Consider the following 120,958-nt stretch of genomic DNA (forward strand, 5'->3'; position numbering starts at 1 on the left):
CAGCGGGAGTACTGCGTCCAGTTTTGGGCTCCGCAATTCAAACAGGATGTGGAGAAGCTTGAGAGGGTGCAGAGAAGAGCCACGTGCATGATCAGAGGTCAGGAAAACAGACTTTATGATGAGAGGCTGAGAGCAATGGGTCTATTGAGCCAGGAAAAGTGAAGGTTCGGGTGATCTGGTGGCCACCTATAAGCTTATTGGGGTGCTCATCAGAATCTGGGGGAATGACTGTTCACCAGAGCCCCCCAAGGGATGACAAGATTGAACGGTCACAAACTCCACTGTGACCGGTTCAGGATGGACATACGAAAGAACTTCTTCACTGTCCGAGCCCCAAACGTCTGGAATAGCCTGCCACCGGAGGCAGTTCAAGCACCCACTTTGAACACCTTCAAAACACATTTGGATAATTATCTTTCTAGGATCCTATGATCCCTGCTGACTTCCTGCCCCTGTAAAATCATTCACAACCTCAGTTTTCAGGGACAGCCACTTCTCTCTGCACTATAAAAGCACAACTTGTCCGTCCCATTGTTTTGCAATCTGGTTACATACCAACAACCCCGGACCTCCAAACTTTAAGCAACAGGCGATTCTTTTTTTACCTGTGGAATTAACAGCCGTGGCTGCTCGTCCAGGGGGGTCGCTCTTGGGAGTAGTCGGTGGTGTTGCCATGACTGCTTGAGAGAGAGAAAAAGCAGCCATGAACACGGCAGTACATCATTCCCCAGGCTATATCCCACACCTGTTAGGTCACAGGTTCTCTCTTTTTTTTTTTTAACATGGGAAAAGACCATCGGGTAACCTACTCTTCCGTACCCTTGGCTCTTTGGTATGGGTTATTCAGAGAGATTCCAGGCATTGAGCACACATACCATGCAAGATCAAACTCTCCCTTGCAGCAATAGCCCATAAATATGGCACTGCTGGAGATGGACACATGCTGCTCTTACCAGGAAGGGGGAAGGAGGGAGAATCCCATTTGGAAAGTCACTGACCAAGGGCTCTGCTGAAGCTGGAGGGCTCCACTAGGAGCAGCAAGAGGTGAAAAGGGGAACAACACTGCGGGCAGCTGTTCTAACCACCTCCAGCACCGGAGAGGTGAACAAAGGAAGTGGTAAGACATGTCTCTTAACAAACTGTGCTTCAACACAGCCTGAAGTGCCCTGGTTCACCGCGTGGTAGCAAGTATTGACATCATCCGAGACCCACGTGGATAGGAAAAGCAGACCAGCCTTTGCTTCTCTTCCACTACGACTAACAGCCCTAGCAGCTGTTAACAGGAAGAAGAGCTTGAAGAAATCCAGGAGGTGTGCTGAACAAAATTAATATCCTAGGCAAAAATCTTGCTGAGGATCTAAGGATTACTTTGTCATGATGAAATACAGTTTTTGGGGTGAGGGGGCCTGTCACGAGGACCTATCTTTCAGTAAAATCTGGCTGATATAATGGCCACCAAACATGCACGCTGCATTGGAAGAGAGCAAGAGTTGGTCAAGAGGTGTCCGGATAAGGAGGGGGAACTCCCTGTGATGAAAAGCTTCCCCAGGTGGGTAGTCAGAGGGATGAAACATTACAAGGTCTCGTCATGCCTGGCCCCTCTCCAAAACCTGTACAAAATCCTCCTCCTTTGGACACTGTCAAGAGAAGCTCTTCAGCAGAGTTATTCTGCTGCACATCTCCGGTCTTCCCAAGAGCAGAGGATATCCTTACGTTGGCAAGTTGGAAGATCAGTCCATGCAACTTGATCTCCTTTCAACTGACATCTGATGAGCCGCTGCCCAGTTAACTGGTACCTAAAGAAACAAGGGGGGAAAGGGCTCCTACAAAAGTTCTTACAGTTGGCCCTTAATAGCAAAGCTATCACTTGCTGGCAGAAAGACACTCTCTCGTGAGCAAGGTCTTTCCCACGTACACAAAGGCAATCTGTCTGGACAGCAAGAGCAAGAGAAGGCAGATACGCAGGAGCTCTCACTTTGCTGCCAGTCTTTCAAAATCCTCACACCTTAACCTTTGTAGACTCGAGGCACCCCTTGGAAAAGACATAGAGCGGTTCTTCTGTGCAAAGCACTCACAAAGATTATAACGGGTCAAAAAGGTTTTAAGACTACGCATTCCCGTTGGAAAGCGCTGGGTTTATTTTGTGAATCACGTGGCACACATAACAGTGCTAACGCTGTGTGGCACCCCGCGACACCCCGGTGGAGAATCACAAGCCACTCGGGGTATGCTACGCTGATAAAACCATACACGTTCATTTAAGCCATGGCACCCACGCTTGCATTATGGCTTCCGAGCCAGGAGCTCAGTCAGTTATTCTGAAGATCGGAAACTACACCCGGAAAGAAAGTACAAGCAAATCTGCTTGCACGCTACATAGGTTTTTCCAACAGCAGTCTGCATGCATCAGGCAAAACCCACGATGCCACAGCCATCCCTTTTGCTCTCTAAATTAGTCTGGGGGATCTTTAGTTTGGCCCACTGCTTTTTAGACATGTTTACTCTTCAAGCAGGTAGACCAGACCTTGCCAACAGGCTTCCAGCATCTGCTCTGAGTAGAGTTTTTTCCTTTAAATAGAAGACCAGGTTCCTCGTTCTCCCTGTTCCAGTGCTGACCAGCAGCTCTACCCAGCGACGGCCCCACGACTCACACGGCGCAGCTTGGCTCACCCTGCGTCACAAGTGATTTCCACGCTGTCACCATAGAGAAAGCCTGTTACAACTGCAGCTCTGCTGTGTTCTGGTCCTTTTGGAGCACCGCAAGATTTCCCTAGGAGAGACCGAGCTTAGCATCAGCATGTTAAAAGGAAGGAAAACTCCCTCGCACCCCTACAAGAGAACACGACAACCTCAGACCACCTAAGTTCGAGTATTACACCTCTCTTTTCATCCTCCTTAACCGTAGACACCCGTGTCCATTTCTAATTGCCCGACTCCCCTTTGCAACCTTGACATTCTCCTGCAATGTTATCTCGGATCCTGGGAAAAGCAGCAGGTACTTTTCCCCAGAACGAGCACTCAGAAGTGTATCATCTCCATAGGCAAGACAAGAAAGAGCGCCACGGTGCACTTGCACCTAAAGACAGCACCAGAAATCATTTGTAGCAAATTGTAATGGACAATTTAACCCATTTTTTCAAGGAGGGAAACTGAAAACTGGTTTCATTTCCCTAGGTCCTGTAACCCTGCATTAGAAGAGACCTTTGCACCAACTGGAAGATGCAGCATATTGACACCGTAAGAAAACCGTAGGAGTAGTCTCATTCTCCCACCGGCTGCGCTGAGATCATGCTAAGCATTTTAAAACCCGACCTAATAGTTACTGCATTGCTTGTGATTTCTGTTCCAAGTATAGAAGAAGCACTGGAAATACCACCCACACTGAACCACTGATGCACAGCAGCGACCACTGCCCAACCGTGAGGGAGTCCGCTGTTCACTCCCTCATTTTCAGCTCAGAAGGAATTTGAAATCAACGGACTAAAAGATGTTTCAACCTGAAAGTCACAGAAGTTAATGCTGACAGATCGGCCGCAGCCACCTCCCCAACACTCTCCTGTCTGCTCCAGGTTGGTTACTGCATCCATAGGAAGAAGCAGGAAAGACACCACTCACTTTTACACAACTCGGGGATATCTGACCAGGCTAGGTTTTCAAGACAAGTGCTGGTTGGGTGCGTTTCACTGACATTCTCGTACACGGAGCGACAGACGTAACGCACGGTGCTCCCAACAGGGTAGAAACTCTTTGTCGCGTCCTCGTGTGACAGCTGAGCAAACCTGGACCTCACTGGGTCACTGCAGCTTCCTAGGAACAAAGATGAGAGGCAGAGAAATAGCAACAGAGCCAGGGATTGAACACAAGCTCCATTTTTTAGCCTTCTACCATGGACCCGAAGTGACAGAGGGACCGCCGAAGTCACCTCGTTCCACCTCCTGGTGACTAGATGAACCATCCTATGCCATCCAGAATCCGCACCGACCTCACACCCTGACCTGCTGCAGGGACAGCAGGGGCACCGCAGGAGCCCACGTCCTGCCTTGCGTGACCCACAACTACATAATACCGAAAACGGGGCTGATGAAGAACCACGCTGCTAGCTGCAAGGGTTCAGGGACGAGTCTGGTAAGAAGAGACGGGGGACCATCAGGGAATGGCACCCGGCTCCTGCCGCGCGGGGGGCTGCAGGAAGGGGCGGCTTTTCTTCTCGAGGCGAGACAGCGGGCCCGGGCCCAGCTGCCTGCGGCACCGCGGCCCGGGCAGGGCAGAGCAGCGGGGCGGGGGCGCGGGCGCGGGCGCGGGCGGGCGCTACTCACGGGCGCAGAAGGGCTCCAGCGCGGACCAGGCGGAGCCGCGCAGGCAGCGCCGCGTCTGCAGCATCCCCGGCACCTTGCGCAGCCCGGCCTCGCACTCGTAGGTCACGTCGGCGCCCTCGGGGTAGCTGGCGGCGGCGGGGCCGGCGGGCCGGGCGCCGCGCAGCGGGGGCGGGGGCCCGCACGCACCTGCGGCGGGAGCAGAGCCGGTTGCAGCGGCGCGGCCCCGGCCCCGGCCCCCGCCCCGGCCCCCGGCCCCGGCCCCCGGCCCCGCTCACTCACCGCCCCCGCCGGGCAGCAGCAGCGGCAGCAGCAGCAGCGCCAGCGCCCGGAGCCGGAGCCGGAGCCGGAGCCGGCCGCACATGGCGGCACGCGACGGGACGGGACGGGACGGGACGGGACGGAGCCGGCGTCCCACGGCGCGGGGAGCGGGCGCGGGGAGCGGCGCGGGGCCGGCAGACCGCCCCGGGGGAGGGAGCTGGAGCCGGAGCCGGAGCCGGAGCCGGCTGCGGCCGCGTCACTGAGGGCTGCGCCTTCAACCGGGGTTTATAAGCACCGCCACTGACACACGCACGGGGCTTATAAAACCAACTTGAATAACAGTGGACGTGCCCACGAGAGAAGCAAACTGCCTGCTGCCACGGAAAGCATCCTTCATTGATTTTTAACACAAGGCAGCTCGCATTTCTAGACTTCCACATCACTGCTGTCCTGCGGGATGCATCGCTCAGGCTGGTTTTCCAAATCCTAGCGAACATTTTCCAGGTGTTGCTGGATGATCCCATGAATTGTGATCTTTACCCTATGCATAACTTCTACCGTGCTAAAAAACTGAATGAATCATGCTGTCAGTCACCGGCTGCAGTTTGCTTCTCTTATGTGTACATCCAAAGTTATTTAAGTTTAAAGTGGCACAAGGATTTTATAAACACTGTGTATGTGAGAGAGAGGCTACACACACATACCCACAGAGTATGCAACATGGACAGGTTGTGCTTGATCTCTGCGTCTATATGAACTAGTCACTATAGGGAAAGAGCAGAGCAGCCTCGCTCTCCAAATTTAGGGAAACCCATAGCTTGTGGGCAGTGCATGAGTTTGTGTACCAGTATGTACGTACTTTGGTTAGTGTACACACATACACTTCTCCAGGGAAAAATATAGTTTGGAAGACAGAGTCGATTTGCACTGTATATCAATATGTAGGTATATGTAGGTACCTATGTACTTTAGGTAGCCTATACTGTGCAATTTTACGCTGCCTTCCGGTTGTCCCTCTGGACAAAGCACACCAAGCTGCATGTTCGCGCATGGCGCCTGATCGACAAACACAACAAGGGCTCTCCTAGCCCAGGGCTGGGCTCTCTCCCTGACCTCCCTCACCTGTACTCTCCACTTAGGTGCATCACTGACTGCAAGACACAGCCACACAGACAGCAGGCACCTGGGGGCCACAGGTCAAGCAGCAGGGGCGAGGAGGAAGGTGACAAGACTGTGGCAGGTGGCAACCGCAGAGTCTCCGCAGGATGATTTCCCTTTAATACAGATGGCCCTTGTTGTTGACTTCGCCCTTCTGAGGAACTCCACACTGAGATTAAGCTGATCACCCAGCCAAGGTGAGAGGCACGTATCACATGCACTGCCCATATTCTCCCTATGATAAGAGTTACAACTATGAGGAAGTTATTTTCAGAATTACCACCCCCCCACATAACTTTGCCAGAGAAGCACACTCACTAAGGACATCCTGGTTGACCCCAGCTTCACACCAGGCATTTCCCTGCACATCTTTAACTTCTCACCCAGCCCCCTGGTGACCACTCCTCCACTGTTCCTATCCCTTATGGCTATGAAAGCTCCTCCTCTGTTGCTTTCCCAGCATTGGATCCACTGGAAAATGTCAGAAACTTCCATAAAGCTCGGAGGTCGAGGGGCTCTATTGACTTCTCACCCAGGTACAGCCAGGAGATGGGCCGCTGCATCCTGCTCAGGTGCTAGAGGCTAGGACAGCCTGTTTATCTTGCAGAGCCAACATATTCTTCAAGAGATGAGCCAAGTAAAAGGAACCAAAGTAACTGGTTGATCAGGACAAACAACAATTAAACTAAGTTCACATGAAAACCGAATCCCTTGCTGAGCAGCCCACTTGCCCCTCCTCTCGCCTGCCATGTCCTAGGGTCTGCTCAGATGCTAACAAGCAAGGACCTGGGTCACGTTCTACTATTGGAAGCTCTCAGTTCTGCTGTTGGTTATGGGAGAGTGAACAGGGGCTTGCTTAGGGTCAGACTGTGTCCATCCCTAAGCAAGGATGAATTGCTATTTCACACCTCGTGCAAGCCAGAAGAATCCCCCTGAGTTCAGACTAGAACCTCTGGAACGAAACTTGGCCTAGAGAGGAGGTGGCCTTGCCAGCGGGGAGGTGGCCCTGCCAGCTGATACGGACCAATTCTGAGGAAAACAGATCAAGGTATTGACACGCTTTCAAGTGCAGCCAGCAATGGGGTTAGGCACATCGCTTGTGTCATTAAAGTGAATGAGACATCAGTGATCTTATTCTTGCAGCACCTCCCCAGGCACGTATTCTCTGTTTAATGACCTGTGAAAGGAACCCTCTATTACTTAGAGGAAAACATTGCTCAGAGCCTGTTTTTCATCCCTGGCTAACCCTTTCCTTAAGCTTTTGTTACCGTCCATCAGGGAAAGATAGGTCATAGAAGCCAGAGGGGACGTTATGACCCACCTGTGTAGCACAGACCGTGGCATGTCATTCAACAATTTCTTCACCAAATCCGTGGCTTCATTTTAAGTTATGGGATCTCTTCTGAGAAAGAATCCTCCACATCCCCTGGTAAATTGCTCCAATGCTTAATTACCCTTATGAATGTTAAAAATTGCTCCCGATTTCCAGCCTAGATTAACCCTTATTGCCAGTCCAGGTCTCTCACCTGTCTTCTACAAAGCTCCCCTAATTTCCCCCAACCCCTCCCGTTTCTAATTAAGTGCATAGGCATTTACCAGCTTAGACCTGTTTTTAAAAGCTCAGAAAACTTCTGCACATGTAATAGCACCCTTTATGCAATGGAGAAGTAATGGTTAAGTGGGTTTGTTTTAAAATGGCACGTCATCAAGATCTCTTTGGCTCACTCCTGACAAGAACATAATAAAACAAAGGTGGCATAGTCAGAGTGAATAATGATCTCAAGAAATAAATCATTGTCTGCAACACAGTCCAGCTCCAGATTACCGGGAGTCCATCCCTATAGGAGTCTGTTTTCCATTCAGTGGAAAAACAGAAAAGCAAACAACTAGGTAACAAACTGGATTAACCCCTAAAGGGAATTGAAATGGCAGAGTTAAAAATGAGGAAACAGTTGTAGCATAGTCCAGCTGGGCTTAGATACAATTCCCCTAAAAACAAGAAGAGACCTTGTAGCAGCCTATTCAGCTTGCTGAAAATCCAGCTCAGTTGGCACCTTGCATGGTTTGTTTCCACAAAGAAATAAGATCCTGGCATTGCAGCTACTGAAGCCAGAAGCTAAGCTTCAGCTGACTTCAGCAGAATCAGTTCACTGAAGAAGAGGCATTTGGCAGGGCTCTGTTGTTGATGGGGCTAATACAGTGGTATCCAGGACTCCCTGTGCGCAAGGAAGCAATTGCACTACCTCAGCCTGGCAGAGAAGATTTCTTGTGCTCTGCTCCTCAACTACAGCCTTGAGTTCCTAGGCAGAAGGTCACAGGTGATTAAGGTGGGGTAAACACCTTCACCTGGACTGTGCCCAGGTTCAGTAGAAAACAAGACAGCCAGTTGCTATGTAAACACAGAATAAACTAGTATTTAATCTGCGTGAATCTCTTGTAGGGAAAAGAGTAGTGCATGACAAATAGAAGGGAAAAGGAGACGGCTTGGCATGGTGTTAGCAGAGCAAGTCTTAAGTGGCCAGGAGAGCTAAGTATTACTCCATAGAACAGAGAGCTTTGGATTGCCAGCTACCAGGCCTGATTAAATAACCTCTCTAATCTCATCTGGTGAAGTGGTAATAATCCAAAACTTGCAAAAATAATTTTGCCTCCCAGCTCCTTCTTGGGAATTTAAGTGGCAGCTATTTAACAGTCTAAGGTAACAGTGAACACATGTTTAGCACAGAACGTAAAGACAATGGAGTTCAGCTCTTAATGGCCATTATTTGGCACAGATTGAGTTTACTCTCTCATCTGAAATACTGCTGCTGCCAGCATTGCATTAGAGAACTGGTTTAGTAAAACCAGAGGGAAAAGTGCCATCTCGTGAAGCATCCTGATCATTTACGCAGCAACTGGCTTGCTCGGTGGTTTCTTCCCCAAGCTTTAACGTGTGCAGTCCATGAGCACTGACCGTGTTACAGCTTGGTACAGACGCTGAGGACTGCCAAATAATTATAAACAGTGCAAGTCACTAATTTCTGAAGGGCTTCCAGCAAGTAATTATCGGTGCATACATTTTTCTAGTAATCAGCCCATTCTAGGATTGAGCTCGAGTGCTGCTTAAAAAGCTAGAGAAGACATAAACAACATTACATTTCAACTGCCTACTCCCCAGTCCTTGACTTACTGCATTTGCCCACCCAGATAACTTGCCTTAGAAACTGTATTATACCGAGGACATCTCTTCTACATACAAATTACGTTTGCAACATCCTAACAAAGTTGCGTGTCACTTAATTCCCCAAATTCTAAATTGGTTCCATGCAATATAAATAGCCAAAACTACGAGCAGCATATACCTGTTGTCTTTCATGTGGCTGACTATCCTGGCAGCAGATCTGTATTACTAACACAAGCAGGGAAAGACGCATTAGTGTTTCCCAGCAATGCTGTGGAGATTTTTGGACCCTAAACAATCCTGAAAGGCTTCCTCTTAAATCACCAGGTGTTTTCCATCTTCAGGGAAAGCCTGCTATTAGAGTTTCAGCTTTGGTCTACATGACAAATGAGACTTTCTGCTGTTCTTTGCTTGGCTCTAGCCCTGTCAACAAAAGACCAAGCCACTTCATTTCCAAATTAATATTTATATAAATGACTAAAAATTCAGACGGGAAGTAGGTGTGAGCAGATTTCTTGTACTTTTGCACATCAAGGTCAAAGATCTGAAACAGAAGTGACTTTAAAATGGGTTTAGTTCCCTTTCCCAGTCCCTGTTAGTAGCGAAAGTAACTGCAGAACTCATCTGGATTAGCAGTTTCTGCGTAGAAGCAGCTGCAAACTGAAGAGCACTACAGATACTCACCCCTTTTCTCTCAGCTGGTGAGCTGAATTAACGCATCTCTGTTAAATACAAGAGGGCATACAGGTAGCCATAAGGAGTACTGTCAGGCCTGTGGGATGATGGGCTTCCAGAGCAGATCTTACTAACTGAGCTGTGGGGGTTCTCTGCCTACCTTGTGTCAATGGCAATTTTGCTTATTGTGGCAGAACTGGCTGAATAGAAAGACCAGTTTCCCAGTTTTGTGTCCATTCAAGTGCATTTCCAAGCAGCTGGTTAAAAATATATCGAGGACTTCAGTGACTCCTAGCTCATAAGTTACATGGGCTTTTTAGATTACATAGAGCATAGCAAATAGCCAGAGGTGTCAAGGCTGATGTCATTTCTGTACTTTGCTAACTCCCCTCCACACGTGCCTTCTCTTCCAGTGTCCTTCTGTAATAGGAGATGAGGTCAGTCCCATGTGCTGTGTTAAAGCACACAGTGAAGTTGTTCTGTCCCCCCAGCCCTCTCTATAGGGAAAGAAACCTGCTTGCAGCTACTACATGGACAGAAACCACCATAGTTACCTAAAGCAGCACTGAAACAATAAGCACTGGTTGCACTGGTATATACATTTCAGAAAGGCCGACTGTATCCATGCCCAGCTCACATACACCCCCACCAGGGTTAGTTAGCACGCGTCTTTAAACTGAGTGAGATGTTTTGTTTAGAACAAGTTAAGGAAACAGTCCCTAAGGCTTTGACCAGTGTATGGAAAAAAATCCATGAGTCTTGTTTTAAACACTAGAGTATAACTGGTGTATTAAAGCACATGCTGAAGCTGTTCTGTCCTGTAACTGCAGTTGCCACATCATTCCTTTTGCAGCTGGTAACATCTTAATCCTTGTCTTATTTACTGATTAAGATTATAAAAATCAACCAACAATAGAGCATGCTTGGTTTTATCTCTAGCCCATTTCTTGAAGGCAGCTCTTAAAGACAGCAATTCTGAAGCAATTCTGTGACTGCTATTCTCAGTACTCCCAGCATGAAGGTTCACAGCCACAGACCAGTTACTGAAAAAGATCTGTTTTCTATTTGCATTAGTCATGTCCTGTGCTTTGAGGCTGTAACCAGACACAACCTTTATCCCAGGATATGCCATTTTATCCCAGGGCCGAGTACAAGCATACAGATGTCCATGACTTTTATCCTAGCATAAAGCCTAAAAAAGTTTCCCAAATAAGAAGGTAGTAACAGGTTTTCTTGAGTTATAGCAAAGTGTGTCTGTACAGTTTTCAAGGGATAGCTTCATTGAATCAATGGCATAAAAGCAGCATTGCTTTCAGGTTCTCACTAAAGGGTGATTAGAAGGGTAATAAATAATAATGTATGTACATACCGATCCCAGGATATTTTTGTTCCAAGATAAACACAGGCCCAACTTTTCCAGGAATACATGCAAGATCTGTTTCTAGCCTGAGTGTTTTCATCTTAAGGACAACTATTGTCTCGAATGGACAAGAACATTGATTACAACCAGAGGTCGCAGTGGGGGGGAAGACAAAAATAAGACAAAGAAGTCAAAACAGCATTGTTTGCATAGGACAAGTAGCTGACTATGACGGACTATCTAAAGCAAAGCATGAAACAGAAAAAAACTGGAAAAAAATCTAAAGGGACTTTATTAAGATTAAAAGCAGCAGCAACATTTTTAAAATGTCATTTCTTTTCTATGTGACCTTTAAAGATATTTTACAAAAAGGTGAAAAAGTACACAATTTGCGACCTCATCCATTTACTCTAAATATATTTAGTCTCCTCTTTGTATGGTTTTCACCTTACAGAAGGAAGAGAGAGGGAGAAACACTTACACTTAAGGGGGAAAATCTCAGAGTTCAGTGCTAGAACATTTGCTGCAGCTAAGACTATTTTACTTTTTATATACACAGAGATCAGATTTCTAGTTGATTATATCCCTTTAATAAGAAATAAATCTGCGCTCCACCCCACCCAAGGAAAAAAAAAAAAATCGAAACCCAGTTGACAGATCAAGTAAGAATCTGTCTCTCTGAACAGACAAACCTGCAGGTGGCAGTGCTGGCCAAATAAATATTTTGGTCAGAGAAATTAATTTATTCTACACTGAAAGAAATGCAAAACTCTAGCACTCTTGGTTCAGAGATGATACCTTTTATTAGACCATCTAAGAAATTGCAGAATTTATTCTACACTGGGTTCCTACAGCTGGTTAGAGACAAACATTTGACCTAAATGCCTTGCCGTTTTTCCGTTTCACTTTTCCTATTATTAAAAAGCCCCTAAACATTTTAATAAATAGTTTTATTGCTGACTATAATGATAATAGCTATTCTAGGCAGCTATAAAAGAAAAAAAAAGCTGTTATATAAAAACTTCATGGATATCTGTTAACTAATGGACTTCATGGATGACCTATGCCTATAGGAACACCGCTTGATGCCTTACATACACAAGCAGTTCAGGAGGAATCGAAAGGAAAATGACAGAATGGATGAACCAACTGGGATCTGACTCCCAAATCATTTCTCATTGGAGCCAGGCAGGGTTTTCCAGGGTGACTTCTAACTTCATCTGTTTTCTCTTTGGTTGTACTGTATGCTGCTGCCTTCCAGTGACAGAGAAGCCACGGTCTCAGCTAAGTTGTTGCAAAGCTACAGGCACAAGCTCTCCATAGGTCTGCTGCATCCCACGAGCCAGATCAGAAGCCAGAGGGACAGGAAATGTCAATATGGAGATGAACAAACATTTACTAGTCAAGTGAAATCACAAACGTTGTGTTGGGTAAATATTTGTTCTGTTTGCTTGGCATTTCATGCAAAATACATGCTTCCTTACATCCATTTTAAGGCTTCTTTATACAGCCTAAGTTCTAGGCACAATCCAGCCAAGATTTAAGTGAACCAGGGCTTCTCTGGGTACAAAATCCAGAAACCTGTTGAAACTTAGGAGATGCAACTGGTTGCTGTCTTCTGAAATGTGGAAGGTTAAGATCATGGCACATCTTTGATCAAATTCAGTTTGAAAGTTCGGTTTAAGGGGCATTCCTCGTCAGGCCTCCAGTTTTTTAATGAATCAGCTTTGATGCTTACAATTTCCAGAGTCAGCAGTCGCTTGAAGCCTCTCAGCAGAGTATAGCATTCATCCCTCTTCATGGGTAATACGTACTCTTGCACCGAATCGGAAAGCGGTTATAACAGCAGCTCTGCCATGCTTTGGTTCCCCTGGATGACCATGATCTCTCTAACATAGAATAAAATCAGCATTAAATGATAACCTTACGTTGCTGCCATGGAAAAAGAAACCCATTAGCATTTAGAAAGGTACAGTACGATATTCTCTGGTGTTTGGACAGGGTTTACAAAGGGTTTCTCAGGCTCCCATTTATCCTCTCTCTCAGAAGAGCAAAAAGACATCCAATGAACCACAAAGCAATCTGCTTAAAGCGCAACACAGAAAATCAGTGCAACCAAGACTGAACTCTGGACCAGCTGCCATACAATGGAAGATCCTAACCACACAAAGATGACTTGCAGAGCAATTGAAACAGCAAAGCAAAAAATGGTCACTCACTTCCACAGAGCATTGGGACTTCTGACCATCTTGTATTTTGAAAGCAAGTGGCACTGGGCAACATTCCAGAAATGCCCATGTAACCGTGGTGGCAGTGAGAGGTACGACTGCTCCCGGCAGGATAGTCGATCCGATTCGTGTACAATGGCGCAACAAACCGACGTGGCGATGGGCTAACACAGCTACCTAGCACTAAAGAAACACACACGACAAACAAAAACTTGAGAAAAATATAAGGTTTGATATCAAAGTTCAGGTCTGCCCTTTAGGTGCCAGAACCCTAACTTGATAATCTTGAATTTCAACATTGAAAGACTCACCTCTGTTCTTCAGGTTGTTTCTGGGGCCTAAGAAAGCAGGGTAGGATGACTTCCATGGGATGTGGAATGGCTTATGATAATACCTGGGTTTTATACTACTTCCAGCATACTTCTTAGACCCACGATGGGTAGATATAGAAAAAGAATGTCTAAAGGCGTTTGGATGCGCTTCCTCAGGCAGATTTTTGATAGCTTCATTTTCAGTTGTTCCTGAAATGAAATAGTGGCTGTAACCAAAAGTAGTCTAAAAAACACAAATTCGTTTCTTTTTGCATTGGGCAAACAGGAGCTATTACCAAGTCACCCTTTGTTTGCTAACTCTTGTTAGATCCTTCGAATGAATGTCTTTGCCCACAGAGCTGGGTGAGCAGCTTATGTAGAAGTCTAGCGGGACAAGCAAGCCCAATGCAGCAGCAGCAGCCCAGAGATTTATGTACGTTTTCAATTAGATTTCATCCATCGTTCACATTTTTGTGAAGGGAGGGAAGGAAGAAACTTGGTAAGCTTTAGCTGGAGTCTTCCTAGCATATGGAGCAGCATGAAACCGCATGTATGGTCAAAAATGGACAAAGGAAGCCTGGACAGCTTCTTGGATGAGAGAAAAGAGAAGAGGAGTGCTAGGTATGGATAAGAGGCATTTTTGTTCATATCTTTCATAGGATGCTTCTAAGAGAGTAGAAGAAACCATCTCTTCCTGAGCAGGCCAAAAAATAAGTACCCACCTGTTGCATATTTTACAGAAAGCTGCAAAGGTACACATTGTTATACTGTATGCTTTTTCCCACCTCGCTTAACCTTTTCATTATTTCAAATGACATACACTTTTACTGTTGATTAGACTTTAACCAAGGTTAAACCAAAATAGGTATTGTAACAGGGCACCTGATATGGTGCCTGTTACAGGGGGAAAAGGGACATGCCACCTGGAGTAAAGAAAAGTTGCCCACAGCTGGACCACATCAGGAAAAGCAGGACCATGTGAAGCACTGGGAACTCAGCTGATCCCAAGGAAGTCCTGCTCAGACTCTGGCAGGGCCCATGTGGGAGTAGGGCCAGGGCAGGTTTACTCCAGGCAGAGGAGCCAGAAGGTCAAAGGGACGTGGGGAGAGGAGACAGGTTGCCGCCAGGGCAGGGACCAGCTGGAGAGAATGGAGCTGCAGTGAAAGGCGAGACCGGACTGGCAAGCAGAGCAACTCCGAAGATGCAGGTACTTCTTGGGAATTGAGGAGAACTGGCGACATCCAGGAGTAACAGGTGAGTGATGGCCAGAGGGACCGCGGAGCTGGGGAAGGGCTTGACCTGCATGACAGAGGGCAGGAGAAGCCATAGCGAGGAGCAATGGGGAGGAAGATAAATTCCCTCCACCTCCATCCGTGTGAACCCAGGAAGGGAGACTCTGCAACAAACTGCAAGGCAGCAGGCCACTGCCTAAGCTGCGAGAAATCTCCTCGGGGTCCCAGCCTCTCTAACTAAGGGCCAGCCAGGAAGGGGTGGCTGCTGGCTGACTCTTGCTTAACTCATACAGAGGGCTGTGAAAGGAATGCCATCCCACTGGAAACAAATCAAGACAGCACAGAAAAAGGACAGGGGAGCACTCGTAACCATGGCAAGAGCCATCAGAAGAAGAGAGAGTGAAGGAGTGCCCGGCCCAACATCAAATCCGGGACATCACAGGTGTGGTCAGGACAGGGTCAAGGGGAGGTGGGAGCTCTGCAAAGAAAGCCTGGTCAGTACCCCAGGCATGTTAGGGAGAAGACCTCCCAAGCTCTGGGTTTTTCCTCAATATACCTATTTTTCCATCACGGCACGGCAAGCGAGTAAGGAAGAACACCGAGGCTAAGCTCCAGTTAGCAACCACGACATCCGCAGTACCCGTACAACGCTTACAGGCCTGATACATCTTCAAGAGGGAATTCACGATCTTTGTGTAAAGGAATCTTCCTATGACAACTCATTTTTGAGTGCCTATAAAAAGCGGAAGGCACGTCAAAATGTCTTGTATGCCATTCTTCTCTAATGCTTTCCACAGCAGAGACAGGTTCTCAGCATATGTGAAACTATCCGAGCTGTATTGGCTTCACTGGATCCAACTGTCTCCAGTCCAGGACGTGTCCATCAGTGAAGTCCTTCTCTGTTCTTGCGTCTCCTGTCTGTACCCTTCCAGAGCTTTCACAGGTCTGAACCCATTTACTTAAGCTCTCAACATCTTACAGACCCTGGCTAGGAGCAGTTAACCCCATCCTCAACTCTTCATCCAACATTCATCTCAGAACATGCTGCTCACAAAGCTATCGTGCTAGCAGAGGGAAGCTAGTGCAATGCTCGCTAGCGCTTGGGACTAAGAGGCAGATGGTCAAACAAGTTCTCCCCTGAAATTATGCTACAGTACTGCCACGTGAGCAAATACAAGTGGCTTTATTACAGAAATTAGATCCTGGGAACAACAAATAGTGCGATGTTGTAGAAACGAGATTCTGCAAACCAGAACTTCAAGGAATACAAGTTACCTGAATTTAGTTTTGCCTTTGACCCATTTCCAACAGGTGCACTTTTCACTAGACAAAGAGAATAAAGAGAACAAAGAGCTGCTAAAAGTATTCGTGCCTGATAGGAAAGGAAACTCCTGACTGAGCCAGATATTGGTGCCTATTAAGATTCGTTAGTGTCTTTTTTCTAAAATTTGCTATACAACTTACACTTCAACTGTCAGTTAGAATCAATTAGAATTTTTTTTATCTGGTACAGAACAAAAAGACCTGGTACAGTACTAAAAAGTAACATTAGTCACATCTACATGCAGGAGGGGTCCCACTCCAGACTCCGCTTGTTTTATCTTTAAATTTTACAAGGAGTGAAGCCAACTCCAATAAGACTGAAACCAGGGTTGCGGCTGTAAGTTGCTGGGGAGTTGTAAGTAAAGCGCTCTAAGCCCATGCTATCCTGGGTCCCTTGGGCAACAAAATGGATGGAAGAAGAAGTAATTATGAAAGGAAAGAAGGTCAGCATTAACATGAATAAAAGTGTCAGTTAACAGTGAAGTAAAAAAGGGTGAAGTAGTAAAACCTTCTCTGAGATACTCAGAAAAGACAACATGTTTTAGCTAACACTATTTTAGCACAATCTGGAACAAGATTAGCTCCTTCAGTTTTTGAAGGCTTCATTAGAAGTGCTGTGTCACCCCCCCCAATTATCAATGGACAGGCAGGTTTTAGCCCTGTGATCTATGAATCCTGAGATGTGTCATCACAGCAAAAACCTCCCTACGGCCAGGTAGAGGGAGGGAAAGCTTCTTGATCTGGGCACTCTGGGGACAATGGTCAGAGCTGCTGGAAACAGCCTAGCAGCCAGATACTTAAGTTAGAGCATATCTTACAGCTACAGCCTGACAGACAAACCTTCCACAGACTGTCAGAGGAACAAAGAGAAAGAGGCAAATAAACAGGGAAGAGAGATTTCTTATTGCATTCTGCATAATTTTAACATAAAACTAATGTCTTGCTTAGTCTGACATTGGCAAACTGGAAGTTTGCTCCACTCAACTTTGTCTCCCTTTAACGTGCAGTCGATAAATGACTGCCCAATATTCATACCTAGATTGGGTGGGGGGAGAAGAAAAAGGAGAGAGATGATCACGTTTCTTAACTAGTTTTTTTTGGTCACACATATACTTGTCTGAAAAAATTACACGGCATCTTTTGGCCCATACAAAGCCTAACCAGAACAATAGCCTGTTGTTGTTTCCCAGGCCCAGGCAACGCTATTCATGTGACTGCGGACTCCAGAAACTCGCGTGCAGCTCAATGAAAGTGCATCCCACTCCGTTATCCAAGGTGAACAAAGCCAATGGTTGCTTGACACAATTCTGAGTAACTAGTTACTGAGGAAGGGACAAATATTTGAGAACAGACACAAGTCAGCAAAGAACAGACACAAGTCGGCTTTCACTTGGGGCAGTGCTTTTGCAAGGGCAGCAAACTGTCAGGCAATCCAATGGCCCCTGAAAAGGCACCAAAACTGACCAAAAGCAGCTCCTGAAAACTGCCATTGTTTGGTCTGGACAAGGCCTGCTTTGCCTTCTAGCCACCCACTGAGACGTCCAACGTTGCTTTTGTTGACAATATTAGCAGCTCCATCTTCTTCTCGGCTTGGGATCCTTGGACCCGCCGAGTGTTTTTCCCCTGATGTACATGCTTGATGCAACAGGGGTGAGACATGGTGCTACTTCCCCACAGTGGACCAAGGGAATTATTTGGAAAATGGCTTTTTTTGATGGGACTCGAAGGACAGCAGCCAAAACACACTCCTTACAGTGGGGCGGGGGGAGGCGTGGTGCGGCACAATGTATAATGGGAAAGAGATGGATTCCAAAGATAAAGAAATCATTTTACTTTGAATCAAAAAACTAGAATATTAATTGGGCAGCTCAGGATCCTTAAGGAAGGCCTATGCCCTGATTAAAACCATGCACACAATGCGAGAGCCAAGTTACAAACAGATGGAATATGTGGTTCATAGAAGAGTTTTTGTAGCTTTAATTTTCTATTTTTAAAAAAAGCTGCCAGTAAATGTGAGTAGATCTTCAAGCAATACTCCTTCCCTGCAGAAATCCCAGGAAGGAGTACACTCATTTTTTCATGATGGATTTGTCTAGGTTTACTTTACAAGAGGACAAAAAAATAAGCCAAGCCAGATGACATCATGATGTATAAAAGTTTTAAAATATTTGTGCCAATTGTGGTTTCAGATAACACGGCATCTGCAACTGAACTGCACTCGAGGATGACACTGCAAGCTTTAAAGCATCCCATAAAGATTTCCACAAGAACAGGTTCCTCCCACTGAAGGCCAGGGGAATAGGGGCTGTGACCACACCTTCCTATAGCTGTACCCCAGCTGCAGCTGAACTGGGCGTCATACTTGTAACAAGGAAGGCTACAAGATGCGATTAAATAGTGACTTGGGACTATCCCAAACTATGGTGGATGCAAAATGAAAGAAGCCCGAGTTCACACCTCACTCTGGATTCATGCCACAGGCCAATCCTACTCGACGCAGCTACAAATGGATCATTTACATTTAGAGCAGACAAATGAAATACTATTCATACAAAATCATTCTGTTTTGTGCTGCTGCTATAGAAACTGTTATGCTGTATAAATCATGGGACATTCAGGCTTGGGCAGGTCTTTATTACATCACTACATCCTTATTACCCATCCATTCCCACAGCTGGGCTTTCTTCCTTCCCACCCCAATTTAACATCCAGATGAGACGGTGGAATCATACATTATACTCTGCTAACCTTGGCTTAAAGAGTCTGCTTCCAAGCAAGGACCCAACCTATTCCTGTTGATTCCAGGGTGCTATATTTCTGAAGTCAGGCCAGGCCTTATTATCCAGAGACTGCCAGCAGTTTGTAGACCAGAACTCTGCTATTTAAAGCCAAAGTCCAACACTTACCCATCCTTGCAGAAGAGGTTTACTTTTGCACCGAACAAATAATCTGTTTTAACAACAGCTCTGCCATTGGGTAGTTCCCTTGGAGGACCACATGATTTCCCTTGCAGAGAATAAGGGTAACGTAGCAGGGTAAGGGTAAGATACCTGCTACTGGGAAAGCCGGAGTAGTGGACACACACCTGTTTGGTCAGCTGAATGGAAGCGGGCAGGGCCTGGCTCAGACATAAATCACAGGCCAAAGCCCAGGGAGTGGGCAGCCTGCGGCCAAGGAGGAAGCAGCTCGGCCCTGAATGTGTGAAAGGGAAAAGGCCTGGATGTGCAAGCAGCTAGTGACACAGGTGAGAGATGGATCACCTGCGGTGTGGTTTGGAGGACATTTTAGCCACGAGGCATAGATTTGTGTTATAACTGATTGGCTTGTGTTTTAGTTGTTGTTACACTGGAGGACCGGGTGAGGCTATAAGAGGATGGAAGAAGCCTCATAGGGGAACCACAACAGTGTGGGAGCCCCAGCCCCAGAGAGTGGGCAGTGCAAGAAGCCCCAGAGAGAGAGGGGCAGCGACCGTTTGAGCACTGTGAGGTGCAGTGTGAGGCCCCGAGAGAGAGCGGGCAGTGCCCGTGAAGCCAAAAAGGGCGCAGCAGAGGGAGTGCGCCTCCCAGACTGCCAGAAAAGACAGGGCAGGAGGGCACTGACCCAGAGTATCCGTAAGGGCGCGGCAGAGGGGGAGGTGTCATCCCTGAGAGCCAAGGCAAAGGCACAGTATTGGGAGAGGGCTGACCCTGAGTACCCCAGAAGGCAGAACAAGGTCGTGGAGAACCTGAGTGTCAGTGAGGCTCAGGGTGAGCAAGAAGCCCCAGTGAGAGGGCAGCGAGAGGCCGCAGAGAGAGAGAGAGGGGCAGCAACCGTTTGAATGCCGTGAGGTGGGACTCCAGAGAGCCCAAGTAAGATGAGACTGTGAAAGGACAGAGCGTCAACAGGACGCGGAGCAAGGCAGGGCCGTAGAGCACTCGAGTGCCAGGGAGACCGAGGTGGGTCAGGCGCATAGCAGGAAACCGTAGCCGAGGGAACGAAGGGCAGCCTCCCTACAATAAATACCTAACACCAAAGACGTGGCAGGCGAGATTCCGAGGGCTGCTTAGAGAACGCTTGGCATGGTACGGAGGGCACCCAACGGGAGAGCACAGCGACCCTAGGGTCCCATCCTGCTACAGGTAATATTAGCATTAATGCGTGTTAGAAATAAGCAGATCAAGGGTCTTTGAGTCCAGTGCTTTGTCTCCGACACAGTACTTGTAGCTCAGAAACATGCAGCAGCTATTTCAACTAAACTGTTACATCTGTCTGCCCCTGTGTTTAAGGGAGCTAAAATACTGCAACTTTCAAACTGACATTGGTTTAGACTTACAGCAGTTAGCTCCACTTATCCCAGGATAGGAGCAGTCAGAGAGGCCCAAAAATGTTGGAACACATAATGCCAGCGTAACTGTAAAATCATTCACAACCTCAGTTTTCCATTATATTCTGAGTCAATAACTATGTGAAGGCTGATGTTACATAAGGGCAGTGCATAGTAAATTGCAGCATCTTACCCTGGGGATGGTGTGCTTATTAAATCCAGAAAATTCAAAAACACATATCGATATATGAAAATACAGTGACGGCCACTTCTCTCTGCGCTATAAAAGCATAACTTGTCCGTCCCATTGTCTTGCCGTCTGGTGACATACCGACAACCCCGACCTCCAAACTTTAAGCAACAGGCGATTCTTTTTTTACCTGTGGAATTAACAGCCGTGTCTGCTCGTCCTGGGGGGTCGCTCTTGGGAGTAGTCGGTGGTGTTGCCATGACTGCTTGAGAGAGAGAAAAAGCAGCCATGAACACGGCAGTACATCACTCCCCAGGCTATATCCCACACCTGTTAGGTCACAGGTTCTCTCTTTTTTTTTTTAGCATGGGAAAAGACCATCGGGTAACCTACTCTACCGTACCCTTGGCTCTTTGGTATGGGTTATTCAGGGAGATTCCAGGCATTGAGCACACATACCATGCAAGATCAAACTCTCCCTTGCAGCGATAGCCCATAAATATGGCACTGCTGGAGATGGACACATGCTGCTCTTACCAGGAAAGGGGAAGGAGGGAGAATCCCATTTGGAAAGTCACTGACCAAGGGCTCTGCTGAAGCTGGAGGGCTCCACTAGGAGCAGCAAGAGGTGAAAAGGGGAACAACACTGCGGGCAGCTGTTCTAACCACCTCCAGCACTGGAGAGGTGAACAAAGGAAGTGGTAAGACATGTCTCTTAACAAACTGTGCTTCAACACAGCCTGAAGTGCCCTGGTTCACCGCGTGGTAGCAAGTATTGACATCATCCGAGACCCACGTGGATAGGAAAAGCAGACCAGCCTTTGCTTCTCTTCCACTACGACTAACAGCCCTAGCAGCTGTTAACAGGAAGAAGAGCTTGAAGAAATCCAGGAGGTGTGCTGAACAAAATTAATATCCTAGGCAAAAATCTTGCTGAGGATCTAAGGATTACTTTGTCATGATGAAATACAGTTTTTGGGGGGAGAGGGCCTGTCACGAGGACCTATCTTTCAGTAAAATCTGGCTGATATAATGGCCACCAAACATGCACGCTGCATTGGAAGAGAGCAAGAGTTGGTCAAGAGGTGTCCGGATAAGGAGGGGGAACTCCCTGTGATGAAAAGCTTCCCCAGGTGGGTAGTCAGAGGGATGAAACATTACAAGGTCTCGTCATGCCTGGCCCCTCTCCAAAACCTCTACAAAATCCTCCTCCTTTGGACACTGTCAAGAGAAGCTCTTCAGCAGAGTTATTCTGCTGCACATCTCCGGTCTTCCCAAGAGCAGAGGATATCCTTACGTTGGCAAGTTGGAAGATCAGTCCATGCAACTTGATCTCCTTTCAACTGACATCTGATGAGCCGCTGCCCAGTTAACTGGTACCTAAAGAAACAAGGGGGGAAAGGGCTCCTACAAAAGTTCTTACAGTTGGCCCTTAATAGCAAAGCTATCACTTGCTGGCAGAAAGACACTCTCTCGTGAGCAAGGTCTTTCCCACGTACACAAAGGCAATCTGTCTGGACAGCAAGAGCAAGAGAAGGCAGATACGCAGGAGCTCTCACTTTGCTGCCAGTCTTTCAAAATCCTCACACCTTAACCTTTGTAGACTCGAGGCACCCCTTGGAAAAGACATAGAGCGGTTCTTCTGTGCAAAGCACTCACAAAGATTATAACGGGTCAAAAAGGTTTTAAGACTACGCATTCCCGTTGGAAAGCGCTGGGTTTATTTTGTGAATCACGTGGCACACATAACAGTGCTAACGCTGTGTGGCACCCCGCGACACCCCGGTGGAGAATCACAAGCCACTCGGGGTATGCTACGCTGATAAAACCATACACGTTCATTTAAGCCATGGCACCCACGCTTGCATTATGGCTTCCGAGCCAGGAGCTCAGTCAGTTATTCTGAAGATCGGAAACTACACCCGGAAAGAAAGTACAAGCAAATCTGCTTGCACGCTACATAGGTTTTTCCAACAGCAGTCTGCATGCATCAGGCAAAACCCACGATGCCACAGCCATCCCTTTTGCTCTCTAAATTAGTCTGGGGGATCTTTAGTTTGGCCCACTGCTTTTTAGACATGTTTACTCTTCAAGCAGGTAGACCAGACCTTGCCAACAGGCTTCCAGCATCTGCTCTGAGTAGAGTTTTTTCCTTTAAATAGAAGACCAGGTTCCTCGTTCTCCCTGTTCCAGTGCTGACCAGCAGCTCTACCCAGCGACGGCCCCACGACTCACACGGCGCAGCTTGGCTCACCCTGCGTCACAAGTGATTTCCACGCTGTCACCATAGAGAAAGCCTGTTACAACTGCAGCTCTGCCGTGTTCTGGTCCTTTTGGAGCACCGCAAGATTTCCCTAGGAGAGACCGAGCTTAGCATCAGCATGTTAAAAGGAAGGAAAACTCCCTCGCACCCCTACAAGAGAACACGACAACCTCAGACCACCTAAGTTCGAGTATTACACCTCTCTTTTCATCCTCCTTAACCGTAGACACCCGTGTCCATTTCTAATTGCCCGACTCCCCTTTGCAACCTTGACATTCTCCTGCAATGTTATCTCGGATCCTGGGAAAAGCAGCAGGTACTTTTCCCCAGAACGAGCACTCAGAAGTGTATCATCTCCATAGGCAAGACAAGAAAGAGCGCCAAGGTGCACTTGCACCTAAAGACAGCACCAGAAATCATTTGTAGCAACTTGTAATGGACAATTTAACCCATTTTTTCAAGGAGGGAAACTGAAAACTGGTTTCATTTCCCTAGGTCCTGTAACCCTGCGTTAGAAGAGACCTTTGCACCAACTGGAAGATGCAGCATATTGACACCGTAAGAAAACCGTAGGAGTAGTCTCATTCTCCCACCGGCTGCGCTGAGATCATGCTAAGCATTTTAAAACCCGACCTAATAGTTACTGCATTGCTTGTGATTTCTGTTCCAAGTATAGAAGAAGCACTGGAAATACCACCCACACTGAACCACTGATGCACAGCAGCGACCACTGCCCAACCGTGAGGGAGTCCGCTGTTCACTCCCTCATTTCAGCTCAGAAGGAATTTGAAATCAACGGACTAAAAGATGTTTCAACCTGAAAGTCACAGAAGTTAATGCTGACAGATCGGCCGCAGCCACCTCCCCAACACTCTCCTGTCTGCTCCAGGTTGGTTACTGCATCCATAGGAAGAAGCAGGAAAGACACCACTCACTTTTACACAACTCGGGGATATCTGACCAGGCTAGGTTTTCAAGACAAGTGCTGGTTGGGTGTGTTTCACTGACATTCTCGTACGCGGAGCGACAGACGTAACGCACGGTGCTCCCAACAGGGTAGAAACTCTTTGTCGCGTCCTCGTGTGACAGCTGAGCAAACCTGGACCTCACTGGGTCACTGCAGCTTCCTAGGAACAAAGATGACAGGCAGAGAAATAGCAACAGAGCCAGGGATTAAACACAAGCTCCATTTTTTAGCCTTCTACCATGGACCTGAAGTGACAGAGGGACCGCCGAAGTCACCTCGTTCCACCTCCTGGTGACTAGATGAACCATCCTTTGCCATCCAGAATCCGCACCGACCTCACACCCCGACCTGCCACAGGGACAGCAGGGGCACCGCAGCAGCCCACGTCCTGCCTTGCGTGACCCACAACTACATCATACCGAAAACGGGGCTGATGAAGAACCACGCCGCTAGCTGCAAGGGTTCAGGGACAAGTCTGGTAAGAAGAGATGGCGGGATCATCAGGGAATGTCACACCACGGTCCATCAGGCAATGGCACTGTGGCAGGCCAGTTGGGGGTGCTCCTTGCATGAGCCATGCACCTCACTGCGCCAGACCTTCCAGGCTCCGAGTGCCCCCCTGGGGGCGCCTCACATCTGGATGACCCGCTTCCTGGAGCACACCCACTAGCCTGGGCTTCCTCTGCCACCAGCCAGGGCTGGGCTTGATTCTGGCTTTGTGCCCCCTGGGAAACACAGGCCTAGTAGCCCTTGAGGGTGCTTGATTCACTTCAAGCACTTGGGATGCTTCCTGCAGTCAGAAGGACAAGTAGTGGTTTCCCTTAGTCAGCTGAACCAAGGGGACCCTGAGGCATAATCTAGACCCACTCCCAATAAGTCTCCCACGCTAGGTACAAAGGAGAACTTCAGTGGTTGCAAGGGGTAGGGTTGGAATAGGGTACAGGGTAGAGCAGTATCAAGGAAATCCCATAGAGCAAATTGGCATGGCTGGGTATCCTGTGATCACGCATCTGAGTTACTGCCAGCTACATATCTGGTTAGATCTCGGGCCGCTCACTCACAAGTATCGTCCAGAGGCAGGTGGAGAGTCCCTCTGGAGGCAGGCTGCTGCTTGATGGTGAGTTTTGAGAGAGAGAGCAAGTTTCAGATGGTCCAGCTCTTCTCTCTCTCTCTGAGTCTTCCTCATGGCTGCTGCCCCCTCCTCCTGTGCAGTCCTTAACTTACATAGATAGCCCTGTGTCCTCCTTCACCTGGTCCAATGGAGGCCAGCACCTGCTGGCTGTCAGCCAACCAGCTGGAAATGCATCCCTGGTTGCTGGGCAGACTGGCAGGTCCCAGCTCTGCAGGGAGCCCAAGCCCCTCACCCAGGGATGTGATGCCCGTCATGTGGGCAGAGGGGGCAGGTGCCCCCCTCCCTCAGGGGTGTGTCCAGCTCGGGTTCCCTAACCATGTTGTCACCGAGCGGAGTTTTTGGGGAGAAACTCCCCAGGCGCCCCGGCTCCTGCCGCGCGGGGGGCTGCAGGAAGGGGCGGCTTTTCTTCTCGAGGCGAGACGGCGAGACAGCGGGCCCGGGCAGGGCAGGGCAGAGCAGCGGGGCGGGGGCGCGGGCGGGCGCTACTCACGGGCGCAGAAGGGCTCCAGCGCGGACCAGGCGGAGCCGCGCAGGCAGCGCCGCGTCTGCAGCATCCCCGGCACCTTGCGCAGCCCGGCCTCGCACTCGTAGGTCACGTCGGCGCCCTCGGGGTAGCTGGCGGCGGCGGGGCCGGCGGGCCGGGCGCCGCGCAGCGGGGGCGGGGGCCCGCACGCACCTGCGGCGGGAGCAGAGCCGGTTGCAGCGGCGCGGCCCCGGCCCCGGCCCCACCCCCGCCCCCGGCCCCGGCCCCGGCCCCGGCCCCCGGCCCCGCTCACTCACCGCCCGCGCCGGGCAGCAGCAGCGGCAGCAGCAGCAGCGCCAGCGCCCGGAGCCGGAGCCGGAGCCGGAGCCGGAGCCGGCCGCACATGGCGGCACGGCACGGCACGGCGCGGCGCGGAGCCGGCGTCGCAGGCAGGTCCCGCCCGGCCGCGCTGCGGGGCCCTTTGCGGCGGGAGCGCGGCGCCGCCGAGTGCTTCGCTCCCGGCGCCAGAGCCGGGCGGGCGGGGGCTCGGGTTTCCCTCGCTGCTTCTTGGGAGAAACTGGCGCGGTTTTGGGAACTTCTTCTGGCTCGTGCGGAGCGAGGCCAGCCCTTGGGCCGCGGCGGCGGCTCGGCCCCGCCTGGGGGCGGCCCCGGCTTTTTGCTCCTGCACCGGGCGACTGGTTTTTTCTTTTTCAGCAGCTGAGGCCAGAGGTTGTCCCCGCGGGGCCTCGATGCTTCTGCCGGGACTGAGACACCCCACGCTGTCGGGGGGGCCGTTCTGCTCCGGCCTGGGGCTCAGGGAGGACTTGTGTCCCTACCCGGGGCGTGCCCTGGTCCTTGCCTGGCTCCTGGCAGGGGAAGCAGCGTGACCACGGAGGCGAGCTCCCCATGGTAACTGTCTCTGGTATGTCCTCCATCGGAGGTCTATATTGGGTGGTGGAACCGGAGCGTGCTCCGTCCACTCCATGCATTGACCTGGTATGGCAGTGCTTCCAGGACCGGTGCAAAAAAACAGAAAAAAAAAAAAAAAAAAAAAGCTTCCTCGCTGCTCAGGCTGGAAGGGCATGTACGAGCTCATTGCGACCCCGAGGTGGTGCCCACCATTGCAGCGGCAGTGCAGTGCCTGCCCCTGCGTTCACCAAGGATGGCTGGGGCATCATTCGTTGTAGCTGCAGGGGAGGTGTGAAGTGGCAGCCCGAGGCCTTGCCCAAGCGAGCGACTCCAGGGGCAGGTCGGTAGTGCAGCGATACCCAAGCCGGAGGGCAGACAAGCGAGTTCGGGTTAAGACTGTACGCGCTGCTCCATGCTGAGCGCGCAGCTGCCACTCCTTTCTTTTGGAAACCTGCCCTGTTGGTACTGAGGCTCTGGGTTTAATTAGACAGGAGGCCAAGTGGAGAGATGCCACCTAGACTAGCTGAGGCAGAGATGCAGAAGATATTGTGCGCAAGAGCTCGCTTTAATCAGAGGTTAGGCTGTGGATTTAATTAGGGATGTTCATAAATACCATCCTTAAACCATTTTACAAAAGCCCACACACCTGCATGCAATATGTGGTGTTTGTCAGGGAGAACTGTTACTCCTGCCTTTGCTCACTGACCTTTCACTGTTGACAGTGGTAAAAGCAGGATCTTTAAAGGGAAGGTATCTTAGTAAACAAACTAAACCGGGCTGGCGACGAGAAACTCCTGCGGCTCCTCTTTTCATTTGAAATGGTGCAGACGATCAGTACCTAGAGCAACTGGCACAGGCACATGGTGCTCAGCATGAGGAGCAGCAAGCAGAGACTTGGATTAATGGCTTGTGAGTGAGCAGCATCTAGTGGCACTCGTCTGCAAAGAAACCGTACGTTTCCCATGCTGCGTGGTGATCTCCACCTGGAGTTAGCAGTCTTGCATATCTTCCAAAGCAGCAAACCACCGGTCAAGTTCAATTCTGAGCCTCCCTGTAACCGCAGTCTGCCCTTGGGAAAGGGCACGGACGCGTGTTGCTGCAGCCGGCGCTTCCTTTTTCAGCTCTTGGGAAAGACACACGCCCTCCTCATCATCCCAGGAGGGGGTGCATAGGCACATTTCACACATCCCGCTGCAGTTTCTGGCATGAACTCATGGAGATTTCAAATGCCTCCATCCCCACTTGCACCGTCTGGAGAATAAACCCTATTCCCCAGCAGAATTCAGTAGGCCTTAAGTGATCCAGCAACCTGCTAGTTGCATGCGGGGAACATTTCTGGGTCTACTTCTGGGATCGTTTGTTATTTAATGGCTGCTATTTTCTTCTGGTCCGCTCCTCCTGCTTTCTGTAGCCCAGGGTTTTTTCTGGAAAGAAAGTCAGCACTGCTATTTTTCTGAAGGAGGGAAAATGACTTCAGTACTTCATGTCTGTTTGTGCATCAAGGAAGCCAGCTGGCTCAGAAAATAATAGAAGGATTTCATACTCAGTATTTCTGAACAAATGGAATAGGAAACATTAGCTCATTAGCTAGCAGTGCTCAGATAGCAGCAGGACAGCGGACAGGAGATATACACAGCTGTAGTTAGAAATGGAAAATCTCAATAGAGCTAAGATTTAGTCCTGGAAGGGAATACCAAATAGTTATTTTTCTGGCATGGACAAATAGCAAGGAAAATTAATCCAATACGGAAGCCCTGACCCCCTTTTGATGATCTCCAAACAGGAATGACTTCTAAAACCGAGGCGGCTGCTACCAAAAGGTCCTTCCTACTTATGCTACGGGCCAAAAATGTCCTTGTAGTCACACCAGCAGCCTCCACTGATTGTACATGCTGCTCCACGCTCCCAGATTCTTTAAACAGTGGCAAAAGATGTGAGATTAAAAGTATTAGAATCGGAGGTTCCCCTATTATTCCATCGATCATATCGGCGCCAGTAACAACACAAGGGGGAATGGGATTTTTTCCCATTGCTGCATTTAAAAATTGTATTTGCTGCTGGCAAATGAATATTTGCTTGATCACAGAGGTGGTGCCCAAAACTTTATTGAAGGCTAGCAGAAATCAGACAGTCAAACACTCACTCCCCATTATTCCCCATATGCATGTCAAAAAGCATTGAATATATATGGTTACACTGAGCATACAGGAATTCTGGGCCATCCACAGGACTGAGGTTGGCCAGTATAAGTCTCCATCTAAGGAGGCTCCAAAACTCATCTCACTTGGATGTTTACTTTCCTGCAATTCAATCCAGGTTCTCCTTGCTTGGCACGTTTTCCTAGGTGAACAAATAATCAGAGTTTGACTCTGTTTACTGTTCCACACAAAAAACTCGCTGCACAACCTGAAATACCTAGTTCATAAGTATGGACTCATACCCTTGCTTCACTTCACTAGCAGGAGAGGCAGAAAACTCTAAGCTACAGGTGTTCGGCTCAATATAATCTAATCCCTCAACTACTGGCTAATCGTCCTCAGCCTACTGGGTGCACTAACATGTACTATGAAATCAGTTCCCATCCTCCTATGGACACTGCAGTTATACAAACTATATCCCAAGAAGTATGTTACGACTTGGGTGAAGTTTCAGGTATTTATCCTAATTTTTTAATCTCCCGCTTCAGCTTCTCGATCTCCAGGTACAGTTTCTGGACTTCCAGCAGGGACTTCAGTTGCATCAGGGGCACACCGCACTGCAGGGCACGTCGGCTCTCAACTACCACGTCACACATGGCAGAACTGCCTTGCTTTGTCTAAAAAGAAAGGAAAAAGACGGTAGTGACTATGCTGCAGAAGATGAGGGCTTACCGTCTCAAGTGCATTTGCTTCTTTCTGCATCCAAATACGATTCTACACCAGTGGTGGCTTTAGGGTTGCTGGGGCCCTGGGCAAGAGCCTCATTTGGGGCCCTTCGAGGCTTAAACTGTGATGACCTATGAGCAAGTCGGACATTTTCAATTTCACTTTGCCCTATCCATGAAACGGCAACAAAAGTATCTTAATACAATAGTGATAATGCAGATATTCAGTGCAATTAATTTTTATTTTTATAAAGTGTGGGGCCCCAGGCAGTAGACCTGATTCCCCTCCCCTACGGCTGCTACTGCTGTCTCGTACCATCTGTGGCTGACATGGGGCCTCACATCCATGGAAGTCAGCAGTGCTAAGCACCTCCGGGGAGGGTCTCAGCCACATTTAGGATCGGACATTTGGCCTGTAAGCTGTAGACAGAAAGCTTGCCTTCTCATGCATCTGTGCTGCACTGAGCACATTGGAAATTGCTCAAAGGGTCGTAATACTGGCTTTGTACTGGGTTTCAAATAAATCAGAACACACCCATGCTCACACATCCTATACTGACGTGATGTTTTATCAACCAAATTTGATACTTTTGTATTTTGCTTGGAGCTGTCACTACAAAATGAAGAAAACCTCTCAAATCAAGAGAGGGGATCAGGGATTTCTTTGCTTTCAGATCAATGTATTTTTTCCCCTTCCCATCTTACCCATGACACTTCTTCCTGCCTCGTCATGCAGCTCATTTTTTGAACGAAGCAAACATAAGTTAAGGACAGGTCAGACCGTTCTTCTGTCCCGTGCTAGACCCTGGGCAGACCGCATCAAGAAATCCCACCGCACGAGGCCACTTACACACGTGGGGAACGTCGTCCAGTTGCCATCCGCGGAACAGGTAATTTTCCAAGTCTCAGTTACAGGCAGGTACCAATGGCCTGAAAACTGGTATCCCGGAAAGCACTTGAAAGAGACCGTTTCATTCACTTTGTACCACGGTTTTTCACTCGTGGGGTTGACCATTCTTCCATTTTCCACTTTTGGCTTTGGACACTGGACTGAAAGGAAGAGGCACGACAGAAGGGGAATCAGGAAGAGAAGGGGGAGATACCCCACGAATGGTGCTTGCTGCCTGTAGCACAAAGCCATCCCCCCCTCCCCTCCTCCCACCTTATGGCTGATGTCACTGCGGCTGTTTTGATTTTGAGGAGAAATAAGCCCCACGTAACATCACCAGATCCACAACGAGCCTCTCGCTCAAGAGAGAAGAGGGTCTACACTTCAGCGAGGAATACATGCTGACGTGAACTGGAGCTGCACCTGCACAGTACCCACCAGAAAGCAGCCAAGGAAGGGCTGGACTGAAATCCCATCTAGTTCTTTGTAGATCAGGTATTTTGGGGCAGCATCATCAGGGTCTGTTGTATGCTACAGTCCATGGTTCTCTATAAATACCTCAAACAGACACTTAGGATACCCTCTGCTGCCATACAAGGCAGGCAGGACCTGGGCCCAAACTCTCGTTTATACAGTGGGCTTCGGCGTGAAGCTCCCTTCTCGCTGCCAATGAAAGTTAGGCCTGAAATCTAGGAGATCTCCGGGAATCGGCTCCTTCCCTCCCTGCAGGCACAGCAATCTCCCTGGGACCATGTGTATTGACCTTGGCTGGAGGAAAGGCCAGGTCAGCACCAGTGGGCTTCAAACCTATGCATCCAGGCATATGGTCAGCTTGCGAGGGAGTCCAGCTGGAGAAGGGCTGATCCTTGTCAAAGCAACTCAAGGGCAGGCTGGAGGCTCCCTGCAGCTTGGGAAGTCACCCCTGCTCACATCTCTGATCAGCATCGATACTAACCCGGCTGACAAGTTGGCTCAGGAGAACTCCATGTACTGTCTTCCTGGCACCAGCTTTCTCCATTGCCATCTATCCTGTAGCCTTTGTTGCAAGAAAACTGCACCGTGGCTCCATACAGAAAAGCAGTTATGTCACTGATTGTCCTTCCATTGTGAACCACTGGCATGGGGCAGCGAACAACTGAGGGTGGTCAACAGAGATGTCAATGTTAAGGTAAGCCAGACTTAGGGGACACGAGAACATCACAGTTTATTACCTTTTTTTTTTTAAATAGACCTTTGCATTTAAAGAAGGTATTTTATGTCTATAGAAACTTGCAGACTGTTTCTTCCTGCATTGGATTCATTTTGGACTATAAAAAAAGTGATACGGTCACCGGGCACGACTGAGAACACTGCTCCGTGCTCTTCTCCCCACTGCTAAGTCAAGTTGCCTGGGACATTCCCATGCTTTTTCCAGTTCTGCTTTACTTGCAACTTTTTTTCCATGACCGGGGTTGCTGAAAAAGACACTCTGCTTGGATTCTCCGCCTGAGCTTTAACCCACAAGGGCTCTTTTTCCTCCTGCACATCACACCTCCCATATCGGTGAACGCATCCATGCAATTCTGCGCAGGAATGCGTTAGATCATTGCTTCCTGCAAATGCGACAACCACCCGATCTTCCCGCACAGCACGGTCTGTAGTCACTACCTTTGTCTAATGTAGCATGATGCAGAAAGACTCACATTTGCACCGTGGGGCAGGGCCACTCCAGGTCAGATTTACCCCGTTGCCTGATGTACAGTAGATGGAAGACTCTCCAATCAGGGATAAGCCCTCAGCACAGCTGTACGTGACTTTTGATCCATAAGGGTAATGCCCCTGGCCGGTGCCGGAGTGCTTGCCTTTGGTGATACTTGGAGGTGGGCCACAGACTACACGGAGACGAGAAAAGCAAAGAGATAAGGCTGGAGAGCCCTCTTGCTGACCTGGGTGAGAGTCAGGGCTGGCTCCAGGGAAACCAGGGAGGTTGCAGGAGAATCCAACACCCAGCATTTATGTTGTGGGAAGATTCGCTTCAAGTTCAGCTCTTTACAGAATCAGGCCCCCTGTCTGCAAATTGGCCCTTCACCTCCCAGGATCATTTGAACAAGCACCTGGCCCTCCTGTCACTTATGAACCCTGCCACCAAGTCCCCCAACCAGTGGCTTAGCCCCTGACCTGCTACCAAGCCTCCCCACAGCTCCTCCTCTTCCATACGAAGGGCCGTCTCCCCTGCCGCTCTCCACCCAAGTGCAACCAAGTGCAAAGTTTGCGGCGAATTCTGCAGCGTGGTGGAAGCAAGACTAAGGGGAAGATACCAAGTAAAGGAAATACTGGACTGAAAATTGGGGGGGGAAGCGGTAAATTCTCCTGAAAACAACATCTAAAGGGATACAAGAATCATCCCCTGGAAAAGGGCTGCGCCCTGCAGCAACTCGCACGTTCATTCCTGAGCTAGAAAAAGCCCTGGAGATGAGACAAGAAGGGAAACCCCCCAGCTGACCTCCCTCTCCCACCCGGCGCACTCATTTTTACTTACCTTTATCACAGAAGGGCAGTGGAGGATGCCACATCCCATCGCCCCCGCAGTGAACCGAGGAACTGCCTCTGAGGACGTAGCCGAAATGGCAGTGAAACTCGACACGGTTTCCAAACACGTGCTCCTTCCTACTGACCGAGATCAGGGCTCCGTTTTCAATAGCTGGGTTTGGACAGTACAGCCCTGAGAAACACCAGGAGAGAAATATTTTACGATGGTGTTGGGGGAAGGTTTGCAGTAGAGACGATTTCTATGACTGAGACTTTTTTTTGCCAGGAGGATCTGAAACCTTGGACAGATCCTGGTATTGCCACAGGTCAATAGGTGCAGAGAAGGGCTGCTAGGATGCACAGAGGGATGGAAGAGGCCTCAAGAGGCGACTAGAAGAGCTTGGCGTTTAATCAAAATGAAACAGGCTGTGATGACTCTCTGGGGCTGGAAGCACCCCCACAAGATCATCATGTCCCGTTAAAATCTGTGGCGAGGAGAAGAGTTGCACAGTGAATTCAGTTTGTCACCTGGGTATCATCACATGGCCCTGTTACCACCATGTACCCAGTGCATATCAACTCCTGCACACACAGTTTCGTCATCAGACGTGCTGAACACCCAGACTCCACTTCGAAGTCCATGAGGTCTGCCAGTGCTCGGCACCTCTGGAAATCCAGCCCCAAGGGCCTTAGAAGAAATAGCTCCCCAAACCACTGCCGAGATCACAGATCAGTCAAAACAAAGACAATTACGTTTAAAACAAAAGAGGGGTTACTCACTCTCACAAAACTCCGGGACTTTGGACCATGTGAAATTGCTAAGACAAGTAATCCTGGGAATTACTCCAGGGATCAAGGTGTAACCGGGTCTGCAGGAGTAGGTGACTACAGACCCTACTGGGAAATCTTTTCGAGGAACCTGGTTAGCACTGTCAAGGGCTGGGGGGTAGGAGCAGCTACCTGGCAATGGAGAAGAACATAGGTATCGATTAAACCCACAGGTAACGGGAAACATTTTGAGGAAGAAGCCTCTATTGCGGGAAGGTGGCCAGGGAGAGACAGCCATTAAAAAAAAAAAAAAAAAAAAAAAAAAAAAATCAGCGGCTTAAAGTCTGCCCTCATCAAGACATGCCTAAATCTACTTACTACTCTGAGCACAAAATGTGTGCAAGAAACAAATAGCAAGCAGCGACAGGCTGGGCCAGCAGTAAGCCTGGCAGCTGGCCTGTGGGGTGAGCCCACGCTTGAAATCAAGTGGCAAAATGTGATGTTGTTTGCAAATCACATGATGAATTTAACCATAAGATTTGTCCCTTTATGAAGGGACACGGTCCCACAATGGTTTTATTATAAAATTCTAGTTTTACTGAACTTCTTGAAGGCTCCTTGCGCTCTGCGGGCATCAGAGCCTCACAAGACCTCTCATTTAAATCAGAGGCAAAACTAATAATCAATAATAAAACTAATTGACGGAACCCAAACTCAGCACCCAACAGGATAATGTCAAAATTAATGTGTATGGGTCTCTTTTGAAGACAGATAACCGATATGGCCATATCCAAGCAGACAGAAACAGAAGGGAGCATCACTGCATTTAACTACTGATAAAATCAGTGACAAAAATGCATTTCTAGTATAGAAGTAACAAAAGTGACCCCGTCCTTTATACTTACCCAGGTTGCAAACTGGTGGCTGAGGACTCCACTTAGTGTCAGCTTGGCACCAGATGATTTCGCTCCCCCTAATGACATACCCGGGATCACATTCAAACGAGATGTTGCTCTTATAGCTATAATTCTGGCTGAGTGGAGGTTTCAGTCTTCCATTCTGAATACTTGGGGCTGGACACTGAACCGCTGCAGGACACCAAGCCAGAAAGATTTTCCATGGGTTTTGGTTGCTGGGCACATCTAACAACAATCAGCCTCCCCACCCACACCCGGGTCAGGCAAGAAGGAATAACATTACGAGGGGAATGGAGAAACTGTTGGCAGAAAGGTAGAGCTACTGGTCCAAGACCACAGAAAAAGATCAGGGCAGAACAAGTGTTAAAGTCCCATTTCTCAGCCTTCTCCTAGCGGCACGTGTCCTCCTCGTATCTTGTTACTGCTCAGAGTAAGAGCTGATGTGCCAGAGAACGGATCACACCAGAGCTGAGCTGCACACAGAAGGGCATAGGAGAAGTCCACATACAACGATCCTGGCAGTGTTTTAAATGCCACGGACCAGACAGCCTTTGTTCCCTCTTGTCCCCGCTCAGTCGGGACAAGAGGGTCTCCCCCACTTTCGGGGCTCAGACTGCTCCCACAAACGTATCGACACTGCATGCTGCAAAGGATACTGTCAGGATGGGTAGACTGGGGACCAGGAACCAACAGGCAGGTCAAGTGCAGGCAGGAAGGAAATCTATGGGATAAATCAGCTGGGATGTGGCTCTCGCAGGAAGGCACGAGAGGAGAGATGAGCATGCATCGCAGGGGGGAGGTTGTTGGAGTGGTTTAGGGCTCATTAGGATCACAAGTGGCACAGCAGACTGTGGGTGCCCTAGGAGGTTTCATTCCAGCTGACCATGCACCAGTCTCTTCCACCTTTCTGTGCCACAGGGGCTTGTAGAGCAAGGCAGAACGAATCACCTTCACACTGCGGGAGAGGGCCGCTCCATGCAGCGGTTTCATCATCACCAGTCTCACAGCGAATGGAGGCCTCTCCCTCCAGCGTGTAACCTTTGAGACATCTGTATGTCACCGAGGATCCAGTAGAGAAATATCCCCTGCCTGGGTGGCTGTGTTGCCCGTTTTCAACACGTGGGGGTGACCCACAACCTGGAACATGACAGAGAAAAATACCACATTTACAGATGCTAAGCATGCTCCGAAAAGGGAACAAGGCACTTTAGGGAACTTGGGGGTTCCTGATGGCACATTTGCAAGGCCCGTGGTCCTCCCAGAGCACGTGCCCCTGTGCACTAGATCTGTGCAATCTGGCAGGCCTCGGGGTTCATCTCTGCAGGGCCTCTGCTGCACTGGGGAGAAAAGGATGAAAAGATCTCTGTACTCACCTGCTCCGTGGAGGTGAAGAATTGTTTCCTAGTGTTTGGCTTTGGTGACCTGAAATCACCCAAGGCTTCTCAGGATTTTAAAGCAGAGACCCTATTCTTTCTCTGTGTTTGGAAAGATCTGAGCACAGTGCAAGAGTTACAGCGTGGGAAGCTGTCTGTCTGCTCCTGAAAGAGGAGCTCTCCCAGCGACACAGCTCCCCCTTTTATACGCACCTGGAACACAGTGCGGTACTCTGGGATCCCAAGAGCCGTCATGTCTGCAGCGAATCTGAGTAGAGCCATTGACGCCATACCCGGCATTGCATTCAATGGTAACAGCATCTTCATACGCGTATTTCTCTTCTCCAGTTTTCGGCAGTGGCGTATATGTGCCATTTGCAATTTGTGGAGGCGGACACTGAACTCCTGGGAAGCAGCGCCAAGAACGAGAGTGAGGAAGAAGAGCCGGAGCGCAGGGAGGTGGCATTTCCCTGGAAGGTCTGAGGTTCATTTTTTAAGTCAATTCTTTTTCCTGCCATGAATGGGGCAGGCCTGTCCTGGGGGTCAGGGACTCTCAGTGCCTCTTCTGTAGCAGGCACCAGGTCCAATGCTGCTGGCTGAGGACATTTGGTCCTCACCGGTCAGAACGATTGTGCACCACCCACCCTGCGAGTACCATGCTGTACCCAGGCTGACAGGATGGGAGCAACAAGTATCTCCTCCAATGGATAACCACAGTCCTGATTTTTCATGTTCAATTAAAAGTAGCTAGAAAAAAGCAGCGACTGCCCAATCCTCCTTTCTTACCTCACCAGCATCCAACTGCTGATGAGATGTATAGCCTCATAATAGCCAATAACTTTGCTTATTGTAGATAATTAGGGAAAAGACTGACATACTTACTCTGACAAAAGTTTGGTACGTCAGACCAGGTCAGATTTTGCAGACAAGTAACGCGCCCCTGGGTGATTCCCGAGATGAACTCGTAACCCCTGTTGCAGCCATACATCACCACAGTCCCAGGGGGAATCAGTTGGCCAACATAATTCTTTTGGAACGCATGAGGGATGTTAGGTGGCTCCTTACAGCTCTCTAAGAGTTCAAAAACAATTTAAAAAAAAAGAAGAAAAAACAGCATGAGGACTCAGAGGCCTATACCTCCTCTGTGAGCATGTCCAAGAGACATAGCTGTAGCAAAATTACAGGGCTGCTGAAACAGGTGACAAAACTCCTGCTGAATGCACTGCAGACAGGATTTTGCCTTTTCATCTTTGTAGCTCCAATCCCTGCCTTCTCCTTAAGTCAACGGTAAAATGGGCTTCAATGCAAAACCATGGTGGCTTCAATCTTAGATCAGCTTCTCAGCTGTTATAAATACATGTAGCTCCTTGATTCTAGTTATACCAAGGTACTAACATGAAGGAAATCTGGAAGATAGATGGCATCTTGGTTGGCATTGATTTAAAAAGGCTAAGTACCAACATCACAAAATTCAAGCTGTTGTTTCTAGACAGCATAACAAAAAAGTCAGCAATAGTGGTCCTACCTGTATGCTGCTCCAGAATGAATTCTACTTGCAATCATAAAAAGAAGGAATATGCTAAAAATCAAGATTTCTGCTAAAGATCAGCTGTCCAGGACAAGTGAAAGTTTTGCTTTCATTTTTCATAATTAAATCAGATAGAACACATCAGGGTTTGTTTGCTCGCTTGGTATCTTAGTATCCCCTTAAAGAAGGCAGATGATCATATAGTTTCATAGTTTCTAGGGTCGGAAGGGACCCGAGTAGATCTAGTCCGACCCCCTGCCACGGCAGGAAAGACTACTGGGGTCAAACGACCCCAGCAAGGTGTACAGGTAGCCTCCACAGTAGTGTGTGACTGATTGAATTCGATTCATTTGAAGAACTAAGCACATTCAAAAAGAGGTCATGGATGGACATCACGGGCAAGGACGTGCACAAAATCAGAGAAACGTAGGGCAGCGTTTTAAATTGGGCAGGAGAAAAATATGAGGCCCCCCCACGTCCAAATCCCAGCTGTTGGAATGGGAAGGAATCGGGCATCACCAAACTGATGTAGCAACACGAACAGGCATCTTGTCCACAATGTGTTTACAGGGACCATATACGATCTCAGTCTCCCAGCGTCCAGACATCTCCTTGCAGATCTCTTTAGAAGGATCTCGGCTTCCTCGCTGCAGACCACAACTTCGACTAGTTCCCGTCTCCCACCCATACCCTCAGCTATGCAGCTGCAGTCCCTGTGAGAGGCAAGTCTCCCAGTTCCTCTGCACAGAGCCATGTATAAAGTATCCACATAATTTACTAAAAAAACCCAAACCCCATGATTAATCTCACACACTGCCAGCTACCAAACAAAAAATGACAATGCAGCTCCAGTGCAGCTCCTTGTGGTAGGAGGATGCGCATGGGGAAAGAGACCAAAAAAGACTCTCTGCAAAGTGCCTTTATTTGGTTGACCCATTCAATTTGGTGCATTTTTACAGTATGCTTAAGCTGATGTTCAGACTAAGTCAGTGGGTAGACAAATTGCCCGTCATTCAGGATAAGCACATAAATGCAACAAACCTGCCAGCGACCCATGGAGGCCAAAGCAATTACAAAACATGCATGAGAACTGGGTGGAATTAGGGTCTAGAGGACAAACATTCCCACGAACCCTAGGAACTGCAGGAGACAGTTAGCCAAGACGACAGGATCTGGACAGGCGCTCCAGTGCTCTCTCAGCAGATGGGTGAAGAGCCAGTCAAGCGGGGAGGGCGACAGGAGAGGTAGGTGGAGAAAAAAAATAAAGGAGCGAGGTTCACCCCCAACTCACCAAGAGCCCCCGTTGGCAGCAATGCAAGCACGAAAGTCCCCAGGAGCTGCCAGGACCCGCAAAGAGATGCCTTCATGGTGCTGGGTGAGAGCCAAGGCTGGAGAGCAGGGCTGACAGCGAGGGTGCTGCCTGGCAGGGCACTAGCCACTCCTCACACTGAGCACAGTGCCACGGGGAGCCTGCCTCTCCCTCGCTGGGGGTGGGCACAAGCAGAAAGGAGAAGCAGGAACACGCGCAGCTGCGGGAGCCCTGGGACTGGACAGGCAAGGGGCGGGGGACTGTGTGCCGCCCAGCTCCCCTTGCAAATGGAACAAGAGTTACAAACACCAAGACAAGCAGCTGTTAATGCAATGGCATTTTATTGGAATGCTAGAGTGACCAAAAACCAACTTAATCACAAAGGTGCAGGCAAGAAAAAAGCCCTCTCATTTCTAGGGCAATGAGACAATACAGCTCATCTCATTCCTCCTCTGCAGGCAAAGTTTCATCACGTACTCTTATTGCGCGCACGGTGTTGAGAGACGTCCAAGCAGGTGCCAATCAAATGTAGCCTCATGAAAAGCAGGCAGGAAACCTGCAGAGATTTTGAAAGCCAGAGACTAGGAGAGGGGCTGGGCTTTGCAGCTCCTCACATTAAAATGCACTGATTGTATCGGTTCAAATTCACTGCAATTAAATGTGAGCAGCGGTTGTGTGAGGTCTGCAAGAGGGAAGGTTGCTAGTGTGAGTTTCCACTTGCAAAGGATCAGAACCGTTTCTCAGTTAAATGTTTACTTGCATACAATTCCGTCAAATCTCAATTAAACCACCTGCCCGTCCCCCTAAACAAGAGAGCACGACCTAAAATACCTATCGTACGGTTGGGAGGCTCAGACTTGTGAGCGAAGGGAAGGAGCGAGAAAATCCTAAACAGCTGGCGTGAGAAAACCTAATCCCGAATACAGCAGGCACTGCACTCAGGCCTACCAGGAGTATTAGCACAGGCTGTGAAATCAGGAAAGAGTTCTGCTTTGCACGCTCCCATCTTGTGAACTGGATCCAAAGAAGCTGTGAGTGGCTGGATGTGGGTCACAGGTCTGGTTCTTGATTTCCAGCTTCAGGTTTTCTATTTCCTTCAGGAACCTCACTTGCAACAGACAAATATCACACTGACAAAACTCTTTGACATCGTACGCCGTCTTATACACCTCATCCTCTTTCACCTTTTTTGAAGAAAAAAAGAAACAGAGGACATGTGATGCTGCTGCAGGATGCAAGGGCTCCTCCTCCAGTACACTCGCTTCCTTTGTCCCAGCCACGGTCCTGCACTGAACGCGCGCCTGCCTCTCGCCGGCTGTGTGCGACAGGGCCTCGTTCCGGCGAGTGCTGTCAAGTCCTACGGCTAACTGGAAGGTGACGGTACTAAGCACCTTTGGGAGAGGTTCACAGCAACCTTCAGGATCAAACACTTGGACTGAGCTCCTTACACAGCAGCCATGGTCTTCCCACACGTTTATGCTGCATTGAATACACTGGACGTTGCTTACTAAATAGTCATAATACTGGCTACATCCGGTGCCCCGGGAGAACAGACTATATGAACACACAAGCTCTCCTGCCTGGCTGCTAACTTATCCACCACATTTTACGTCTTTTATGTCTTGAATGGAGCTGTTATTATATAGGAAGAAAACACTGTCTGCCTCCTTTCCGTTACATCATGCACTGCTCCCTCCAGGCTCATCTCTGAGTGAAGTGAGCAGGTAAGAAGTAACGGCAATTAGGAACGCAGGAGAACTGGACGGGAACTGGAGACATGGAGACAGGCAACGGTTAACTGAAAGCCTCTATTTTAAACCCTCATATGCAGTTGCAGTGCACAATGCCAGGACGATATGACAGTATGCCACAGGTGACAGCAGGGGGAACAAAGCCACTGCTGTTACCCTGTTCACGGCAGCGACAGAGAAGCAATTGCTTAATTAAGTTCTGAGGATCCCAGGAGAAGGACCGTGCACCATGCTACAGAGAGGGGCAACCATCTCCACGGGCTGCACCAGTCTGGTCAGAGGGAAACATCCCTCCCGACCCCAGACTGGGCAACCGGTCTGATGCCGAGCAGAAGAGCGAGACCCTCGAGGCAGGCACCTGTGAGGTTTCTCAGACCCAGCAGAAACGCAATCACACCCCAATCGAAACCTTCAGCCCTAGCTGTGCCCAGTGTCCACTGCTGAAGAGGGTGGGAAAATCCCTTCAGAAACCAGTAAAGCATTCACAAGAGGAAGGCCGCTTTCCTGACCATCAGTGAACGCCCATCAGAAGCCCTGAAGCTGGGGACTGCCATACCAGAACCGGGGGAAAAACCCAACCACGCCAGGGCACTTACACATTTGGGGAAGTCTGTCCACTTGCCGTCAGCACGACAAGTAATCGTCCACGTGTCAGTCCTAAACAGATGCCAGCAGCCTAAGAATCGGTGCCCCTCAGGGCAGCTGAAAGTAATGGTTTCATTCATGTGGTACCATGCTTTTTCATCCTGGTTGCCCATCACTCTTCCATGTGGCAGGTCTGGCTTTGGACACCGAACTGAAAGGAAAATGTGCGACAGGTGGCAGATCAGCGAGAGGACGAGAGGATGCAAAGGCAGGATGCCTGAAACAGTTGTTTTTCCTACAGCAGCTTTGACTTAGCTTGGAAATAGGCACAGGGGAGAAATGAGTTCAGCGAGGGGCCGAACGCAACCCCGTCCCCTGCTGTGCGCTTCCCAGGCAGAGCTCACCAAGCCCTTCCTTGTCTGTAATGCGATGCCCGCTTCTCTTTCAACACCTCTGTTAGACATCAGCGCGAGACTGCAAGCGCCTGAGGAGCCCTCGCTATTCTCCTTGGTGGCAATGATCTCAAGTTGCAGCAAGGGACGTTTACGTTGGATCTTAGGAAGAATTTTCTCAAGGGGAGGGCAGTAAAGCACTGGAACAGGTTACCCACAGAGGTGGTGGAGGTTTTTAAGACCCAGCTACACAGAGCCTTGGCTGGGATGATGTAGTTGGGGCTGGTCCTGCTTTGAGCAGGGGTTTGCACTAGACACAACCTCCCGAGGTCCCTTCTGACCCCTCATTTTTTATGACTATTTGCTGGTATGGGCTGAGTTACAGAGCAAATACACATCACTTTGCAGATTTAAGCATGGGCATCTCAGCATCAACAATAGGCTCTTTCCACAAACAGGAAAGAATATCAGTCAGTAACACCAGCTTTCTGTAAGGCACAGCACTCGTCTTGGATGCCAGGGCTGCGTGCTTTTTTCCCTCGTGAGGGTGAATGGCTGAGTGGTGAAAGCACCCGAGTCTACCACTGCCTAAACTGCTGGAGGGCCTCAACGAGCCATTCAGCTATACACACTCTACTTTCCTCCCCTGTAAAAGGGGGATGATGCGGACAGATCATGCGATGAAAAGCAGGCACGATTGATCACGCATCGTCTTCTCGGGTGCTTTTCTTTGGCAGCATGCAGCCGGGGCAGCTATGCGAACGCAGGCTTAGCGATAATTAGCACTTTGCTCATTAACCTCCTGACACCATTTTGAGAGGTGTCATTTACTGCCTCTGTTTAGCTGATGAACAAACTCCAAGTGACTTGGTGTCCAGGACACAGACAAGGGAGGGTCCTTAGCCTCAGAGTTGTGTTCAGAGGCCCCTCTTTCTTCCCCGTCTCCATGTCCCTGATCTGTCCCTTGCAGGCACAGTTCTTCAGGGTCTGCACATACGTGACGGAGCAGTCGGTGACCACCGAGACTTACCCAGATGACAAGACGGCAGAGGAGGACTCCAGTTACTGTCCTCCTGGCATTGGCTCTCTCTACTGCCATCCATCATGTAGCCTTCACTGCAGGAAAACCGCACAGTGGTGCCATATAGGAAAACATACCTAGTGGTAGTCATTCGTCCATTTTTGATCACTGGCCTGCGGCAGCGAACCTCTGAGGATACACAACCAAGACATGAGGCTTACGACTAAAGCAGGGAACGACAAGACCATTCAGGCTGCCAATTTATTGTTCGTGTTATCTGAATTCTTGTGGGTTTCTGGAAGATTTCACTTCCTTGGACAATTACACAAGACTGTGTCGTCTTGTACCAGAGCTGGGAAGACATTGGGAAGATGAGCAGGGCCGAATTACGACTGTAAGGCCGGTGGGTTCAACACTATTACCTCCAGCCTGAGCTCCCGGTGAGAGGTCAGGTCACAGGCTGTTCCCATAAACTCTCTCAACATTGTCTGCAAAGGGGCCTGCATGCCTAAAGGGACGATATTAGGGCAACTGTTTTGGAAACCAGGCATTGAGAGCTGCATCAGCTGGGCAAGGGAAGCAACAGTTGGGAATGAGGCTCTCGCATCAACTAGGCCTTGGGTTCGAAGGCAGGTTGCCTTGAGGAAGAGAGAACTGACACTGGGGGCACCTGGTGTGACCATTTTTGTGTGTGGGAAAGAGACATCCCCAGGAGGGGACACTGGACACTTCAGAGCAGCGACTCTCAACCAAGGCGCTGCAGTACCCTAGGGTGCCTTGAGATCCTTTCAAGGGTGCTGTGGGGTGCGCCAAGTGATGTTATCACCATTAGGTTTACAAGCATGATCCACATGATAACCCCCGAGATTGCCAACAGAAACCTGTAGCTGTGGGTATTCTGAGCTCTTTGCAACAGAAAAAACTGCTCTGGTATTTTTCTATAAGCAAAGAAAGAGTGAAAACCATGAGCTGGTATTTGCCAAGGCGGGCCTGGAGGCAATCTGGGGATGTCCTGTGTCTAAAAAAGTTGAGGACCACTGCTTTAAATGGACACTTTAGGTGGGGCACTTCCTTAGATGCTCTCTAGCTGCACTTGAGATTAGCATATACGAGTCCATCAAGTCCCTTGCTTACAGCTGTCCAGCCATTCAAGGAGACCATCCATCCCCTGCACGACAGGGAAGTCCTGCCAATGCTGAAACACATGCTATGAAGATGGGGGCTGTCCCCAGCAATACCTCAGCCCAACCCATCTCCCCTTGCACAGCCCACGACACGACACGGGGGAGCTGCTGAGATGGACAGAGGGCTCTGCTCGTTTTCAGCCCCATTTGCTAAAACACTCGCGAGGCGACACCAGTCCCAAGAGCAACACAGGAAAACTCACTTTCACACCGCGGGGCAGGCCCACTCCAGGTCATATTGGACTCATCATCCAAGGTACAGTAGATGGAAGACTCTCCAATCAGCGACAAGCCCTCGGCACAGCTGTACTTAACCTCCGAGCCATAGAAGAAGTGTTCCTTGGTGCCGCCAGAATGCTGCCCTTGCTTAATATCTGGAGGTGGCCCACAGGCTGTAAATGGAGAAGACAGCAAAGATGCCAGGTTGGAGAGGCCCCATACTGGTGTGACCAAAAGTCAGCACAGGCTCCAGGGAAACTAGACCAGTCACAGGAGAATCCAGCACTTGATGCTTATATGGGGGGCAGATTCTCTTCAGGATGACACTCAGCTTCTGGCAAGATCAAGTCTGCCCAGCGGAGCTGCTGACCGCTTCCAGAATCGTCTGCGCCAGTGACCAAACCTCCAGGGTCAAACCCCCTGACCTGCCACCGAGCCTCCATACAACTCCTTGATGCACAGGCCTATCCCTCCACCCCGGCCTGATGAAACAGTGTGGGAATTACGGAGAACGCTACAACAGGGTAGAGCTAGAACTAAGAGGAGGACATAAAGAACAGGAAATGTTAGTCTGATAACGAGGAGGAAAGCTCATGGAATGGGATCTGCGATGCACGGAAGACGGTTTGGGAGCTCCATCCTCTGACACGCTTCGTCTTCAGCTAGAAAAGGCACGGGTGATGATACCCACCACTTGTCCAGCACTTCAACGTGGAGCAGTTCCTCTGAAACACCACCTCCTCGTACGAGTGCCAGAAGCAGATTTGGCTTCTTGCTGCTCTTTCCAAGTTCTGGGGGTGGGGGAATGAGTCACATTTATATTCACCTTTATCACAAAAGGGTTCCGGCGGTTTCCATGTCTCGTCAGACTGGCACTTAATAAACCTGGGGCCATTGAGGACATAACCAGCATTACACCCAACCTCAACAGTGCTTCCAGGTGTATGCTCCATTCCATGGCTAGGTACCAGTGTCCCGTGTTCAATATGCGGGGATGGACACACAGGCTCTGAGAACGATAAGGAAACAAAGTGTTTTCAAATCAAGAATTTAAACTAGTCTCGTTTTAGCAGTACAGGCACTTTCTGCTAGCCAGGAGAAGCCAAGCCCTTGGACAGAAGCTGGCAGACTTTGTGGCCTGAGCAGGGGCCACCACCCCTGCAGTTTTCAGCCCGATGCGCCTTCACACACACAAGGTCATCTGTGACGCGAGTTTTGCCCGTCAGCAGCTTGAGCTGCCGTGTCCCCCAAACCCCTGCACTTATCACCTTGAAACTGGGCAGGCTTTGTGGCCTCAGCAGGGGCCACCACCCCTGCAGTTTTGACCCCACTGTGGCTTAACACATACACGTGACATGAGTTTTGCTTTCATGACTTTGGGGTGCAGCTTCCCCCAAACCTCTGCACCGATCTTGAAACTCAGCAGGCTTCACGCTCTCAGCAGAGGCTACCGCCCCTGCAAGCTTCATCCAAATCAGAAAAAAACAACAAAGCTATAGATATTTCATTGATTCCCCGTTATACCCCATGGCCAGATCTCCGGAGGCAGCTCTGAAGCTTCAGAGCCGCTTTGGCCGGATCAAAGCGGGAACCCGGATCAGGTCCCTGGCATCCGAAGCAGCCAGATCCACAGCTGGATCAAATAGCTGCCTACTCGCACAGGCCTACAGGGCACCCCTGGGAATAACCAGGAACAATGACTACATATGGACAAAGAGCAGATTTAGGTTGGACTTTGGGAAGAACTTCACAGTAAGGGTTGCCAGAATCTGGAAGAGGCTCCCGAGGGAGGTGGTGCTCTCCTTTACCTTGGGGGTCTTTAATAGAAGAGACTGGACAAGCACCTGGCTGGGGTCATATGACCCCAGCGCTCTTTCCTGCCTCTGGCAGGGGGTCGGACTCGATCTGTTGAGGTCCCTTCCGACCCGAGCATCTATGAAACTACACGCACTGCGTGGATTGCACGCCACCATTGTGGTCACACTCTTGCGGTTCTGACCTGAGCAGGGGATTGGAGTGAGAATGCAGGAGACGGGGCCAGCTCAACACTAAGGACACGCACACGTGGACAGACACGGGACACGCACAGATAGAAACTCCTGTACACCTGTGGAACAGGTCTCCAAATACCAGAACTCTGCCTTCCATACACACCTCGGACACATTGGGGTATTGCAGGACTCCAGTCGCCATTTTCATTGCAGCGAATCTCTTTGTCACCATGGAGGCCATACCCATGATTGCACTGGATGCTAATGGTATCGCCATAAAGGTATTTCCTCCCCTCACTTCTTGCTATATAGAGCCACTGCAGCTGAAAACTGTGCACCACCTTTCCATTGTGAACGGAAGGGGTTGGACACGAAATTCCTGGGAAGCAAGAGTGAGAAATCAGAGCACGGACGGCCAGGGGGCAGCAGGCTTACCCTCCCAGGAAGCCGGCATTTTCCTGGCAGGTCTGAGGAGGTTCGTTTAAAGGCAAATGTTTTCTGCCTGCCACAAGTGAGGCAAGCTTGTCACGTGGGTCAGGGATGTTCAGCATCCCTTCTGCAGCCGGCACCTGGTCCAATTCCAGCTGGCCGGGTGCATTTGGTCTTCAACATGGAACGACCGCGCGGCACCTTTTGCGAGCACTGTGCTGCCTGTGCACCTCCTACTTCGGCTATTGTCTGCTGCAGTTGACTAGGGAGAGGGAAGTTGGGGGCAACCCATCAGGCCACGAGCATGTAAACTTCCTGGGGGAGATTCCTAAAGGCGCGCACAGACTTTGTGATGCCAGCAAAGGCAGATTCTAGGGGAGTTTTAAGCTACCTTTTCTGCCCTGGCTGTTCTGAACCGGTCATTAGTTTCCAATGATGGATGGTCCTACGGCTTTGTGCCCAGTGCATTCAGGACTTCAGAAGTGTCCTGGATCTCTGCTGTATGATGCATCAAGACCCGACACATCCATCCAACGCCCCACCCTACAAGTGGGTATTTCTGTACCACAACACAGCAAGCAGACTTGGAGTGACTCTTTCTTCCTTTCTCTCACCCACCCACCCTCACACTTTGAGCCACTCTGCTTTTGAGTACGAACCCAGCCTCCTTCATTGCTAATAATACTGCGCCCTAGCTAGGCTAAGTAAATGAAAGATTCATATACTCACTCCCACACGGACTTGGATGTTTAGACCACTGAAAGTTACTTTGACAGGTAATAGTGAGCTTGTTTTCTCCAGGCCTGAATTCGTAGCCTGACCAACAGGTGTATGTAAACACAGAGCCAGCTGGAAACTCGGCGCTCAGCTCTTCACTTGAGAAAAAAAAGTCACGTTGCATGATCCTATCAGTATTAGGGGGGTCGTCGCAACCGCCTGGGAGGAAAAACAGTTCAAAAACAAAATTAATGAGGAGCAATTACATCCTCAGCGGCCCTGTTCCAGACACAATGACCCCAGTCAGGCACTAGGTGAAGGGTTGGTGATACTGCAAGGAAGGCAGGAAAATAAAAAAAAGATTTAGATCCTTTCTTACCCCGACCCCAGTGAAGTCAGCACAAAGCTTCCAGTGAATTCACTGGAACCAGGATTTCAACCTTTGCTTCTGCAGGCCCAACTCCTGCTTTCTACTATAGTTGACTTTGCTGCGCGGCCACTACGACCCCATCATCACAGGCCAGCTTCTCACTTGTGGAACAGCGTAGCTACACCGCTGGCATTTACCCCACCTGAGGATTTGGCATCACTGCACGGATTTCTCATCATCATCTCTGTAGGGCACGTTGTTAGTCCCTTTGAAGTGAATGCTAAGACTTGCTGGCTGCAACGGAACCAGGTTTAAGCCTATCCTGCTTGAAGTGTTGGCTTCCTAGAATCATTCTCCTCCGCAGAGCAGCCAAGAATCGTTTCTAGGAGCACAGCAAAGTGCAGCGTGGAAAGGAGCGTTCATGTGTTACGCAGGCTGGTGATGCAAGTCAAGGGGCTTGAGCCTGCAGGGCCTATTCAAGCCCCACTCCTCCCTCTTATCTCACCGGAGTCTCACCCAAACAATGCTGACAGGGTGCGCTAGAAGATGCGCTAGCCAGGACATGATACTTACTTCGTTCGCAAACTGGTACTGGAGGGCTCCAGGTATTATTCTCATTGCACTGAATGTTGCTGTTGCCGCGGAGGGTAAAACCTTTATTACACTCAAGCAAAAGGATGCTGTTCCAGGTGTGGACACTGCTGTATCTGTTCACTATTCTCCCATTGTCAAGGTGCGGAGTTTTGCAGTGAATTGCTGGGGAAGAAAAAGTATGAGTTTGGGAGATCTACTGTTAGATGCCAGTTTGGGAAACAATACAGGGTTTACCAGGAAGCCCTGAAAAAGCACCTGGACAGAGAGAGAACATTTTCTAACCACTCCTCCACCCTCCCCTCAACTTGCATTTATCCATTTACGTATTGCTAATGTTTCAGTAAGGTATGGCAAACCAGCATCAAGAGGATGCCAGTGTGGCAGAACACCAAGCTTCCAAATTAGGTGCAACAATTTTTTTTGCCCAGCTCAGCATATGGCTTTTGCAGTTCAGCCAGGACAACATTCACATGTGTTCTGCTTAGAAGTCCAAACCCAAGTGCTTACAGCAGTTACCAGCACAGCCCTTCATTATTCCCACGTTATGTGAACACATAAGATGATGCCAGGGCTGTTCCAACAGCTCCCACGGACCATCAGGTTATCATGATGTCTCTCCCTTTCCCTCTGTAGCCCTAGAGCCTTCTGCTGCAGAACTGCTACTCGGGTTGCCTTGCATTGCTGATGGCCACTAATTCAGCAGCTGCACTTTGAGTGATAATTTACTCAGGAGGAAACCAAATGAAGAATAACTACTTTCTACCCCACTTCTCCTCTCCTACCCCCTTCAAGCCTTGTTTTGTCCTTTCTTCTCTATACCAACACCTTCTCACTCAGTACATTGTCCTCCCCAGTTTAAGCTGGTAACTTGCTCGTACCGTTACAGTGCCCCAGTTACCACGCATAGCTACACAGTGCCGACATCACGGCAATTTATGGGAACAGTACAGGGTCACCTTTGCATTCAGGGGGAGGCCCACTCCAGACTCCATTATGCTTATCCCGGGATGTACAGTAGATGGAGGCTTCTCCAACAAGCGAGAAAGGAATCTCTCCTGCCTTTACGCTGTCACACTTGTAAGTGACTGATGTCCCGTAGCTGAACTCCTCCAGAATCAATGCATTGTGCGTCCCATGGTTTATTGTCGGAGGCGGCAGACACGGTATCACTAACAAAAAGAAAGGGGGCAGGGAAATGAGAGGAAGTGAGTGAGAGAGAGAGAGAATTTAACTGATGTTGTATGCAGTGTCTCACAGGAAAGAGAGGCTGAAATACAACAGGCCAGAACCCCTTTGGTTGTGCAAAACGAGTGTAGCTCCCCTGAATGCAAGGGAGCTGCAATCATTTATCCTGTTGACTTCACTCTATCAGCTGGGGATCTGCCCTTAGGGCTATGCCAGTTATGGAGACCAGGATTGTTAACACCAGAAAATGGGACATCTTTCCACATATAGTTATGGAGCCAGAGCTCAGTGGACTGGCTGTGTGGTCATCAAAAAGCTGAAGGATGAAGGGCTTGTAAAAATGAAGCTGCTAACTATTTGAGAACAATGAGGTTCCTGCGATGCTTTCTCCAATGGCAAGGTGTTAGCTTAACTAACCTGACTGAAGTCCCACTTTGGTAGTGAACCCTATCCCCCGAACTCCACCTGCAGTACCAGTGGGTTACGATGCGCTTCATTTTTTGTCTTCAGCAATTACTGCTCTTTTGTGTGAAGGAGGCCTGCTACATGCCACCCCCGGGATAGCTGCACTTGAATGACAAGCAAAGGGACAGGATCTGGAAAGCACCTGAAGACTGCAACGTACCATACGCATGTCGGTACTCTGTATCTGAAGAAAAAGGGTTCGGTGTAAAAGTGTTTAAATTCTATTAACCTAGAGCATGACTGTTAGGCGATTCTCTCTCCCTACCAGACATATTTGTAAAGTAACAGACTTCTCTGTAGCGTGGTACAAAAAGTAAACAAGTACGAGAGGAGTCTGCAGTGAAGCACTACATGTGATTCCTATTTGATTCCTAGCAGAGGAACAAGCCTTTTTCATGATCAAATCCCATTAGACTTATAGCAGAACACTATTAAATGTCTCTACTTACATTGACAAAGTGGCACACCTTGATCCCACTCAACAGCCCCTTGTGCAATCACACAACTGGACTGTGAACTTCCAATTAATCTGTACCTGAACGGAACAGGGGAAAGGAGGTGTGGGAATCTTACTATGCAAACTCAGACTATCATCATCAAATGATACTGTTTTCTGATGAGATTAGGAACTTGGCAGACAAAGGTACTATATATTAGACATTGTGCATTTAGCTTTCTATAAAGACATTGGACTTGGTACGTCAGCACATCCCAATTAAAAACTAGCACTCTAGAAACTAACACCTTACAACATTAATGCAGGACTTCTTGCTACAATTTATAAAACAAAAACTGTCCAACTGATGGATTTCTAGGAGGTCACTGTAATCAGGAACAACATCCCTAGGGAGTGCTTGCAGTGGGATTGCTGCAGGATCTGTTTCTGACCCGCCATTAATTCAATACTTTCACGATTTGACAGAAAACATAAAATCATTGCTGACAATATCCAGATGATATATTGACAGCCTGGTGAATAAGAACTATCTGGATTGCCTGGCAAGGCAGGCTCATATAAATACCATACAAGGCCATGTATCTAGTCTTTTTTGCTCCTAGCCAGTTATGATTGCAGCATGGGGAAAGGAGGCATGCATTCAAGTGCAGGGATTCTGAAAAAGAAGAGAAGCAAATAAGCATGGGCTCCCCCAGAGACGCCATAGCTAAGAGGACTACAGTGATAGTCGGAAGTATAAGCGTAGGACCAGTCAGCTAAGGAAGGAAGGTGATGCTAACGAGACCACAGCTGAAGTACCATGCCCAAGCTATACGCTTCAAAAGAGATACTGAAATATTGCAGGTGCTATGAGCAAGATTTGAGGTTTAGAAAAAACAACCCGAGAGGAAAAGATTAAGGAAGGCTTGGAAAGATTAAGCTGACTTGATCTCTCAATTCCTAGACTGGCAGAAGAGTTGTGAGAGTAGATGGCTCTAATTGATCAGAAAAAGGCACAAGTATGACCCACAGCCTGGAGGCTGCATACATATCTGTTCGTTACCTCTAGTCTGAATTTCAGAGCAAGTGTCACAAACTACTGGAACAGCTTACTTGCAGATATGCTGGAGTCTCCCTCACTTAGAGCCCTTTAAGCAAGATGAGAAGCTTTCCTAAAGAATATGCTGCAACTGAAGAGCAGCAGTGTTTTCATGCAGAAATCATGGGTTGAGCTTCTCTGGCCTGTGTTATTCAAGAGGTCAGCCCTGATGGTCATCATCAGGGAACCTGGTTTTAGATGATTAAAAAAAAAAAAATCCCCAATTTTTGGATTAAAAATGTAACCCCAAAATCCCCCTTTTTCCATGATTAAAATGAAACACTGTTATATCTATATCTATCTATCAGTGGTGCTTCGTTTTAATCATGGGGAAATGTAGATTTTTGGGTTACTTTTTTAAATCCAAAAATTGGGGGTTTTTGGTTTTCTTTTTTTAAATCAGTGACAGCCAGGTCTATAATGGCCAGTGATCCGTAGTCTAGGCTTTACAGCCTATGCATTAGTCAGTACAAGCTGCTTGTTACTTACCCATCTTCACAGGTGAAATTTATTGTTGAACCAAACCGGAGATCCGTAAGAATGACCACTTGGCCATTGTCCGGTGCCATAGGATGAGGGCATTGTCTTGCTAGAAGACAAATGCATTGGAGTTACTCTTTATCTGTGTGTGTTGATGGGTTGGTAAAATATAATACCAGGGAGAAGCAAAAATCCTGCATCATTAAACCCCATCCATTTTCTCCAGGGTCTGTCAGATCGGGACAGAGATCCTTCTTGGTAACTTGGCATTTTTGTACACATTGGTTTAAATTAATTTCCATTCTATTGACATTTTTATTTGGGAATATTACCTATGTGGCATTTAGGAGCCTTCTTCTGGCAGAAGTATTTTTTAGTTATACTTCAAAATCCACATTTAGCCCAAAGGAATTAATTTTTAAACATCTCCAGGAATGGCAAGCCAGTAAAAGATTGCAGTCTATCTTGACCTGGTTTCAGGTAGGAATTGACAGTTTACTGTTGAGAAACTCCGTATTTCATCACGGCTTTTGCTTTTGCACCATCGTGTGGCCTCCCTTAGCCTCCTTAATTAAAATGGGTGGCTGAGGATCAATTAGATTTTTTTAAAAAGGAAATAAATTACATAAAATACTCACGAACACAGAAGGGACGAGAAGGGACTGTCCACGCAGAAAGGCGATCGCAATGAAGAAAAGATGCTGAACGTTTGGTATAACCTGGGCGACACGTGTACTCTACTGTGGTCCCCCAAGGAAAAGAAGTCCTGTTACTGTAGTCCTCTCTTGGCGCAGCGTAAGTTAGACGTGGTAGTGGGCCACAGGTACCTAGTGACAACAACAACAAAAAACAGTGAAAAAACCGGTAAGGTGAAAAACGACAGGAGCCGAGACTCCCTTGACTAAAATGTCAGGAAGGTCTTAAAACACTCGACCCCGGCTTCCTAACTGAACCCTGCTACTTCAATCTGCTGGTTTCTGATACACACTGGGTTAAAAAAAAATCTCAAACAAGCCAGACCTACATCGAATAAGTCTAAGTTTCCCTTCAAGTCAGGGAGATATTCGTGGAACAGCCTGTGGTGGGGGTTCAGAGCGCAGCAATGGTCTGTGCAGCTTGCCTGGAGAGGCCACAGCGCATCGGTATTTTCTCTCAGTCATCACTGGCCATGGTTTCCAGGCCTTGGCCAGCCTCCAAATGCTGTAAGAAAGCAGCTAGGCTGAGGCTAGGCAGAGCTAAAGCTAACAGTACGTCTGTCCAGCTGGCTCTGCCGACGGGGATACAGCAGGTTACAACTTCCCTTTGTTCCAGCTGCGCAGAAAGAAGTGGCCCAGGGTGTTCAGAGGGAAAGCGCTAGAGTTAGGGCGAGAAAAGGCTCATCCCATCTATTTAGCCTCTTCAACAGGAAAGAAAATGTTGTCGCTTCTCTCATCACCAATGACCTGCCAGTGGGTAAGCACCTGCAAGTGCCCACACAAGCTCTGCGGTCTCCAGAGCAGCCTGACAAAACCCTGGGCCTCGGACCAAAACTGGAGGTTAGGTACATGCTTGACTTAACATATAAATGCTTCTCCATGCTCCTTGGTTTTCCAAGGCCAGTCTAGGGGTTCAGATCAACTCTTGCCTTTCACCTCAGGCAGTCACTTGTACCAGCAAAGAGCGACTGCGAATGCCTCCACTCCTGAACTGGAAGCAGTGCACACAAATGACTGGGGGTGAGGAGCACCGGAGAGCTGAGCCCCTTACGTCTTGGGATGACAAAGGCTCCCATGTGGATTCGTAGACTATCAAAGACCCAGAAGCACAGGGGCAGCAAAGAAATGGGAAGTGTTCACAGGGGAGGTTTCATTCTTGTGGCATGAACCTCAAGAACCAGTTTTGTTCCACTGAGGTCTTGAGTCGACTCGGACGGATCTGCTTGGTTCTCGCATAGACTTACTCTGCACAGCAACAACAAGAGCAGCAGCACATAATAGTCGAAGGGCAGCCACATAACAGCTCTGGTCCCCAGGGCACAACAATGCCATCTTTCCTTTGGCTGGGCTCTCTTCTTCAAGACCTAGCAGGACTTACCACATGGTCCTTCCAGACTAAATAGCTGCAAAAGTGGCTGGTGGGAGAAAGAAAATAAAATTTGTTACATTTAAGGTAAACCCATACTTAAGCTTTCAGGGTAGCTTTTGGCACTGTATTTTCACAATGGGGTCCTGGAGTCTGGCTGGGGCTCTTAACTACTGCAATATTAATGAAAAGGGGAGTTCAGCTCCTAAGCTGGCGTGAACTGGTATAGGTCCAGCAAGGCCACACTGATTGACATCCGCTGGTGGTCCTGGAATTGGGAGGAAGGTTGAGAGCATAAGTGAAGTAAAAACAGATCCTTCTGATAGAGGAGGAAGGAAAAAACTGAGTCCGGTTCTGATAACTCCGACAAGTTGCATTCTGTCTCATTCCATTGCATTCTTTAGGGCTGTGGTCTTTCCTTATCATTCAGAACGAAAATCTCCAAGAACAACAACACAGCAGAATTACTTAATTCCTGGATCTAACAACACTTGCCTCAAAGGTCACATTTCCCTGGCACATTCATAAAGGAAAGGAAAACAGGGCTGGAAGGGACCTCAGGAGGCAGTCCCCATTCAGGACACGCTCGTCCGTTGCTTTAATCACCAAGATAAGTATTTCTCTAACTTCACTTCAACTTCCAGCAACAGTGAGACTTTACAGCCTCTCCAGGTAATCCCTTTCCAGGGCTTCACTACCTGCACAGGTCCTTATAATAGCCACCCTAAATTATTCTGGCTGCAAATTTAAACCCATTACTTATTGTCCTTTTCCCTGTGAAAATGAGGGGCTCCATCCTCCTTTTAACATTTTTTAGTATTTGAAGACTATTATCGAGTCCCCCTGCCAGCTTTTTCTCCAGATGGAATAGTTCTTCCAACCTTTCCTTGTAAGCCATGTGCCCGGGACCTTCTCATTTTTGTGCTCTCCTCTGCAGTCTTCCCAATTTGTCCATTTTCTTGCAGTGCGGTGCCTGAAATTGGACTCCCCACCCCAGGCAAGGCCTCACCAGCGCTGAATACACCGGGGCATACATACACTCCGGTACTGGTGTATTCTGTTAGCTTCTTTGCAGTGTTACATTGCCAGTTCTTCACACACCTTTGCGATCCCTTATAATCCCCAGGCCCTTTTCTGCAACGCGACACCTAGCCAGCTCTCTGCCTCCCATTCACACTTGTGCATCAGATTGTTCTTTCCAAAGTGCAGCCTTTGCATTGGTCTCTCTCAACTTTCTTTCCCCTGCAGCCCTGTAACCCAAAGCCTAATCCTTCTTAGTTCTCTTTGCTCAGCCTCTCCTTGGAACGACATCTGGCTTGACTTCATTTACAAACATTTGTGCTTTTTTGGGAATATGTGTTATAACAGATTCTACCAATTTTTCACGCGGAGGGGGGGAAAGAGGGCAAGAAATCCAAGACTATTCACCTCCTCCGGCTTTTTTAGAGCAGCTCTGCTTAAACTGCAGGGCCTTAGCTGACTTACCCGTACGCTGGCAAGAGACAAAGGCAGGCGAACTAGTTCCCCCCGGATGAAGCAATGCCTCCGACTTCTCCAGTCTAGTTTCTCCTGGCCCCAGGCATCGCACTGCTTAAAAAGGAGCTAGCCCAACATGCCCACACATACAGAAAGCCTGAGATGCACCAAAATGGAGTTACAGTTTAGAACGGCGGCTGTGCCACCTTATCTACCAATGATTAACTCCTCCTTTAAAACGACAAGGAAGCAGTAGAGTGAATGCACTTCAGCCCAAGCTGATGTTGACACTGTTTATTTTCTGGGCTGATGTGCCAGCTTGTTACCGAAAATGATCTGCAGGAGAAGTTCCCTGGAACTTGGATGAAGAGGTTTATTGTTTGTTCCAAGAGCAAAAGAGGACTGGTGCGCAAGCTAAGCCCACTGGTACCTGGTAAACCATGGTGGGTCACTCCACCCTGCCTGAAGGGGATCATTGCCATAACAGCCCAACAACAGCGGTATATACGACTGGAGGCTTTTTGATCCATTTTTGGTGGGTATTTTGAACACACACAGTTCCTTGGGATCTCTAAAGGGAACAGCGTGCCTACCACCCATAAGCCACGTGGTCAAATGCAGCCTGTCCCTCTTCTGGGTCAAATCCTGGAGTCCTGGCTCGGGTCCCCTAAGCTCCAGGTAAATGCTCCTCAACACCAACGGGAATTTCAATGGTTCCTGCATCTTTGGGATTTGGCTTTTCTGAGTCTTTGCTTCTTCCCCTTCAGACCGGTTTCACTTTGGGTGTGTTTGAATGTTCTTACCTCACCAGTCCTTGCACCTTAGGAGTATACAGGAATTGTCTAGTGGTCCTTATACCCCTGAATGCTGTTTTCTGCACAGAACCGGTTTATTGAACCAATGTGAGGTTCTCCAGGAACTGAACTTGTCCGAGTGCAATATCAGACTACTGCAGCAGAGAATTCCTCCGGGTTTACCCGACGCTCTTTGCTGCAGCTGCCCCGCGGAGGCTGTTAAAACGCACACTCAAGTGACTTCTCATTCCTTTACAAGCCACTTAAAGGGTGAGAGCGCACAACTACCATCAAGGCACAGACCAAAGATTCATTTCTGAGCCACCTGGCTCCGCACTGGAACCACGTCAGAATGGGAGACCATTATGGAGGTCACTCTTTCTAGAAAACAGGTGAACCAGCATAAAAACCGCCCACAGAATTGGCACTACTTGTCTCCCTTTATCAGCGTATCCATTTCGGCTGAGCGGTCAAAGGCTGATAGCCCCACCTCTCTGGCTCTATCCCCCGTCCCCTAGCAATGGTCCCTGCAGGGAAGGGCTGGGGCACCAGTGGGGCCGCGTGGAGGGAGTCTGATCTTCAGAAGCCTCTACCGCTCCTCTGGACAGCGTGGGTTACCCAACAACTCTCACTGGCACTAAATCTACGTGGAAATGAATCTCAAAACAGAAAAGACAAGAACCACCCAAAACTGCAGCACAGGTTGTTTATTGAGGTCTTCCTTGATTGGGTCAGCTGGGCTTTTTGCCTGCTCATCACCTGGCATTTTAGGTTTTCCAAGTCGAGCTTTCCTGTTTCTAACAGGAGTCCTGGTCATCCCGCATGACAGGAACCCTGCCAGCTGGCGCACACTTTCACGGATGTCGTGAGGGTTGTGATCTTTCTGAGAGGGGCCTAGCAGAGGGTCCATCACTAGGCGACACACAACCAGCTTACACGCGTCTGTAAACTGAACTAAGTGCCACATTTGCATTCTCGTCTTGAGCCAAGGTTGGAGTCCCAGAGTATTACACGAGATATGAAAACGATCTTATTAGGGGATAGAAATGCAAGACAGACAAGACCAGAAACAGCATTTCCAAGGAAAGCAGTGATGTTTAAATAGACCTTCCTACAGGCAGAAGTATCCTTCTCCTCTCATACTCCCTTGCCTCCTGAGAAAACATTCTGGTAAAGAGGCTTGCGAGCAAGGGGGCACTTAAGACATGCTAATAACAAAGCAAAAACTAGGGACAAGACAACCCAAGAGGTTCGTATTTTAACCCAGCAGCAAAGGGTCGAATGTAAAAAATCGGGAAAAAATATTTTGAATGAGATTTTTTTCTAAATACCTGAATCCAAGACAAAAAGCAGCAATTCAGCTCCTGCTTTTGCTTTGGTCAGACTCTGTGCTGCATATTGGCTTATTTTGTGCTGCATGCTTGGGCAATCTGAAGGCAACCTACTGACACCGACAGGGTTACTGACCTCAAATCAATATTTGCTGCTTCTCTGGCACAGCAATGCAGCTCATGTCAAAACACAGGCCCTCCCCTCAAGGTCTCATTTTTCAAACGGCTTCACAGAACAGCAGAAGACACGTTTGCACTGAAAAACAACTACCTTATCCATTGGTACCTAACGTCCGTCTGAAGGAGAGCACGCTCTGGTAGCTGCAGCATTGCATCGCAGCAGGCACCATCAACGTCTAGATGAAAAACCATATGCTACAATACAGTGCCACAATTTCAAGAGGTTTCCTTAACCCACAGCTCTGCATCTGGCACTGGAAGGGCAGGGAGGAGGGAGTGGAGGTGGGTGGACGGGGCAGGGAAAGGTGGAAGCCGTTCCCAGAGAAAAGCTGGCAAATAGAAATCCTGAAACTTAAAGGCAAATAAAAAGCACCCAAAAATTGATTATTTTTTAAAATATCATGATTTTTAAAATTAACATCATACATTTAGGAGCGGGGAGGCTAACTCGATGATTCAAGACCAGCGTTAAAAAGTCATTCCGAAACCTTACCGTTAGCTGATTTTCCAGGGCCAGACCAGCCTGATCTCCTTTAGATATTTGAATTTTACCGCTCTGAATGATTTCCACAAACTCCTCAGATTCCCAAACATAACTGAAGCTTTTTCTATAAACCCCAATCATTGATGCAAAATGTCCCTAAGACACCTTGCCCATTACAACAAAACTCAATGGATAATAATGGGGAAAAAAAGAGACTTATTTTCAGAGATTCTTTATTGTAAATGAACGTTCACGAAGGTTTATGCAGAACTACAACCAAGCCACAGGCATGTTGGAAATACCGTACTCTTCGCCATGAAAACAATATTAAAAACCAATAAAAGCATCAAAATTCCAAGTATTCCTGGGGGAAATATCCCAACCGTTCACAAGATAAGGAACAAACACCAACACGGCTCCCAGGTAGTGGTTTTGATCCTGCATGCCTTACACAGACAAAATTCAGACTCCACAAGAAGCAGGATCTTTCCAAAGCAACAGCAATGCGCATGTCACCATAACTGAGGACAGAAACTTTTCCCATACAGCTGGGACACCCCCCGTCCCCATCACAGTTAGCATGTGATGCACAAATGCAGATCACCCCTATTTGGGAAGGGAGTTCCTACAGCATTCAGCTTCATGGATGACCAAGCAGATGAGGGAGATACAGTAATATCAAGCAAGACCCAAGAGCTCTTAATGCGAGTTATTAAGAGGAGAAAAAAAAAAAAGGAGGAGGTGGAAACACATTCTGAAAAGCATCCGAGGACCTCTCTGGTCTAGATAGCCAGGGAGTGCCAATAGTGTCCGAGACCATAAGCAGCGCACACAGATTCAAGCTAGTCAGGTGATTAGCACCTACATTGTGGTAGGGAAAAAATATATTACTTATCTCTTGTAACAATTAAGCATAACTCAAGGAGAGAACTACAACCAACTCTGTAACAGCATGCAATGGGATTACTGCAGGTTGTGCGCAGACCGATTACAGCGCATGGTTATTTTCCCTTACTGCAGTCAGGGCCATTGTTTCTACAGAAGCAACTGGCTTAGGCAGCGAGCTCATGAGCTGAGGCAGGACCATGCAGGAGAATGACTGTGGATGCCAGGATGCAACACCCCCAGGACTGCCCCTTCAGCAGGCTGTGTGCATTTGTTTCTAATGCAGTGCAAGTTTCACAGAGCCAGCTGAAGGAGAGGGGACCCTGCTTCCACAGGAGTCATGGGAGCAGCTCATACAAGAGAAATGACCTGAACTCAGACTCCTCAGCCCAAGGCCTGAGCTATGAGATGCTTACACCCTCAGGAGCACAAAGACCTTGTAGTGGCTCTAGGCAGGGGGGAGGAAAACAGGCTACAAGGCTGCATTACTAAATTCCAACAACGGGAGAGGTCACAATTAAAACTGTTCAATTACCTATCTATGAGCAAAGGGATCTGAGCTCTCCGCCTCCCTAGACTTGAGCTCGATCCTGCAAAGTGCTGACTTACCTCAGAGCAAAGGCAAAGCAGCAGCTCTTCTCCATTAGACATACAATCCAACGTTTTCAAGCTTGCGACTGAACATGGGCACAGATCATTCTGATTCATGCCCCAAAAATAAGGGATTTCCTTTACAGAGGTGCTGAACTCCTATAACACCCCACCTGAAATCACTGAAAAGGACAGGTGCACGATACTCCCATAAAAAAGCTCCAGCTGAGTGGTTAAATAGGAACCTTTGTATTTAACCTTAAGTTGTCAAGGAGAAAATTCTGTCCTCAGCGCATGGAGAAAGTTTCAGAGTACGACAACATGAAGTACAACAAAAAAAGGTGAAGATTCACAGGAGAATTATATGTAAAAGTCTGGATTAAAGTTCACCGCCAACACAAAACCACCAGCAGAAAGCCTACACGTTTCTTAAAATGAGCTTTCATGTGATGTATAGCCGTTGTGCTGTCCGTGTGCTTGGAGAGAATGCCAGCCTCTGTGCATCAGACAGTGCGGTGTAAAGCTACATTATAAGCTATTTAAGGCATTTATAAGCTATTTACTTTCACAGTTCATTTATGTCCCAACTGAAAATTTGCTCCAGGCCTAAAAGCTTGGTGTCTTTACGAGTCATAAAAACAAGGTTTCTATTTTAAGATTGCGCACAGTGCTGCTGCGCAGAGACTCCGAACTTTAAAACACAGACAAGTACAGCAAGGAGGAATTGCTGGTTAATGTATGAACACGGGGAAGGACCACAGAGATTACTCCAGCACCAAGCAATGATCACAACAGTGAGAAAGGAAAAATAGGAACAGAAGGGTCAGAGGAAGAGCAGGATACACCAAAAAAACTGAGTCCCTTGCTAGAAGTTCCCTCTCTCCTCACCTCATGGGTACAGCAGTTCCTGTATACTTCTGTCAACTTCAGACACAGAAAATGCAATTGGAAAAAAAACCCAGAAAATAAATCCAAATCAAGAATATTCGGCATCTATCTACAGACCCCAAATCTCGAAGCCCTGGCCTCTGTAAATGCATGACTTTGAATGTGCATGCTCGTGTGTGGACATGCACAAGCACACGCACAAAAACCTGGGCTGAGTAAGGAAGGAAGAGAAGGAGCTTTCGGTAGCATCTAGGAGCTCATGTGACAGAATGAAGAACGAAGGAGGACAATTACAGTCATATTGAGAGAACCGTTTCAACAAAACAGAGCCCAACCTCACACTTCAGAAATGGGAAGGAAGCGGAAAGGAAATGACACCAGTGAGGATAGGGTTTAGGTTATAGTTCAGATCTAAATCAGGTTTAGCATCTGGAATCACTTTCAAACAGCCTTGAAGACTCGGACTGTTCTCCCACAACCTCGCTTCCATGTGCAAGACGTGTGGCGAGATCAGTTGATCCCACAAATTTCACCTATGATCCAAATTTGGGGACTCAGATCCAAGCCCGCCAGAAACACAAAGGGGCACAATCTCAAGGATCTACTCTGTGGCCCATAGAAGGCTTAAAATTAGGGGATGCATGTGGTTTCTTGATAGCTGGACAATAAGGGTGTCTGTCTAACCCCAAGAGCTGGAGATCACTGGCCAAAATAAATTTCTCACTATAATTACTTGGAATCAGTGGGCATCTATAGATGAGCTCCTAGAGCCACTCTAATTAAAGTACCCAGAGCATGACGTATCAGCACCCCCATGCTGAAAAATGGTGTTGAATGAGCTTTAAAGTGCCCCTGCTGCCATTTTTCAGCATGGGAATGCTGACACCAGGTATGAATTGAACAAAAATATCAGGATCAGGTCCAACAACCAACACCACCCCGTTGAGAAACTTGTACGACAGGGATGAATTTGGCCATATTTGGTTATGCACAGAGGTTGATGTAGGAAATGATTAGGGAAACCTGGAGCAAACTCAGTAGGATCAAGTCTTTAGGACTGCGTGCTCTTCTGAAACACCAGAACATGGTATGCACAACATACATATATAGACTAGCACTCAACCCCCACTCTCCGCCCCCTTGCTCCAAAACACACACACACACACACACACACACACACACACACACACATACACTTGCAATATTTTAAAAGCATGCAAAGTTCCCCTGGGGGGTTCCTTCAGGCCCTGTTGCGAGTCATTCTAGCGTGCACAACAAGGAAAGCTCTTTATTGCAGACAATTTCAAGGGCAGCTGGAAACACATTACCGGCCCCAGAAGTGCCAAACTGGTTCACTGTGCTTCCACGTATCCAGAGACAGCCACTCCAGCCAACATGCTGACTTCAGTAGGCTTGAAATGCAGGAGGAGAATTGTCCTTTACAGTTTCCATGAAACGGCCAGCCAAGTTCAAGATGAAATCAGAACCCTTTACATGACTAAACCAGCCATCTGCTAGAAATGAGAAATCAAAGGGACAAATTATAACCAAGCAAAAATGGAAAGGAGGCAAACCAGTGAAACCTTCCCAGACGCTGAAGCCCAAACTACTTACTGCTAATTACAAATATATGTTAATTGTACACACACAGTAGAGCTATACTCTCCCAAACCACTCCTACAGATTTCAGTGGGGAGTTGTGCTGCCCACCAAAATGAGAGATCATTTTTTTTCACCTGCTCTAGCAATAAGCATCTCCCCGGCCATGCCTCCGCATTCATTATCTGATGTACTCCTACACAGTTCTCTCCTTTGATTTCATCTCTGCATCAGATAATAACATCTCTGAATGCATCCAGTTTGGTCCGCCTCTATGCATTTCTTTTCTGAGCATTGGCATCACCTGTGAGTATTAGGATAAAAGCCAATGATTTCACTTGGGAAATGACAGCCTCAGTCCACACAGACCTGCGAAACGCAGGTGTCCCTCAGGCTGGTGGTACTTCACTCCTACACTTACACTTTGAGCCCAAGCATAGGAAAAAAAAAGACGAGACGATGACTAGAGTACACGCTGGGAAGGAATGCAATAAACAAAGCAATCTGGTGGTTCAGGGTTACTTCATTTTATTTATCTGATCCACAAGAAGATTTACAGCTCCAAGACAAAACATTAAGAAAAAACATTTCCACAATGGCTATTTTGCAGGCCTGTATTTGAAAAGTTAACCACGGGAGACATCTTGCTGGTTTTATGAGATGTACCTTCTGTACACAGAAATGTCCTAGCGGTGGTTCGATCGTGCATCAGGGGAGTGCATTCCTGGGAGCAGAAATGGAGTACACCTTTGCAGACACACGGCTATATACATTCAAATGCAAAGGCCACAATGTTCAAAAGTGGCTACTAATTGTGTGCGCCCAGCTAGAGGGGCTAAGCTGCAGACACCCCTGAGCATCAGCCCATCTTGCACCAAAACCGTTCAAGGGGCCCATCCGAAGACTGCACCACCATGGTATAAAAATCAGCCTCTGAAATGTTTTTTATGGTACAGCCATCATTCTTTTGCAGACAAGAGAAAACTCAGTCACTGAATCCGTATCAAATATTAACAATTCACATTTTCTTTTTTAAATACAAACAGTCAGGAAATCCATAGACACTGCATAAATTGAATCTGTGATTTACCAGCAAAATAAATATTTGGTTAAAATGCAAATAAATCCCTGTTCCAATCAAATAAATAGCAAGGGATTTAAGACAGACTAACGACAATTTAAAATGTAGGTGTTCTAGAGCAAACTGGCCTAGAGCAGCACATTCGTATGGAGCAAAGTGACATCCCTAGAGAAGAAAAGGGCTGGGAACAAGTTCCAAGACGTGTTTTACTAAGTTCTAACTGCTTGTTTGCACCCCCCCCACGATGACCTTGAGTTTTTTCATTTTAGAGACTTGAGCAAAGCACAGATAGGGCTAGAAAAGCAATCTTGCAAAGACAACATTGAAGAAATTCGCTGTTTGTTCATCACTGGGAAAAGGAGCAAAAAGACAAAAGCGATAACCCTCTGCCAAGGGAGCAGTTTCAACCTTGCTGATAAAAAAAACAACAACCCCCCCCCCACCACATTAGCTCACTTTGCAAGTGAAAAAGAGGATCTGTCCAGTTGGAGACCTATCTAGCACAGTTCTCTTCTCTTACTTAATCCCCAGTAATTAAGATTCAGCAACGTGGGATTAGACTGAGATTCCCTGCAGCTTGATCTCACGCTTAGGGATATTATAGCAATGCTCCCTTAGATTGCAAAGAAAGCAGGATAAGTCTCATGGTGAGGCCTGGAGCATAATGTAACTATCTGTCTTGCCCACACAGGGCTGCAAATATGCTTGTGTCAAAGTCCACAGATGGTACTTGAAGACACACAGGGAGCTACAAAGTACAATAAAGAGATGCCCTTTTTTGGCATCTCTCCTGGCACCAGCTAAAACGTTCATTCTAGCATACAAAATATAACGGAGCAGCTGCCAGGCTGGACATTTTGTGCGCTACTGCAGCTTTGGTAAAATAGTCACATTGCTTTATCATTTAAATAGAACTTCTATGAATCTATTATTTAAAATATATATCTTAAAGTTAAGAGTAGAAGACAAAACAAGGCACATCAACCTGAAATTCTTAACGCAGACCCTTATCCTAAGGGACGTATGTATGCATACGAAGAGGGAAACTGTGGAATTGCAATTAAAAATGTTACAGAGTTTCACATTAGGTACAAAGTGCAATTAAAATCCTATCGTTGAAGGATGCGCCGTTAACAGCTTCCGAAGGAAATTCCAATCCTGCCAACACATGCCTGTTTATAACCATTCCAAAGAAGTTATTCAGATCCAAAGCGCAGAAATGTTACTCGTCTCAGCTTAGACGGCACACCCCTCCCTGCTTGGGAAGAGGTGTGACTGGCATATGACAAGGGCAAGACTTGAATTGGACTTGAATGTGCTGGTTTTTTGGTGCTGCAAGTGCGGGCAGATATGAATGAGTTCTCTTAATCTTCCAGTCAGAATATGTGCATTAGATGCCTGGAAAGAAGTAACTGAACCAGCAAGCGTTTTCATTTCTATGCACTGAATCATAGAAAAGGAGGGTTGGAAGGGACCTCAGGAGGTTGCATCTAGTCCGACCCCCTGCTCCAAGCAGGACCAGCCTTGCCTACATCATCCCAGCCAAGGCTTTGTCTACCTGGGTCTTAAAAACCTCCAAGGATGGAGAATCCATCACCTCTCTGGGAAACCTGTTCCAGTGCTTTACTACCCTCCTGGTGAGAAAGATTTTCCTAATATCTCACACAAATTAAGCTCTCCATTGGGAAGGGCTTGGCATACAGTTTGGAAGTGCAAGCTGTAAGCAAAGGCAGCTCAAGGGATGGGCAAACATACGCTAACTGTTCGAAAAAGGGCGAAACTGCTGCTGTTCTGGAGGGCACTTCAGCGCTTCCATTCTGTTACGTCGGGGATAGTTTAGGAATAGTAAAATTCTGCATCTATGCAAAGGGTCAGTCTAGAGGGCTGCTGCCTGAAGTCCCTTCCAAAGATATGATTTTATGATCAAGGGAAATGAAAGACAAGCACATTGCGCCTTTGAAATACAGGCAGTCATCGGATTTCCATTCCTCAGAGCATCATATAGCTCGCATCAGAAAGTATTTGCAACTGTGATACACTGCACATATGAATTCATGGTGGGTACTCTCAGAGGTGTTATAGGCTGTGCGTTTGGTTTATGCAATGGCTGGAATACCTCATGGGACTGGAGGGGACCAGGAGACATTCAGGGCAAGTGGATCCATGAAATGGTTTTAAAATACCGTTTTTCCCCATTAAAAGAAAATAACTGATGATCACAGCCACTGTGACAGTTCAATGGTGCAAAACTAGACAGAGAAGCTCTCCATCAGAAAGCAAGGGAACCTACAGAGGTTTTCTTCTAAAAAAGTTGTTGCACGATCAGTTCAATAATGTAAATTGACTCTTGCTACATTCGTTGACAGCAATACATTGCCCTTATATAGCACCTTTTGTTGGAGAATTTCAAAGCACTTTATAAATGCAAGTATTGTCCCAAGATGGGAAACTGAAGTGCAGAGAGATTACAAGATGTGTCCAAGGTCAAAGCTCTCGGTGGCTGGATGGGAGCAGAGCAAGAAGTGCGACCGGCTCTAAACTCCCAGTTCCAAAACATTCTTCTTGCTGTCTGGATGGACATAGCATTTAAGGTCCCGCCTTACTGCTTAATACATTTTACTGGCAAAAGTTTTTCAGTTTCCTTTGACACCACACCCTTAAGCAAAATCATTTCTTCAGTGTAGCAAAAGAAACAGGGCTGAGTACTGGAAGTGCTTTGGACATTTCATGTTAAATGGCTACAAATGGACAAACACCACACCTTCCACTGCATATCCCAGAGTTAACCTCAGACTAACATCTATGGCAGCGGAGAGCCGCAACAGGCAAAGCTTTCTAGGAAAAAAAGAGTATTCACTATCTGGCAAACAGCCTTTCTGCAGCTACTTCAATGAAGCTACCACAAAAGCATGTGGAACAAAAATACTGCTCCACCGGGGAAAGAGCAAAAGTGTTGCAAGACCTGCATAAACACACAAAAAAAACCGAGGACACCTACCAGCAGCCACCAGAGAACTGAGTATAACCAATTGCTATGTTGTACAGTCAGGTTCACCAATAAGATATATAAACTGCAACGTCAAAGCTGCAACATCAAAGTCAAAAAGACAATTACACACGTACTATTTGCATTAAGATTGCATTCAACTATTTGGATTAAGATTTGCCAGTGACAGTCATGGAGGTGATTAAAGCAGGGATAGAAACAGGTTTCATAACCAGCAGGGTCATAGCAGAGCAGCACAGGTGTAAAGTAGAGCGAAGATAATTTTCTGGCCATTCTGTACAAGTGACAGGAAAGGCCTCTCTCTCTGGACTGCCTTACTTGATGGCTGAGACAGAAATCAAGGGCTCACAGGTGCTCTTGTCTGCTCGCTCCCTGGAGAGAAGGGATAACACACTATTTATCTGTCCTCTCCAATGAGGATGTGAGAACAAACAAGCAAACAGATGCTACAGTATCCTCCAGCCCCCATCCAATGCATCCCTCCAGCGGGGTCATGGGATACAATAGAGACAAGTGTCATTACAACATACCACTGAAGCACAGATCCAAAATCTGTTAGGTTTGAAGGATCTCAGGCCTCATGCTCAATTTACTCAACTCTCAGTTGAAGCCACTGGGAGCTCAGGGTGTTCAACACCACCCAAGAGCAAGCCATAATTAAATCACTACGCCCCTGAGAGGCAGGCCAGCATTACCCCTCACAGTGAACGTGGAAGAGAGAGGGGAAGACAGCAAACGCCTTGCCCCAGGCCTCAGAGCAAGCCAAGGTCCATGCTGGGATTAGAAGTTGGCTATTTCCTGAACCAAGCTGCTCAAGGACTGCAGGATTTCCTCAAGCAAGTAATTAGTATCTTAATATAGGTCGCTCTGGAGTGATGCGCATTAGGGCTGTGTCCTGATGTCACCTCTGTGCATGATCCTCCATTCGTGTCAGGAGAGAAACTCCATGCTCCGATCCACAGCTAACTACTGCTGTCAGCATTTCATGCTGAAGACCGGCACCAGGGCCCAAATCCTCCTCTGGTGTAATCCCACTGAATGACCTCTGTGGGGTGACCCCAAGGGGGGATTTGGTGCAAGCTACACTGTGCTTTTGGGCCCAGTGATCTTGCCGATCTGGGGTAGAAGGCATCATCCCACAGATGGCCTACACACTGTATACACGCTAGTCAATCCTCTTTGGACTCTCATGCTTGCCTCTGCAGAGAGATGATTTGCATCACACATATGCCTCCCCCAAAATGGCCTCGCTTTAATTTGCTGGACAAAAGGTAAAATAATCCCCTTCTGCCCCATGCACTGATTTTACTTCCAAAGCAATTTCCATGCAGCTAGATTCAAGATAATTCCTACTTACTAAACAAACCCAGAGAGACAATGCATACAAGCTCTTTTCAGCGGTACTCACACGCAAGCATTTCCCACTTGAGGCTGCAAAGGAAAAAGAAACAGCACAAGATAGCATATACCACGTTGTAATAAAGACTGGAAAACCCCCCAAACAAAAGCATTGCAGCAAACAAGAAGAGAGCTAAAACAACCTCCAGAACCTCGTGTTAGGAAGGCACCATTGCAGACTCGTTATCAGAACCGGTGGTATGACACAGGCCAGGCAAACTGCACCCTGAAGATTCAGTCTAGTCATTCAGCTCACCAGCTGTACACTCGTTTATATGGCTCTGTCCAATTCAGCATCATCCCTCATAATAAGCAGCATTCTTATTACCGGCAGAGCAGAGAGAAGCAATTTTTACAATGCTAAGTTTAAAAAAGACCATTTTAGGTTTTAAACGATTGCATTAGGACAGAACCCAAACTCACACAAGTGAGGAGTGATCCTGAGCATCTCCGTTTATGGGCCACCCTACTTATGCAACATAAAGGGGCTGATTTTCAAAAGGAGCCTGGTATTCAAAGGGCATCATCTGAAGTGTCTTAACTTCGATGCCCAATATTAGCCGTCACTTCCAAAGAGTTGGGGATGCGTTTTACTGCAAGCACCTTAGAATTACTGAACCCAAGTTGAACTTGGGGTTCATCAGAAATTACTTCACTTCAGTGCTTGGCAGATAACAGAGCAAGGCCAGCCTGAAAACTGCAATGCACTGGTGAATCAGGACCAAAGCTTTTAATACTGTCACGCTCCAGTCTTTAAGCCGGCTGAAGTGCAAACACAGGGGATGCTACTTGAACAACAAAAATAGGTTATATTTCATTTTTGGCCACTCCCAAAAGTATTTGTTGGCTCTTGTGTACTACAGCGGCACCAGGTTATAAAGCCACCACTGGAAACAAGAGGGAGGGAAAGTTTAAAGAAAAAAAACCTGTCTTTAACACTGAAAAATACCCCATTCTTTTGTTTTGTTTTTTTGACTAGTTCATACGCTAGCAGGGGGGGGAAAAGCGATCCCAAGCAGGTCTATTAAATAGTTAAGAGACTGAGAACTGTAATTGTGACTTGCCCTGCTGTCCTAGGAAAAGGTGTAATCTTGTCACTGATCTGAGCCCTGTTTATCTGATGCAAGACACAAGAAGCAAATAATTGGGAGGAATCAGACTTCACTTTCTCTCGCTCTCACCTTCCTACATAAGGCAGTGTCATTCCCAAGAGAACTGCAGCAATCAGTGCCAGAGATCAGTCCAGCAGCACACTGGAAATAATTGCTTCACTAAAGATGGCAGGCCCTGGAGAGAGGAGCAAAATGCAACATGGGTGCAGCTGCAGCAAAAGCCTGGTTCTGAAAAGACCCTCACACTGGCCCACCAATCTGTCCTAAGCTTGACTTTACCGGTCAGAGGACAGTTCAACTCCCAGCCTCTTCCATGCTTGCTCTCTCCCCTGGGGCTCCCAACAAGTGAAGCAATTATAGCCATTTCTGCACTGGATTTCTCTGTGTCACTGGGAAACTGGACGAAGAATCATCACCTCTCTCCCCCAGCTCGTTCCCCAAGGAACTGGGGACAAAGAAATAAAAAAGCAAATGGGGCTCCACATACACACAGCAAGGAGCGAGTCAGGCCCACATCTTAATAAAGCAAGCAGGAAATAAAATGGTAGGGTCTGAACATGAGACACTTTAGAAGTTGGACACCTAGACATCAAGGCACCCAAAAATCTATGGCTGCTTTTGCAAATTTTGGCTGTCATGCACAGAGATGGTAAAAGGAGGACAGTAGTATCAAGGATCAAGTGCCTTGAAACACTCTCCGGTCACAGCTCGAACCAAGAGCCTGCAGAACAAAAAGGGCAGGAGCAGCAGGGTGAAGAGGCACGGCTACTCCTCACCACGACTGAGCATGCAAAGATGCTGCTAATCAAATCGCACTGGGATGAGAGGACCATTTAGCTGCATATACCTTACAGCATTTGGACTTGTAAACAGGCCACTACTCTTACCAATCTACCCATCCTGCTGAGGAGTGCCCTAGTTTAAATTAACCAACCAGCAAATCAGCAGTATGCAAGGAGAGTCACCCTGGCGGCAGCATGCGATTGTAATGCTTCTGGATGACAGTTCCACTCCAAGATGGTGTTAATAGGTTCATCATTTTAAGTGAGTCTCAAGATTGGATGGTGATGGAAAGTATACATGCTAAGTGGCTACATAGGCACTTCAAATGGAATCACTGGAAACGATCAGTGATTGTTTGATCATTAGTTGTGTGCACGACTGTGCGAAGGGATAGCATAGATGAATTACCACTTGAGCACTGACTTGTAGCTTCCGACGATCACTCCCATCTTGAGCCTCTGGGAATACGAGAGACTCCAGCGGGCTGAGAGGCCTGCTCCCAACACTGTAATTTCGTGGGCGCTTTATTGTGTCCGCACTGGCCAGAGGTGTAAAGCTGTTTCTTCTCATCCTTAAGGGGGTTTGGCTCTTTGAAGGGTTGGTCTGATTAAAAATGGAGGATATCACAAGGAATGAAAAGCAAAACTACAATCTGAAATCAAAGTCATGCCAACACATTTCTGTGACACCGCCAACACCCTGAAACTACCGTAGCCACCAGTCGAATCCTGCCTCAGGTCTGTGTGCAGACCTTCCATTCAAATCAGTAGGAGCCCAACCCAAGCTCCAGGGATGTCCACAGAAAGATGTGCCTCTGCAAAGGACCAGGACAAGGCCTGTGCACCATGCAAGTTCCCCAGAAGCTGCACCTGAAGAACTCACACACAGCAGACATATTGGGTCTCTGGGAAAATTTAAACTACAGAGTGAGGGCAGGATTGGGCCCACTGATGGTTTAAAAAAAAAAATCTATCTAGCACCTTCCCAAAAGCGGTTAGAAGTGCTAAGCCACATTCTAGCCATTCCCTTTATCCTCAATCCATTGAACATGGAACAGCTGAGAGACTGCTGCAGTCGAGAAAATGCTGAAACTGTCTAGTGACAAGTACAGTTGCAAAAGTTTTATTTATTTCCCTTTCCCCTCTGCAGTGAAGATTTTGGTTATACAATTCAGATGAAATCATGCATTAAATAATCACATTTTCCCAAGTACTTAGATTTATCTTTGAGCAGCTCCATATTGCCAGAGGAAGCAGAGAAGAGACAACTGCTAACTCTTCCCTGCAGACAGCCGAGTATCATGCAACAATGGAGTAAAAGAACTAGCCACGCGAGTCTGAATTACAAACACCAAAACTACATTAGCCACAGGAAGTTTTGCTGCTCAGCCTACTCTCATAATCTCTACTCAGTTCAATGAGGCTTTAGCCTTGTAAGTCACCTTCCAAATGATTGCCCTACACACAGCTGCTTAGTAGTGGTCATAATGGAGCTAAACAAAAGAAATTTAGATGACATAGTAAGTTCAGCAAGACTCAAAATAAATATGAATGACAGACAGCTCTTTTATACTCACCTTCAAAGGACTTGACTAAACAGAGAGGCGAAAGCCCAAGTTTTCAGACATGGGTCTATATTTAATGGATTCATTACAGAGACCCTGGTCTAGCTACGCAGAATTTGGTAGGGGGCCTCCACTTCTGAGTCTTCCCTTTTTGAGTGTTGGGCTTTAAAAGCAGTCTCTGTATAGTTACTGATGGTGAATACCTAACCGTCTTTACTGCAGCTCATGGTAGCTTCAGATGATTGGCACCTCTGAGAAAGCTAGGTTCTGCATGTAGGTACAAGAGAGAACTCCAAAACTAAAGCCATTTTAAAATTGAAGCTACGTAGGCCAAAGGGATTAAGCGCTTTGCTGAACAGGATGTCCTGACAAATCTAGGTGTAAGGGACTACGGAGACAAAATCTGACAAAGCTAGCATTGCATCTCTCTCTAAGTCCACAGTCCATCCATCACTATCATCAAAGCCTTCACACTGCAATGGAAGTAAATGTAGCTCTCATGCTTAGAATATCTTCTGCTCCCTGATACGTGACTGCTTTTGATTTGTAATATTTCCTGTAATGCAGGTTTGGGGGTTTTTTTGTTTTGTTTTTTAAAGCTTGGCACACAAGTCAAAGGCAGAAATTTTCAGACAAGACTTACTGTACTCATAGAAGGTTTGTCTCGGTGGGTGTTGACTGCTTCAACATTCAGGTTGATCATTTCTACTTTGCAACCTTCACCCAAAGAAAAGAGAGAACATGTTAGGAGGAACTACAGTTGTTTTTAATATAAAATTATTTTTAAACTTCTGCTGAACTGCAAAATTGTTTTCAGACAGGGAACAGTTCATTTCCTTCTTTTGTGAAGAACTCTTGCATTTGTCTGGAGTTGTCAAATTCAGTATCAATCATGGATTCTACATATACATCGTACTAAATAATTCCTTGTGGTGTGGGCTGCGAAAATGAGGCTAATAAACAATGGCAGCTCCCTCCAAAGACATGCACTACATGGAATATACTAAATTGATATGATTTCTGTTCATGTTTGGAGGACAAACTCGACTTCCATGGAAATATCCATATCCAAGGTGCCTCTGTCTAGAAGGCGCTAGTTCTTAATCACAGGAGCAGCCGTTTTTGCATGTGTGAATAAAAGATTGCAGTTTGGGGCCTCTTAGTTTAGTACCACGAGATGTCTAACTTGGCTGACTAACTGGAAGTAACTTTGTATTTGCACCTTGTAACCTGGACTTGGTAGGCAATTTTGTAAGTCAGAAATGGGAAAATATTCACCATATGCAACCGGCGTGAGTTTGAATACAGTATGAAGCGGGCATCTCAGGTACGGCAGCTCATCTAGGACCAAACAAAGAGTTAAACACTGCACATGTGGGGGCTGCTTGGAGCTTTGCATGTTGACTGAGTATTGACACACACTGGAGATAGTCAAAACTGTACAGAAGCTAAAACCCAGTATGCAATTTAAGTACATTAACAACATGCAAGGGCTTATGTAACCTCATACATTTACGTACCACTGCGTTGCAACTGCATAATGCTGTTAAGGTTTTAACTAAATTTCCGAGAAGCCTACAAGGCGGGAACTAAGAACTAAGCTGCTAATATACTGCGAAGCCTTCTTAGTGGGAAACATGTTAAATGTGTCAGATGGGAGGGAAGTTAATTTATGGACCAGTGGGCAGACAGCCTAGAGAAGCCCCAATTAATAAGGAGCCAGGTGCATAGTGGGGAAAAAAAAGGGAGATGGGGGATTCCCCAACTAGGAACTAAATCCTTCTCAAGGTCTAACTGACCAGGGACCCACAAGGAACTGCTTTGGACCGGTTTGCAGAGCTCCCAGAACAAAGAAGTCTATTGAAGCTTTCAGCCTTTTGACTACACAATAAAAGATCCTCAAACTCATTTGGGAAGTGACTCTCTAGAAATATATTTCAGCTCTGACACCAGTGAGCTGTGACCACAGGTGGGAAGACAGGTAAGAACTGTTGTCAAGGGCTTACGAGCAGGGTTCGAATTACACTTTGAATCTCGAGGGGAGGGCTGTAAAAAACAAGTTGGGCTGCCCATCATGATGCCCTAATAAAATTGGAGACCCCCAAGAGGGGGGCTCTTGTCTCTAATGTGGGGGTTCAGCCCCTCTGAGCTCTGCTAGGATCCGAACCCTGATTATAAATTATATTTCCTTATATGCCTCTTTCGGCTGACGTGCTGAATTATTACTAGTACACCAACAACATCTGAAGAGTCCCTTCGTTTGTTCCATACCATTTGGCCAGGAAGTCAACCCAACAGGGTGACTCTTGGTTAACTGGACATTGATCTATTAACACCCAGCAAGCGACACGCAGGGATGGTGTAAGTCCACTTTGGCCCAGACACTGCAATAACTTACATACAGGCTTAATTCTAAGCACGGCGACTCATTCAGTGGTGTTTAAAAGGAGGGGCTGCATGCTCAAGAAGTGTGCAGGGTTATGACGCTTGTCTTCAGAAAAAACAGATACACAGTGTAATTGTTTAGTATCGTGTCTCGTATGCCCCGAACGCCCATGCAGCCCACTCCTGCAGACTTGGCAGAACCTGAAGAATCACCTGTGTATTTCCCTCCTGCCCCAATTCTTTGCAATTCCTGAGCCATCCACTTACATCTCCAACTGTTCAATCAAGGCATGTTGCTGCCTCTGCCCAGTCTGCCAGGAGACTGTCAATGAGAGCGGTCCTTGTTCCTCCCACCAGAGGCTCTATTTTTGTTGCCTTCCCCTGCCTTAACCCCCGTCAGCTTTGGGAGTCAGAGAACAGCAGCAGAACCCTAGGCTGAAATCCTGGCCGGGCTGAAGTCAGTGGATATTTGTTTCACGAACTTCAGCAGGATTCTGGCTGTGGCCAGCAGCCCTGCTTCAGTCCACACACTCTGAATTAAAGGAGGCCTTTTCTTCCTTTTTCTCAACTGCCACCCAGTGGTAACAACTCTAAACAGCAGAAATACAGACAATGCTGAAAATTGATGCCAATAGTTTCTCATATTCACGAGACTAAGTGGAGGGTCTCAGAAGAGTTTTGCCATCTGCTTGGCACCTTCCACAATGCTTCTCTCTAAGGTCCTCAACCCAAATTCCCCTTCCATAAGCCATTTAACCCCTCTGCTGTCCATCAAGTCAGTTGGGTAACGTTGTCCCTTTCTGTGGGGACATCAGCGGTGTCTGATCACCTTGCCCTCGTTAATGGATTTAATCTTTCCACCGATGCCTTTGGGTGGAGGTGGGGAAAGGATCATCCGCAGCTGGCAAATGATAACATGACTTCCTAATGTCACAGAAGGAGTCTGTGGCAGAAGACCAAACCTAAATCACTTGAATGATCAGAGGGCAGGAGAACGGGCCTTATGATGAGAGGCTGAGAGCCATGGGACTCTTCAGCCTGGAAAAGTGCAGGCTCAGGACCGACCTGGTGGCTGCCTACAAGTACATAAGGGGTGTACATCAGGATTTGGGGGAAGCACCTGTTCACCAGAGCACCCCAAGGAATGACAAGGTCAAATGGTCACAAACTCCTCCAAGACCATTTCAAGCTGGACATAAGGAAGAACTTCTTTACTGTCCGAGCCCCGAAGACCTGGAACAGACTGCTGCCAGAGGTGGTGCAAGCACCTACTCTGGACTTCTTTAAGAGTCACCTGAATGCTTATCTTGCTGGGATCCTGTGACCGCAGCTTTCTGCCCCTGGGGCAGAGGGCTGGACTTGATGATCTTCCGAGGTCCCCTCCAGTCCTAATGTCTATGAAATGCCAGATGAAAGCTGTATGCAAAACACTGCCTATCCTAACTGTCCACGAGAAGTGCCTGCATTTCAGTGACCCTGCAAGGAGTAGCTTGCATAGCACTTCAAGATGCTCTCAGCAAAAAAGAGAAAATGCAGGATTACTTGCAAACTTTTCTCAGAAGCCGCTGAAAAAAACTAACTAGATAGAGAAGCAATATTGACCAGCTCTGTGATATAACCAGTCACATGCTCGCACCCCAACTCAGCTATTCATTTTCATACCTGCATTCTTGTCAAGGAAGTAAGCCAACAGGCACCTCATAACAGCCTGGTGAGCGATAACTAAGACATTGCCTTGACGTTCTAGCTCCATGATTACAGGCTCCAGGCGCTGTACCAAGTCTTGATAAGACTAGAAAACAAAGACAGGTTTCAATACAGATGCTTAAAGGTTCAATACAGATGCTTAAAGGTTAGTAGTCTATTGCCTTAAACTGAGTCTGGAATGCTACCATGTACATCAGTTTCCCCAAAACATTTCGCTTCAGTTCTTCCTTCTTTCCCAAATGCACACACTCAGCTACAGCTGCTTAATTAGCAATTATTATTTTAAATCTTCTTCACCTCTCCTCCGGGATAGCGATAAAGATATTTCTCTTGATCTCTCAGAGCAAACTCATCAGGGTACTTATTTTCAATTTCTTCGTAAGTCATTTCTTCACATACCCCCTGGTGGAAGAGGAACTTGTTAAAACAGAATTTGTTGCAAAAGATTTAGACATTGCAGCAGCAACACAAAGTAAATGACTGAGCGCAAGTTTCTGTGCTTATGTGACAGTAGTATCAAGATTCAAAACCCACTCACGCTGTTGTCATTTAAAACACAGAGCACTTTCATCCGAGAACCTCCACATGGTTACACCTCCTCACACTCCTACAAGGTAGATCAGCATGAACATCTTTGCTGGACAGATGTAACAACTCCTCCAAACAATTGCACCTTCTTGTCATGGTGAGTTTTAGGTCAATGTATTTATGCTCCTTGGAGTGGGTTGAGTCTTATTTTTAAATATATGGAGATAATGAAAAAGGAGTCATTTCTACTATATTATCCTGACAGCTTATCTGCTCACGAAAGAATTACCACTGACTTGATAACATCTGCCACTACTGTGGGTTGCTGCAGACACCCGGGACCTTGAACGGTAAAGTTTTCCCTGTATGGGAAATAAACCTGTAGATGTTGCTAATTCTACACCAAACAAATTTTGCACCTTGCAGGAGTGAAAAGTCCAGCATATGTCTGCCTAGACACTGCTGCAAAGCTTAATTACTGCTCAGGAAGTGCTTAGACATTTTTGCAAGCTGAGACACGGCTGATCGTTTCACATTCATTATAAATGTTTTTTTATTTACAAACCTCCAAAGGGCCAGCACATAGTAGAAGGGCATCCCCCCCATCCTACTCACAGCATCAATCTCATTCAAAATCTTCCACTGTTCATAGGGGACCCCCAAGGACTCAGCTGTCTGGATAGTTCTCTTCAGCTGGCTTGTCCACACCTTCAAATCCACAATTTCCTGCTCCTTGATAAATTTTTTCAGGGTTTGAGCAAACTAGAAGAAATTAATGCAAGTTGGAAGATGATAAAATTTACTGCTTCTTTATGAAGGAACGTGCGCATTTCAAAACAGAGCTGCAGTAATGTCACACTGGGTATAGAGTTCCCAGTAGAGGGGGGAAAAAAAGTGTTCACTGAATGAACCGCCCTTCTTAAGAAGAAGCAGGGGAGTGACAGCTGAAAGTGTTCATGCGGACTTCAACCCACCCCCAAAAGAAGTCAGATACACCCAGGATTCAGGGTTCAGAGAAACAGGTCTTTAATTGGCTTACATGGGGAAAACTGCCCTGAAGTCCATACAGCTGCATTCAGTTACACTGGTAGAGAATCTTGGCCAAAACCAGAGTCCTATCATGCGAAATGGATACTTTAATAAGAGTACGGCAATCCTGGCGTTGCCATGAACATACCTGTTTGCCACGAGATGACAAGCCAGAATCCCCACCAATCTTGCCAACAAGGTTATGCTCACTCTCGCCATGTCGGCACAGGTAGATGGTACGGGGCTGGACGTGAATGTTCATAAGGTAGTAGACAATTTTACTCTGGATGTAATCCTGGACCCGGTTTACCAGGAATCGCTGCCCCACGTTGATCACTTTAATGAAGGAAAGGTCTCTACAGCCAGCACAGAACAAGAACACACAACTCAGCACCTTTAAACCTAAACACATGTTAAGGCTGAGGGGTGTATACACACACACGTATGTACTCTAGCTATCCATTCTGCTGCACTGATATTGTGCTACCCCCTTAAAGCTCCGATATCTCCATGCCTTAGAAAATGCTTAGGGAGAAAGCACGAGGTGATGTTACAGTATGAAGCTGTATTGCATTCTACTTTGTAAGAGGAAAATACTTTCACGTCATTTGGGACTCGATTGTACGCTCCTAGCACAAAAAAGGCTGATTTTATAATATAGATCACTGGGAATGAGAGTTATGTCAGAGTAGAGAGAAGACCCTTTGAACGACAGGAGATTAAATCAGGCAACAAAACTGACACCAACAAGCGTATCAGTCTCCCCACAGCGTGCAGGACAATACAGTCTCAAATGCAGCCTCTTACTTGTCATAATCATCTGGATCAAGAAGCTGGTATGTGACTTTATAGCACTCTATCCTCTTCAGGAAGTCATCCATCACATTCTCTCTGTTTCTCTCTGGGTAGTCAGGACTTGAGACCTTCACTTCCTGAACAAGAGAGACACTTTATAAAAGTTAAGCTCACTTTCCTTCAAAATGGAAACATGACCGAGCGACACGATTCTTTTACAGTCAAAGAAACAGAGTGTTTGAATTTCTCCTTCTCCGTCCCCATGTGCCCCGTGAAGAGCCTGCCCCTGGCAAGGAAACAAAGGGCAATTCTCAATGACCTGTTGTAGCATTTGGCCTGGGGACAGACACAGCTGGTGTCCGTTTTGCCGTTCCAGGCAAACTATTTAGTGCATATCTGCCCGTGAAAATAAAATCATCCTCCAAGGTCAAACGCTTCACGGCTTTGGTTTGGTTCCCAAGTTCCAACAGAAGTAATCCATCTGCTTTTGCTTTCTCTAGGACTACAAATAGCAAGTGCTTATCTCAGGGATGAAACAAGAATGAGACTATCAGAATGCCCCATGGCACTGCAAACAGCCACTCCACCCCCTGTACTTTATACAAGGCTGCGATAGCGTCAAGCTATGAGCTGCAAAATTATATGTATTGCAAGCAGTTTAGCTTCTACCTTTGCTGGGCTATTAAGATGCCATATAAATTAGACTTGGTTATCTTAGCATAAAAGTGCTCTGAAGTAGTGTGGGTTTAACCCAGAAGGCCCCTCAGCAGGGGAAAGAAAGGAAATAAAAGGGGATCAGAATGAAAGTTCGCACTCTGTATTCCAGTGTACAAGTAGAGCCCCTCAACTGACTCCAGCTGGATAACTTTGGATCGACAATTATGTAACAGAGATCAACACCAAACCAAGCACAAGATCCTGTTACAGCACCGTCGGCACGACCTTGCACAATCTCCTGCTAACACTTAGTTAAAATGGAAGAAGACAGAACGAAGGCTTTCAAAACTAGAATCCCCTACTCTTGCAGAACAGACCCAACTCTCCAGCAGGGCTTAGCAGCTTCGTTTTTCTTGTTTCAAATGGAAGCAACTCACATTTCCCAGTCATCCCAGGAATCATAGTAGACGCTTCATCCTGGGTACACTGCTGCCTGGCATCATTTCCACCCCTGAAGCTGGTAAAAGTTGCTACTACCATTTGGTTTTGGTAGCCTCCTACAACCACTCTGCACTCATATTGCACCGTGGGAAAACAATTGTGTTATATACAGGGCAGCAGAGAGTCAAGATCCCGTATATGCTAACAGGCTAATCTGCATGCATTACAGACAGGAGTGTCTGGGACCCTTTCAGATTAGTATTAGCCTCCAAGATCAGTTTAATCTGAAATCCTTACTGCACAAAACTTTGACACACAAAGTACATGTCTATGGGGCCAAGGTCTAAGACACACCTTAGCATGTAGGATCCTAGAACTTCCTCAAAGAGCACCAATGCATTGTCCAGAAGAGTTTCAGTTTCATTACTGAACACTTAACTGGATCATACTTGCTTGACATGGTTTCCTTGCTGTGCCTGGCTTGGAAAAGCCCCTCCTAATTCCTTGAGCTGCTGCTGTTTACAGTGCACATACTACTGAGACTAATGACATAGACTGTGTATAAAGGGAAAAAGGCTATGTCCTACTGACATTGCTTTTCTCAGCTATTAGCTTACATTTTCTTATTCTTATCTCTAACAACTACATATCTCAGCAATTACGATGAACCATTTCAATGCTGTGTGACCTTCCACAGCAAACATCAAATCTTCTAAAGACAGCCCCTACACACTGCATCCGTAAATGTATGGCACCTACCAGGATATTGGCAGCAATCACATCAGGATCATCACAGACAGACTCTACAAAAAACACCTGTGGAGAAAGCAATGGCCTTTTTAACAGAATACAGATGCTCTAGAACAATGCTTGTAAATCATATTAAATCCCTAGTCTAATCACATACAAAGTCAACAGAATCACCTGGGGGGGATCTTGCCCAGCATATCTTGTGTGAAACCAACCTTTCGCCTTGTTTTAATCAATGGATTCCTGCTATCGCTCTGTCTAGAAGTGTGCATTACACATCAGCAGATGTCTGAGCATCTAACGAATATGGACTGATCAAGGCAGTCTGCTTTGTTGGACCCCTTCACTGCCATCAGCACACTAAAACTTCCCAAGCCAGATGCATACATAGAAGCGAGGGGCCCGACTTTCCCAGACCTTTTACTACACGTTATCATTTACACTTATGAAAGGACAGCACTTTGCACAGGTTGATATGACAACACAAGCTATGTCAAGGAGAATCAAGGCCCCAGAACGCTATCTTGCAGAGATAGGGCGAGTTTTATGAGCTCAGTAATGGACAAGCAGGTCTGTCAGGTTATGATTTGTCCTAAACGGTGCTCCTACTGCTGCCTCAGATGCAGTGGAAGTGTGCTTGAGGAGGAGGTGACATTTCTTTCCGGCTTAGAAAGCAAAGAAAGAAATCAAATGCATGATCCTAGCAAATCATTGCTCCCCTGGCCAACACAGGGGAAGCGGCAGGCAAGCCATGACCAAAAGGAAAAGGTAAGATTCAACGGATTGATTGATACATGCAGAATTCCTCTACCTTCAGGGGTCTGTCCATATCCAAGTTGTAAACTGCATATTAGGAAACTGCAAGCAGCTCAAGAACAGAACCTTAGTGCTTCTATGACCATACAGTGAAATAAGGACAAAAAGGTAAGAGGCAGAAAGTCTGGTTCTGGACATCCCACCAGGAAAAAAAGCACAAGATCTCCAGAGGCAATAAAAACAAAGCTCCAAAATTATACATACTAGCCTTCTAAGACCCTGCCTTTGCAGAATGAGATTGTAAAGGAGCCTTTGCCATCAAAGCATAGTAAATTGAAAAGAAAACTGCTGTGTGCAAAATTAAGAGCAAAAAACACACCTTCAAAGGCAGGGAGGCTTATGGCTATGGGAGATACCCAGGCTGTAAATTACATTACTGAAGTCTTATTCCACATTAAATAAAAGTCACCTTAAAAGCATTTTCTTTAGCAAAATTTAAAATCAGGTCCCTCCTTTCCCGAGTTGTGTTGGTTGCATCGAACACCTAACAGGACAGAAAAAACAAACCAAACAACAAGTAACCTCAATAAGTGTCATTATCCAAGGTTGTATCAAAGCTGCCAGAAGGGTTTGTATGCTTGACCAAGTCTCTTAGGCAGCTTTGAAAAACTCAGTCATTAATTTAAACACTGATCTCATGTGGACTGTGTTTAATTCTAGCATTGTCTTACTGCAATCTGCCCGCACTCCTCCAGGAGATAAGCTTTCACATCTTCCAGGGCCACCAAGGCACATTTTCTGTAAGGAGAAAAATTGGCATGATCAGAGCTGGTATAAAGTATCCCGATTCCAAGCCCAGCAAATCACGACCCCAGAGTTTACACGGGGAAGGGATGGGGTTTAGAGGTCTTGTTTCTCTCTCGTTAAAGGCATTCTCTGCATCCCACAGACCTGGAGGTTCAGTGAACACCATTTAATCCCTCGTTTCCACCTCCACGTCCCAGTTGTGAGGGCACTGCCTTTCCAACCCAGGAGTTTGTTGATCTCTCCTTATATAGACAAATAGATCATTGCTGAGTCCTGGTCCTTGGGGCCAAGTGCACTGGCAGCCAGAGCAGAGAGATTCTGGGAGCAGAAGATAACTCCAGCCCTCCCCTGCAGTCATTCATTAATCCCCAGAGGAATTCTGTCCTCTGGGCCCCATTTTACTTCCCCTGAAGTAAAGGACAAAATTCCCACTGATTTCAACTGGAGCAAGCCTAACCTGTTTGGTGGGTTTATTATTTTGGTGCCATTGGGCATCTCTAGGACCTCCCTGGTCTTGAAATTGTCACTACAGTAACCTCGAGATGAAATCCTGGCTCCAACAGAGTTCAGCCAGGGACATCAGCAGAGCCAGGATCTCACTCTGTGTGTTCATTTACAGAAAGGATGCCTTTCCACTCCAGTCAGAGACACCACAGCTTGTAGCTTTGCTTACTTATCATAAAAATCCATCTGAAGGATGCTTTTTGAGTTTCTAGTAGCCCTAGTCCTTCAGAAAGATAACTGCGGGGCCAACTAGCTATCAGCAAGCAAGGGGAATTTAAAATGGGAAAATGTCAATCAAATGAAAACTGCTTCTGTAGAGCACTAGGCCCCCAAAAATGAGATTTCATCAGATGTTCCCAAACCGGCTTTTAAAGCCTCTAAGCTCATCTGGCATTTACTGAGGTAGAACAAACTGGAACTCCATTCCAAGCATATCTGTGCTACTGATGCCTTATACCGAGTGCAAACAGACTCCCCTGAAATAAGGGAGGCAAAGCCCACAGTCCATTCCTCTCAACCTAAACAGTAGTGGCAGAGTCTCATCCTGTATTTGCCAGTTAGCTGTTACCTCCCCAAAACAGAAGTATTGGTACATGAACTTCACAACGAGAGGAACTCGTGTATCCAATTTTCATAGTGAGCTGGACCCCCCAGCGCAGACTTACTTCCGAATCTCCATGGCTTCTTTGTTATCATGCCTGAAAAAATCATAGGACTTGTACGACTTCACTGCTTCACGACGGTACACTCCTAAATTAAACACTTCACAAAAACAAACACATTTAGGAATTTATCTTTTTGATTAGCAACATATTCCCACGCAATTCCCATTATTAAGTGTATGCACGTGCAGTGCTACATGGGAGAAGAGACCCAAGTAAAGCAAAAGGGGCCTTTTAAGATCTTACACAGGGATTTGCAGAAGAATTCCACTCTTATAAAAGATGCCAAGCCCTAAAGCCATAAAAGCCCTAAAGTCCTCTGTATGATGAAATTCACCCCGTGCTCTGGGTACCACAAGGGTGTAAAATCTCACTCGAGACCTCTTCTGAAGTCTTAACTGGTATGGAAGCCATAAGCTGGTTTCCACACATGGACAACTTGAACCCTCTGAACACAGAATAGATGCAAACTGAATAGCACCACTGTGAGCTTCCCTTACAGACTAACCCCGACAATTTGCCTACAGAGACCCTTGTGGAAGTACACATGGAGTTTCCAGACAGGACAACCTCCTGAGGTCCCTTCCAACCCTAACTTTCTATTTAGATGCTATGATCTCAGTGGTGGCAGATGACAGAACAAGGAGCAATGGCCTCAAGTTGCAGCAAGGGAGGTTTAGGTTGGGTAGTAGGAAAATCTTTCTTACTAGGAGGGTAGTAAAGCACTGGAACAGGTTGGCCAGAGAGGTGGTGAAATCTCCATCCTTGGAGGTTTTCAAGACCCAGCGAGACTAAGCCTTGGCTGGGACCATTTAGTTGGGGCTGCTCCTGCTCTGAGCAGAGGTTTGGACTAGACGTGACCTCCTGGGGTCCCTTGCAGCCTCATTTTCTATGACTCTATGAATTCAGTCACCGTGCACCATTGACTCTTTGAGGGATTTGATGCCGCTGCCAAAAAGGCTACAGATGGCATGGAAGTATATGTGCTATAGATACTTCCCCACAAACTGGAAAAAAAAAGGCCCTACCCTAAATGTAATGCTCAATTTTCAGTCCTTATATCTCTGGGCTGGATTAAAACCGATGCACCAGCAGCCTGAAACTCCACCGTGGTATGTTTCTGCATACGTACCTTTTGTAGGCACTCCAATCCAATTGAGGTAGCGGGTTAGTTTCTTGGACATATAAGTCTTGCCCCGTGCAGGGAGACCAATCATAATGATTAGAGTAGGGGAGTTGGTCATATAAGAAGCCCATGCTGCAACAAGTCAAAGGACAAAACCGTAAACTAAAACAGCTGAGAAAACAAAACCAAAGTAGAAGCCAAATTCATCCCTAATGCAACTCCACTGCCTCTGCCTATCTAGCAGTCTCACAAAGGGTCACTGTGTTTTATACAATGGACTCAGTATCACATCTTTCCATCTGATTAAATGTCCCTAGCTATCAGTGCACCACGCCATTACTTTCTCAGGTGTGCGTTAATGGAGCAGGTCAGCAACTCAGCAGATACAGCAAAAGGCAGAAAGCATTTTGGCCAACGCAGTATACACTACGGCAGTCAGAGTTAAAAATATTTACCAATTACGCAGGAACAATCAAGGGCACAAGAAAAATGTCTTTATTACAAAAAGACTGCATTCTCTACTGGGACTAGAGAGAAAGTGATTTTTTTTTTTTAAACATAGAGCAATCACTTGAGAAAACAAATGGGAAACACTGAAAAGCAGGATATTGTAACATTCAGGCTTTTCTGAAAAGCAGGATATTGTAACATTCAGGCGGTTTTGCCCAGGACTCTAGTACATTACAAAAAATAAACCAGGTGACTTCCTGAATGTCAGAAAATCCACTTATTAAAAAAACCAAACAAGTTGCATAAAATTATATGAAGGACACCAGTTGAATATGATAGCTCATGCACCTTGCCAACTGAATGGGTCAAAGCAGCTGAATTTACACACTGCATGAAGCAATTCTGCATGTCAGGGAAGGGACAAGATACGAGTTTGTAAAAAGGCTTTCCCATCTCCAATCAGCCTGACAAATGGTTTTGGCACAAAATAAAAGTGAATCCTACCACTGCATTAAAGGGGCTGTCCCCTGAAAAAGCTTAACAATTTCAAAACCAGTTAGGGGCACAGATCTGCAAGTTCACCCTGCCCCCAAATTCCCTTGGGAATGTTTGCGGGTGCGCTCATCTGTTACTCTGCAGGGGGAAAAAACAACATATCTGACCATGGGGAAACCAACTACATAAACTCCTTTCAAACCAGTTTCTCCTCCCCAGCCTCTTTTGGTCAGTCATTTTAAGTAGTACATACTGTGACAGCAGGCAAAACTTATTCTATTACAAGCATCATGCATAAATGGTGGTTGTTGATTTAAACATTCCAGTTGATATGAAAAAGGCAGCAAATAGCAAGTTCAATTCCCAGTGACCTAGATTAAGAAGTTGGGGGTGGGGGGAGACACAATAAAAAGCCTAGGATTTAAGGACTTAGAAAAAACAGATATATGAACAAAAAAAAATAAGTAAAAGGAACATGACCTGCACAAGAACATCAGACGTCAGGAGAAAAAATAAACCACTGTGCAGACATTTAGTGAGATCAAGGCGCTCGGAAAGCAATGTCAAAACAGAGCTGGGGTAAATATGCATCCTAAAATCATGGTAACACCTGCATGTGTATTTATATGGAAATATGCTGTGTGTATATATGTACATGCACAGTATCCTTACTTTTCATGTAGCTCTTCTCTAATTCAGTTAAGAAATACCTTTGCGATTCTTTGCTGAAATCTGTCCCAGGCTCAGGAGAACAGTAACAAAGTCTGGGAAGGCCCAGGTTAAAAGAGTTCAGTGGAAAATTCAGAGGCCAGCCATGGCATGAACTCAAGGCATCACAGGGACAACATACCCAGGTCGCTGCGTGACGAAGCCCATGACATACACATGGAACATTTCACGGGAGGCTATTTTAAGCCCCTGTGTTTTATCCGGCTCTGCTACCCACTATACAGTTTGCATGAGTGACTCTGCGGAGCATAATGTTCATTAAAACACAAACTGCATGAAAATGGATTTCCCTTTCCAACAGCTGAACCCCTAAGCCAGTAGTTCTCAACCTCATTAAGCTCAAGCCCCCTTGCAGAAAATGCCAGCTCTGCATTTTCATTCATTTTTTTTTTTGACTACGGGAGAATAACAGAGCACTTCTGCAGCAGAGAGTTCAGCCCACAGCACAGCAGAATATGTGTAACACTACAGATTTCTATCTTAATGGGGTTGGGGTTGTATGGTGTGCTAGGTTTGCACACCCAACGCTGCCTGGCAGCTTGTCCTTCACTTGGGTCAGCTAAAAACAGCAGCAGAAACAAGGTGAAGCTCATTAGTAAGTCCATTAAGATGAGCCAGGTGGGGAAAAACTCTTGTAAGCCTTTCCCTCTGCACAGAAACAGGGAAGTGTTCAGCACCGAGGTCTTCCCTGCACCCTTGTGGGGTCCATCCATAGCGTCATGCGTGGGGGAAGCCAAAAACTGGACCAGATTCACAGAGGGACTGGACACAGGCTCCGAGGAAAGGGGCATCAGTCACTATTGAGCACAGGAGGGAGGGATCCAGCCTCTGCGGTTCCCACATTGCGCACCACCGATTTAAAGCAGTACCACCAGCACATTTTTTCAGTTCGACCTTAAGTACCACTGGCACAATTTTGGTCCTATAAAAGCATCATAATACATCTGGTACGGCATACCACGGAGAGGCTGTCTGCAGACCCCCGGCGGTACCCGCACCACAGACCGAGCGCCCTAAAATGCTGGAGGCTGCAAGGGAGAGAGGACCAGGCAGAAACACCCCCCCTCCCCCCTGCCCATTGCAGCATCCGCTGCGTGACACCCGCCCTCCGGAGCCGTTCCAGAGCGCCGGCCAAAGTGCACCAAGCAGCGCCCCGCGTCCCTATGGAGGGGGCGCAGAAAAGCCAAAAAAAGACTAGACGAAAACGACGAAAAGAAGAAAAAGACAGGAAAAGGAGAGAGGAAGCAGGGAGAGGAGCGAAGGCCGGAGCCGGCTGCCCTCCGAGGGGTGCCTGGCGATGGGTGCAGCCCTCCAGGTGGGACAGGGCCGCCTCCCGCGCCCCCTCCGGCCCGGCCGCACTCACAGCACTTCTTCTCCGAGGCGCGCAGGCTGGCGGGGCGGCTCTCCGGCCCCGGCGGCGGCTCGGCGGACATCGCGGCTCGCCCGAGCCGGCCGCGGCGCACCTGGGGCGGCGCAGGTGCAGCGCGAGGCGATGCCGTTGTGCGAAGGCGGCGCGAGGCGGGCGGCGTCACGCCGCGCCGAGGGCGGGAGGGGCCGCGCGGTGCCCGCCGCTCACTACATGCGGGTGGGCAGGCACGCGTGTATGTGCGAACGCACATGGATGCATGACTGCCAATATACATGACTGCAAATGAACGCCCGCCTCTCGTTATGCAAATGCGCGCATGGCCGCCAATATGTGGACGAAGGCAGATGAACGCCCCCGCTATTTATGCAAAGGTCTCATGATTGCCCACCTATGCACGGCTGCAAATGAACGCCCGCCTCTGCTGTATGCGGGACTGCCAAGACATGGATGCGTGTGAAGCAATGCATGCTTGTATGTACGCAAGTGAAGGCAGGCTGTCGATAGCTGCAGGGGTGCCAGTGAAGGCCGCCCAGCCGGTCTAACAAAAGGTATCATCTCCGAGCCGAGAGTTCTGGGTTTTTGCCACTCATGCCAACGTATGCACGAAGGCAAATGAACGCATGACGGCCAATGTATGCGTGAGGCAAATCAGTGCATGCTCGCATGTACGCAAATGTGCGCGTGAATGCCAAGACAGGCATGCCTGGAGACCAACGCATGCATGCGTGTCAATATACGCATGCCTGTGTGTGCCAATACATTATATGCATTTAAGCACACGACCACACGCGAGGCCCGACCCATACTGAACGCTCCCCTCAACGAGCGCAGAGGCGGTGACAGGAACCGTCTGACGTCACCCCCAGCCCCGCCCCTAACGTGCGTGCGACGGCGTCGCTCATTGGCTCCGCCACCTCTATGCCAGGGAGGGGCGGTGTTCCCTCGGGGGGCGGAGCCTGAGGGCGCCGCAGCCAATGGCGAGGCGGCGCGGAAGCCTCGCGAGACGCGCGGAGGGAGTCGGGCCGGGCACGGCGGCGGCGGCCGCCATTTTGCGCTGGCGGGGTCCGGCTGGCGGGAGGAGGATGTTGCGGCTACGCTGCAAGGCCCGGAGCGGTACCCACCCGCTGCCCGGCCTCACGGTGCACTCCCGCCTGCGGGAGTTGCAGACTGCGCTGGCCACCCTCACCGGCGTGCCCGCCGTGGCGCAGCGTCTGCTGCTCGGCTTCCCCCCGCGCGGCCTGGACCTCAGCGACGGCGAGCGGCGGCTGGGCGAGCTCGGCATCCACTCGGGTGGGTCAGCGGGACGCCCCCCCCCCCTTCTCCCTCTAGTCTTTCAGGCGGGGTCAAACGAGGGGTCCGTGGGGGAAGCTGCAGGCAGCCACTGGTTCAGCGCCCATGATACAGGGAAAAGGAGGGTGGAAAAGCACCCCCTGAAAGTCGCCCGTGACGATGTGACTAACGCCACTTCCAGACCGGCTCACTCCCAGACCTGTTGGTCTGGCCCCTGGGTGTAAACAAGCCATGCAGCAACCGGCCGGGCTCCTCCCTTCATTCACCCCCTTTTTAAACTGGCAGGGATCCCCCCTCCCCCCCGGGCTCTTTTATTGTTGCTGCTTTTTGACTCAAAAAACCCCCCAAAAAACCAAGAAGCAGTTTTTCTGTAGCGGAGGTCTCTGCTCGAGCCTCATAGGGAACAATTTTTCAAGGTGCAAGTTTCAGCTTCAGGAAATGCTTGGATGCTTACCTCACTGGGATCCTTTGACCCCAGCCAACTTCCTGCCCCTGGGGCAGGGGCTGGATCCATTGATGATCCTGCAAGGTCTCTTCCAGCCCTACGAACTCTGTGACCCCATACCTGAAATCTCCAGGTTTATCTTCTGAATAATGTTCGCATGTGGAATGGCGCTAACATTACTGCCACCCTTGGGAGGCGATATCACAGCCCCCTTCATTGAGAACCGCTCTGATAGTCTTTCACTGTTCTCACCGATTCACAGTAGGGATCTTGTGCGGTCATTCGATCCAGGCCCCCTGCTTTGGGCAGGAAAGATGTCTCGGAAGATTCAGAAATGAACCTTCTCTCGTGGTCCCTGTTGGGACGGTTGGGCTGAATGCAACGCAATGCAGTGCTTTGAAGTATGAAATTAGCGCACGTCCCTGAGCGTGAACTTCAATGAACTGTATCTGGTTTGGTCCCAAAGCTTCAGAGGTTCTGTTCCGCTTAACGAATGAGTCTTGGTTATAAGCGATTGTTTAACGGTTTTATTTGTGCAAAAACTGAAGGGCAGGGGGATGTAGTAATAGCTTACATCAGACCATAAATTTCTCTCCACTGAACGTTGTTGTGTTTGGAGCTTTCTCTTTTCTAGCTAAAGACTAGATATAACCTGCGTATTCCTTACAGCTTTTTTGATGCTTTGTTTTACAGGTGACACTCTAATAGTAGAAGAGGACACCACAAAACCCACGACTGAGTCGCCCGTAATTGCGAAAAGGAGCGTGCCTAATTCGGTCAGGGAAACGCTGCCTGTGCTTGCAAGGAGGGTCGTTCCAGCAGATAACTCCTGTCTGTTTACAAGTGTATACTATGTGGTAGAGGGAGGTATTTATGATCCAGCTTGTGCCCCAGAGATGCGCAGTCTTATAGCCCAGATAGTAGCAAGTGATCCAGAGTCCTATTGTGAGGCAGTACTAGGGAAAACCAACCATGAGTATTGCGAGTGGATCAAAAGAGAAGACACGTGGGGGGGAGCCATTGAAATATCCATTTTGTCTAAGTTTTATCAATGTGAAATCTGCGTAGTGGACACGCAGACAGTCCGAATTGACCGTTTTGGGGAAGACGCGGGGTACCCAAAGCGGGTCCTTCTCATTTACGATGGCATTCACTATGACCCGCTTGAGCGCAAGTTGCCCAACTCAGACGTGCCTCCTCTGACCATTTTCTCAACAACTGATGATGTTGTTCTTGCACAAGCATTGGAGCTAGCAGATGAAGCAAGGCGAAAGAGGCAGTTTACTGATGTGAATCGCTTTACCCTGAGGTGTATGGTATGCCAGAAGGGGTTAACTGGACAAGCAGAAGCCAGAGACCACGCCAAGGAGACTGGGCACACCAATTTTGGAGAAGTGTGATATCTTCATGATGATAGTTGTGTCTACTACCTCACCAGCCCGGAATAAGATTCTGGGTTTTCAGATAAAGCTGTATGTAAGCATAAAAATTCCGTTCGCAAAGCTTGAAAAGCCTAATTAACTTTATGGTGGCCAAGGCGCACAGGTCCATTCTGGTTGGCGTGCAAGTTTACAGATGTGTGTGGTAGTGACTTCTCCCAGCTGGTTTGAAATAGATAATTTCTTGCATGCTGATTTGAAGTAACCTGGCAGGTGTGTGGTGTATGCTGGTGGCTAGAATCCCTGACTTCTGAAAGAGCCTTATTCCTAAATCTTCCATGCAACATGACCGGATTTACACCCGGAACAATAGTTGCCTGTAGAATTAGTAACACTGGACTAAAATCTCTCAAATCCCATTTTCAAGATGGTTAAGCTGGTTTTAAAATTTGGCAACTTCATGTGCGTGTATATCTGTGCTACATTCCAAGAGTTTTATATAATAGCTCATACGCACATGGACAGCTCTTGCAGAAAGAGATGCCTGTTGGATGAGTAACTCCAAAGCTGCCCTTTCTTAGGATATTAATGACAGAAGTAGAATGTATAGTTTGAAGTCATGGTGGTAGTGAGAAGAGTGGCCTCTGAGTTTTAAGATAGACTTCTTACAATGAATGAATAGACAGTTAAATAGCCACAAGCTTAATCCCTCATAAGTACCACTTGAAGTGTAGCTTCTAGTTGCTTGAAAATTAACTATCCCTCTTTTTGTGTTTACACTGCATCAGGATGTTGGCATGTTTTCTGAACTACTTGGATCCTTGTTAACAACGTGATCTTAATTCCGGCAAGGAGTGACACTAGCTAAAATCTAGTTTTAATGCATTTAATAGATTTGAGTCTGGTATTCCTCAGATGTGTCCACTTTTGTGGCCAAAGAATAATTATAAACTATACCAGGCTCTAAATACTCGTAAGTTAGCACTTTTTAATCTTTGGTTCTCATTCTTTTACAGATCAGATGTCTAGTTTGAGAAGGACTGAGCATTTACCCAAAAGGGAAATAACTTGAAGTGTCTTTGGTGTCTGTGTTCTACCAGATACCTCTTAACTTGCTTGAATTCCCACCAATGACTCCGTTCAGTAGCAAGACCTCAATTTAAGGAATAGAGCCGTTTTAATTTTTAACAGTAAAATAAGCTAGGTAGAATGCTCAACTTCTGACCCTATTTTAAAAAAAAAAAAATCAGGGATGTTTGAAATCACTATAACAAAGAAATTTTACCTCATACATGGAGTGTGAGGCTTGAAGTGCATTGAGATTTTTCTAAATGGTGCTGTAGAGGTGCGTATTACTGAAAGTCGTCTTTTTTTTTGTTGTTAAAAGAATGCCTGTAACACATTTGTGTTAGAGAAATTAACAATATTCTGACCCCTGCTGGTTTTCTGTTACTGTGTTTTAGGATACCTTCTGTGCAGTTTTATATATGGGAGGCAAGGAGGTCCATCTTGAAAATCAAGTAGAAATAAGTCGTCTGTAGGGAATGGAAGTTTAATTTACCTTCTGTAAAGAACCTTCCAGGTTCCTAAGAGAGGTCATATACAAAGCCCTGATGCAGTAAAGACTCCTTATTTCATAAAGCATGTACTAAAATGATTGCCTGGTTTGAGACCTACTTGCAGAACTTCGAACAGAAGGTTAATCCTGTTGACACTAGTGGAACTAGTAAAACACATTTAAGCATGTGCTTAAGTGCTTCATTGGATTGAGGCCTGAATAATTAAATCACTTAAGAGTATTATGGACCAGGATTCCTTTAACTCAGTATTAAAATAAAGTAATTATGGCACTGGCATGAGTTGGCTATAGATATTAAGTTAATGTCTGTTAAGGCCCAAATTGCTTTTAGAGACTTTTTAAAACCTTTTTAAATGCTTGACTGAAAGCAAATAATTATGTATAGAAGCATAAATGACTGGGTCAAAGAAATGAAGGATATGGTGTGTACATCGTGGGAGATGAAATGTGGTCTAGCAGTTGGACCAAGAGACTGTCAGTCTAACTCACATGATGCTAACTCTCACCCTGAATGGGTGTGAGAGACCTTGGACAAAATCGCTACACCTCAGCCTCTCTCTACCCATCTGTAAAGTGGGTATGATGTCTACCTCACAGAGGTGTTTTGAGGCTAACTGGTGTGTGTAAAGTCCTCGGATGAAAGGTGCTAGAGAAGTGTAAAGTAGTTATTTCTGATGTGCCATGTTTGCAAACCTGCTGTAGGCTTTTGGGAACATGACTCTTATCCTGCAAAGTCAGTTAACTTTCTGGTATAGAATTTGCAAAACACAAGACTTAATGTATCTGCATACATTTGCTGGGTGAATTGGATTTCAAAGCCTGTGTGTGGATTTCTAAAAGTGGATAGCAAGGCTAAGTGTGTTTATTTGCCCTGTTACAATTTTAAAAGCCTGTTTCACGTATTTATTTTGGTATATCATGTTTGCATTAAGGTTCTACTATACTTTAACTGCCAACTATCAGATTAATTGAGGGGAGAGTAGTTGCACATTGAAGAAACTATATTTATTTGCCTAGAAAACTGCATTGTTTTGGATCTGAGATCCCAAATAAACTGCTGTAGTCATTGTCCTGTTTAACAAAAGTCACTTGTTATGAAAACAAATATTTAATGCAACTTTTCAAAGAGCAAAATAACCTATGGAACTGAACTGAAGACATTAAAATTAAGTCATCTGAACTCCTTCCCTGTCCCCAGGTAAAGAAGAAAAAAATGAAACTTTCTAGAAACTTAAATGTATAAATCTCACGTGAAAACCCAACTGAACTTATTTGTATTCCTTCTGGAAGAGCTTGGTAATTGTGTTAGCTTTGTCATGTCTGATTTATTACTAGCATTTATGTGCCCTTTGTTAACAATAGAGACGTGGTAATATTGCACACGACTGATTTCCTTGCTCTAAGTGGGAAGAACCTGTATCTCTGAGTAGCTGTATTAATACACTGCACTGAAGCATGTCCTGTAGCTGCAAGACGCTACTTACTGATATTTTGTTCAACATTTATTTGTCTGGTACATAGTTGAGACGTAAGGTCAGGTAACTGGCATTAAAACAAAGTCTGTCACTTGTGCATAGTGATCCAAAAAAATACTGTTAGACATGGACTGATGTTCTTACTGCGCCCCCCCCCCCTCCCCCCCCGCGAAAAAAAATGCAATTAGCACTATTTCCTTTGCTGAATATTTCAGCAGAGGGGCCAGGGATAGAATGGACCATGGGGACTGAACTTGCTCCTCCCAGCAGTGAACTCCTTAGTTAAAGGTTGAGGCGTATAAGTATCACTTCTTTGATTCACTATAGGACTTCAGTTTCCAAGGCTGCCAGTCTGGTCCCTTTCACCAGCACTAAATTCTTTTTCCTAGAAAAAGGAGCTTAACATACTCTAATCATGTGGCCTTTCACAAACATTTTATATTGTATGAAGAGATGCACATCTCGTGATTTTAATGGCACTTTAAAAGCTTGTCAAAGTTTACATGTTTAGCAGGGACCTACACTGATGTAAGCATTATTTGTTTCTGTTACAGTGAAATGACTGATGTTAGCAAACAGTTTCTAAAACCTTAGTATTTATCAACATATTCCAGTGGTATGCCATCCTGTTGTTGTGTATCATTAGCACTAGTTATTTTGGAGAATATATTTCGTTAAACATATGCCCCTGAATTGCAAAAATTGTGACTGCACCAATAAATGTGACTGCATGCAGACTTTTTCAGCGTAATGTTCATTTGTGGCCTGGGGCTTGGGTATACTTAGGCTGATGGAGAAATAGTGCAGGGTGAATCTCTCCAGATCCCTGGTTCATCACACTTCACCAGTTCTGTAGATAGCATGTGTGTGTAATGCAGTGAATGTTTCCTATGGAACTGGTTGACAAGTCACTTGAGTGTATAGAGTGAAGATTACTCTTGGAACATGAGTTAAAGTAGCACGTACCTGAGTGGCATGGCGCAATATAAAATAGTAACCTAACCTGCTCACAAGCAATGGTTTAAAAGTGCATTTCAATTCTGAAACTTGTCTTGGAGAAAAGTGTTGTTTTTGCACATTGGAAAATGCTTCTGTTGCAGCAAGAAGCTCTTTTCCTACAAAGCTTAACTTTGACCAGTGATGGTTTATTTTATGAAATGGAGCAGCTAGTTTTTCAGTCTTCCTGTTACAGGCCTCCACTTTTACCTTAAGAACTTCCTCTTGTAACTCACTGTTCTTGAAGACATGAACGTTTCTCAGATAAGCCTTGCCTGATCTGTAGAGGCAAAGCCCTCACTACTACTACCTAAATTAAGTAGACAGGCCAGGTTCTTTGAGTAGGTACCTTTCATTAGACCAACTGAGTTCTCTTCTCAGCTCCCAAAGACAACCATAACCAGAGCTTGCCTTCATGCTGTAAAGCTTTTATTCAGTTATTTGTTACTTATTTATAAGTGAAGACCAGACAGAGGCCAATCTACACCATATCTGAAGCCTTCACTGAACAGCACGTTCCTTTTTGTAAATCTGCATGACTTAAGTAAGTAATGCTGTGTACATAGACTTGATAGGGGGATGGCAAGAAATTAAGAAAATGTTTGAAACTACTGCTGTTTTCTGCACAAGTTCATTCAGTTGCTTAAGGTGTAAAAAAAAAAAAAAATTCAAAACAGGCTGAAGTTCCAAAGTATCCATTTATTTGGCATCTCTCGGTGCCTGGTGGTTAACACTAGAGGGCACTCCTCTTACAAAGAGAAGAGGGAAACAGTGTAAGCTAGTAATTGTGCTAATAAAAGGTATCTGATTTACCCCAAGAACCTGGTAAGCTAATAATTGCTCTCCATACCTGTATTAGGGAGCTAATGCAACCTTGCAATTTTTGCCCCAGTTCAGCAGAGACGGGGAAGCAGCTCTTGGCTTCCTTGTGGTTTTACAAACACCTCAGGGCTGTCCAGGTGCTGTAAGAAAAAAAAGTTAACTAATGTTCTGGTGCACATTTGATATACTAAAAAGAGGGTGAAATGGGGCAGGGGTTGAAAAGCAATAATGATGGCTGTAAAACAGCTACCCACGTTTGCTGTTGTTTAATGGCTCTTGGTGGACCTGTCCTCTGAATTTGTCTAATACTCTCGGTTGAGGCTGAGAGGGGTATGTTAGAGAACAGATTACACTAGACCTGCCTTGTACACACACTCTCCCTCGGAAGCATACCCTACTGGCACTGTTGGAAGCAGGCGAGGCAGACCAGTCGTCTTGCCCACTATAGCTCTGCTTATCTGCTTTGGTATTCTGCTCTATTTCTGCAGCAAGGATAATTTTGCCTAGGCAATTGATTGATGACATCCTGAGCAATTGGCTTCCCACCAGAACAGCTGGAGTTTACTATTTCTAGCAGAGCTGTGATCCAGCTAATTGAAAAAATGCTGGTTTTCAAAAGGGTTGGTAGTTGTAGGTGTGTTGGTCTAAGAACATAAGCAGGCACAGTTTTTTGAACAGATGTGATATCTTTTATTAGACCACCTGAGTAGTTGGAAAAAAGTTCTTTGCAAGCTTTTGGGCGCTTTTTCCCCCTTGTGTCACTGCTACTTGTCCCCCAGGGGCGTGCTCTGGTGTGCCGCAGGTTACCCCAAGTGGGGTAGGGAAGGCTGGGGCCAGCAGCTGTGTAGGCCCCAGCAGCCTTTGGGGCCTGCCAGGAAACCTGACTGGCAGCTGGTGTGTGGCTCCGGCCGGTCAGTCTCGGGTTTTAGGTGCCGTGTGCTGCCGCCACTTGCGCCACCCTGCTTTTTTTGGCATAGGTTTTTTTTGCCCTACACTTCTTTACTCATCTGGACGCAGCCCTGGATTGCGTGGCATACAACTGTAGTGGGGGTTGAGAACGCGGCTTGCCAGACCAAGCCCTACCACATTACTTAAAGTGAATGATTTCAGTCAGACTGCTAGTAAACCTATGTCTTACAATGCTGATGACTCTACAGTGTCATTAAATCATAAAGCAGTATAGGGGATGAGAATGGGAAATGCACTTTAAACCTGCACGGGAAGTGGACTCAAATTCTCACCTGTGACCTAAATGCTATTTCTGTGCTCTTGAGCTAATCACTTGCTTTCTCTGCCCTGCCTTCTGTGAAATGGTCCACTTACCTACCTGACAGCCACATTATGGTTTAATTAACGTTGGAGGATACTGTATAAATACCAGCTATAAGTTAGCATTTTGCATAATTGATTTGTCATTAGCGAAACTGGATTGAAGGCAGCAGCTGAGAGCCCTGCAGAGCTACCACAAAACTGCTCTATATGCAAGAGGGGAGTCCAGCCTCATGGGAATACCTCATCTCCAGTGATGTATAAGCTTCCTTCCCACAGTGCTTGTTTTGAACAAATTGCATTTTTATGTTTATAAAAAAGGTGGGGCACAATGCGCTACCTAAGGTGTCAAAGTCCTCTTGTGGTAACACAGGGATGTTTGCCTGCATCATTCAACCCAATTGCCATGTTTCATACCATATATATGAAATCATGCAGCACTTCAGCATGCCCCTGCGTTTACTTTTGGAGGCAGAACCATATGGGGGAGGGAGGGGAAAAGCAACATAGTTTCTGTTGAGCCCAATAACGCATAGGGTGCTTAGGCCACCACAGCTTCGTGAAGCCTGACCCCCAGGGAGAGGCCCTAAGTCCTGAGACTTCAATGCCAGTTTTGGCCCATTGCAGATCTGCTCCCAAAGGAAGATGTGCTGTGATGCATTTACTCTGCATAGACCTTCAGGTGGCAATAAGCTCCAGGGGTCCTATTTTCAAGTCTGGAACTATTCTGAGCCCTTGTGCTATCTGCTTCTCTGTAGGAAAACTGATGGCTCAAAATAATCTGCAGTGTTCTGTTTGCACTAGTAATAGGTAAATACGTTCTTTTAATCTCGTCGTGGGCCAGTTGAAATACGAGAGAGACAGGAGAACCAGGAAGCAGCTTGTCCCAGTGCTTCTCTCCCAAAAGGAATGCATTTCATTCAGGGGAGCAACGCATCTGACTGTTTTTCAAAGGAGTCTGTTGAGTGTTTAAATAGAAAGGTCACATTTTTCATTTCACAAGTAATGAGCATGAAGCAGGTAGATGCTTACACACTCAGAGAGGTCAGTGTACCTTTTCCCAAGGGGCTACCTTGTTAATGATTAAACAAGTGGAATGTGAAGTATGTGGAAAACCTGTGTATTTTGTGTTATTACTGCAGGTTGGTGATACTGTGGTGGGAGGGAGGTGGCTAGCAAATACGAACACGTGGGAATATAACTACTTAGCGCCCCTTCCTCATTTGCTCACAGGGTAAAAATGCTGAGTTGTTCTAGTGTGACATTGTAACTTTAATTCTGGCAAAAATGAGATCATTTCCATGAAGGTATAATACAATGGAAAAACCAGGTTTAAGTGTTATATTCATAGTGGCAGCCATCTATTGTGATCTGATTTTTTCAAGACTGTTTCAAGGAGCTTGAACCTCCCTCCCCTACATGTGTTTGTGGGGAGCATGTAGCATCCCCCTTACTCACCTTTGGCTTTTTTCCTCCCTCCCTCCCCTGCTTTACCTGGTGTTTCCCCAATTTCTACTTATTTACATCCTCACTGCCATCCTGTCACATTTTTAGCTTCCCTCAGTCCTTGGAGTCTCAGAACAGCAGAGACTCCCTCTGCCTGAAGAAGGGTGATTATGCCCAAAAGCTTGCAAAGAACATTTTTTCCAGCTGCTCAGTTGGTCTAGTAAAAGATCTCACATCTACTCAAAGAACCTCGCCTGGGAAGAGACTAGGACGAATCTTTGCCTACATGCAGGTTAGTCCATGATGGACCGCTAAGGATTTCCTTGTGCCTTTCCTCAAACCACCTGGTACGCACGGGACATTAGATCTGATTCAGCCTTCCAATTCCTATATTTCTAACTAGGAACTAACTATAAACCAAAGGGGAAACAAATCTACTTCCACCCTCGAGTAAAATGCAACTTGGGAATTTGAGAAGTGTGAACCACCGCAACAGAACTAAAACAGCAAGCAAACCAAGGCGAGAAGCCCGCTCCTGTCCTTTTTAAGTCATTCACGATGTTGCAGCTGAAACGACATTTCAGAGGAAGTCTCATGTACCTAAAATCGGTCACAATTCGCCCTTTTTGCAGGAACAGTTGATTCATAGACGTTAGGGGCCGGACGGGACCTTGCAGATCATCGGGGCCAGCCTCCCCGCTCTAGGCAGGAAGACAACTGGGGTTAGGTGACCTCAGCGAGGTGACTGTCCAGTCTCCTCTTGAAAACCTCTAGGGGAGGTGACTGCCCCATGTCTGGAGGGAGTTTATTCCACAGTCCGGACACCCTGACCGTGAAGGAGTTTTTCCTGCTATTAAGCCTGAAGTGGCCTTCCAGGAGTTTGTACCCATTAGTCCTGGTCTTCCCCGGGGGTGCCCTAGTGAACAGTTGTTCACCGAGCTCCTCATGCACTCCTCTGATATAGCTGCTATCAAGTCCCCTCTCAACCTTCTGCTCTTTAGGCTAAGGAGGCCCAGGTCCCTCAGCCTTTCCTCGTATGGCTTGCCTTGCAAGTCCCTGATCTCTTTTCTGGGCCCTCTCAAGTTTTCCCACATCCTTATTGACCTGATATTGAACAACGCGGTGCTGGTTGGCCTGTGTGGAGGACCACACAGCCCCAGACAATGAGAAGCCTGGCTGCACAGAACTTATATTTGTGGCTGCTTTGGATCCCAGAAAGCAAGCTGGAGCCCAGTTGCAGTAGCTGGGAGCTAGAGAGATCCAATACTTCAAAGAGATGCCTAAGTCTGAAAGCAGAAGCTTCTTGTTTATCTGCCTGGGGGAGGACAGATGTCAATCGTTTCTGGAAGTGAAAGCGCTGACAAAAGATTTCCTTTATCAGCAGCTTCAGATAAACCCCTTTGGGAGGTGGGAAGAAGGGAGAGACAAACAAGTCTCTCCCTTCTTGCCACCACCCAAAGGGGCTTATCTGAAGCTGCTGCAACTGTAAGACCAATTTGTGAGTTGAAGAGATTCATGCCTAAAAGGCTACTCATTTATTTATGGGACTGGGGCAAGTTTCCCCCGCTTCATCAATGAGGGGGATCATAAACGGTCCAGAAGCAAGGCCGCAAGCTGCAAGACCTCATGCCTGCATTTACAGTAAATCTAGGAACTGCAGAGAGGAGTAGGACCTCTCTAGAGATGCTGCAGTCTGGAAAGTACTAGTGATAAACGTGGGCAGCAAGTGAAACGAGTCTGCCCTTATTTTTATAGCCAAGCAGAATTGACCTATTTAAATGTCTTATAGTGAGCTGCAAGGGTTAAGCAGTGAACCGAGTTAAAACAACAGATGTGCTGTGAACTCCTCCAGGCTGCTCTGCAAACACCTACTAGAAGGAGTGACTATGATGCACAGAGGTGTTTTTGTCAAAGCTACAGTTGGACTCCCACGTACGTCACTAACTATGCAGAAGAGCAAGATGCCTGGTTAAGGAGTCTCCTGCGAAATGTATGTAAAGGGTTTAAGACAACCAGGAAATCAGAGCGAGGGTTAGCAGAAATGAATGCATTGCTCAGTGTCACATGTGCAGCAGCTTGGCGGTTTCTTAATGAGAACAGATCTCATTAAGGACACCCCAGTAGCCATCAGGCTCAGTCTGCCTGGGCAGGTTGTTTGGCCTCTTGATACTTTAGCTTCCCCCGTTATAAAGGTGGAGCGGATGCACCTTCCTCCAAATTATGACCGTTCCCAAAGCACCCGGCCTCAAGCGGAAGCTGGGACAGGCTAGCATTAGAAACCACTCTGGACCCCACCCTCTTCAGGCCCAGGTAGAAAGCTTGTCGGTAGGACGGACAAAAAAAGAGAAGTTGCACAGCTGCGCCATTCTGCAGCTTCAGCAGCTCGCACGGACCGAAGCCACTGGGGTTTTCTGAAACGGAAAGGCGGCGGGCAAATACGTTCACGCAGGAGCTCGATCTGCAAAATGAATACAACTGCCTTATTGCTATTACTTCCAACTGGAGCACGAAGCGCGCACCCCTGGCTCCTTAGCAGAGCTAAGGGCTTTTCATTACATACTACAATCTTTTCCAGGGGCCACAACACGCACCACACCCTCCACTCCTACTGGCCTCCGCAGACTAGGCCTGAGAGCTTTGATTGGTGCAGACATCCCTCGCCCCGCCCTCCCCAGCCCTGAGAACAGCTGGCAGGAGAAGAGGGCGGCAGAGCTGGTGATTGGCTGGGACTCGGGAGGGGTGAGGCATTTACCTGTCCAGGTGAGGCAGGGAGAGGTCAGAGAGAGAACAGAACAGGCTGCGTTTTGTGCGTAGCACTATAGTCCCTTGTCTGGGGAAGCAGAGGGCTTTCTAGCCCTTTGATCCTTATCTCTCTGCTAGAGAAGGTGAGTTAATTTCTAACCATGCTGTATTTGTTTAGCTTCAAAGTAAAGAGATTTGGGGACTAGATACCACCAGGGTTTGGTTCTGTAAAGAGCCCCAGGCTTTCGCCCTGCCTCCCAAATACCAGTTTTGCTGAAGCCTGCTAGTTCCTCTGGAGCTGCGGAAGAGGGGAGATCCTGCCAGGTACACTGCGTTTTAATCTTTTATTTCCTAACTGATTCTCTAATAACGCCGAGCAATAGTTGCCTTGGAGAGCAGGACACAGTTGTGCGTTTAAAAGCCTCGAATGCCGGAGGAGCCCTGGTTTGTCTGGAGAAGGGGAGGTGAAACGGCGCTAGAATTCACACGGGTGAAATCTTGGCCTTTCTGCCCTTCATGGCAGACCTGTCACTTGACTCTAATGAAGCGAGGGCTCTGTATTTGGGTTCTGGCTTCCCCATGCAAGTAGCTAAAATGCTTTCATGCTCAAGGGGGTGGGGGGAACCATGCCAGCCATGAAGGGAACTGAGAAGGAAAATTCCTTGTTGTGAACTGGGTCTGCTTTTCACCAAAAGAAAGCCATGTCTATAGGTCTTCTCTCCGTTTCTTCAGGTTTGGTGCCTAGTGGTAGATGCAGTTCTAGCTCCTGGGTAGTTTTTTAGCTGGATTTGTGGTGTGCCTATGGAAGCGGATCAGGATCATGCCATTTGCACACGTGCGTTATACTTGCTTTGTTCTCGTTAGAAAGAAATTTCCTGAAATTACCCAACTAGCTGGGGTAAAAAAAGAGGAACGCGAGTTCCAAGTAACCTCTGGATATTGAGCAATGAAGGCAGCTGTTGTCCAGTGCGCTGTTGGGCAGGGTTTTGATGCAGGAGGCCGGTCATGTGGGTGATACAGCTGGACTGCAATGTCACTGAACAAGTTTGTGTATAGTGCAAAATGAACATTTGTTGAAATACTCCCCCCCCCCCCCCACCATGGGTTTCTAAATAAAAATGATTATGGACGCAGTTTGCTGACTACTGATTTTGGTAAACGTGGGAAACTTGATGACAGTGTCAAACCTTACCAAGCAAGGCTCTTCAGAGCTTATTTGTTGCTGTTTGATCAGATTTGATGGGTTAGGAATAAGTGGAGAGAAAAACTGGAAATTGTTTGGGGGTTTTTTGTCTTTCAGTGTTTGCAGTGGCCTTTGCACTCCAGTGCTGGCCTAACATTTGGGAGGCTTTTCTTCCCGAATTTGTTGTGGAGAATAAGAGGAACTGTGCACTAAACATGAGCCCCTTCATCTTCACAACCAGGCGGATGTACTTGCTCGGTGTAGCTGGTCACATGGCATTGTTTCTGTTTTCTGCCTGACAAACGTATGGGAAAAGGAAGCTGGCTTGAGCTAGCTGCTTCATGTTTCAGGCATTGTCCAGGTCCAAGCAAGACTCTCGCTTCCGACAGACATCAGTCAACTCTTCCAAATGTCTGTGGGAAGGTAGAAATCTCTGGGCAGGCTGCAGATGCCACGGCTGCCGAGTCCTGTGGGCTTCAATTAAATAAAAAGGAGCATGTGACTTCTTGCAGTGTTAGTCCTGCTCAAAAGTTCACTTTTCTTGGGGACATCCCAAAGTCACTCCTCTCTGAGTCCGAAGACCTGCAACGGTCAGCCTTGTCCTTGCCTGCTGAAGTATGGCCGTCGACCACAAGGTAACCTGCAATCAAGGGTGCAAGGTTATTGCTTTTATTTGATAGCGCTAGTTTAAGATTAGAAGTTCAGTGGAGCGGTGTATGCCCTGGGGGATCAGAGGTGGTGGATGTGTCTTGAAACTGTTTTCTCTTTTCTGGAAATGCTTTAAATTAAAAGGGGAGAGGCATTTCCCCTCCCCCCCACCTTCTTTTTACAGCCTGACTCCCTAATGGCTTCTTCAGAGATGATAAACCAGTTTTGTTCATCTGTTACTAGATGCAGCATTTGGAGGCTGTTGCAAAAAGGTAGCTGTGGCAGTGCTGAAAGCCTCACCGGGCTGTATGGCAACAGGCTGCTTTGGTTTTCCTGCTCTGGGGGGCAATGCTGGCTTCATGTCTGGTCCTCCTCTCGGGATGGACTCATGAAGCGCTGCAGAAAACAGATGCTTATCAATGTTCTTTGTAAGTGGACTGGGCAAACTGCGTGAAGCAATTTTATAACCCCTCAGATTTTATGTCTGTAAATAACTGTCCCCACTGAACATTTGTCCTTTGTTAAACTTGGAGGACTTAGTCATGCACCCTAACTGCTTGGCAGCACAGTTCAGGGTTAAGCTTATAAAAGGCTATCTGCGTGCGTGTGCACCTTATACTTCAAATTTCCTATCTTCCCTGATGCTTTCATGACATCTATGACTTTCATAGAGCTGTTGTGTGAAAAGCTGGCACATGCAGTTGGCTAAAAACAGTATATGTCAGCAAATTCAGACGGAGGAGGTTTATATTTTTTTACAATGCCTGAGGAGGTAGAAATCTTTCAGGAGCTAGGTGATAATACATGTACGTTTTGCTGAGCTGTGCTCTTGCTCCTCGCCCTGTGCACATGTTTCAAGGTGCATTTGAGCACCTGCTGGTATTAAAGGAAAAAAAGTTTCGATACCTAAAAATGCAGCCTTGAGAAATGGAGGCAGGCCTCATTCAGGTAGCACTTTCTGGCTGTTCCTAGGACTGAAGATGCAGCGTCTCTGCAGACACCGTTTTGCCAGAATGACGAGCACAGTATTCGCAGCTTTTTTTTTTTTTTTTTATTTGACACTGACTATAGGGGCTTCCTACTGAGCTGGCTCTGGATCTGAACAGCGGTCGCTCAGGCTGGGAGGGGATCGTGTTTCTCGGCTCCTGGACTGCTTTTTAAAATATGACAAAGCTAAGGGAGCGTCGGGAATATTTAGTATTATGGGGGTCTGCCCACAGGGACGCCAACTGCCCGGCCTAGCAGCTAGATCGGGGAGAAAATAGCTTCCATTTTCAACTCTGCCATTGAATCACGTCTTCGAACAAGTTGCATAACCGCTGTTCCTGCATCTAAAAAGGGAGTCTGTAATACGCTCCACCCTCTGCAGAGCGCTCCGGATCCTGAGACGAAAGGTAACTTGGTGGAAAGCCCTCTGGCTTCCCTGTACATTCGGGCTGTCGCTGACCCAGGGAAAAGGTGAATTGGCATAGGTCTGAACGCTCGAGCACCCGTGAAATGTTGCAGCAGAAGGCATACTACAGCCAGCAGATGAGTTACTGCAGAGTCTGTTGTGGCCTGCGAGTCTAGATTTGCAGGAAGCAAGACATAACTGGCACATGTATCTCCCAACCAACAAGGCAGAAGTTCTCAGAGGTGTCGGGCTCTATACCAGCTACAGCCTGTGCCATGAATGCACACCCACACTTGTGACTGAGCCATAGGGTGAGGTGCTTGATTACCTCTCCACAAACTTTAGTCCTTGCCGTGTTCTTGTTAGTGACCCGGCTGGAGGATTTTAGCTCGTGGACGTGTGCGTGCATATCTGAAATCCACCCCTTTAGCTGCTGAGCAGCTTGGAGAATGGCACATGTCTGCAGCTAGCAGTTTGGCAGTCCCGATTGCTTTCTTCGCGTGGGCTCTAGCGCGGTTCGAAACTGAACGAATGCACCTCTTGACGCTGCTTTCTCTTTCCCCAGTTTGACCTGGTAGCTCTCGCCGGGGTGATCTGTGCTATGCCTAAGGAAGAGCTGTGGCTAGGGATGGCCGGCCAAGATTCTGGCAGCTGCGACAGCGTGGGCAGCACCGCTTCCAACCACTCTGGATGCGTAAGTAACGTTCATATAACCTTCGCCTGACTGGCGACTAATTTTGAGCTGCAGATTCAGCAACCAGGGACACTACAAGCCTCTGACCAGAGAGTCTAGGTTGGCACAAAGGACTGTGCTCTGCTTCAGATCAACGCTTATCGCGACGGCGGGTGGAAGCCTCGGTCCCAGACAAGGGTCTGCTGCGTTAGGAGCTGAACAAGCAAAACGCGGTCCTGCGCCAAGGAGCTGCAGGTCCTGCCCGCTTGCAGCGATCAAAGCCTGGTGCGGTTCGAACAGCGGAGGTCATTTGTGTGGAGTCAAGGGCAGCGGGTAGTTGGATCGTGAGCCCTTGAGCTCTGGGCTGGGTTAAAGCACTTCCACTGCCACCGCTCCCCTCCGTAAGGTCCACGTGCACCTGGGCTTCCAGGGACGCAAGGCAAGGTTAAGTCTGGCTGGATACATCACCTGTGAAGAACCAAGCAAGCTGGCAGTGGAGTGCTGATATGCCATGCACCCACTAGACTGTAACAAGGGCAACTCCATCTAAAGTAGCCACTAAACCATTCTCATCCCTAACTTGCCACACAATAATTAAGCCAGGAATTAATTGGGCCCATGATGCAAATGCATACTATTTCTCAGTCTGTCCATACCTGTTTGTAACAACCATGTCAGGCTGGGGATGATTAATTATATCCTGTGTGATTTGGAGTATAATTGAGGTGTACTCATTGCAACTCTCTGTTGGGCCTCCCTGCCTTCTCTTGTGCATCAGCAGCAGCTCCACGTGTAATTACCAGGGATGGGCCAGCTGGTTACTATATTACATGGTGGAGGACTTGACACAAGATAGGGGTGTATGCGGTCCAGTGAAGGTCAGGTTGAATCTCGCAGAAGCACTTGAAAAGCAGGAGACAACTGGGAGAAGCAGCACCATCAACGAACAAGCTGCTGAATAGCTGGATGCTTTGACAAGCTTTCCAGATTTTGATCCATACAGATGTGGTTGGCCTGTGATATGACTAGCTAGCAATGCACATCATAGATCTATCAGTGCTTCAAAGGAAAACTAGGAAACACCGTTGATGGCCAAACTGTATAGTTAAGTTAGGAATGGTAACTATTCAGCGCTATTTGATCAGCCTGCCAAATGATAACGATGCCCGGAAGTGATGTGTCTGCACTTTGCTTCTAAGAGCAACTGGCTGGGTTTTCACTAGCGGTTGGTGCTGGTTTCTGAGTATTCAACAGTTTGGTTCCAGGGATGAGAACCGGGAGCGGAGAGTCCTATTTTGCTACGTCTGCCTTAAACTCCAAGCGGTTCTGTTGAACGGTGTGATGCCTTGCACGTCTCCCATATGTCGGTGTCTCCTTTTTATTTTCTAGAGCAATAACAATTATGACTATTTATCTGTGGAGGAAAAGGAATGTTTGATGTTCCTGGAAGAAACCATTGATTCTCTGGATGCAGAAGCAGACAGCGGGGTCTCTACTGACGAGACTGACTATGCTGAGCCTTCCAAGACCTGGTCGAAGAGAGAGGTTATTGCAAAGGGTAAGGCTGAGCTTGCATTTAGATCCTCAGACAGCTCCCTGCTTTACCTGCCACAGGGCTTGTATTTGTTAAGACTCATTCCCGGCCAAAGTTAACGTTAGCAGGAGGGCAAAGTAGCATTGCATCAGCTCTCTGCATTCATAAATGAAAACCTGGTATTGGCCAACCGAAGCCTGCTGGGCATAGGGGAGGGGATGAGATGAGAGGCGTGTGTGGGTCAGTACTTGGCATTAGACTCTTGATTTCCCCACCCCCCAGTAAAGTAAATTGCTCTTCAGGAAAACTTCAGGGCAAAACAGCTTTTCTTTTGCTTCTTGCACACGCAGATATATTGTTGTAATTAGGGCTGTATCTTGTCAGCTGCAAGCATTCCCCTTGCACCCTGTCGGCGTGGGGAGGGCAGGCCATCAACCTTTTAACTGGGGAGTGGGCATTGCTAGACACGATATGCAAAACAGCAGGGTGCTTGTGCCCTGCTCCACATACTTACTGCTACCTCTTCGTCTAGATCCGGACAATAGGATTCGCAGTGAAAGTCTTGCTCAGTGGCATGAAGTTCAACCAAAGGGTGACCCAAGTGTGTCTGCTCTCTCAAGATCTGCCCCAGCACTGGTTTCCAGCTCAGGCTGTTGCAACCTCCCAAGGGATGCCAGTGTAGTGAGTGCACACGCAAGCAAGGCTTCTGTCTGCAAAGCCACTGACCTCAGGGTGGAGGGTCCAACTCCGACAGCTCAGGAAGCCGGGAAGTCGTCTTGGACATCTCCCGAGAAAGAAGGGATAAAAGACACATCCAGTGACCGACCCAACTGGAGTATCAGGGGGAAGCCACTGGAGTCCCTAATTATACAACCCCCTGAACCTTTCCAGGACCCTGTAACGATGAATAATCAGCAAATAGCTAGCAAGGGATCTGGTAACAGCAGCAAAGATGGGTCCTCCGAGTCGGAGGCCAAGATGGAATATGGGGAGGCAGAGAGCAGTCGGCCTCGGGCTGCGTCTCAGCACCCTGCCCCGGAAGAGGCAGAGGTGCCGCAGAAAGAAGTAGGTGCTGCTGGGCTTGGAATAGCGAAGCATTGTGAGATGGGTCTGCAAAGAGACACTATCCCTCCAGGCAGCCAAGAGCATTCAGCAACCGAAGAGGCTGCTCTGGATTCAGACCTCAAGCGTGGGCCTCCCACGGCCCCCAAACCAAGGAAACTGCCCCCAAATATTATCCTTAAAACCAGCAAAAACAATCCAGTGCCCCTCATTATAGACCCCAGCCACAGGATAAAAGCACCGTCTCAACCACCAGCCAGCCACAAACCCAGCACTGCCACAGCCAGCGACACCGCGGGGCATCTTGACCCTAAAGAACAGGAGAGAGCCAGGCGGGAGGCTTTGGAGAAGCTGGGACTTCCACAGGATAAAGGAAGGGCACCCGATGCCCATGTTAAACCTGCCACTTCTCCCAAACCAAAGGAGGCCCCTTTCTTCATTCCTAGGGCAGCTAGCAGAGATGACCTAGCCAGCGATAAAGGAGTCCGCTTCATTGCTAACAAGAGCCAACCCCATGACCCAAGCTTCAGCGGACCCGAGGAGGTTGCTCCAGGCCTGAGGCAGATGCACTTCAAATCCAACACCTTGGAGCGCTCTGGCGTGGGCCTGAGCAGCTACATCTCCAGCAGCAAGGACCAAAACGTTAAGAACAGCAGCTCGCTGGGCAAAATGTCCTTTATCGACAAGATCACGCCCAGCTTTCTCAAAAGCAGCCGCCCACGCCCGGCTTCGCTGGGCACGGGGAAAGACTTTGGCCACCTCCAGGAGCACCAAGTCGGCAAGGTGGAGCTGTCGAGAAGCGACAAGCGACGATCGGACTCGCTGCAGAAGTACTCCAGGCTGGCCCAGCCTCCTTGCATCAGTGTCAAGATTGCCCCGAAGGGTGCCACGGAGGAGCACAGGAGGGAGGCTCTGAAAAAGCTTGGCCTGCTGAAGGAGTAGCCCTGTACTTCGCCCTCGGCGCGGTCACACCCCTGCTGTCACGTCGCGCCCCAGGACTTCTCTGCCTTTGCAGATGCTTTATTTAATGCAACAGGGCAGACTCCGTGGGTGGCAAAGTCTGGGAGCACTCGATAGATGATCTCAGAGCCCTTTAAATGGAGAGCATGAGAAGGCGCATCTTTAGCCATTGCTTCCCTGCCCTTGGTCTCGGGAGGGCAGCCTGAACCAGCCCGGCCACTAGAACTGCTGACGCTTCCTACCAAATCAAGTGACGTGGCGTGTACATAACAGTGTATGTAGTGTGTGTGTGTGTGTATATGCAAACTATTTATGTGTGACAGGAACAAGTCAGCGGATGGAAGTAATCTCCTACAGGTTTTTATTGCACTGACTGGCTTGTGTCGCTGGGAAACCACAGGCTCTGGCTGCATGGAGAAGTGATGTCTCACAACAGGCTCCGTGCAGCTAAAGCTCCAGTAGAGACTTTTGGGCTCCAATGGACACGTGCAGCCAGTGAGGGATGCACATGCACCTGCCTGGGCAGTCAGTGCACCCAATATTTTAAGCAGGGTAAACTCAGGATGGGAGAGCTAGGGTACGGGTGAGAAGGGAGCACGCTTGATGGTGCTCAGAACTTGCTGAGGCATCCGAAGCAGACGTGCTGGCCAGTGCAAAGGGCAGGTTGGAGCAGCAGATGATGACTTGTTCACGCTAATAAACTTTCATCTTTGTGTCTGGCATTTTTCATACCCAGGTGCATGAACTTCTACTGCTGCCCTCTATTAATTTTTACGTTACTTGCCTTTTACAAGAAGGAGGTGTTTTGAATGTCTACAATAAACTATTTTATATGGCCAGATAATGACTGTACGGTCTGGATTTCCTTGTTATAAAGGCAGCAATATTTAGCAATAGTAAAATCCAGGAAGGGTGAGATGAACAAGTTTTGGTTTTTTTTTTCCTCTTGAGTTTTAATCTCAACAGAGACAGAGGAATGGTCATGTCTGCATCAGGTGTGCAACCTGAGAACTTAGCGCCAGCTTATTGTAGCATTTACTGTAATTTGGGGAGAACTCTCTCTTTCCTATAATGTTTCCACTTGCTTGCCTTGATGCAGTAGGGCACAGTCCCACTAAGATGGTAAGACTGTACTGGATGGAGTAAAGGCTTCATCGAGCTGCACTGGAACTATATGGCCAGGCATTGTAGACTAGCTACAGCTTCTTAATAACTGTCAGTCTTTGAACTAAAACTTCCCAATCTTTGGTCTTGGCTCTGCACACAATACCCTCTGCTAATTTTTATAGCTCAGTGGGGGTAATTAGTTAGCAGCAAGCCTGAGCAATGCAGTCTTGCCCCAGTACAAGAACTTACAAGGATGCATGTCTCCATGGGCAACATGGTCAACACATCAATTAGTCACAGGGAAAGCAGCACTTTGCAAGCAGTGGCCCGTACATGGTGTACGTGCATGCACTGAAGAATCTGCCTGTTGGAAATGCAGTCTGGAGTGGTGTCGCTTTGGGGAGCAAATACAGTTAGAGCTTCACTGAGCTGAATATAAGACCTCACCCTAGCCCTCCACGTTTCTCAGATTTTATTCCACCTCAACCTATTCCAAATGTCTTCCCTCCCCAGCATCTTCCATCTAAGATCGGTTGACAGTAATGCACCTTCGGCCTTGCTTGGTGGCAATAGGAAGAAGTAAACTCTTAAAATGCCTGTTGCCAGTGAAAAGTCACCACCAGCTTCCTGTCACTTGGATAAGTAGCTGATCTTCACCGAGACCAAGGCGCTGTAGTAGCATGAAGCCGAACACCTGGAAGACGGGGTATCTTGTCCATGCGCGTGTCTGAAACCATTCTGATCCATACTACAGCAATGCTCAGTTTTATGGTAACCTGCGCTGTTCTTTAAGCCTACGTGGACAGCCCCTGTATTTTGTTATTTCCATAATAGCGGGTGTGCATATCCAGTACAGACTTAACCTCCTATTCCCTCTCCACTGCCTTCCCACCTGCACTAGTTTTCCAGGGCTGAGCATAGCATAGAAGTTAATACATCCCCACTTTCTTTTTAACACGCAAAAATTGCAGTTCTGTAGTCACATGGAGCAAGTCCAGGGAGCAATTTGTGTATGAATAAGAAGGGGGCGGGGGTCTGTTTGCAGTTGCTCTTGCTGTGTTATATAAATTGCAAGAGCACTTCAGCCTCGCGGCAGAGTATGGGTCTTAACAGATCCAAACACGCATCTCTGTCAGTACCTGGGGTCGGGGTGGAAGGGCAGGCCGTGTTCTCGGCATGGCTCTACCCGATGCGGTCTGTGTTTAGCTCTACACGCGGTCATCCGAGGGGTACACACATGATACTAGCCTTGCAAGTGTTTGTGCAGAGGGGCTCTACTCGAAGCCCTGAGATCTGCCTGCTGCACGCAGCAACCTGGGCCTCGGCAGCTTTGATGGGAGCACGTGGAATGACAGTCAGCTCTTCCCACCGCCTCCGGCAACCTCTGGTGTTGATGGGGAAAACATTGTCTCCCAACTAACTGATGAGTAACCGTTAAGGAATTCCTAGATGAGAGCGGGTCTGAAAGGAGGCCCGGATCATTTGAGGAGAGCTTGGCTTGAGTCTGCCAAGATCGGTCGTCTTTGATTTCGTATAATGCCGTATTCTGCGTGAGCTCGACAGCTGTAGTCACCAGCCTGGGGGTCTACAAATCACTCCGCTTTCTCTGCAGCCTTGCCCTTCCACTGCAGCTGGCCCAGCATCTCTGAATCTGCCTGTAACATCCTCCGTCCAGACTCGCTCTTTTGAGCAGGCTGCTGCTGCTGGCCTCCCTCTGTATTTTAGTAGGATTTTCCACCTTGAATTCCCAATGTGAGCTTGTTCTCTCTAGACAGACTATAGAAATAATTGATAGGGGTAATGGAAGTATCTCGTGCATCTTTGCAGCATGCCTGACCGACTCTGCCCATGCTACACCTAAAAGAACAGGAACTTCGAACCCTATCAGGCAAGTTCTCACAGTGGGTGTCCAACTTGGCACACTGCTTGGGGTGGTGCACACCCCGTAGCCTGCCTCTAATTGGGCCTTCTCTGGCTCGCGCTGGGTGTCTGCAAGCCACGAGGGCTTTGGGGAAATATCCGCCTGGGGCAAGTCCTGCTGTTGCTGCTACTTCTCCGTTCTTCTGAGCAGAGTGGAATTGGACCCCAAGTCATTAGCATTTCTCATCAACCAGAGATTGGAGGGGTGCTGCCAGCCATGCAGGAGGGGTCCTTTCTGCAGGCTGGGCTTTTATCCTAGCGGGAAATCTCATCTCAGTCCATGTTCACGCTTTCAAGTCCAGACTGACGCGTAAAGCAAGCATATACCCAAGCAGGCATCTGACTAGCTAAAATAGTGCAAGCTTTCAATACATGGATTAAAAAATGAGTGCGCACCCAAAATCTATCAAAGACAAAAATACACAATGACCTGCCGGGGCACATTGCTCACAAGAAAACCACTCTCTCCAATCTCAGTTCTGCTCCTCGACGGGAATTTACAAAACACCTTTCATAAACAAGCCTATGAACTTTTCTTCCTACGTCTACTGGATTAAATATAGACACTGGATTTACGACACATGATAACCTGCCTGTTATCCAGTAACACCAGGTCATCTGTCTGCATTTTACCAGCTACTTTCTATCACCAGTTCAACATTTCCCCTTTCCTCCCAGCTACCTAGCGCACACCTATTGTCTGTCATTCCCTCTGATCCTCACTGCCACACATTTGCATTTTCACAGACCTGCATTTTGCAGATTGGCTTCTCTTCCACCATGGAGAATACAACACCAGCAGACTCTCCCTGTGCCTGAAGAAGGGTGTTTGTGCCCAAAAGCTTGCAAAGCACAATTTTTCCAACTATTTCGTTGGCCTAATAGAAGACATCACATTTACTCAAAGTCTGCCTGTCCCCTTAGACCAACGTGGCTACAACCAACAACATGAAAGCTTTCACTACGATGTGAAATGGAAATGCTGCATCTTGGAAACAAAGGTTTTAAAGCTACACCTCTGCCAATGATTTTCAAGTATCTTTGGCCTGTTACTTAACACAGCTGACCCTACAGGGAAATTAAGCAATAACTTTTTTAAATGCAAAGGTAAAGCAAACAGCACTTTAAGAAATGCTAAATGCGGAGCCTGGTTTCCACTTGGAACCTACAATTTTGATTTAAGACCCATTTTTTGTTTAAAAAGAAGATCCTTGTGCAATCGCCAAAGAGTCTGTAAAAGTCACTGCAGTCCCTGCAGCTCACAACAGGTAAAAAGAAAAAAATAGGAAAGAAAACTAGTACTGCCCCCTAAAATGAATCCAAAGACATCAGAGAAAGACACCTGATTACCAGATCGCTAATGGGCTAACATTTGCCCGTCCCCACAAGCCACGGAGAGGAAATGAAGGTGAGTCATGCTGATTACAGCCAGGTCAGCTGGCATTAAATAGCCACAGACGCATTAGCGGCAAGCGCTGGTGTTTGAGAGTTTTCCTAAAGGAGCTTTGCTAACTTGCAAGTTTCACAACCTGATTTTGCTCCTGGCATCAGGCTGACCACGGGAAAGCTCCAGGTTTGGGAAGTCCTGCTTTGTCATCCTACGGTAACACTGACCTAGAGGTCTGCAAAGGGGCCATATCTTGCCCCGGTCTGGGCCATATACCTAGGCACAGGAGGCTCTACAGAAAGGGGCTGCTTCTTTTCTCCAGGAGCCCTCTGCAGAAGGGATGCCTGGAAAGTCCTTAAAGGCCTTGGGTATCCAGACGGCCTGCACAGGGAGCTGAACAGGGCCCGCTCAGCCAGGAGCTCCTTGTGTGTCCGTGCCTATCTGGTGATCTTGGCTTGGCTGCACGTGCTTCTGGGTTGATCCCAAAAGAGGTGTTAGGAGGAGCTGCTCTATCCCATTCCCATCCTCCCCACCCCATGAGGCTGAGACGCAACCAACCGCGCTGCTCTGCGGCCACATCTGCTCTGGGTGGCGCCGGGTGCAGAGAGAGACTCCCAGCTGTTGCAAGAACCACTGCTGGAATTTGTTACACCCTCCCTGCGAGAGTGATTCACCCAGCAATGCTGCTTCCTACCAGGGCTGACCCCAGGCAGCGCCAAGCGTCACGGTGTCACGGCCCCAGCCCAGCCTGCGTGCCCTTTGTGGGGATAGGGGGGCTGGTTCCTAATGACTCTTGTCAACAGATCCAGCCTGTTTGCAGGATAAACAGTAACATCTGCTCGCAGGCCAGGGCTAAAAGCAAACGATTAAAGGCCCAACAGCAGTGAGTCAGCACGATCTGGAAAGCCGAGACATGCAGAGTTAATTCAGAGGAGACGTGTGATGTTGGTGTTGAGCGGCTATTCTCCTGTTAGCTTTTTAAGCTCCCTTTCTAGTGGGTGGGCACTGGGCTGGATCCAAAGCTGGCATGCATGGGTGTAGCTCCAGGAAGTGAGACCTCTCTCATGGAGCTTAACTTACCCCTAACCACAGCTCACGGCAAATGTGATGCCATAATATCCCGAGTTTGATTAGACAACCTGACTTCTTGCACCAAAGTTATTTCCTTTATCAGAGAAAGTATTGGGAGACTGGTGCCTCCCGAGTCTGGGAGGGGCACCCACAGGCGCCACTGGTGGCAGCCCTGTCCAGGGGGGCACATGCCCCCCCGCCCTATGCGTCGCCTGTGAGGCTGAGGCCTTGCTTCGGATACAAAAGCTCTTTGAGGGAAGACTGGCAGATTCTCCACATTGCTGCTCAGATAAACAAGCTCAGGTTACTTTTAGGTGAAGTCTGGTCCACGATCCGTGCCGCTAAAGTATGTCTAGTAAGTTAACACTCCTTATAAGAAGCGTGATCTGGGGGTCACGGGAGGCTGCAGAGAAATGGCTCAAATTCTTTTGAAAGAACCCAATAAAACCCACCTGCCTCATCCGGGCCGTTCTGAAGGAGAAGCAGCGTTGCCAGAGCTGTGACGGTCCCGGGAATACGTGAGAAGCAAAATACGTTTGGTAATAGCTTTTATGGTGCAGAAGATCATATGGTGGAGTAATGATAGAAAGATGAGACTGGCCTCTGCCAGGGCAAAGAGGGAGGAGTGTGACCACCAAGACCTGATTCTCCATGAGCCTGCATTTTGTATTGACTCTCCATCAATAAAGATGGAGAGAGCCCCTTGAGAGAGCCACGTTACAAAAGATATTTCTGCAAACTGCTCCATTCAGTCTGTGCTCAGCTCAGAGCCATCCGCACCTCTTTCAGTTGCATGTTGCTAGCTTTCCGCTCAAGTCAGTCATTGGCACGTTGAAACAAATGGCTTAAAAGCTGGGTGGAAACCTCTTATGCTTCTGTTTCTGCATCAGGCTAGTTTAAACCTGTTGGCTCCCGAGGCTATTCACACACAGCAGCAGCAAATATTCCTTCCATTGTTTGCCGTAGGGGGGTCGCGAGTACAGCCTCAGCCACGACGTCCTTGTGGGTATGTTCACGGAGGTCACTGCTCACAGGATGGACAGAGCAACCCATCCTGTCAATGCAAGCAAATTGCTGGGAGCCAACACGTTTTCTTAGTCTTATGCAACTCATAATCCTTAGATGCCAAGAATTAATTTATCTTCACTCTAACCTACATACTCGCTGCATGACTGGGATACCAGCAGTTACATGGTGGGTAGAAACTCAGGCCTAATTCAGGAAACCGGACGGTGAAAATGATGCTCAGCGATAGTCCTCATAACTGTAGCGCATGTGACTTCAGGGCTTTAAAAGACGCTATAATGCTTCGTACGCCTAAGCCTCTTGCCGAGTATGGTGCTAGAACCTCTAAATTCCCTTTTGCGGAAGCAGGGCACTAGCCAAGTGCAGACAAGGTAAGATAGCAAAGATAAACTCCATGAAAGGCATTGTTTGTGGGCTTCATTACAAACTCTTGCAGATGAAAAATGCTTGAGTTTATGAGTCCAGCTTTTGATTTTCTAATTGCCGGTGACACAAACTTAACCAAAGACCTTGAAACTAGTCCGGGCCCTTTTTCCCCCTCGTTCCTAGAAATGGAGTATACATTCTCATCTTGTCCCGTTCAGTGAGATTGGGTTGATTTATCATGAAAAACACTAAGTGGGGTCTGGCAGGCAGAGACTGAACAGATATACATGTATAGTTACGTAGGTTAAAAACAGATACAGCTCTATTCAGCTTTCAAATGCCCTATCACTTTGCAGTTCAATAAAAGGCAGGAGGGGTTGGTGTGGTGCTTTATACAGGCAGACAAGGTTCTTTGGGTAAATCCAATATCTTTTATTAGACCAACTTTATATAGGCAACTTTGCAGAGTGATAGCTTATCTGGGCTGTTTCTGAGGAGCATGTTTCTAGCTGGGATTTAATGATTAACTCTTATGGGTTCTAGAGAACTAACGAGAGATTGCTGCAACATATGGTATTAGTAGCAACGCACATCAGGCTGTGTTGAGTTGTTGGCCACCCGCCCCCGAGGACTGCCCACCGTTAACAACTGTTAGCTTATCAATTCGATGTAATGTCCCAGTATGGTATGAGGGCCTACACACAGTGTATCTTATACAATGTTGTTTAATTTCTACTATAAAGAAAAGGACAGACCAACACAGCTCAGCATCACAGTCGCCTAAAGGAAGATGTCGTGCAGGCGCTAACAAATATTAGGCGTTAACCATAGCCTACAGCAAAGCCAGGTTTCCTCCAAGCTGGATCGTGCCCCAGTCAGTGCGGATGTGGTGCACTCACCAGCACGTGGTACGGGGCACAGCCGGTTACCAGAATCCCGGCCCCGATGGGCAGTCTGGCATGGCGAGGCTACGCTTTCACGGCCCCGCCGCTCGGACTTGAATCCTCCGGGGCTCCAGCAGACCACGGCTCCACAGCGCAGGCCGTCGGGGACTCGTGATACAGCATCGCTCTGGGCCTGCGGTAGTGGGGAAAGGCCGTCCTGCTAGCTAGCCTAACATCTCGTCTTCGGCGCGGAGCTCACCAGGTTCGCTGGAGGCAGAAGCAAGCCAGCAGCAGGCCACCAGAGTATGTCACAGTGGGGAGGACAGGGTGATGAACAGCGACTCGAGCCAGGTTTGCAATAGACTGGGTGTCTCCCGTTTGCTGAGTGATGAAAACATGCAAAGGAGGGGAGGAAAAGAGGGCTGCCGTCTCTTTATTACAGACAGAGAGCACCCAAACCCTACAATCAAACACCCACAGGCCCAGAAGAGCCAGGAACCCAGATTCCAACCTGAATTTTCTGGCGTGGGCACCTTTATAAGTAAAGATCAAGGGAAAGGCCCAGGAAAGGAGTGCTAATTTGGAGAGAGGGCTCTTATCTCCAAATAAATGCACCCGAGTCAGCTTGCCGTGAGTGCGGAAGTTACTTGCCAGATCTCACTGGCAAAATATCCGTCCCACGTGCCTCCAGTCTGGCTGGCTTTAAAAGCGAAATATTTAATCGTCCGAATCGCTGTTCCGAGGCAGGCGGGCCCCACCCGCCCAGCCCCGCCACCTCCCTGCACGTTGCTTTTTGTTGTTGTCGAGCCCAACCGACTCGGTCTCGTCGAGCCAGTTTGACGGCACCCCGACGGGCCGCCCGTCAGCTCCGCTGATCCTCTTCGGCTTCGGCAGAGCGGAAGTCGTCTCGGAAAACTCAGCTCCCAACTGAGGATTTCTTTTCCTTTCCTTTCCCAGGACAGGCGGGATGCAGGATAGAAATCCCAGAATAGGTTTCCAGAACAGATTCAGTTCTGGACTAGAATTCACTTCCCATCTGGAAAGCTGCTTCTCAAGCCCCATGCACGGCCGCTCCTCAACTCCGCCGCTGATTGAGGGTGGAGGAGGGCAGCTGCCAGGTCGTGCCGCAGAAGTGGGGACAGAAGTGATGCCAGGATCCCGTGCCAAGAGCTTTTCTGATGAAGCGCTCTGCTTCTCCACCCCGTGGTCACATCCTGCAGCGGACGGCTGCTGTTCCTTTTCATCTGCCTCATTCAGTTTGCCGGCATCTTATCAGCGCAATTAAAATAACTGACTGCTGTGTATTGCTAATGGATTGCCTTCCTGCTGTGATAGCTGGGGCTGTGCCTGCCAACTCTCCATAAAATGTTTGTGTGGACTTCACATAGCATTTGGCAAGGCTTGGGCTCATACTGTGCTCGAACACTGAAGTCGGTGACTGCAAGGATGCAGGTGGGCATATCAGGAATATGCCATAAAGGGGACTTTGCTGTTGGACTGGATTTTCCACGGCAGGCACTCAGATACAGCAGTGTCTGGCAGGAGTGTAAAACCTCAGGGTAGACAGGCCTAGTGTTCTTCAGGTACCTGGGACGGTTGAGAAGTCGCATACCTATTTTCTCTCTCTTACCTCCCCCAGTTATCCCAGACCAAGAGCACTCCCTTGTAAGTCAGGAGGAAACAGCAAGAGAAATTAGGTCCATCCCCCAGATCTGAATCAGAGAGGTCAGGAAACTTCGTCTCAGTTGTGCAGCTCAGGCCCCCGTCTAGATAAAATTACTCACTGTAGAAGCAAGCACTGAAGCTCCAGTGTCTGATCTCTGAAGAAATTTGCTTGAAATCATTGCCTAGGAAGAGAGGGATTGCCAGATAACACCTGCCAGATCAGACTCTTGCCTTTGACTGAGGCCACTGCTTCCTGCTTCCTAGTAAGAAACAATGACCCCTGCGCTGGACAAGCATGAACTAACTAGGACAAAGAAAAAAAGTCTTGCTGGCCCAAGGCAGACTGTATGTAGTGTATGCCCTGGTGCCCGAGGGTGTCAATTCTCCATTATCTTCTCATTCTTCATGAAAGTGGCTCACTTTTTTTTTTTTTAATCTCTTTCAGCTTAAAACATGATTCTGGTTGAATGAGTTTATGTATGGGCCTGCCCATGTCATGATGGTTAAAACGTTGTCATAAAGACATATGCCCGATGAAGGGTGAGTGTGCCTGAAAGCTCGCAAGCTTGCAGATAAATACAATAATTTGTTTGCAAATACCTAGTTGGTTTAATAAAAGATACCACCTCTTCCATGAGTTTTAATTCTTTTTGCCTCTAGACCAATACGGCTACAACCTGGAGAGAGAGCTCTTATCTTATCTAACTCACATGCCTTCTGAGTTATCTTACTTATCTCATTCCTTATCTTATCTCTTATCTAACTCAGATACCTTCTGAGTTAGAAGACGTCTACTGGCCTCTCAAACTGGGACATTCTGGTGGCGTTTTACACTCATTTAACACCTGGAACAAAACACTTCAAAACTTCCCGGCAAGAAACTGCTGGGACAGGCAGAGAGGTTGTGTGTTTGGGTCTACCTGGCGGCAGTGCTCACACACCCGAGAGGGACCTAAGTGCCGAATTCAGCTTTGACCCAGCAGCACCGTGCAACTCGGGGCAGTGCCGTCTCCTGCCCAGAGCCAGGGGACACCCGAGAACTGGCGACCAGCGTGCTTTGGAAAGAAAGTAAATTGCAATATGCTGCAAAGGTCAGATTCAGCCCTTGTGAAACATCAGATTGCATTCAAAGTAATCTGGTGAAGGCCGATGGAGTCCCACTCATATCACAGCCTCCTGTTCTGCATGGCACAAGTTGACATTATTGATTTGAATAAGCTTTCATACTGGATCCCAGCCTAGAAGTTTGTCTCCCGACCTAGAGCACAGTTAATGTTTTGCTTCTTGTATTGATTGCTGGCATTCAGTCAAGGCCCTTTCATCCCGGAGAACCTAACAGCACTTATAGCCTGCTGTGAACCGAGCCCCTGCCGCGTGCTGTTCTCTCCGGTGCACAAAAGGAACATGGCTTTGTCCCCAGAGAGGTCTGTAGTCTAGCATGCAAGCTGCTGGAATAACTTCCCTGCTGTTCTACAGAAAGCAGAAAGAGTTTGAAAGGGCTGGCACTCGTTATTCTGGCGTCAGAGCATTTGCTCAGCCTCTGCTTCTGCGGCTTTCCATAGCGCTGTTCCAGACCCAGAGAGGTGTTAGCAGGAGCAGATGAGCCTGCTTGGAGAGCTGAGGCAGGCGACTTCACTGCCTAGAAGCAGCCCATTTTTCACAACTGACTTAACAGGCGTCTCCCATGAACGCCACGACAGGTCCCCGGTGTCTATGACCATTCAGCAGCACTTTACCCAGTGGGGTGCTCCGAGCATCATATGTACATCAGCAACCATATTGATTGTGTAAGCCCAGAGGTCGGAGGCAGTATTAATCACCTTGGGCCCTGCTGCTGCTCCATCCAGCTACCTTTACAGCTCATTAGCAATGAAATGCTTCAGGGAGCATTGCAGTCACATTCGATTACATTCTATTTATTCATAGCCTACCAAATTTGCAAGGAAAATTAGATCCCTGCAAGTCCTGGATACTTTGTGCACAGATATCAAGGTAACAGGCTCTTCAGGTAGCTGGATTTTTTTTTTTTTTAAAGGAATTTTTTTCAAGTCCAAGTCAGCCAAATCAATTCCAAATCCATCAGTCGTTCAAGAGCCAAATGTGGCCCTGCTACCAGCAAGCATCCTCCACCCCCGCCTGGGGCTTCAGATGCTTCCAGATCCTTTGAGGGGCATCCTATGTGCCCAGAGGCTTGGGATTTGGATGCCCCTGAGTTTTGCTTGCCCCAGGTCGTATGGCCACAGGAGCAAGCTTGAGAAGGAGTCTTCCATTTCCATAAAGTCAGCATATAGCTGAGCTCTTCCCGCTGGAAGTCAAAGTGGGAGGTTAGCTATGCAGTACCTTGGTCAGGGTACTGCCCCCTGCCACCTCCGTGGTCTTCCCCAGCCAGTAGGAAATCCACCTTGGTGGTCACAGCATTTCCCCTGCCAGGTAGCTGGATGGACAGACAGTTACCCTGTGGGGGAGGTGGACCCAGCAAGGGATCAAAGTGCATAGACGGCAGTATAATGTTCACATTAACACAGTCACAGGTTGTCGGGGGTCCTGGCCTCAGTGATCACTCAGAGCCAAGAAGCCTGGAAGAGGCCTGCTCCGTGCAGCTGGAGTGGTGCGCAGTCAGCACCGTGCGGCACCAGCCTCCGGGTGACACAACGGTAGATCCCAACACCCACCAGCCAGAGGCTCCTTCGAGGCCCGTCGCTGATAGAAAGGATGAGCAGCTAAGAAAGGCTGTATGAAGTGGAGGGCAAGCGGTAGGCGGGGGGTTGCTTCCTATGACTCACTCCCGTCGGTCATTTTTCTGCCACGCTCCTTTTTTCCACTTCTTCAGCCTGTGAATCGTGCCGTTTTGTGAAGCGAAGCCAGCCCCCGCGCCACGGATGTCACCGGTCGTGTCGCCTCCGTGTTCGTGCTCGACAGAGCACAGAGTCTGCATCGAGGTCCAACCAGCGTCGGATGATGTCAAATCCCTGAGAAAGCGCTCTCAGCCTGCTGTTGGCCACACAGCTAGACTAGATACCCCAGCTCATTCCTTCCCCTGCCGCTCTGCTGAGCGCTGAGGTCCCTGCTGCCAGGGCTGGGCTGCCTCTGGGGCCAAAGCCGCCTACAGCGACATCCCCGCAGTCGGTCTCACAGCAGCCAAAGGCCCACGTCCCAAAACCGCCCTGGTCCTCAGCCTCAGCTGGGACAGTAATGACTAAAGAAACCTTGGTGTCTGCACGGCTTGAGCATCCCCAGAGTGACCTCAGGGCTCAGTGGAGCCACTGGCCAGAGACAGAGAGGGAAGCCAGCCCTGCTTTTGCCCTTGCTGGACTTGTTAAATGAGCAAAAAAAGGGGAACAGCCCTCTCTCAGGCAGAGCCTATTACCTCAATCCACATGCAGTTTTTTCTAGGCCCCTCTCCCAGCCATTCTGTTGCAGCCCCTTCCCCCCATGCTGCAAGACAGCGCGCTTGCGGAGGGCCTGATTGCTAAGCAGACAAGAGTTTGGGGGTAAATCTGATATCTTTTATTAAAAATACAGAATCTTTCATCTAAAAAAAAAAAAAACTCAGTAGAACCCTACCTATGTCCTTAGACCAGCGCAGCTACCACCTACACCCCCAATGGCTGGGCAGAGCACTAGGTTTCATTTATTGCATTACATAAATTAATAGAAACCATATCCCTTTCCCTTTTTTTAGCAAGCCTGTGCAGCTCTTTCAGGACATTGGCACAGTTTCTTTGCACTTCTGGAAGAAATTCTGGGTCTTTGGAAAATTCAGGGGAAATCCCGGGGAACGAGTCCATCCGCTGGGCCGCAGGGGGGCAGTGCTCTTCCACAGCTGAAATGCAGCATGCCTCTGGGCACAGCCACAGACTGGCTTGCTCTCGCCGCCTGTGTTTGCACATGTAATCTCGCGGCCTGTGTTTGCAGCTCTCTGCACATGTAATACGTACACAGCCTGTGATTTTAGGGGCTTCCTATGGTAGGAGGAAGGGAGAAGGCAATTCTGGGGTCCCGTTATTCATGCTGCGATCCACAGACAAATATCCGTTCCCCTTCCCCCAGCTACAGCGCTAGCTACACTGGCCAAGTTGTTTGTCAAATCAACCGGTCTTGAATTTCAGACTCCCTGGCTTTGCTCAATCCTGTGCAGACCTAAGATGATCTCCATGTGTCTTTTGGTCTGGGTGTTAATGACTATTTAGGTTACACTAAATCAGGGATGAGCAAAATGTGGCCTGCCAGGCCATTCTATGCAGGCCGTGGGGCCCCTAAAACATTTAGAAAATTAATATTTATCTGCCCTGGGCTGCCTGTCATGCGGCCCTCGATGGCTTGCCAAAACTCAGTAAGCGGCCCTCTGCCCAAAATATTTGCCTGCCCCTGCACTAAATGATCATGGCTGCTTTCTGGATGCCTCAGAAGTCTGCAGTTTTCACGTTCCGTGCTACGCAACTGTCAATTGATGCAATAAAATAATGCTGTCTAAAATGCAAATTAAAATACGAAGGCAAATAAGACACATGGCGGTTATTGGTTGCCACAGACTCGACCTTGCATTGCATATGCTGATCTAAGCTGATTGTGCTTTGATTCCATTTCATAGGTCCTGGGTCAGTAAAAAAAACTCCCAAAACAGTATTTGCAATTCCATACAAGTGTCATTAAAAAAATCCATTACTGGGAAGAAGGATGATGTATTGCAAGATGACACCCCAACCAGAAGGTGCAAAAGGCTCGGGCTGACTTGCCACCAGGGAAGGACAGAGCGACACCATTGCTGATATCACAGAAATCAGCGGGAGGGGAAAACGTGGGAGTATTTGTCCATCACTGAGATGAGGGGGTCAGAGCAATGAGCTGTCAGCACTGCGGCAGGCTTCTTTAAGCAAATCGGACCCATTGC

The 120,958-nt window shown here is 47.7% G+C and overlaps 7 protein-coding genes across 22 annotated transcripts in view; 2 read left to right on the forward strand and 5 right to left on the reverse strand.

Moving 5' to 3' along the window:
- LOC149853685 (complement decay-accelerating factor-like) overlaps positions 1–4,789 on the reverse strand; it is an 18,173-nt gene extending 13,384 nt beyond the window's left edge. For 4 of the 6 annotated variants that reach the window (XM_090026661.1, XM_090026657.1, XM_090026660.1 and 1 more), the window contains exons 1-6: positions 4,596–4,789; positions 4,317–4,502; positions 3,616–3,807; positions 2,671–2,770; positions 1,714–1,796; positions 606–680 (exon numbers count right to left, since the gene is read on the reverse strand). In XM_090026661.1, coding sequence (XP_089882787.1) covers positions 606–680; positions 1,714–1,796; positions 2,671–2,770; positions 3,616–3,807; positions 4,317–4,502; positions 4,596–4,677 — 718 coding nt within the window. In that variant the 5' untranslated portion in view covers positions 4,678–4,789. The remainder of the gene's footprint in view (positions 1–605; positions 681–1,713; positions 1,797–2,670; positions 2,771–3,615; positions 3,808–4,316; positions 4,503–4,595) is intronic. The other 2 variants (XM_090026659.1, XM_090026656.1) reach the window with 1 other exon arrangement.
- Positions 4,790–11,106: 6,317 nt separating this feature from the next.
- LOC149853686 (uncharacterized) lies at positions 11,107–25,955 on the reverse strand. The gene is made up of 9 exons (XM_090026654.1): positions 25,657–25,955; positions 25,367–25,552; positions 23,713–23,904; positions 22,769–22,868; positions 21,812–21,894; positions 20,705–20,776; positions 13,467–13,676; positions 13,147–13,338; positions 11,107–12,816 (listed from the first exon to the last, which is right to left on the reverse strand). Exons 1-9 carry the CDS (start codon positions 25,742–25,744, stop codon positions 12,725–12,727), a joined length of 1,215 nt encoding a protein of 404 aa, XP_089882780.1. The 5' UTR covers positions 25,745–25,955; the 3' UTR covers positions 11,107–12,724.
- Positions 25,956–28,344: 2,389 nt separating this feature from the next.
- Positions 28,345–38,525, reverse strand: LOC149853687 (C4b-binding protein alpha chain-like). Its single transcript, XM_090026653.1, has 11 exons — positions 38,386–38,525; positions 36,449–36,637; positions 35,780–35,971; positions 35,142–35,330; positions 34,182–34,364; positions 33,289–33,468; positions 32,519–32,701; positions 31,683–31,871; positions 30,956–31,135; positions 29,962–30,161; positions 28,345–29,063 (listed from the first exon to the last, which is right to left on the reverse strand). The coding sequence occupies exons 1-11, from the start codon at positions 38,459–38,461 to the stop codon at positions 28,905–28,907; spliced, it is 1,920 nt and encodes a 639-aa protein (XP_089882779.1). The 5' UTR covers positions 38,462–38,525; the 3' UTR covers positions 28,345–28,904.
- A 200-nt stretch (positions 38,526–38,725) lies between these two features.
- Positions 38,726–55,072, reverse strand: LOC149853688 (zona pellucida sperm-binding protein 3 receptor-like). The gene is made up of 14 exons (XM_090026652.1): positions 54,868–55,072; positions 53,261–53,431; positions 51,960–52,148; positions 51,331–51,430; positions 49,756–49,841; positions 48,613–48,825; positions 47,636–47,818; positions 46,705–46,911; positions 45,710–45,925; positions 44,382–44,564; positions 43,540–43,728; positions 42,162–42,341; positions 40,751–40,950; positions 38,726–39,587 (listed from the first exon to the last, which is right to left on the reverse strand). Exons 2-14 carry the CDS (start codon positions 53,346–53,348, stop codon positions 39,378–39,380), a joined length of 2,244 nt encoding a protein of 747 aa, XP_089882778.1. The 5' UTR covers positions 53,349–53,431; positions 54,868–55,072; the 3' UTR covers positions 38,726–39,377.
- A 7,049-nt stretch (positions 55,073–62,121) lies between these two features.
- On the reverse strand, positions 62,122–85,981 carry PFKFB2 (6-phosphofructo-2-kinase/fructose-2,6-biphosphatase 2). 5 transcript variants are annotated; one of them, XM_090026551.1, is made up of 16 exons: positions 85,740–85,981; positions 82,709–82,834; positions 81,580–81,676; positions 80,335–80,401; positions 80,073–80,147; positions 78,857–78,913; positions 77,012–77,136; positions 76,353–76,560; positions 75,791–75,937; positions 74,945–75,049; positions 74,603–74,732; positions 71,834–71,896; positions 71,199–71,272; positions 69,415–69,594; positions 67,107–67,129; positions 62,122–66,070 (listed from the first exon to the last, which is right to left on the reverse strand). In XM_090026551.1, the coding sequence occupies exons 1-16, from the start codon at positions 85,807–85,809 to the stop codon at positions 66,013–66,015; spliced, it is 1,605 nt and encodes a 534-aa protein (XP_089882677.1). In that variant the 5' UTR covers positions 85,810–85,981; the 3' UTR covers positions 62,122–66,012. The 5 variants fall into 5 exon arrangements, with proteins under 5 accessions (XP_089882677.1, XP_089882679.1, XP_089882676.1 ...); XM_090026553.1 differs by having other exon boundaries at positions 67,056–67,129; XM_090026550.1 differs by having other exon boundaries at positions 69,400–69,594.
- Positions 85,982–86,758: 777 nt separating this feature from the next.
- On the forward strand, positions 86,759–91,891 carry YOD1 (YOD1 deubiquitinase). The gene is made up of 2 exons (XM_090026554.1): positions 86,759–87,035; positions 88,174–91,891. The coding sequence occupies exons 1-2, from the start codon at positions 86,828–86,830 to the stop codon at positions 88,878–88,880; spliced, it is 915 nt and encodes a 304-aa protein (XP_089882680.1). The 5' UTR covers positions 86,759–86,827; the 3' UTR covers positions 88,881–91,891.
- A 5,933-nt stretch (positions 91,892–97,824) lies between these two features.
- Positions 97,825–107,485, forward strand: C13H1orf116 (chromosome 13 C1orf116 homolog). 7 transcript variants are annotated; one of them, XM_090026542.1, is made up of 4 exons: positions 97,825–101,006; positions 102,978–103,106; positions 104,475–104,643; positions 105,152–107,485. In XM_090026542.1, the coding sequence occupies exons 1-4, from the start codon at positions 100,989–100,991 to the stop codon at positions 106,621–106,623; spliced, it is 1,788 nt and encodes a 595-aa protein (XP_089882668.1). In that variant the 5' UTR covers positions 97,825–100,988; the 3' UTR covers positions 106,624–107,485. The 7 variants fall into 7 exon arrangements, with proteins under 7 accessions (XP_089882668.1, XP_089882674.1, XP_089882669.1 ...); XM_090026548.1 differs by having other exon boundaries at positions 97,825–99,512; XM_090026543.1 differs by having other exon boundaries at positions 97,830–102,413.
- Positions 107,486–120,958: the final 13,473 nt, after the last annotated feature.

The sequence above is a fragment of the Crocodylus siamensis genome, chromosome 13 (assembly GCF_052110815.1).
Source record: "Crocodylus siamensis isolate JL-2025a chromosome 13, ASM5211081v1, whole genome shotgun sequence".
Taxonomy (NCBI): domain Eukaryota; kingdom Metazoa; phylum Chordata; order Crocodylia; family Crocodylidae; genus Crocodylus; species Crocodylus siamensis.

Bases quoted from the DNA above. Each gene is read 5' to 3' on its own strand.
- LOC149853686 (XM_090026654.1), bottom strand. From the start codon at position 25,744: ATGTGCGGCCGGCTCCGGCTCCGGCTCCGGCTCCGGCTCCGGGCGCTG. The intron at 22,869-23,712 runs GTGAGTGGTGTC...GGTCTCTCCTAG, and splicing joins TATCCCCGAGTTGTGTAAAA to GGAAATCTTGCGGTGCTCCA. The intron at 12,817-13,146 runs GTGAGTGACCAT...ATTCTATGTTAG, and splicing joins AGTCCCAATGCTCTGTGGAA to AGAGATCATGGTCATCCAGG.
- LOC149853687 (XM_090026653.1), bottom strand. From the start codon at position 38,461: ATGAAGGCATCTCTTTGCGGGTCCTGGCAGCTCCTGGGGACTTTCGTG. The intron at 35,331-35,779 runs GTGCGTATAAAA...GTCATGTTCCAG, and splicing joins AGTACCGCACTGTGTTCCAG to GTTGTGGGTCACCCCCACGT. The intron at 31,872-32,518 runs GTAAGTAAAAAT...GTCTCCGTGTAG, and splicing joins ACTGCCCTTCTGTGATAAAG to TCTGTGGCCCACCTCCAAGT.
- LOC149853688 (XM_090026652.1), bottom strand. From the start codon at position 53,348: ATGGCATTGTTGTGCCCTGGGGACCAGAGCTGTTATGTGGCTGCCCTT. The intron at 44,565-45,709 runs GTGTGTATGGAA...TATCGTTCTCAG, and splicing joins AATACCCCAATGTGTCCGAG to AGCCTGTGTGTCCATCCCCG. The intron at 40,951-42,161 runs GTAAGTCTCGGT...TTTTCCTTTCAG, and splicing joins TCTGCCGTCTTGTCATCTGG to TTCGGTGTCCAAAGCCAGAC.
- PFKFB2 (XM_090026549.1), bottom strand. From the start codon at position 85,809: ATGTCCGCCGAGCCGCCGCCGGGGCCGGAGAGCCGCCCCGCCAGCCTG. The intron at 71,897-74,602 runs GTATGAAAATGA...GTTTGGTCCTAG, and splicing joins CTTCCTTGACAAGAATGCAG to ATGAGCTGCCGTACCTGAGA. The intron at 71,273-71,833 runs GTGAATATTTTC...CTTTGGGTGAAG, and splicing joins ACTCACGCCGGTTGCATATG to GTTGCAAAGTAGAAATGATC.
- YOD1 (XM_090026554.1), top strand. From the start codon at position 86,828: ATGTTGCGGCTACGCTGCAAGGCCCGGAGCGGTACCCACCCGCTGCCC. The intron at 87,036-88,173 runs GTGGGTCAGCGG...TTTGTTTTACAG, and splicing joins CGAGCTCGGCATCCACTCGG to GTGACACTCTAATAGTAGAA.
- C13H1orf116 (XM_090026542.1), top strand. The intron at 103,107-104,474 runs GTAAGTAACGTT...TTTATTTTCTAG, and splicing joins CTTCCAACCACTCTGGATGC to AGCAATAACAATTATGACTA. The intron at 104,644-105,151 runs GTAAGGCTGAGC...CTCTTCGTCTAG, and splicing joins GAGAGAGGTTATTGCAAAGG to ATCCGGACAATAGGATTCGC.